The 139,502-nt window shown below is 55.8% G+C and overlaps 2 protein-coding genes and 1 long non-coding RNA gene across 16 annotated transcripts; 2 read left to right on the forward strand and 1 right to left on the reverse strand.

The window, feature by feature from the left end:
* The first annotated feature begins 900 nt into the window (after window positions 1–900).
* Window positions 901–42,409, forward strand: LOC133241614 (uncharacterized). 3 transcript variants are annotated; one of them, XR_009734647.1, is made up of 6 exons: window positions 901–4,385; window positions 9,610–9,735; window positions 30,502–32,592; window positions 38,248–38,364; window positions 40,936–41,091; window positions 41,257–42,384. It is a non-coding gene; the product is annotated as an uncharacterized LOC133241614 (long non-coding RNA). The 3 variants fall into 3 exon arrangements; XR_009734646.1 differs by having other exon boundaries at window positions 28,976–32,592; window positions 40,936–42,409; XR_009734645.1 differs by having other exon boundaries at window positions 40,936–42,376.
* A 1,256-nt stretch (window positions 42,410–43,665) lies between these two features.
* On the reverse strand, window positions 43,666–60,683 carry TSPAN32 (tetraspanin 32). Of its 12 annotated transcripts, XR_009734644.1 has the most exons (10): window positions 60,142–60,676; window positions 59,136–59,250; window positions 58,340–58,437; window positions 53,215–53,289; window positions 47,795–47,837; window positions 47,427–47,528; window positions 46,895–46,981; window positions 45,525–45,608; window positions 45,273–45,343; window positions 44,855–44,875 (listed from the first exon to the last, which is right to left on the reverse strand). XR_009734644.1 is itself a non-coding variant. In XM_061407371.1 (9 exons), the coding sequence occupies exons 2-9, from the start codon at window positions 59,317–59,319 to the stop codon at window positions 44,677–44,679; spliced, it is 1,209 nt and encodes a 402-aa protein (XP_061263355.1). In that variant the 5' UTR covers window position 59,320; window positions 60,142–60,683; the 3' UTR covers window positions 43,666–44,676. The 12 variants fall into 12 exon arrangements, 11 of the variants coding, with proteins under 11 accessions (XP_061263355.1, XP_061263353.1, XP_061263358.1 ...); XM_061407371.1 differs by having other exon boundaries at window positions 43,666–44,875; window positions 47,427–47,837; window positions 59,136–59,320; window positions 60,142–60,683; XM_061407369.1 differs by having other exon boundaries at window positions 43,666–44,875; window positions 47,427–47,837; window positions 60,142–60,679.
* Window positions 60,684–88,102: 27,419 nt separating this feature from the next.
* On the forward strand, window positions 88,103–91,608 carry ASCL2 (achaete-scute family bHLH transcription factor 2). Its single transcript, XM_061407421.1, has 2 exons — window positions 88,103–90,598; window positions 91,191–91,608. The coding sequence occupies exon 1, from the start codon at window positions 90,000–90,002 to the stop codon at window positions 90,579–90,581; it is 582 nt and encodes a 193-aa protein (XP_061263405.1). The 5' UTR covers window positions 88,103–89,999; the 3' UTR covers window positions 90,582–90,598; window positions 91,191–91,608.
* Window positions 91,609–139,502: the final 47,894 nt, after the last annotated feature.

Genomic DNA, 139,502 nt, shown 5'->3' on the forward strand with positions numbered 1-139,502 from the left:
GGGGCAGGCGGGCATGGCCCTGAGTGACTGACCACTGGCCCGTAGGGCCGCCCTCTTCCCTCAGACCCTGGCCCGGACCATGTCCCCCTCCCTGCTCCTTCCATCTCACAGAGCCCCGAGCCGCGAGAACGGGTCTCCCTGGACGCGGCCGTCTCCGTGCTGAGCCTGATCAGCAGCATCCGTGCTCCCGGTCCAGCTCCGCCTTGTTTCCCAGGAGCCCCTCCGTGCAGGGTGCGGGTCGGGCACAGCACCCCCGGGCTGGTGGGGGATGGCGTCTTCTCTGTCTCGGTGTCTAACTCCAGACCCTGTTCCGCGCCCCCTCATGCCACCCGCTACGTGCCCGGGTCCCCTGGGGCCGGGCTGGAGCTGAGGACCTGCAGGTCTCCACGGGCGTGGCCTGTCTGGCCCACCCATGAGGCTCCCCACCCGCCTCCCGAGCTCTGCCAGCCCCTCAGCATCCCTCCCAGGGCAGGGGGGCCGCCGTGCCTCCCACACCCGGTGTCCCGCTCCGCTCCGAGAGCACGCGCCCTGCCGTGCTCCTCCATCTGTGCCGCGCAGGCTCTGGGGTCACGCGGAGCCGTCTGTGGAGGTTCTCGGCTTTCCTTCGCTCCAGGTGACGTCCTGCCCACACCCCACTCCCAGTTCCCCCGAGTCCTCTCTTCCTCTTTGTTTTTCCATCTCCAGAGTAGTTTCTGCGTATCACCAGGAAAGTAGGTTTTGGTGGGGAGGGAGCTGGGAGGACCCTTCAGTGACCAGGACAGACCTCCGATCACAGGCGCGGGGCCGGGGCAGCTCCCGGGACAGACCCGAGAAGTCCAGGGCGCAGCGGCCCCCTCCTCCCGGGCGCCGCCCCTCCTCCCGGGGGCGCGGTGCGCGGGCGCCGCCTTCAGTGGCCCTAGTCCCTTCGCTTCTAACGGTTGGGCTTTCCCCAGACCTCCTGCTCCAAGTCCAGAGACTCGGGCACCCAGTGTCTCCCAGGCTGTTATCTTTTCACCTTTGACCAGATCAAAGGATGCTGGCGAGACCCTGATCCCTGCAGGACCCTGGGATCCAAGGTTGTGAAGGACAGAACATGTGTAAGGAAGGGCCTGGGTTCTGCTGCTGCTGAGGCTGCACGGGGCCCCGCGGCAGGGCCTGGACTGGGAGGCGCAGGCCTGGACAGCCTTATGGCTCCTGTACCTCGTGCTGCTGGGCCTCCAGAGGAGCCGCCGCCCCCAGCCGTGGGATGTCTGCCCGCCTCCCTCTCCAGCCAACCCTCTGCATCTCACCTGCTGCTCTGCTCCCACGATAGCGGGGGTGAGCTGTGGGTTGAATTGTGTCCCCGACAAACTTGTATGTTGACGTCCTAACCCCCAGTGCCTCAGAATGTGACTGTATTTGGGAATAGGGCCTTTGTGGAGAGTTATTGAATCGGCATTTGGAGTGGATCCTAAATCCAGGGGCAAGTGTTCTCCACAAGGGATGTGGAGACTGGACCCTGACACAGGGAGAGGCCACAGGGAGAGGCCACGTGGAGATGAAGGCGGAGGCCGGCGGTGGGCTTCTCCAAGCCAAGGAACCCAGCAAACCGCCAGGAGCTGGGAGACAGGCCTTTCCCAGTGGCCCTTCACAGCCCTTGGAGGAACCAGCCAAGCCCACACCCTGACCTTGGACTTCTGGCCTCCAGGCTGTGAGAGAGTAAACCTCTACTACCTGATTCATCCAGGCTGTGGTATTTTGTTACACAGTAGCCCTAGATGACTGTGACACTTAGATTTGGTTCTTTTTTTTTTAACTGGAGTGTAATGGCTCTGATCTCCTTGCAGTCTAAGGAACTCTCGGTTGTCTTCTCCAGGACCACAGTTTGTCAATTCTAAAGGAAATCAACCCTGACTACTCACTGGAAGGACTGATGCTGAAGCTCCAATACTTTGATGCAAAGAGCCAACTCATTGGAAAAGACCCTGATACTGGCAAAGATTGAAGGCAGAGGAGAAGAGGGTGACAGAGGGTGAGATGGTTGAATGGCATCACCGATTCAATGGACATGAACTGGGGCAAACTCTGGGAGATGGTTAGGGACAGGAATGCCTGACGTGCTGCAGTCCATAGGGTCGCAAAGAGTCGGACGTATTTAACTTCTATGCAGAGTACATCATGAGAAACGCTGGGCTGGATGAAGCATGAGCTGGAATCAAGATTGCTGGGACAAATATCAATTAACCTCAGATATGCAGATGATACCACCTTTATGGCAGAAAGTAACAAAGACATAAAGAGCCTCTTGATGAAAGTGAAAGAGGAGAGTCAAAAAGCTGGCTTAAAGCTCAACACTCAGAAAAAAAATCATGGAATCCAGTCCCATCACTTCATGGCAAATAGATGGAGAAACAGTGGAAAAAGTGGCAGACTCTATTTCTTGGGGTTCCCAAATCACTGCAGATGGTGACTGCAGCCATGAAATTAAAAGATGCTTACTCCTTGGAAGAAAACCTAGAGAGCGTATTAAAAAGCAGAGACGTTACTTTGCCAACAAAGGTCTGTCTAGTCAAAGCTATGGTTTCTCCAGTAGTCATCATGTGCGGATGTGAGAGTTGGACCATGAACAAGCTGAGCACGGATGAACTGATGCTTTCGAGCTGTGGTGTTGGAGAAGACTCCTGAGAGTCCCTTGGACAGCAAGGAAATCAAACCAGTCAGTCTTAAGGGAAATCAACCCTGAATACTCCTTGGAAGGACTGATGCAGAAGCTGAAACGCCAGTATTTTGATCGTCGGCTGGGAACAGCTGACCCATGGGGAAAGACCCTGATGCTGGGAAAGATGGAGGACAGAAGGAGAAGAGGGTGTCAGAGGATACAATGGCTGGATTGCATCGCTGATGCAGAGGACATAAACGGGCAACCTTCGGGAGATGGTGAGGGACAGAGAACCCTGGCGAGCCGCAGTCCACGGGGTCACAGAGTCAGACGTGCCTGGGCGACTGCACCACAGCAACAGCTCTTCGCATCAGGTGCCGTAGTACCAGAGCTTCCGCTTCAGCATCAGTCCTTCCAATGAATACTCGGACTGCTTTCCTTTAGGATGGACTGGTTGGATCTCATTGCCGTCCAAGGGACTCTCAAGAATCTTCTCCAACACCACAGTTTAAAGGAATCAATTCTTTGACACTCAGCCTTCTTTATAGTCCAACTCTCACACCCATACATGACCACTGGAAGAACCATAGCATTGACTCTATGGACCTTGTTGGTAAAGTGGTGTCTTTGCTTTCTAATATGCTATCTCAGTTACTCAGTTCAGTCACTCAGTCATGTCTGACTCTTTGCGACCCCATGGACCACAGCACATCAGGCTTCCCCATCCTTCACCATCTCCCAGAGCTTGCTCAGACTCATGTCCATTGAGTTGGTGATGCCATCCAACCATTCCATCCTCTGTCGTCCCCTTCTCCTCCTGCCTTCAATCTTTCCCAGCATCGGGGTCTTTTCCAATGAGTCAGCTCTTCACATAAGGTGGCCAAAGTATTGGAGCTGCAGCTTCAGCATCAGTCCTTCCAATGAATATTCAGGACTGATTTCCGTTATGATGGACTGGTTGCATCTCCTTGCAATCCAAGGGATTCTCAAGAGTCTTCTCCAACACCACAGTTCAAAAGCATCAATTCTTCGGTGCTCAGCCTTCTTTATAGGGTGTGTCACAGGAGAGTGTGTTCAATATCCACACACTTATTCAAATTCTCTGTGAGGCAGCACACTCAAGACCCGCTTCTACGGCCTCTCCCAGTGCCCAGCGAGGTCCTGCGGTTTCCTCTGTGTCTTGTCCTCGTCATGTCTGAACCAGCTCAGGGCTTACGGCAGCCTTGGTCCTGAAGTGGGTGGGAGATGGAATTCCACACCATTAAAAGGACAGAAGCCACATGAGGGGCTTCATGTGTCAACCTGACTGGGTCACGGGGAGCACAGGTATTTATTCAAACATTCTCCCGGGTATATCTGTGTTTCTAGAGGAACTTAGTGTTGGAGCGTGTAGACTGGATAAAGCAGGAGGCCTGCCCCTGAAGGTGGGCCTTGTCCAATCATATGAAGCCCACAAAGAGCAAAAGGCTCAGTGAGAGGGAACTCCCCCGGCCTGGTCAGGAGCCCGGACACAGGGACAGTCTTTCCCTGCCTTCAGACTCAGGCTGCAGTGTGGGCCCTCCTGCAGACCCGAGCCCACTGGCTTTTGGACTAGAACTGATACCTTCTGTTCTCCAGGTCCCACGCGCTGACTGCAGGTCCCGGGGCTGCCCAGCCTCCTGATGGTGTGAGCCAGTTCCTTGTCATCGGAACCCTGATTCCTACGCTGTGTCTTCTGCTACAGGAGCCTGACATCAGCAGGGGACTGCCCCGCCATCCCTGGAGCCAGGTGTGTGGATCTGGAGGGGACTGGCCTATGGGACTCTTCCCAGCCAAGCCCCATGTCCGTCCCAGGTGGGGCTGAGACAGGAGGGAAGCGGACAGGGCACAGCCTTTGAAAGAATGGCCGAGCCCGAGGGCGCGGCAGAGACAGGCTAGAACCAGGTGGGTCCAGGATGGTGGACGGGCTGACCTCCACTAGACCTTGAGTCTCAGTACTGTTGTTGTTCAGTCGCTCAGTCGTGTCCGACTCTTTGTGACGCCATGGACTGCAGCACGTCAGGCTTTTCTGTCCTTCACCATCTCCTGGAGTTTTCTCAGACTCATGTCTATTGAGCGAGTGATGCCATCCAACCGTCTCATCCTCTGTCGTCCCCTTCTCCTCCTGCCCTCAATCTTTCCCAGCATCAGGGTCTTTTCCAATGAGTCAGTTCTTCTTATCAGGTGGCCGAAGTACTGGAGCTTCAGTTTCAGCATCAGTCCTTTCAATGAACACCAGGCCTGATTTCCTTCAGGACTGACTGGCTTGATCTCCTTGCAGTTGTCGACTGAAAAAAATATACAACTTGAGCGTTGTGTGTTGAGTTCTATTTGGGGCAAAATTAGGACTGCAGCCCAGGGACAGCATCTCAGAGAGCTCTGAGAGCCTGCTGCAAAGCAGCAGTGGGGGAAAGACAATACATACGGTCTTGGAGAAGGGGGAGCTCAATACCATGAAGCGCTCATTTTACAAAAGATGTTTTGTTAGTTGTGAGGCTCTGAGGTCACCATGAAGGGACTTAGGGCTTCTCTAGATATGAGGAGATGCAAGGATTGAGATCATAAAATCTGTTCCTAAAAACATCCAACTGTCTAAAGACCTGTCCCACCAGATTCCCTGGAGCACAGACGGCCTCCACCCACCCTGAACTCACTCAGGGGTTGCAGAAGGTCAGCAGCCATCGCAGCATGGGGTGTAATCTCCGGAGAGTCAGATGGCAAGTATCTTTGTTGTTTAGCTGTTGGCGATGCTCTTAGTAAGTGCCAATTTGTAGTTGACACAGTCCAAGGGACTCTCAAGAGTCTTCTCCAACACAACTGTTCATAAGTATCAATTCTTAGGTGCTCAGCCTTCTTTATGGTCCAATTCTCACATCCATACATGACTACTGGAAAAAACCATAACTTTGACTATATGGATTTTTGTTGGCAAAGTAATGTCTCTGCTTTTTAATCTGCTGACTAGGTTTGTCATAGCTTTTCTTCCAAGGAGCAAGTGTCTTGCTTCAATTTCATGGCTGCAGTCACCATCTGCAGTGATTTTGGAGCCCAAGAAAATAAAGAATGTCACTGTTTCCATTGTTTTCCCATCTATTTGCCATGAAGTGATGGAACTGGATGCCATGAATTTTGTCTTTTGTAATGTTGTATGTTAAGCCAGCTTTCTCACTCTCCTCTTTTACCTTCATCAAGAGATTCTTTGGTTGCTCTTTGCTTTCTGCCACTGGGGTGGTTTCTTCTGCATATCTCAGATTATTTATGTTTCTCCTGGCAATCTTGATTCCAGTGTGCTTCTTGCAGCCTGGCATTTCTCATGATGTACTCTGCATATAAGTTAAATAAACAGGGTGACAATATACAGCCTTGACGTACTCCTTTCCCAATCTGGAACCAGTCTGCTGTTCCATGTCCAGGTCTAACTGCTGCTTCCTGACCTGCATACAGTTTTCGCAGGAGGTTGGTCAGGTGGTCTGGTATTCCCATCCCTTTAAGAATTTTTCAGTTTATTGTGATCCACACAGTCAAAGGCTTTAGTGTAGTCAATGAAGCAGAAGTAGATGTTTTTCTGGAATTCTCCTTCTTTTTCTATGATCCAATGGCTGTTGGCAATTTCATCTAATCTCTGGTTCATCTGCCTTTTCTAAATCCAGCTTGAACATCTGGGAGTTCTTGGTTCACATACTGTTGAAGCTTGGCTTGAAGGGTTTTGAGCATCACTTTGCTAGCATGTGAAATGAGCACAATTGTGCGGTGGTTTGAAAATTCTCTGGCATTGCCTTTCTTTGGGATTGGAATGAAAACTGACCTTTTCCAGTCCTGTGGCCACTGCTGAGTTTTCCAAATTTGCTGGCATATTGAGCAGCACTTTAACAGCATCATCTTTTAGGATTTAGGATTTGAAATAGCTCAGCTAGAATTCCATCACCTCCATCAGCTTTGTTCATAGTGATGCTTTCTAAGGCCCACTTGACTTTGCATTCCAGGATGTCTGACTCTAGGTGAGTGATCACACCATCATGATTATCTGGGTCATGAAGATCTTTTTTGTATAGTTCTTCTGTGTATTCTTGCCACCTCTTCTTAATATCTTCTGCTTCTGTTAGGTCCATACCATTTCTGTCCTTTATTGTAGCCATCTTTGCATAAAATGTTCCCTTGGTGTATACACACACACACACACACACACATATATAAAACATATATGTGTATATACATATATATATACACACACACACACACAGAGGGCTTCCCTTGTGGCTCGGCTGGTAAAGAATCTGCCTGCAATGCAGGAGACCTGGATTCAGTCCCTGGTTTGGGAAGGTCCCCTGGAGAAGGGAGAGGGTACCCACTCCAGTATTCTGGTCTAGGAATTCCATGGACTGTACAGAGTCGGACACGACTGAAGGACTTTCACTTCACTTCATCTCATATGCGTGCAGACACACACACGTTCCCGTGGTGTACAGTCACAGTGCACACTGTCACAGTGCACACTCACTGTGGCCCTCAGCAAGCCAGCGGCATGCCCACGGGTGCCCTGACAGTTCTGACATCAATCATCAAAGACCGAAACGTGGGCTGCGGCCCATTTCCTGGAAATCTCCACTGTTTCCCCCAAATAGTTAGAATAATCCCCACCCCTTATTACTACTCCATGAAATCACCCAGCCCGTAAAAGCCAGCCACTGCATATTTCGAGGCCACTCTCACCTTCTGAGATGGCCCACACTCTGCCAGTGGAGAGTGTTTCTTTTTGAATAAATCGATTTCCTACTTCATCTCTCACTGAATTCTTTCTGAGATGAGAGATCAAGAACCCAAGCTGCATTAACTCCTGAAACCAGGTGTGAGATCTCAGTTAAAGGACGAGTTTGGGCCATGTTTGAGTCCCAGCCTTATGGGTTCAAATCCCAATCTGAGTTCAGGACAACACACTCAACACCACGGCCGCCCGTCTCCAGTGACCTTAGCCCCGCTTGTGAGAGCCCACTGTTGCCCCTTGGATCTCGTCAGCCTTGGCCCTGCCTCACCTGAGGCTGAGGACCCCAGCTCCCCACATCCGTCCTTCCAGCCCACTCCCCACGTCCGTCCTTCCAGCCCACTCCCCACGTCCGTCCTTCCAGCCCGCTCCCCACGTCCGTCCTTCCAGCCCGCTCCCCACGTCCGTCCTTCCAGCCCGCTCCCCACGTCCGTCCTTCCAGCCCGCTCCCCACGTCCGTCCTTCCAGCCCGCTCCCCACGTCCGTCCTTCCAGCCCGCTCCCCACGTCCGTCCTTCCAGCCCGCTCCCCACGTCCGTCCTTCCAGCCTGCCTTGAGTTCATCTCACATCTGCTTTGTCACCTACTCTCCTGCCGTTTCCTGTCTTCACGTCTTAGTCAACAACCTAGAACACCCATCCTTCACGCTAATCCTGCCCTTGCTCCTGTTGATACCGAAAGCTCTGCCTCTGTGCACTGGTCCCAAATTGAACCGCAGAGATAGAGTTTTGGGTGAAGTAGAAAAGAATAGCTTTAGCAGGCAGAGGGGGACACATGGGCTCCTGCCCTGAAACCTGTGTGCCCCCACCCTGGGGCAAATTGATAAGGAATTTGATAGTGATGGTTCAAAGGCAGGGTTGCTAACAAGGATCAGGGTGTGTGCAGGCCCTGCACTCAAGTGGAAGAATCTGCCTGCCAACGCAGGAGATGCAGGTTTGATCCCTGGGTCAGGAAGATCCCCTGGAGGAGGGCATGGCAATCCCCTCCAGTGTTCTTGCCTGGAAAATCCCATGGACAGAGGAGCCTGCTGGGCTGCGGTCCACAGGGGTCACACAGTCAGACACGACTGAGGAAGCTGAGCACAGGTACCAGTGGGTCTCCCGATGAGCTTCTCTGGTTCTCAAGGTTATCAAACTGCAGCCTTCTCTGGAATGAAGATGCTAACATCTGCCATTTGTTTGGGGTTTAAGAGGTCAAAGATCCTGTTCTGTGTGTCTCTTCAGGTGGAACCAGGACCCTGCTCAAGCCTTCACTATTGTATCTCGGCTGCTCCTCCCTTGTCTCCACATCCCTGCCCTTCCCTGATTAGCAACTGTCTGAAAGACTTCCATGCCCAGGATCCCCGTGGGGTCTACGGGGTGGGGTTTCGGTGGACATCAGATTCCCCTGGTGGGGGGACTTTGTCCGAACACAACTGCTGGGCCCCAGCCTAGTGTTTCTGAGTCATGAGGTCATCAGGGGCAGGGGGGTGGGGGTGCCATGAGGATCTGAATTTCCACCCCGTTCAGGGGCTGCTTGCTGGTCCAGCCACCACTCTGAAGCTAGATTCTGTTGCAGTAACAAAGTCACCCTAAGCTCTCATTCCTTTCCTTCCTCCCACACACAGTCTTACATGGGTTAGATCAGATCAGATCAGATCAGTCACTCAGTTGTGTCTGACTCTTTGCGACCCCGTGAATCGCAGCACGCCAGGCCTCCCTGTCCATCACCAACTCCCGGAGTTCACTCAAACTCACGTCCGTCGAGTCGGTGATGCCATCCAGCCATCTCATCCTCTGTCGTCCCCTTCTCCTCCTGCCCCCAGTCCCTCCCAGCATCAGAGTCTTTTCCAATGAGTCAACTCTTTGCATGAGGTGGCCAAAGTACTGGAGTTTCAGCTTTAGCATCATTCCTTCCAAAGAAATCCCAGGGCTGATCTCCTTCAGAATGGACTGGTTGGATCTCCTTGCAGTCCAAGGGACTCTAAAGAGTCTTCTCCAATACCACAGTTCAAAAGCATAAATTCTTTTTTTTTTTTTTTTTTTAACAGTGGATGAGCCGCGCACATTTCTGGGGCCTCTCTGGGTGGAAGGGATCCAAGTTCTGTCCACCTTCTCCCCTGAGTGGCCTGTCACTGGGCGTTCCGGGAGAGTGGCAGCACTTTGCGTAGCAGCCCTTCCAGGGTGGCCTGGTACTTTTCCAGTTGCCTGGAGTTCATCCTCATTCCAATTTCCACAGGAGCAGTCAGCTGGGGCCAGAGCCTGAGACCAGCCAGGAGGGAGGAGGGTCACCTCCAAAAGCATCAATTCTTCGGCACTCAGCCTTCTTCACAGTCCAACTCTCACATCCATACATGACTGTCACGTGAGTGTATGTTCCTCGGTTCTTTGTCTCGTCACAACAAAGATTTGGAGCGACGGACATTAAAGCCCTCGGTGCGTCACAGCTCTTGGGTCTTGGACAAACCATGCTACAGCTCTTAGGCAAATCAGTGTTACAGCTCCATTGTATTTAGAAGATAGCAGGAGAATCCAAGACTCAAAGAGAAGAGAGTGGAGGAGTGCGTGGGGAAGGAGGTGGGGGTGGGGGGGAGAGAGAGAGAGAGCGCGCGTGCGCGCGCATGCGGGAGAGAGAGTCCCTGAGAAAGCGCTTTGGCTCCTGCTTTTATATGTTTTTTCCCCCACCTGGGCCTGCTCTATGCAAACTGGGCTTAGCCAGGAGTGCTGTTTGTTCTGCCTGAAGTCTTCACTCTGGTCCTCAGACCTTCCTTGTCTTTTAGCCACCGCCATTTTGGACTCCTTTTCCCTATTCTGCCTATCTAACATTCCCCCCTCAAGAGATGGGAGGCCCAATTCTTTGGGAATAGGGGCGTCGAGGTCTTTCTGGCTACTTCCTGCTGAACTGGGGCGGCGAGGGGTATTGGGCCTCCCCCTCTTGCTAGTCTCAAGCCTCAGAGTCCTTATAGCGGTGCCCAAGGGTGTATGATATCTTCCGTGGTCAGCTGTAGTTTTATATCTTTGTTGAACTGGCACTGCATGTTGTAGCTGGTTGACCTGGGCAGAGACAAAACAGGTTAGACGATTGACAGTACATGGAATAATCATAGGCATCATCAATATAGCGTAACAAGGACTAGTAGGGACATTGGTCAATTTTAAATGCACATCGCCAGGATGGCTCAAGTCCCTCCTTGCTCAGGGATCAGAAGATCTATCTCCTGTCTGTCTTGGAGTACAGTCTCTGTCAAGCCGTGTTGGCTCCTTAGAGTTATCCTGAGAAATCTTATCCCCAGAAACCAGATTTTGGGGATGTTCATTAGAATGACACTCCTTGGTGCTTCTGAATAGGTATCTGAGATCTCCCAGGGACTCACAGGTGTATTGAGTGTCCTCTTCTGTTTTCTTCCACAGCTTGACTCGTGAGTAGTGAATCCAGGAGTCACGTCCTGGTACCTTGACTGCTGTGGGGGTAGAAAGTATTACAGGATAGGGGCCCTTCCATGTGGGCTGGAGTTGAGCCTTTGGGGACCCATCTTTCCAGACTTTAATTAGGACTTGAGTTCCTGGAGCATATAGTGGTGACTCTTTAGAATCTTTTGGGTCCTGGTTCATACCCCACAACCGTATATCCTGTTGGAACTGCCCAATGGCCATGGTATAAGATTGGAGGGTCTGAGCCTCTGGACCTAGGAAGAGGTCATTGACATAAACAAAAGGTCTCCCATGTAGCATCTCATAAGGACTAAGACCAACCTGTTCTTTAGGGGCAATGCAGGTGCGGAGGAGAGCTACTGGTAAAGCCTCCTTCCATCCCAGGGAGGTCTCCTGGGTTATCTTTTTTATCGCTGATTTTAAGAATTGATTGGCTCTTTCTACTTTTCCTGAAGATTGAGGCCTCCAGGCACAATGGAGATAATAAGTAATGCCCAATGCTTTCGAGACCCCTTGGGTGACCTTAGAAGTAAATGATGTCCCATTGTCACTTTGGAATGACCTGGGCAGACCAAATCTTGGAATGATTTCATGGAGCAGTTTTTTTACCATCTCCTTGGCCTTCTCAGTCCAGGTGGGAAAGCCTTCAATCCATCCTGTGAATGTATCTATCATGACTAATAGGTATTTATACCCTTGAGAAACTGGCATCTGGGTGAAGTCCATCTGCCAGTCCTCTCCTGGGTAGGCCCCACGTCGTTGGATGGGCTGGGCCAGCTGGGATCTTTGAGCTCCTTGAGGGTTGTTTAATTGGAAAATGGGACAAGAGGAGACCACCTGTCTTACAGTTGTTTGGAGGCCTGTTCCTCTGAAGGACCTTTCTAGTCATCTTTGGAGGGCCTTTTCCCCTAAATGAGTGGTGGCATGTAAGGAGTTAACCAACTTCCATTGGAGGCTTCCAGGCAGGAAAAGGAGTCCCTCCTTTTGGAACCACCCCATATGATCTTGAAAGCCCTCGCTCTTAGCTTTAAGAGTCTCACCTTCAGTATATGAAGGAGTTTCTGGCAAATTAGTCTGTGGCACTAAGGTGGCAATCCCTATTAGGTCATGGTTCTGTAATGCTGCTCTCCTAGCTGCCTGATCAGCTGCTTGGTTCCCTCGTGCCACTTCCGTGCTCCCTTTTTGGTGTCCTTTACAGTGGGAGACTGAAACCTCAGTGGGCAGGTGGACCGCCTCCAAGAGCCTAAGGATTTGATCACCATATTTGATTGGGGACCCTCGGGTGGTCAAGTGGCCCCTTTCTTTCCAAACAGCCGCATGTGCGTGTAGCACCAGAAAGGCGTACTTGGAGTCAGTGTAAATGGCTATTCTTTTTCCTTTTCCCAGCTCTAAAGCTCGAGTCAGGGCTATGAGCTCAGCTAATTGGGCTGAAGTACCTGGTGGCAGAGGCTTAGCCTCTATGGTCTCAAAATTGGAGACTACTGCATACCCGGCTCCTCTTTTTCCATCCAAGACAAGCTGCTTCCATCAGTGTGCCAGATTTCCTCAGGATTGGTCAGAGGATCTTCTGACAATCCCTCTCGGGGTTTTGTCCAGTGGTCCAAGGTTTCTAGACAAGAGTGAAAGGGGAGAGAGCCCTCGAGGGTAGGGAGGAGGGTGGCTGGGTTAAGAACCTCACAGGGGGATATAGTGAGGCCTGGATTTTCCATCAGCATTACTTGATATCTGAGGATTCTTTGATCAGACATCCATAAGTGGCCTCTCCCATTTAGGAGTTGTTTTACTTGGTGGCTGGTAAAAATAGTTAGTTTGCCCCCAAAGGAGAGTTTTAAAGCATCTTCCATCATGATTGCAAATAGCTGCAAGATTTCAAAGGCAGGGGGACCAACCTCGGGAAGTTGGATCGAGCCTCTTGGATAAGTAAGCTACAGGCTGGGGCTCAGATCCCAGCCTTTGAGTTAACACTCCCAAGGCTATTCCCTCTCTTTCATGGACATAAAGTTGGAGTGCTTTTTCTGGGTCTGGCAGCCTCAAGGCAGGTGCCTGAGTTAAGGCCTGTTTTAGTGTAGCCTCTGCCTCCTTTTGAGGCGTTCCCCACATCAGTGGGATTGAATCATCTCGTCCCTTTAAGCTTTCATATAAGGGCGGGGCAATTAGACCATAGTTGGATATCCAGATTCTACAGTACCCAGTTAGCCCCAGGAAAGCTCGCAGTTGTTTTCGAGTCGTGGGGGAGGGCAACTGGAGAATTCCTTGTACCCAATCAGAGGACAGCCTCCTGGACACGTGTGTAATCTGAACTCCCAGGTCGACCTTTGTCTCGACCATCTGTGCCTTAGCACGGGAGACTTTATATCCTCTTTCTGCCAAGAAGTTTAGAACCTGAATTGCATGTTGTTGGGCATTTTTCTCATCTGGAGAGCAGATCAGTAGGTCATCTATGTATTGTAATATTTTCCCATTAGGTCCCAGGTCCAGATCTAGGAGATCCTGGCTATGGGCTGTCCAAACAGGTGGGGGCTATCTCTGAACCCCTGAGGTAATACTGTCCAAGTCATCTGTTGGCGTTTTTCTCCTGGGGCCTCCCACTCAAAGGCAAAGAGGTATTGGGATTCTTTAGCCAGTGGTATGCAAAAAAATGCATCTTTGAGATCTAAGACTGTAAACCACTTGGCACTGGGTGGGATTTCTCCCAAGATTACATAGGGATTGGGTACTGTGGGATGGAGGGGGACTACAGCTTCATTTATGATCCGGAGATCTTGAACCAGTCGCCAGGTTCCGTCTTTTTCTTTACTGAGAGGATTGGGGTGTTACATGGCGAGCTGGTGGGGACCAATAGCCCACAAGCAGGGAATTTATTTATTAAAGGCTGTGGTCCCTCCCGAGCCTCTCTTTTGAGAGGATATTATTTCTGGTTAGGAAACCGAGTGGGATCTCGGAGGACAATGATGACCGGTTCAGCTTGGTGGGCTCGTCCAGGAATCCCCTGGTCCCACACCTGGGGGTTGATTTTGTCTTCCCATAGTTTTTGATCCCTCTCTGTTGAAGGTGTAATGGGTTCTTCAGTAGTAAGCAGGAGCTGTAGAGCTCAAGGGGCTGAAAAACTTCCCATCACAAGGGTGGTCCCCAGTTTAGTGAGTATGTCTCTTCCCAGTAAGAGGGTAGGACACTCAGGGACCACCAGAAACTGGTGGGAAAATATTTGTCTATCCCAGCAACAAAGAAGTGCTCGGGTGAATCTTTTAGTAGTTGCTTTTCCTGTAGCACCCAAAATGGTACAGGTTTGGGAGGAGAAGGCTCTGGAGTAGGAGATCAAGACAGAGTAGGGAGCCCCTGTGTCAACCAAGAAATTCTCGGACCTACCTGCCACATCCAGTTGCACCCTTGGCTCCAGCCCGTGATGGTTATCTGTGACAGGTGGGCTGCCTGGAGCGGGCCACTTCAGTCCTCTTGAACCATCGTGAGGGTAGGCTTGGCGCTTGACCTTGAGGCTCTTGGGTCCCGAGGGCAGAGTGCCGCCCAATGTCCCAGTCGATGGCATTTGTGGCAAGCCATTCTAGGAGACTTGTCATGGTTTGGACACTCTCTGGCCCAATTCCTGCCATTCCTGTCTACAGATCAGGCATCTGTTTCGTGCCTTGTCCTTCAAGGACTCGGGGTTTGCAATAGGGCTTCTCGGGAGGCGGCCAGCATCTGGGCATGCCTTGTCTCTTTCTTTCTCTCCTTCTCCTGGGCATTGGCCTCCTTCTCCTGTTCCCTGTTATGAAAGGTATTGGTGGCTGTCTGGACCATCTCATCTAAAGAGGCAGCAGGGTCCTGCTGTTGCAGCTGCTGTAACTTAATTCTGATATCTGATGCACACTGGGACAGGAATTTGTCCTTTAAAATCACCCGTCCCCTCATAAGAGTCTAAGTCCAGGTTGGTAAACTTTTGGAGTGCCTCTTTTCACCTCTCCAGAAAGGCAATGGGGTTCTCATTGGGCTCCTGAGTTATTGCTGAGACTGGGCACAGTCCCGCAAGTCATAGGCTTCTTTATGTTTCCATGGGTGGACTTCCTTAGGGGTGAGTCTTTCTGAAGCTTATCCTACCCAGAACTGTTGCAACCTGAGAGCCAGGCGTCCCCGGGTCAGGGTGCAGGTCCCCAGGCAGCCTGAGGCGTGACAGCCTCCTAGAGATTGAATCCCCGGGCAGGTCGAGGCATGACGGCTTCCCGAGGATTGGGTCCCTGGGCAGGTCGAGGCGTGACGACCTCCTGGGACCCCTGGGACTAGAGGATCCCCGAACAGGTTGAGGCGTGACAACCTTTCGAAGACCGATCCCTAGGCAGGTCAAGGCGTGATGACCTCCTGGGACCCCCGGACTGGAGTTTGGGCATTCCCAGGATCTCCAGTGTGCCCAGTATTGGGTAGGATTAGGGGGTTGGATATTATAGAGTATTTCCCTCCCAAGGCCAGCTATTTTCTGGTTGTCTCTCCAGAAGATTGTAGAAACCTTGTGGGTCTGGATGGGGCTCAGGAAAAGAGCATGAAACAGGAGGGAAGGGGGCAGAGCACAACCTTTGAAAGAATGACATAGCACAAGGGTATAATGTAAACCAATTAAAATCAGTTGGGTCCAAGATGACAAGTCAAATTCAAGTAAACCTTAATCCCCAGTCTATAAGCCAACAGACACACCAGAGGTGGCAGGACAGCTCCAAGGCACAAGGTCACGAGGGAGGAGAGGGTGGTTCCCCAATGGCTGGGATGGTCCTCTCGCTCATTAACATATGAATTCCACCCCCTCACAAAACCTAGCCAGGCCTAATTCCATGGCCTCAGCCCTTGTCCTCGGCAATGGTTCACACCCTGAAGGGTGGCTTCTCTCTGGATCCTAACAAATCTACCTCTTATCTCTTTGTCTCTCAAAGAATTTTTGCACATCAGAGCCTGAGTTTCATTCGTTTTGGCCGGGTTTGAGTCCTGGGAGAGAGCTGAAGGACAGAAGGAAAAAGTAGTGGGAAAAACATGCCAAGGAATCCCCTTCATAGCCCGCCGGAAAATTTGCTAAATATCTGACCGGTGCTCACAGTTTCATTGGTCTGATCCTTGGCACAGAGAAGAGAAAGGACAGAAGAACCCCCACCGGCTTGGGTAACAGCTACCGGGGCTCAGCAGATAGCGCCTTTGGGACATGCTGAGGAGTAGCCTCTCCAGAGTCTCTCAATTGTGCCTCCTGCCGCCCGCCTGTTCTCAGGAGGTTCGAGGAAACAAGAAACGAGAGATTGTAAAGGTCCCTCCAGCCATAGGAGCGAGGACCTCTTACCTTAACCAGAGGTCTTCTGGAATCTGAGACCGGGCCTTGTGAGCTTCCTGCTGAGTTCGTTTTTCGCTGTCCCGCTTTCCAGCACGATGGGCCTTCCCCTGCGCTGGGTTTCTTCGCCTTCCGCTTCTAGCGCGGGAGCTTCGCTGAGTTGGGCTCCTGCTGTGCTTGGCCTCTTCCGCGCAGAGGTTGTTTCAGCCAGGTTAAATCCGAGTCACAGCACTTTTCCGATGAGTCAACTCTTTGCATGAGGTGGCCAAAGTACTGGAGTTTCAGCTTTAGCATCATTCCTTCCAAAGAAATCCCAGGGCTGATCTCCTTCAGAATGGACTGGTTGGCTCTCCTTGTAGTCCAAGGGACTCTCAAGAGTCTTCAACACCACCGTTCAAAAGCATCAATTCTTTGGCACTCAGGTTTCTTCACAGTCCAACTCTCACATCCATACATGACCACTGGAAAAACCATAGCCTTGACTAGACGGACCTTTGTTGGCAAAGTTATGTCTCTGCTTTTGAATATGCTATCTAGCTTGGTCATAACTTTCCTTCCAAGGAGTAAGCGTCATTTAAATTCATGGCTGCAGTCACCATCTGCAGTGATTTTGGAGCCCCAGAAAATAAAGTCTGACACTGTTTCCACTGTTTCCCCATCTATTTCCCATGAAGTGATGGGACTGGATGCCATGATCTTTGTTTTCTGAATGTTGAGCTTTAAGCCAACTTTTTCACTCTCCACTTTCACTTTCATCAAGAGGTTTTTTAGTTCCTTTTCACTTTCTGCCATAAGGGTGGTATCATCTGCATATCTGAGGTTATTGATATTTCTCCCGGCAATCTTGATTCCAGCTTGTGTTTCTTCCAGTCCAGCATTTCTCATGATGTACTCTGCATATAGGTTAAATAAACAGGATGACAATATACAGCCTTGACATACTCCTTTTCCTATTTGGAACCAGTCTGTTGTTCCATGTCCAGTTCTAACTGTTGCTTCCTGACCTGCATACAAATTTCTCAACAGGCAGATCAGGTGGTCTGGTATTCCCATCTCTTTCAGAATTGTCCACAGTTTATTGTGATCCACGCAGTCAAAGGCTTTGGCATAGTCAATAAAGCAGAAGTAGATGTTTTTCTGGAACTCTCTTGCTTTTTCCATGATCCAGCGGATGTTGGCAATTTGATCTCTGGTTCCTCTGCCTTTTCTAAAACCAGCTTGAACATCAGGAAGTTCATGGTTCATATATTGCTGAAGCCTGGCTTGGAGAATTTTGAGTATTACTTTACTAGCGTGTGAGATGAGTGCAATTGTGCAGTAGTTTGAGCATTCTTTGGCATTGCCTTTCTTTGGGATTGGAATGAAAACTGTCTTTTCCAGTCCTGTGGCCACTGCTGAGTTTTCCAAATTTGCTGGCATATTGAGGGCAGCACTTTCACAGCATCATCTTTCAGGATTTGGAATAGCTCAACTGGAATTCTATCACCTCCACTAGCTTTATTCATAGTGATGCTTTCTAAGGCCCACTTGACTTCACATTCCAGAATGTCGGGCTCTGGGTGAGTGATCAGACCATCGTGATTATCTGGGTCCTGAAGGTCTTTTTTGTACAGTTCTTCTGTGTATTATTGCCATCTCTTCTTAATATCTTCTGCTTCTGTTAGGTCCATACCATTTCTGTCCTTTATCGAGCCCATCTTTGCATGAAATGTTCCTTTGGTATCTCTGATTTTCTTGAAGAGATCCCTAGTCTTTCCCATTCTGTTGTTTTCCTCTATTTCTTTGCATTGATCGCTGAAGAAGGCTTTCTTATCTCTTCTTGCTATTCTTTGGAACTCTGCATTCAGATGTTTATATTTTTCCTTTTCTCCTTTGCTTTTCACTTCTCTTCTTTTCACAGCTATTTGTAAGGCCTCCCCAGACAGCCATTTTGCTTTTTTTGCATTTCTTTTCCATGGGGATGGTCTTGATTCCTGTCTCCTGTACAATGTCACGAACCTCCATCTATAGTTCATCAGGCACTCTGTCTATCAGATCTAGTCCCTTAAATCTATTTCACACTTTCACTGTATAATCATAAGGGATTTGATTTAGGTCATACCTGAATGGTCTGGTGGTTTTCTCCACTTTCTTCAATTTCAGTCTGAATTTGGCAATAAGGAGTTCATGGTCTGAGCCACAGTCAGCTCCTGGTCTTGTTTTTGCTGACTGTATAGAGCTTCTCCATCTTTGGCTGTAAAGAATATAATTAATCTGATTTCGGTGTTGACCATCTGGTGATGTCCCTGCATAGAGTCTTCTCTTGTGTTGTTGGAAGAGAGTGTTTGTTATGACCAGTGCATTTTCTTGGCAAAACTCTATTAGTTTTTGCCCTGCTTCATTCCGTATTCCAAGGCCAAATTTGCCTGTTACTCCAGGTGTTTCTTGACTTCCTACTTTTGCATTCCAGTCCCCTATAATGAAAAGGACATTTTTTTTGGGTGTTAGTTCTAAAAGGTCTTGTAGGTCTTCATAGAACCATTCAACTTCAGCTTCTTCAGCGTTACTGGTTGGGGCATAGACTTGGATTACTGTGATATTGAATGGTTTGCCTTGGAAACGAACAGAGATCATTCTGTCGTTTTTGAGATTGCATCCAAGTACTGCATTTCGGACTCTTTTGTTGACCATGATGGCTACTCCATTTCTTCTGAGGGATTCCTGCCCACAGTAGTAGATTTAATGGTCATCTGAGTTAAATTCACCCATTCCAGTCCATTTCAGTTCGCTGATTCCTAGAATGTCGACATTCACTCTTGCCATCTCTTGTTTGACCACTTCCAATTTGCCTTGATTCATGGACCTGACATTCCAGGTTCCTATGCAATATTGCTCTTTACAGCATCGGACCTTGCTTCTATCACCAGTCACATCCACAGCTGGGTATTGTTTTTGCTTTGGCTCCATCCCTTCATTCTTTCTGGAGTTATTTCTCCACTGATCTCCAGTAGCATATTGGGCACCTACTGACCTGGGGAGTTTCTCCTTCAGTATCCTATCATTTTGCCTTTTCATACTGTTCATGGGGTTCTCAAGGCAAGAATACTGAAGTGGTTTGCCATTCCCTTCTCCAGTGGACCACATTCTGTCAGATCTCTCCACCAACTCTTCCTCATCTTCTGTTTTTTGGAAACTTGTGGCCTCCAAGGTCACCTTGAAAGGGGGGACCAGGTGGGAAGTAGCTTGCTTCCCTCCCCCTGCAATCCCACTGGTCAGAACACAGTCACATGACCCCGAGTGCCCGTATTGGACGTGGGGGATGGCAGTCTTTCTGTTTGCCCAGCACCTAGCCTTACCTCTTCCCACAGGGCCGCCTGCCCACCAGATGACTTCTCACACACAGAACACATCCCCGCCTGCCCCGCCTGTGGCTATGGCCATGCCAGGTCCAGGCCACCAGCTGGTGACATGTCAGGTTGGCATGTGCCTCCTCTTGGTCCTGCAGCTTTTGACTTGAAAAGTTGGCATCGTGTTGGTGTCCCCAGACCCTCAGCCTTGTCTGTGCCCACACTTCTGCTGTGGGACCTGGGGGTGCCTGCCCACTGTCGCTGGGGAGTTTTGCCCTTGACTGTAGTCTTAGTCATATGACTCACTCTTGTTCTCATCAAGATGACGCAGCCAGGCCAGCCTTCTCAAGGATGAGGCACAGGTGGCATGGAGCCAGGTCTGGGGACAGCAGCCAACACCCGGACAGGGCCGTGAGCCCAGGCAGTCTGAGCCCTGCTTCAGGCGCTGCAGAGCGCGCCGCCTGGCATCCGGGTGACCTGTTGGGTAGTTGCTCATTTTGGTGTTCTGCTGTGACAACAGTCAAAACCTTTTCCCGTATTAGTCACGTAGGCCAGGTTGTGCTGTGGTGACAAATAGGCTCCAGACCTGAGATGACGTGACCTGAGATGACGTGGCCCCGGCTTAGCAGACAGGCTGCTGGCGTTACCAAACCAGACCTGCGTCCACCTCCTGTGTGCAGTCCGGCCAGTCTACGCACACTGAGTCACGGTGGAGGAAAGAGCGGCGGCTATTGCAGGCTCCGAGCAAGGAGTACAGGCGGCTGGTGCTCAAAAGGCCGAACTCCCCGGAGGCTTCCAGGGTGAGGGAGGGGATTGTGGGGAGGGTGATCGCTTGTGGATACTCTTCCGATTGGTTGGTGGTGAGGTAACTGGGAGTCAGCATCATCAACCTTTTGGTTCCAACGGGTCTGGGGTCTCCATGCAGGTGGGCAGCACACAATTAACTTCCTCCACCTGGTGGGGGCTTGTGGGTTTAGTCACTCTGTTGTGTCCGACTCTTTGTGATTCCTCGGACTGTAGCCCGCCAGACTCCTCTGTCCATGGAATTCTCCAGGCAAGAATACTGAAGTGGGTTGCCATTTCCTTCTTCAGGGGATCTTCCCGACCCAGAGATTGAACCCAGGTCTCCTGTGTTGCAGGTGGATTCTTTACCATCTGAGCCACAGGGAAGCTCAGTATCTGCAAAACAGCTCAAAGGATATGGCTCAGCCCTGGAGGAGGAACTAAAGGTCCTTGACTCTGTTTAGTGGCTAAACTATTATTATTTTGTCTTATTTGACTTTTTTCTTTGTTTCTACATTTTCTCGTTTCTCTGATTAAATTTATCCTTTGACTAAAGTTTCTCTACAGATAAAAGGCAGGTGGAGGACATTGGCGGGGGGGAGTTCTGTTGTGGAAAGCCCCCTCGGGTCCTGCTCAGTTACAGTGGCTGTGAGAGCAGAGGCTGGAGCTATGGTTCACGTGATGCCGGGGCATTGAGTAAACAACACTTCGTGGTCACTTTGCAAGTGGACCGCGAGGAGACTGAGCCAAAAGCCAAGGGTGAAAGTTGGAAACAGAATGCTGCGTGTGTGTTAGGGTGCTGTGTGTGTGTGTTGGTCGCTGTGTGTGTGTTAGGGTGCTGTGTGTGTGTGTTGGTCGCTGTGTGTGTGTGTTAGGGTGCTGTGTGTGTGTGTTGGTCGCTGTGTGTGTGTGTTAGGGTGCTGTGTGTGTGTGTTGGTCGCTGTGTGTGTGTGTTAGGGTGCTGTGTGTGTGTGTTGGTCGCTGTGTGTGTGTGTTAGGGTGCTGTGTGTGTGTGTTGGTCGCTGTGTGTGTGTGTTGGTCGCTGTGTGTGTGTATTAGGGTGCTGTGTGTGTGTGTTGGTCTCTGTGTGTGTGTATTAGGGTGCGTGCTGTGTGTGTGTGTTGGTCGCTGTGTGTGTGTATTAGGGTGCTGTGTGTGTGTGTTGGTCGCTGTGTGTGTGTGTTGGTCGCTGTGTGTGTGTGTTAGGGTGCTGTGTGTGTGTGTTGGTCGCTGTGTGTGTGTGTTGGTGCTGTGTGTGTGTGTTAGGGTGCTGTGTGTGTGTGTTGGTCGCTGTGTGTGTGTGTTAGGGTGCTGTGTGTGTGTGTTGGTCGCTGTGTGTGTGTGTTAGGGTGCTGTGTGTGTGTGTTGGTCGCTGTGTGTGTATTAGGGTGCTGTGTGTGTGTGTTGGTCGCTGTGTGTGTGTATTAGGGTGCTGTGTGTGTGTGGGTGCTGTGTGTGTGTGTTGGTCGCTGTGTGTGTGTATTAGGGTGCTGTGTGTGTGTGTTGGTCGCTGTGTGTGTGTGTTAGGTGCTGTGTGTGTGTGTTGGTCTCTGTGTGTGTGTATTAGGGTGCTGTGTGTGTGTGTTGGTCGCTGTGTGTGTGTATTAGGGTGCTGTGTGTGTGTGTTGGTCGCTGTGTGTGTGTGTTGGTCTCTGTGTGTGTGTTTGTGTGTGTGTGTGTGCTGTGTGTGTGTGTTGGTCGCTGTGTGTGTGTGTTAGGGTGCTGTGTGTGTGTGTTGGTCGCTGTGTGTGTGTGTTAGGGTGCTGTGTGTGTGTGTTGGTCGCTGTGTGTGTGTTGGGTGCGCTGTGTGTGTGTGTTGGTCGCTGTGTGTATGTATTAGGGTGCTGTGTGTGTGTGTTGGTCGTGTGTGTGTATTAGGGTGCTGTGTGTGTGTGTTGGTCGCTGTGTGTGTGTATTAGGGTGCTGTGTGTGTGTGTTGGTCGCTGTGTGTGTGTGTTGGTCGCTGTGTGTGTGTATTAGGGTGCTGTGTGTGTGTGTTGGTCGCTGTGTGTGTGTGTTAGGGTGCTGTGTGTGTGTGTTGGTCTCTGTGTGTGTGTATTAGGGTGCTGTGTGTGTGTGTTGGTCGCTGTGTGTGTGTATTAGGGTGCTGTGTGTGTGTGTTGGTCGCTGTGTGTGTGTGTTGGTCTCTGTGTGTGTGTATTAGGGTGCTGTGTGTGTGTGTTGGTCGCTGTGTGTGTGTGTTAGGGTGCTGTGTGTGTGTGTTAGGGTGCTGTGTGTGTGTGTTGGTCGCTGTGTGTATGTATTAGGGTGCTGTGTGTGTGTGTTGGTCGCTGTGTGTGTGTGTTGTGTGTGTGTATTAGGGTGCTGTGTGTGTGTGTTGGTCGCTGTGTGTGTGTGTTAGGGTGCTGTGTGTGTGTGTTGGTCGCTGTGTGTGTGTGTTGGTCGCTGTGTGTGTGTGTTAGGGTGCTGTGTGTGTGTGTTGGTCGCTGTGTGTGTGTGTTAGGGTGCTGTGTGTGTGTGTTGGTCGCTGTGTGTGTGTGTTAGGGTGCTGTGTGTGTGTGTTGGTCTCTGTGTGTGTGTATTAGGGTGCTGTGTGTGTGTGTTGGTCGCTGTGTGTGTGTATTAGGGTGCTGTGTGTGTGTGTTGGTCGCTGTGTGTGTGTGTTAGGGTGCTGTGTGTGTGTGTTGGTCTCTGTGTGTGTGTATGGGTGCTGTGTGTGTGTGTTATGTGTGTGTGTTGGTGCTGTGTGTGTGTGTTGGTCGCTGTGTGTGTGTGTTAGGGTGCTGTGTGTGTGTGTTAGGGTGCTGTGTGTGTGTGTTGGTCGCTGTGTGTATGTATTAGGGTGCTGTGTGTGTGTGTTGGTCTCTGTGTGTGTGTATTAGGGTGCTGTGTGTGTGTGTTGGTCGCTGTGTGTGTGTATTAGGTGCTGTGTGTGTGTGTTGGTCGCTGTGTGTGTGTTGGTCTCTGTGTGTGTGTATTAGGGTGCTGTGTGTGTGTGTTGGTCGCTGTGTGTGTGTGTTAGGGTGCTGTGTGTGTGTTGGTCGCTGTGTGTGTGTGTTGGTCGCTGTGTGTGTGTGTTGGTGCTGTGTGTGTGTGTTGGTGCTGTGTGTGTGTGTTGGTCGCTGTGTGTGTGTATTAGGGTGCTGTGTGTGTGTGTTGGTCGCTGTGTGTGTGTATTAGGGTGCTGTGTGTGTGTGTTGGTCGCTGTGTGTGTGTGTTAGGGTGCTGTGTGTGTGTTGGTCGCTGTGTGTGTGTATTAGGGTGCTGTGTGTGTGTGTTGGTCGCTGTGTGTGTGTGTTAGGGTGCTGTGTGTGTGTGTTGGTCGCTGTGTGTGTGTGTTGGTCGCTGTGTGTGTGTGTTGGTCGCTGTGTGTGTGTGTTAGGGTGCTGTGTGTGTGTGTTGGTCGCTGTGTGTGTGTGTTAGGGTGCTGTGTGTGTGTGTTAGGGTGCTGTGTGTGTGTGTTAGGGTGCTGTGTGTGTGTGTTGGTCGCTGTGTGTATGTATTAGGGTGCTGTGTGTGTGTGTTGGTCTCTGTGTGTGTGTATTAGGGTGCTGTGTGTGTGTTGGTCGCTGTGTGTGTGTATTAGGTGCTGTGTGTGTGTGTTGGTCGCTGTGTGTGTGTGTTGGTCGCTGTGTGTGTGTATTAGGGTGCTGTGTGTGTGTGTTGGTCGCTGTGTGTGTGTGTTAGGGTGCTGTGTGTGTGTGTTGGTCTCTGTGTGTGTGTATTAGGGTGCTGTGTGTGTGTGTTGGTCGCTGTGTGTGTGTATTAGGGTGCTGTGTGTGTGTGTTGGTCGCTGTGTGTGTGTGTTGGTCTCTGTGTGTGTGTATTAGGGTGCTGTGTGTGTGTGTTGGTCGCTGTGTGTGTGTTAGGTGCTGTGTGTGTGTATTAGGGTGCTGTGTGTGTGTGTTGGTCGCTGTGTGTGTGTATTAGGGTGCTGTGTGTGTGTGTTGGTCGCTGTGTGTGTGTGTTAGGGTGCTGTGTGTGTGTGTTGGTCTCTGTGTGTGTGTATTAGGGTGCTGTGTGTGTGTGTTGGTCGCTGTGTGTGTGTGTTAGGGTGCTGTGTGTGTGTGTTGGTGCTGTGTGTGTGTGTTGGTCGCTGTGTGTGTGTTAGGGTGCTGTGTGTGTGTTGGTCGCTGTGTGTGTGTGTTGGTCGCTGTGTGTGTGTGTTAGGGTGCTGTGTGTGTGTGTTAGGGTGCTGTGTGTGTGTGTTGGTCGCTGTGTGTGTGTGTTAGGGTGCTGTGTGTGTGTGTTGGTCTCTGTGTGTGTGTATTAGGGTGCTGTGTGTGTGTGTTGGTCGCTGTGTGTGTGTATTAGGGTGCTGTGTGTGTGTGTTGGTCGCTGTGTGTGTGTTAGGGTGCTGTGTGTGTGTGTTGGTCTCTGTGTGTGTGTATTAGGGTGCTGTGTGTGTGTGTTGGTCGCTGTGTGTGTGTGTTAGGGTGCTGTGTGTGTGTGTTGGTCGCTGTGTGTGTGTGTTGGTCGCTGTGTGTGTGTGTTAGGGTGCTGTGTGTGTGTTGGTCGCTGTGTGTGTGTTGGTCGCTGTGTGTGTGTGTTAGGGTGCTGTGTGTGTGTGTTAGGGTGCTGTGTGTGTGTGTTGGTCGCTGTGTGTGTGTTAGGTGCTGTGTGTGTGTGTTGGTCTCTGTGTGTGTGTATTAGGGTGCTGTGTGTGTGTGTTGGTCGCTGTGTGTGTGTATTAGGGTGCTGTGTGTGTGTGTTGGTCGCTGTGTGTGTGTGTTGGTCTCTGTGTGTGTGTATTAGGGTGCTGTGTGTGTGTGTTGGTCGCTGTGTGTGTGTGTTAGGGTGCTGTGTGTGTGTGTTGGTCGCTGTGTGTGTGTGTTGGTCGCTGTGTGTGTGTTAGGTGCTGTGTGTGTGTTGGTGCTGTGTGTGTGTGTTGGTCGCTGTGTGTGTGTGTTAGGGTGCTGTGTGTGTGTGTTAGGGTGCTGTGTGTGTGTGTTGGTCGCTGTGTGTGTGTATTAGGGTGCTGTGTGTGTGTGTTGGTCGCTGTGTGTGTGTATTAGGGTGCTGTGTGTGTGTGTTGGTCGCTGTGTGTGTGTGTTAGGGTGCTGTGTGTGTGTTGGTCGCTGTGTGTGTGTATTAGGGTGCTGTGTGTGTGTGTTGGTCGCTGTGTGTGTGTGTTAGGGTGCTGTGTGTGTGTGTTGGTCGCTGTGTGTGTGTGTTGGTCGCTGTGTGTGTGTGTTAGGGTGCTGTGTGTGTGTGTTGGTCGCTGTGTGTGTGTGTTGGTCGCTGTGTGTGTGTGTTGGTCGCTGTGTGTGTGTGTTAGGGTGCTGTGTGTGTGTGTTGGTCGCTGTGTGTGTGTGTTGGTCGCTGTGTGTGTGTGTTAGGGTGCTGTGTGTGTGTGTTGGTCGCTGTGTGTGTGTGTTGGTCGCTGTGTGTGTGTGTTAGGGTGCTGTGTGTGTGTGTTGGTCGCTGTGTGTGTGTGTTAGGGTGCTGTGTGTGTGTGTTGGTCACTGTGTGTGTGTGTTAGGTGCTGTGTGTGTGTTGGTTGCTGTGTGTGTGTATTAGGGTGCTGTGTGTGTGTTGGTCGCTGTGTGTGTGTTAGGGTTCTGTGTGTGTGTTGGTCGCTGTGTGTGTATTAGGTGCTGTGTGTGTGTTGGTCGCTGTGTGTGTATTAGGTGCTGTGTGCGTGTGTTGGTCGCTGTGTGTGTGTATTAGGGTGCTGTGTGTGTGTGTTGGTCGCTGTGTGTGTGTGTTAGGTGCTGTGTGTGTGTTGGTCGCTGTGTGTGTATTAGGGTGCTGTGTGTGTGTTGGTCGCTGTGTGTGTGTGTTAGGTGCTGTGTGTGTGTGTTGGTCGCTGTGTGTGTGTTGGTCGCTGTGTGTGTGTGTTGGTCGCTGTGTGTGTGTATTAGGGTGCTGTGTGTGTGTTGGTCGCTGTGTGTGTGTGTTAGGGTGCTGTGTGTGTGTTGGTCGCTGTGTGTGTGTATTAGGGTGCTGTGTGTGTGTGTTGGTCGCTGTGTGTGTGTGTTAGGGTGCTGTGTGTGTGTGTTGGTCGCTGTGTGTGTGTGTTGGTCGCTGTGTGTGTGTGTTAGGGTGCTGTGTGTGTGTGTTGGTCGCTGTGTGTGTGTGTTAGGGTGCTGTGTGTGTGTGTTGGTCGCTGTGTGTGTGTGTTAGGGTGCTGTGTGTGTGTGTGTGTGTGTTGGTCGCTGTCTGTGTGTTAGGGTGCTGTGTGTGTGTGTGTTGGTCGCTGTGTGTGTTGCTTGCTGTTGGCCTTGTGTGTTCGAGGAAGAGGTGGGATCAAGAAGGTCCACTTTGCAAACAGAAATGAAAATGAATATGAGCACACATTGCAGAAAGGAAAGTGAATATGAAAACATATTCAGAAATTCAGAACTTGGCAAAGTCAAAGCTTGGTAACAGAGGCCCAGGAGAACGTCTGAGCTGGGGCAAGCGGAGCAAAGGTCAGAGGAAGGGTCAGACCTGTGTATCGAGCCTGAGGGCCCAGGTGGCTGCTGCCAGGGTAGAGAAGTGGGAGTGCACACGGCCCCACACGCACTCAAGGCTGTGTCAGCAGCTGGTGGCACATCTGACGCGGGTTGGCAGCCGTCCTCCACCTGCAGCTTGGCCGACGGGACAGGTGGCCTTTGGGGTTGTGGGCAAGGGGGCGGGAGGGCCAGGCCTGGGTGGTGGGGTGTGTATGTCCCGCCCGCCCACATGCACCAGCCTGGAAGGGAGAGGGCGCCGTGCACACCCGTGTCTCCTGTCCGTCCTCCTTTTGTCACAGCCTCACACTCCTCCAGTCTGAGGCCACAGCTGACCCGCCACCCCTCCCCAGACTGGACGTTCAGGCGTGCTCGTTCCTGGCACAGGGCCCCACACCTCCCAGCAGCTGGACATTTGGTTTCTTCTGCTTGAAACGCCACCCTCCTCAACACGCACATACACATGCAAGCACAGCCATATGCCCACACATATGCATACAAAGCCACACGTACCCATGCACACCCCGTGTGTATACATGCCTGTGCGCACACATGCAGCCCACTGATGTGCACACACACGTGTGTTCACACACGCACGCCAACGTGCACACACACACTCATACTCTTCTCCCCTGGCCTTTTGGGCCTCAGCCTGGAGCTTGCCCACCAGCTGGGCTGAGACCCCCGCAGCACCCACCATGGGCCCACCCCAGCCCTGTCTTCCTTCCTCCACATCCCTGGCGGGTCTTCCTCCGTCACTGCTGGTGTTGCCGGCTCTGAGCTGGGCCCTGGTGCCCGGGTGGGCTCCGTGGGCTTTGGTGCCGTGGGCAGAGGGGGGCCCGGCTGAGTGCACGGGAGTGAGACAGACCGTGGCCTCCAAGCTGGTGTGCGGGGTCAGGACTGACCCTGGGGACCCTGGGCCCCCTCCGTGGAGGCTGTGAAGGGACTCCCAGGCTGGGCCACACGTGCTGGACCCGAGAGTGAGCTCACGGCCCGGAGCTGCTGCCACTTGGGCACCAGGCCGCCTGGGGGGGGCGGGGCTTGGGGGACCCCAGTCCCAGCTTTACTGGAGCCTTCAGCTCTGAGGCTGAGGGCAGGACACAGGCAGCAGCCGGCGGGTCCAGGGTTCTGATCCTGAGCAGCCCAGTGGCTGTTCTCTGGTGCCGCCGGGGCCCCCACCCAACTCCAGCCTCTTTGTGTCAGGATCCTTGCAGCCTGGAAGAGACTTGAGCCTGGGTGTGGGGGGGGTGGTCCCTGAAGCTGCCAGCGGGTGGCAAGGGGTCCTTGCCCAGCTGCTTGCTGTGGGGATGGGGATGTGAGGGACCCACAAAGCAGACTTCAGTCCCCGGGGGCTTCTCAGACCTTGCCCCCTGAGGTCCTTGAGCCCCCAGATGTGTTGGCTCAGACAAGACCCCCAGCCTCGCCATCCCCAGAGCTGCTCGGAGGTGCTCGACAGCCCTCAGGGAAGGGTGAGGTCTCGGGTGCGGACACCTGGGGCCTGGCTGCGGGGTTGCTGCGTGACCACAGCCCCTGAGGCCTTGCAGGGCCCCTGAGCCAGGACCGGGGCCTCCCTCGCTGCGCTTGTCCCTGGACTGGGGGCTTTCCGTTCTCTCGGGCCAGGAGGGCAGAAGCCGCTGGTGCCCAGCTGTCCCCCTGCTGCATGATGTGGACTTGAAAGCCCCCTGGTCTGAGCGCCCGAGTGTTTGTCCTCCTGGGTCACTCTGACCGTCTGGAGAGGCGCCCGGGCCTCTGTGGGCCACGGTACAGAGTGTGGGGGCGGAACCCCTGGTGGGGGCTCCTCAGAGGTTGCCCCTTCCTGCCGCCAGCCAGGACCCCAGGGCTGCCCCCGACTGTGTGCATCAGGCTTCCGGCCCCACTGCCCTGCCCCGTGTGAGAGCCGCAGATCGGGAGGGGGGCTGTCCCCGCCTGCTACGGGCCCGTGTCGTCTGTGTCCCCCGAAGCACAGCCTGTGCGCCCCCGGGACAGGAGCCGGTCAGCACCTGGAGGGGAGGGCGGGCACCAAGTGACTTCAGGGACCCGTACGGCCCCCGGAGCACAGGGGCCGAGGGCGCTGAGGGGGCGGCCCCGCCTCTGCGTCCTGTCCACATTTGTGAAACTGGGCCGTGTTTTTGCACATACGGAAGGTGTGTCAGTGTGCAGGTGACAAGACGGACAGCAGCACCCCCAGGGTCCCAGCAGGCCACGGCCACCAGTGCACCGCCTTCACCCGCCGGGGTGATCCGGGGCTGGGGGGCTTACTGGTCGGTGCTGAAGAGCCGAGAGGCCGGCAGACGCCCACCGGGAAGGAAGAGGCTCCGGGGGTGGAGCCCAGCAGAGCCTCTGAGCACGGGCTGCCTGCCCGTCTGTCTGCAGGTCTGTCTGCCGCCCTCGAGACTCTGCAAGGAGCCCCTGTGGGGAGACGCGGGTGTGAGGAAGGCCGGGGCGCTGGCCCGTTAGCAGGGCCGCGTGTGCCTGCGTTTCTGTGAGTGCTGTCGTGCCCGACTCTTTGCGACCCCGTGGACTGCAGCCCCACCAGGCCCCTCTGTCCGTGGAGGAAGGGCAGCCAGAGACCAGACTCCAGACTGTGTGTGGGAATGCGGCCCAGGGCCCAGGCCTGTCCCCGGAGCCCGCAGTGGGGTGAGCGTCCCCGGCTGACCCCAGGCAGGGGGAGGGGGTGCCGACGGTCATGTGGGCAGGACGCAGGGCCAGCCTCCCTGGCACGGTCGCGGGGCCTGGAGCCCGCCCTGCACTCTCACCCACGGGACCGTCTCTGTGAAGGCGAGGACTCAGGAGGCCAGGAGTCAGGAACAAGAGAATTTAAAGCCTTTACCCCAAGCAATGAATGGCCGATAGCAATGCCCAGCGACAGCAAGAGGTAACGAGGTGGGACGGGGCGGGTGTGGGAGGGACCGCAGCCCCTGGCTTGCCTGGAAAGATGGACATGATGATCAAAGTCTGGCAAGTTGGATCACGAAAAGACGAAACCAATGAAAAAGCATCAGGAAAGCGAAAGGGGCCTACGAACAGATTCAGCGGGAGATTAAAAGGATGGTGAGAGCGCATTTGACTACCGTGCAGCTTTTTATTCATTTCAGTAAAACTAAGCATGCGAGTATCATACAACCCAGCAATTACACTCTGGGGCATTTCTCCAAAAGAACTGAAAATTTACGCCCACTCAAGACAGTGTGCACAGATGTCCATAGCAGCGTTGCTTGTCGCAGCCCCTGGTTGGGGGAGGGGGCTATTCCAACACCACATCCACTTTTCTGAGTCTCTGGACCCCAGTTGGGGGGGGGGTCCAAGTCTATTCTGACAGCGTCAGCCTGGTTTACTCAGACCCCCAGGTTAAGGACTCAGCCCCACAAGACGGTCCCCACACCTGTACCGAGTCCAGACCGCCTCCAACTATGACGGTGAATAGGGGGGTTCCCAACCCCGCCCCCCAGCTTTGATTGTTTCCTGGGACGGCTCACAGAACCCAGGAAGGGGCTTCACTCACTAGCACCTGTTTATTAAAAAAGACACAACTCGGGAACAGCCGGATGGATGCGGTGCTCGGGGGAGGAGGGGAGGGAGAGGAGGCCATGGAGCGTCCGTGGCCTCCTGGGGACACGGCCCTCCTGGCCCCTCCACGGGGCCCCCATCCACACCCCGGCCGCAGGACTGAGCCCCCAGCCGCTCTCCCCGCCCAGGGGTCAAGGGGTGGGGCTGCCAGGGCCAACCCTCTAATCACGCCGGGTCCTTGCGGAGACCAGCGCTCGTCCTGAAAGGACCTAGGGGCCCCCAGACACCTGTCGTACCCTCAGCTCACGAAGCATGCTAATTACTTCACAGATGAAAGGGTATTATTTAATTAATTCCTTTTTTTTTTTTTTTTTTTTTGCCACTCTGTGCAGGATACAGGATCTTAGTTTCCTGACCAGGGATGGAACCCCGTCCTCTGCAGGGGACATGCAGAGTCCTAGCCACTGGACAGCTAGGGACGTCCCAAGAGATACCACGGACTCGAGCGACTGTGTGTCCAGGGCCAGAACAAAGGCCAAATATTTGTTTTTTTCTTGTATCACAGGCCACTCTCGGGTCACCGACAGGATCCCTTCCAGCAAAACGATGGTAAAATTCACATGGTATGTGCGCCTCGCTAGAATCAGCGCAGCGCATTGTCACGTCGGGTGGGAACGTCCCCCAGGGCGAGGCTCCTCAGGCCCGCAGGCCCATCTGGTCAGGCTGCAAAGCAGGACTGGCCTTGGCCCGGCGGCCTGACCTCTCAGGCCTCTGGTGAAGCTGAAACGAGGACCAGCGTCGCCGGCCCTGAGCCTCTCTCGGGTGTTGGCGTAACACTGGTTTCCTTTCTCACATCCCAGGACCTGTGGGTTCATCCCGTTGCCCCCAGCTGCTGTTCCTTCTCTCCCTGGTTCCCGGACGAGCTGGTCTAGATTTCAGCTGGGATAGGAGCCCCGAGAATGCCTCCCCTCAGTCCACCCCTCTCCGGGCGAGTGCCGGACTAGCCACATCTGCTGTCAGCCCAGGTTTGCCAAACGGGGCAGCACGGCTCCACTGGCCGCTTTAGGCCCGGAGGCGTTCAGGTTTAAAGCCACAGTTACATCCCCGGCCTGTGGGTCAGCACAGGGCGCTGGGCTGACCCCCGTGTTACACGGCCGGCTTCCCACCAGTTACCTGTTTACGCATTGTAGTGCGTGGGGTCACAAAAGAGTCGGACAGGACTTAGTGACTAAAAGCAAGTGTATTTATATCAATTCCAGTCGGGGGTGGGGCGGGAGAGAGGTCCAAGAGGGAAGAGCTATACGGTGTATATCACTTCATTGCACAGCAGACACTAACAGAAGATTGCAAAGCAATTCTACTCCAATAAAAAGTGAAATTAAAATGTAAAACACAGTTGCCGTTTCTTGCATAAGAAACCCCCCACTTCTGCCCCTGGTCATTGCAGACTTGATCTTTTTGGTGTTGCATCAGGTAGGAAAAAACTGAAGTGTTTTGGGGAAGAAAGAACAGGGCCTGCCCCCGCCCCCAGCCCGGCGGGAATTGCACAATGATGCCAGCGTCCTCTCTGCCCTCGCTGCCCCAGACCCACCCGGGAGACGGAAGTGTCGGTCCAGTGGGGTCGCCGCTGGCCCCCACGTGCGTGCCCCCTCCCGCGTTCTACCCGCTGGTCCCTGGTCCCTCAGACCTGCGCTCCCAGGCTGCACATTCTGGGTCCTACAGAGTTCCTTGTTCGGAAGCCATGGCACTTGGCTGCCCAGATTGGTGCGACCCACCTCTTCCGGTTTCTCAGGGCTCTGAGTGTCTGTGTCTGGGTCAGCCAGACACCATCCGGGCCAAGCGTCTGTTCCCGTCAGGACCCCCGTGCAGACCATGGGCTCCCAGCCTCAGTCTCGCCTGCCGGCTTCCATCGGGACCTCCCCCCAGCCCTGAGAACTGGCCACATGGCCATCAGCCACCCCCGTCTCTTCCCGGGGTGCCGTGCCTCTGAGGCTGTGGACCCCATCCCCCTGCGGTGCCCCCACGTCTGCCCACCCCGGGGTCCCAGGTGTATGCCTCAGGTGAGAACCCGGGATCCACTTGCTGATTCCAGTCGCCTCTGAGCCTGCGACGGGGTTGTGCTGAGGGGCATCGACATGCCTACCTGAGCGCACCCCAGATTCCCACAGAGATTTCCATGGGGCCGCGTCCTTCACGGACGTCCCTGTAACAGGCCAGGTCCACGGGCCTCCTGCCCGACCAGATGGTCAGGTCTTTGGCTTGCCTACATGTCAGTAAAAACCCAAATGTCAGGACTTCCCCTGCCATCCGGTGCTTCCCCCCGCTTCGAGGAGAGCACATGCCAGCCTGCTCGATGCCAGGCTGAGCTGTGTACAGCTCGGCCAGAGCGGGGCCATCCAGACAAGCTGCTTTCGGTCGGCCAGGGGAGAGCTGCAAGTCGGGCTGCGTCCCAGGGACAGCACAGCCCAGCAGCTCCTCCCGAGGTCAGTCCCGGGGAAGCAGAGGCTCCCTGTGCGGGGGTGGGGGCGGTGGTGGGCCTTGTGTTCCCCAGGCGGCACCACGCTGTAGAAAGCTCTCCGGGGCACCTCTGCTCCCTTAGAGCTCCACCCCCCGTGTCATCCTGGACGTCGGGGGGATTTCAGGTTTCATGGTCTTTTTTTCTAAATTCATGTGTTTTATTTTGGGGCTGTGCTGGGTCTTCGTTGTTGCATGCCAGCCTCTCTCTGGTTGCCGTGCTCCAGCTTCTCATTGTGGTGACTTCTCTCGTTGCGGCTCGCGGGCTCTCGAGCTCAGCCTCAATTGTTGGGGCGCACAGGCTTAGTTGCCCTGTGGCCTGTGGGATCTTCCCGGACCAAGGATCAAACCGGCATCTCTAGCATTGAAAAGTGGATTCTTAACCACTGCACTGCCAGGGAAGCCCTTCATGATCATTTTGCGTCCTTCAGCCATCAGGACAGCTCCAGTGGGTGTCTGATAACAAGGCAAACGCAAGCGGGTGTTTGATGACTCCACGCAGATAGAAGTTCTCTCGTCTGAGGTCCCGGTGGTCATCACTAGGAGGTGCCCACGGCTGCTGCCCTGAGCCCCTGTCTTGGTTGCACACAGGGCATCGCTCAAGGACCTGCCCGCCTGGCGCCCCAGCTTCTACTCCCTGGTGGGTGGCTCAGGTCATCTCACTGGTTCCCATTCAGCATGTCCGGTGAACACGGCTTGAAGGGCAGAGTTACGAGCTTTACAAGACCAGGCAGGAGAGACATCCCCGAGCCGGACACCACGTCCACCCCATCCCCCAGCACAATCCGGTGGAAGAGGCTCAGTGGCGTCACATAAAGCCTGTCCAAGCATCCCGAGGCTTCTCTGAACTTCGACCTTAATTCCATCGACCCTGACGTTCCTCCCAGTGGCCTCCACTGGGGTCCATCTACAGGGCTTGGTTTCATAATACTAGGCAGGGGACGCATCCCTTATTGCGGCATAATGTCCACATCACAAACCACTAGGTAAAGGGGGCATGGCTGCTGCCCCAAGAGCCGCCCAGACGTCCTCACTGCGTCATCCTGCCATGGCCCGTGGCCCTGTGCTCCTCTCACCCGCTGTTCTGACTGTTGGCTTCTCCAGCCCGTGTGGGTCCCACCGTGCGCAGGGCTCTGGCACTGAGGACTCCTGGACCCTGTCTCTCCACCCCTGACCCTGGTGTCCACTCTGCACAAGGCTCTGGGGCCCCAGCAGAGGGCTGAGCTGAGGGACACTGGGGTCCACTCTTACTTTCTTTGTTTATACTTGGAGTACAGTTGATTTATACATACAGCAAAAACAAGACCGGGAGCTGACTGTGGCTCAGGTGAAGAACTCCTTATTGCCAAATTCAGACTTAAATTGAAGAAAGTAGGGAAAACCACTAGACCATCAGGTATGACCTAAATCAAATCCCTTAGGATTATACAGTAGAAGTGAGAAATAGACTCAAGGGTTTAGATCTGATAGAATGCGTGAAGAACTATGGACGGAGCTTTGTGACACTGTACAGGAGGCAGGGATCAAGACCATCCCCAAGAAAAAGAAATGCAAAAAAGCAAAATGGTTGTCTGAGGAGGCCTTACAAATAGCTGAGAAAAGAAGAAAAGCTAAAGGCAAAGGAGAAAAGGAAAGATATACCTATCTAAATGCAAGGTTCCAAAGAATAGCAAGGAGAGATAAGAAAGCCTTCCTCAATGATCAATGCAAAGAAATAGAGGAAAACAATAGAATAGGAAAGACTAGAGATCTCTTCAAGAAAACTAGAGATACCAAGGGAAAATTTCATGCAAAGATGGGCTCAATAAAGGACAGAAATGGTATGGACCTAACAGAAGCAGAAGGTATTAAGAAGAGGTGGCAAGAATACACAGAACTGTACAAAAAAGATCTTCAGGACCCAGATAATCATGATGGTGTGATCACACCTAGAGCCAGACATCCTGGAATGTGAAGCCAAGTGGGCCTTAGAAAGCATCACTATGAACAAAGCTAGTGGAGGTGATGGAATACCAGTTGAGCTATTTCAAATCTTAAAAGATGATGCTGTGAAAGTGCTGCCCTCAATATGCCAGCAAATTTGGAAAACTCAGCAGAGGCCACAGGACTGGTAAAGGTCAGTTTTCATTCCAATCCCAAAGAAAGGCAATGCCAAAGAATGCTCAAACTACCGCACAATTGCACTCATCTCACATGCTAGTAAAGTAATGCTCAAAATTCTCCAAGCCAGGCTTCAGCCATACATGAACCGTGAACTTCCTGATATTCAAGCTGGTTTTAGAAAAGGCAGAGGAACCAGAGATCAAATTGCCAACATCTGCTGGATCATGGAAAAAGCAAGAGTTCCAGAAAAACATCTACTTCTGCTTTATTGACTATGCAAAAGCCTTTGTGTGGATCACAACAAACTGTGGAAAATTCTGAAAGAGATGGGAATACCAGATGACCTGACCTGCCTCCTGAGAAACCTGTATGCAGGTTAAGAAGCAACAGTTAGAACTGGACATGGAACCACAGACTGGTTCCAAATTGGGAAAGGAGTATGTTAAGGCTGTATATTGTAACCCTGCTTATTTAACTTATATGCAGAGTACATCATGAGAAATGCTGGGCTGGATGAAGCACAAGCTGAAATCAAGATTGCTGGGAGAAATATCAATAGCCTCAGATATACAGATGACACCACCCTTATGGCAGAAAGTGAAGAAGAACTAAAGAGCCTCTTGATGAAAGTGAAAGAGGAGAGTGAAAAAGCTGGCTTAAAAGTCAACATTCAGAAAACTAAGATCATGGCATCTGCTCCCATCACTTTATGGCAAATAGATGGGGAAACAGTGGCTGACTTCATTTTTGGGGGCTCCCAAATCACTGCAGATGGTGACTGCAGCCATGAATTTAAAAGACTCTTGCTCCTTGGAAGAAAAGCTATGACCAACCTAGACAGCATATTAAAAAGCACAGACATTACTTTGCCAACAAAGGTCCATCTAGTCAAAGCTGTGGTTTTTCCAGTGGTCATGTATGGATGTGAGAGCTGGACCACAAAGAAAGCTGAGGGCCAAAGAACTGATGTTTTTGAACTGTGGTGTTGGAGAAGACTCTTGAGAGTCCCTTGGACTGCAAAGAGATCCAACCAGCCCATTCTGAAGGAGATCAGTCCTGGGATTTCTGTGGAAGGAATGATGCTAAAGGTGAAACTCTGATTCTTTGGCCACCTGATGAGAAGAACCGACTCACTGGAAAAGACCCTGATGCTGGGAGGGATTGGGGGCAGGAGGAGAAGGGGACGACAGAGGATGAGACGGCTGGATGGCATCACTGGCTTGATGGATGTGAGTTGGAGTGAGCTCCGGGAGTTGGTGATGGACGGGAAGCCTGGTTTGCTGCAGTCCGTGGGGTCGCAGAGTCGGACACGACTGAGCGACCGAGCTGAGCTGAGCTGCTGTGTGCGGTGCTGTGTCGGCTGCGGTGTGCCGTGCAGTGCACCGGTTTCACGTATACACGTGCCCCCCCTTTCAGATTCTTTTCCCATATAGTTCGTTACAGAGTTTTGAGTAGAGTTTCCTGTGCTATACTCATTATTAGTTATCTATTTTATATTATTATTATCTTATTAGTTATCTATTTTGTATATGAAATGTGTTGTTGGAGAAGACTCTTGAGAGAGCCCCTTGGACAGCAAGATCAAGCTGATCGATCCTGAAGGAAGTCAGTCCTGAATATTCATTGCAAGGACTGATGCTGAAGCTCCAATACTTTGGCCACCTGATGTGAAGAGCTGACTCACTGGGCAAGACCCTGATTCTGGGAAAGACTGAGGGCAGGAGGAGAAGGGGGCCACAGAAGATGAGATGGTTAGATAGCGTCACCGACTCAATGGACATAAATTTTACCGAAGCCTGGGAGATAGTGAAGGACAGGGAAGCCTGGCGTGCTGCAGTCTGTGGGGTCACAAAGAGTCAGACGCGACCGAGCGACGGAGCAACAGCAGCAAATGCAGTGGTGTGTCTGTGTGAATCCCAGTCTCCCAACGTATCCCTCTTCCTCCCTGGTCACCATACTTCTGTTCTCTGCACCTGTGGCTCTATTTCTCTTTTGCAAATACGCTCATTTGTGTATTTTAGATTCCACACAAAAGCAACTCATGTATTTGTTCCTCTGTCTGAATTACCTCACTCAGTATGACCATCTCTACATCCATCCATGCTGCTGCAAATAGCATTATTTTGTTCCTTTTTGTGGCTGAGTAATATTCCATAGTGTGTATATATATACACACACCATTTATCTGCAGGTGGACATTTGGGTTGCTTCCATGTCCTGACTATTGAAGATAGTGTCAACTTTTATTCTGATTAAGTCGCCTGATCACTGTGCCCAGAGAGTGTAGGTCCGCTTCCTCTTTGTGCCTGCTGCCTTCCTGCTTCTTGCTTTCCTCCAAACTGGTGGAAACAGGCCAAGCTTGCTCAGGGCCCGTTAATGGCGGGAGGCCAGCAAGGCCTCCCTTTGGCCCAGCCATCCTTGAGACAGCTGTATTAAGACCTTTCTTTTGCCCCCTTCGATGTCCCTTTTATTAATCTATTTCTTAACGATGATCTAAAGATTCCACCCTCCTGGGAAGAGTCCTTGAGGCCGGCTGTCCCTTTCCCCATTTTCTTGTTGGTTAGTTATGTTTTGAGTAGCGACTGTTAGACCCGGGGAGGGGTCAGCTGAGACAGCAGTTTCTGCCATCAGGCTTTCTAGAGGAGGGGAGAAGCGTGCCCAGGATGTCTCCATATATTTCTTTGCAACTTCCTGTAAAGCTATAATTATTTCAAAGTAGGGTGTCAGAAAAAAAGTTGTAGGCTGTGAAATTTGAAAACCTCAATGAAACAAAAACATTGATAGAAAATTATGAATGGACCGAACTGACTCAAGAAGAAGTCAGATGAAGAATCGTCCTAGTTCACGAGTAGTCTCAGTTGAAGGAAAGTGTCTTCCTAGAGAAGGGTCATCTAAGGGACACAGAAGGAGTTGCAAATACACCATGTTAGCTGTCTGCGGTGGTGTGAGGTGACTTGGCCCCAAATGTGGTACAGCTAGTCCCCTGCATGCACACAAGCTCTGTTCTGAGATCACGCTTGTAAGTCTAAAAAGGTCGGCCCGGGTATCCAACTAACATCGTCGGCTATGTGGTCCTGTACTGTGATAGGTTTATAATACTTTTCACACAAATAATACATAAAAAAAAAAACACAAAAAATGAAGAAAACATTTTAAATCTTATAGGTGTGGTTCAGTTGCTAAGTCACGTCTGACTCTTTGTGACCCCATGGACTGCAGCACCGAGTTTACTCAAACCCATGTCCATTAAGTCAGTGATGCCATCCAGCCATCTCATCCTCTGTTGTCCCCTTCTCCTCCTGCCTTCAATCTCTCCCAGCATCAGGGTCTTTTCCAATGAGTCAGTTCTTCCCATCAGGTGGCCAAAGTATTGGAGCTTCAGCTTCAGCCTCAGTCCTTCCAATGAATATTCAGGGTTGATCTCCTTTAGGATGGACTGGTTGGATCTCCTTGCAGTCCAAGGGACTGTCAAGAGTCTTCTCCAACACCACTGTTCAAAAGCATCAATTCTTCCTTTGCAGGACAGCCCTCCATACGGTCACCACTCCCAGCAGAGTGAGCAAAGACGGTAAGAGAACGGAAGCTGGGTCTAGCCTCAGAAGACACCTCATCACTGTCCCCTCATTCAGTTGTTGGAGGTAAGGCACTCACTAGATCAGCCCACATGCTCTAGACAAAGTGGGTTGCATGGGGGTGTGACCAGTAGGAGGCAGGGCTTGATGAGACTAATTTATATGCTGCCTATCACAACAGATGGTAAAGAATCTGCCTGTAATGCAGGAGACCTGGGTTCAATCCCTGGGTCAGGAAGATCCCCTGGAGAAGGGAATGGCTACCCACTCCAGCATTCTTGCCTGGAGCATCCTATGGACAGAGGAGCCTGGTGGGCTACAGTCCATAGAGTTGAAAAGAGCCGAGCTGAGTGACTATCACTTTCACTATCACGACAGCGACTTGCCGTGTTGCCACATCTAGTGTCATAATCAATCCAACAGACGCTCAGCCAGGAGGAGGCTGCCTGCTGGGGAACGGCTGTCACCAGGACGACCATGGAGTGCTTGCTCGTGGCAAGGGAGAGATGTAACTTGACAGTGGAAATAGCTGCTGTCCCCTGTGTGACAAGCAGGCCCGTGCTTCCCAAGCAGGGGCAGCAAGGACCCCACGCCTCACCTGTGCAGGGTTCCCTCTAAGGCGGGTGACTTGCCATCTCACCAAGCCTTCAGTGATCACTTCCAGTTACAAGAAAAACAGGGGAGAGAGGCACATTTAGACGGGCACCAGGAGGACGTCACCTCCAGAACCTGGGACCTTCGGGCCACTGACCCGGGCTCCCGAAATGGGCTCGTGGCTCAGGGAGAAATGCTGAGGGTGGGAGGAAACTGCTGTGAATCCGAAAAGACTGAGGAGACACACCCAGGGCAGGGGGCTCGACAGACTCTAGGCGTGAACAAGCCAGCAATAAGAGCTAAGATGGAAACGTGGTGGAAATGGAATGCAGATTGTATTCTCAGCGCTGCCAGGGAATTATTGCTAAAGTGGCCGCACAGCAGTGGGATTGTGGGTCTGATGGGAAACAGCTTCCTTTTTTGGAGATGAATGCTGAACTACTTGTCTATGCAATTTCTGTGTCATGACATATGGAATCGACTTTAAGAGTCTTACATACACACATATCTTAAAGTAAACACACGTGTGTGTATGTGTATGTGTATCTATATATAAAGAGAGAGAATGAAGAACGAGGTATTTATTCTATGGAACTGGTTCATGCAGTTGGGAGAGGGGCACATCTGAGCTCCATGAGCAGGTCGGCAGGCAGGAACCCAGGCTGGCTCCCTGTGTTTCACTTTTGAGGTTGAAATCCTTCTTCTGAGAAAACTCAGTCTTTGCTCTGAAGGCCTTCGAATGATTGGGCAAGGTCCACCCACTCAATGAAGGTGATCTGTTTTACTCCAAATCTTCTGGTTGAAATGTTCAATCAGACTTTGCTGTTGGTCCAGAGGTTAAGAATCCACCCGCCAATGCAGGGAACATGGGTTTGATCCCTGATCCAAGAGGATCCCACACGCCATGGGGTAACTGAGCCCATGAGCACCACTACTGAGCCCTCACTCTGGAGCACGGGCTTTGTCACAGGAGAAGCCGCCGCATTGAGAAGCCTGCGCCTGCAACTATCGAGGAGCCCCGCTCGCCGCAGCTAGAGAAGAGCCACACGCAGCAAGGAAGACTCAGTGCAAACACACAAAAATGGTAATCTCATCGAAAAATACCTTCTGCAATATCTGACTGGTGTTTGACCAAATAGCTGGACACCAGGACCTGGCCGAGCTGACACATAAAATTAGCCTTTCCCGTGGGTATATGTGTATTCATTATATTACTCTTTCTACTTCTTTTCTGTATTAAAGTTTTCATCAAAAGCTAAAGAACAAAGAACCTTTGTTCACAGACGTCACTATAAGGAAAGTGAAAGTCAGGTCGCAAATATGAGACAGTATTTACAATCCATGCAAGTAACAAGTGACTTCTACCCAGTAATACAGACTTCCCCACGCCTCAGAAGATAGAGACATAGGATCTGATTTGAAAAACGGGCAAAAGGCATAAGCAGACATTTGGCAGAACAGGAAACAGAAATGGCCAATAACCATGCGAACGGGAAGTCACGTCTCCTGGACGCACAGACGTCTTCAGGTTTTGGGCAAGAACACGCGTGCGCTGCTGTGAGTGCTGGAATTGGAGCGAGCAGTGTGAGGACCGATGGGCCATGTCCAGGAGGGTGGCTTCTGCACGTGCGGCGATTCGGCACCCCACCTCTGGACGGGACCCTGGATCGGGTCCCCAGCCTGTGAGATGCGCCCCATAGGGGGTAGGAGTGAACCTTAAAAATCAGGTGGTGGCATACGGGCAGCCCTAGCTTCAGGGCTTCTATAAGTCTTTATTGAGACTTTGTTACTGTATAGCTTCTGTTTTATGGTTTTTTTATGTTTGGGTTTTGTGGCCCCAAAGCATACGGGATCTTGGCTCACCAGCTAGGGACTGAACCCACATCCCCTGCGTTTGAAGGCAAAAGCTTAACCACTGGACCACCAGGGAAGCCCTGCTCCAGGTGTTCTTAGTCGGCACAAACCTACGCACGTGCCCACCCCCCGCCCCCGGCGTGTGGCTGCCCGGCCAGTCAGTACCTGGCTTTGTTTTTGAGTTTTTAGGTCTGTCCTAAGATGCAGAAAGCCAGAGGCCGGACATCTGTGCCCTCACCTGCAGGGACAGCGGCGTGCCCTGCGTCAGGACCACTCAGACACTTGCTTTCGTCGGCTCAGTCCACGGGCTGCTGACCCCTGCCGAGGAGATCTGGAGGAGGCATGGTAGGCCACTTGGGTGAAAACCGCATGGCAGAGCGCGAGTAATCCCTGTGAAAACAGATCCTCACTGGGCCCAGGGGACAGAGCTGTGTGCCCTGCGCCTTGGACCCTGTGTGCAGGAGGCGGAGGCCTTGTTTGGGCATCCGCTTTGCTTTCACCTGCATCCAGGCGGCACGTTGGGGTGCTGACTTTGAGCGACATGCAGAGTTGGTGGAGGTGCCCCCGGGGTTACAGGACTTGGTCCTTGTGACCCAGGGGCCCCAGGGCTGCTGGGGAAGCTGAGATGCAGAAGGTCAGTGCCACTCCTGTGCGGGCACATAGTCGTGCCCTTTGCCAGGACCTCACCTCCCTTTGGGACACCTCGTTTGGCTCCCCTCTGGGCTGGGGAAGAGGTGGACCCCTGCACATGGGGCAGCAGGGTGACCTAGCTGCCCGTCCTGAAGGGGGTGTCATTGGGCACTGGGTCATGTAGCTGGGCAGGCCAGCAGCGCCCCACTGCCCAGTGAGGTTGGGGGTCTGGACTCCTGTAAGGCCCTTGGAGCCCATGGCAGGCAGGCAGTGTCTCCTTCCCCAGTCAGCCCCATGCTGCCTGCTGGGCCCGCGCAAAGCAGAGGGCAGGGAGAGGAGCCGCCCCTGGGCCCAGCAGGACACCCCTACAGCTGGGTGCCCAGCCTGTCACAGTCGCGCGTCCAGCTCTGCACCACAATGCCGGACCTCCGGGAAACCGGCCTGCCCCCTGGTAGCAGGTTCACTGACGTGAGACCCCGTGTGGGTCAGGAGTCTCCAGAGAAACCGCACCAGTGGGCTGCCTGCATGCATGCTCAGTCACTCAGTCATGTCTGACTCTTTGTGACCCCCCTGGACTGTAGCCCACCAGGCTCCTCTGTCGATGGGATTCTCCAGGCAAGAACACTGGAGTGGGCCCCTTGTCCTCCTCCAGGGGATCTTTCCCACCCAGGGGTGGAATCACGTCTCTTGCGTCTCGTGCCTTGGCGGGCGGGTTTTTCACCACTGGTGCCCCCTGGGAAGCCCACCAGTGGGATATCCGTCTATACCCATCCGTCCGTCTTCCATTCATCCACCCTTCCATCTCTCCATCCTTCCATCCATACACCCCTCCACCTATCATCCAGCCAATTACCTACCTACCCCTCTATAAAGCATGTACTACGAGGAAACAGCTCGCGTGGTTACGGGGCTGGGAATGACCTGCTGTGGGCACACTGGCGGCCCAGGAAGGCCAGTTTGGTGACGTCATCCAGCCTGAGTCTGGAGGCCTGAGCCCCCGCGATGCTGGAAACCGCAGTCTGAGGGCAGGAGGCGGTGCCTGGAGCCGCCCCAGCTCAGGCGGTGGGGCCGGAGGAGGGGCGTTCTCCTTTCCCCCATGTGCTCCGTTCAGGCCTCGGGGAACTGGCTGGTGCCCCCCAACATGGGGGAGGCCGCCTACTCTCCTGCGTCCACAGTTCAGTGCCAACCTCCCCGGGAAACACTACCCCCACAGCCTCCCCAGAAGTCGCGTCCCCTCTGGCAGGTCATGCTGAAACACTGCTGAACCCGGCTCCCCCTTCACGAGAAGGGCAGCGATGGTTCCCACCGGCCTGGCCCTGGCCCTGCACTTGGATTGCCCCCCACCCGCGCCCGTCCTTCCCTTATTTACCGACTTAACGCCGTGCTGCTGGGCTGGTTCCTCCCGGATCCCTGTTTCTGGGCAAGGACCTGACCTTACAGCCAGAGGAGCAAGGCAAGCGGAGATGCCCTGGGCTCCCCGAGAGCCACCCCATACCCGGCTCCTCAAGGAGGAGACCCCATGGGATGGGGCCTTGGCGTCGTTTAGGACCACGGCTGGGACAGTGGGGTGACCGTGGCCCTGTGTCCTTAGGACATGCTAGTCAACGCCGCCATCTCCCCCAAATCGGGATGCACAGGGGTGGAGGCCACGGGCGGGGAGGGCCCGCTTCCTGTGATTAGAATGAGCGGGCTGCTCACACACGCTCTGTCTCTCGTCCCTGTTGGGCCCTGCTCGCCTGGTTTTCAGTCCCAGCAAAGGGATGCTTTGAACAAAACAGTGGTGACCTTGAGCTGGAAGGGGGAGCGGTCCCACCTGGCCCACCCGGGCTCCTTTGCCAGTGGATTAAGGGGCCCCGAAGGGGGCCACGGTGATGGGATCAAGAGGAAATGCGGTCCTGCTCCCGAGTGAGGGCGGGATGAGGGGGTGATGAGGGTGCATGGCAGAGGTCACCACCGGGAGGAGGCCTTCCTTCCCAGCACCCTCCCCAAGAAGAGTGGGCTCGCCAGCAGGAGAAGCAGGTGGGAGGGCTCGGAGCGGGTGGGCGTGGGAGGGGAGCGGCGAGCCTGATGGCAGAGGGTGCCGGCCACAGCTTCCGGCGCAGACTCTTCTCCTGCACTCTCACATCCGATTCTACGAACTCTGACCGTGACACACCCCTTCTCTTCTCTTCTTCTTCGGTTTTCGCCATGCTGCACGGCCCCTGCCGTGGAAGCGTCAAGCGTACACCGCTCGACTGCCAGGAAAGTCCCTGATACGAGCCTGTTCCCTCTTCTTCCCACCACTGCTGGTGCCTTCCTTAAAGTTTATTTTGTAAGATGAGAAGAACAGACTGGGAGAGGAACACACCTCCCCAGAGGCCCTGGACGGTTACCAAACCCAGAACCGCAGAACCGCGAGACTTCTGCCCACGAGCTTCCGGCACAAGGCTGCTCGTCTGTCCCTGGGGAGCTGCTTGTTCTGGGAGGTGTACTACGGCCTGTGTGTGACTGCGGGCAGCGGGCGTTGTTCACTTTGTCCCCGTTTGGCTGCACCTCACAGACGCTGCTCCTTACTGGGGAAGAAGCAGACTCTGCCGGTTTCGGTGGGGCGGGGCCGCACCCCCTTGGTGGAAGCTCCACGGGCCGTGTTTCCTTCTCCTTTGGCAGCTACGACGGGGCCCCCAAGCTGGGCTGGGCCAGTCCGGTGTCCCGCCCAGGACTCTGGGGCTTGAGCCGAGGATGCCAGTCGTCAGGTGGTCGGATGGCGGACACGGGGGCGGCAGCAGGCAGGATTTCTCAGACGCACCCCCGGGACTGTACACGCAGCATCACTACACGAGTGATTTCTCCTTACAACAGGGAAGTCACCCGGGTGGCCCTCACCTAGTCACCTGGGCCTGCAGATAGTCCTGCTTGGAGGGTCAGAGGGGAGCAGGAGCCCTCCTGCCTGCGATGTGAGGATGGGGGGCCGTGTGAGGAGGGGAAGTGGTCTCCGGAGCCGAGCAGCCCGTGGACAGCCGACATGGGTGGGGCCTCAGTCCTGACGCTGCGCAGAACTGAACTGCCTCCAGTCTGCTTGAGCCTGCAGTGGGTCCTCCCTTCTCCCCAGAGCCTGGGAGTGGGGGGCCAGGGAGCCCTGCCAAACCCACCCTCTATTCCCTCTGCCCGCACTCTCACCCCCCAGCCTCTCCCCAGAGTCTGCAGTTGACCCCTGCTCCCCCAACCCCCGTCTGCTTCAATGGAGGTGCTGGTCTGGTCAAGCCTCCTCTTCCCTGACCCCCCACCACGTGGAGGGAAACAGCTCCTCCCCTCCCACGAGGGTCACATGCGAGTCGAGACCGTAGCTTTTCCGCTCCCGTGGGTAGGCGGGTGGGTGTCCTGGAGCAGCAGCAGCTGACCCGAGCGTCTGCTTGGACTCAGACGGCCCCCAGGAGCATCTGCTTTGGACGGGCGCGGAGACGGGGATCCCTCCCGGATGCATCTGTAGACTCTGGGTTCCTGGGGAGGGTGGTCGCGGGCCCTGAGGGGCAGAGGGACGGTGAGGACGCGAGGGGCCGGGATCTGGGCCCGGAGGGCGGGCAGGTGGCCAGAGCAGAGGGGCTGGGTCAGCGGTGGAGGAGCCTGCGGCATGGATGGAGGCAGGGGGCTGTCCTGGGGGCCCCAGAGACGCCGCTGTGAGACCGGGTGTCTGCGGGGGCGGGGAGGGGGCGGAGCCTGCCTGGCGGAGTGCTTGCTGCCCCCCAAGGGCCTGCTCTAGGGTGTTGGCCTGGGCCCTTGGTCCAGGGGCCCCACAGCTGGGCAGAGGCGGGATCTTGGGAGCGGGAAGGGGTGGTGCTGTCTGCCCCCTGCCCGCACCTGCAGGCCCTTAGGACCCTTCTGGGGAGGTGGCGGTGGGGGCGGGGGGTGGGTGGGCCTACCGTTGGCTCACGGGGTATCTGCCCAAGCGGATGGTGAACCAGATGAAGGAGCTAAGCAGCATTGCGTACACCTGGTGGGCGGGGGGACAGAGCACATGTCCCAGCAGCTCTGGGGGCTCATCGCCCCCCGGGGAAGGGGGTCAAGGAGGTCCTGTCACCCCCAGGCCTGCTCCTCCCTGCTCCCTGTGCAGGGCGAGCCCTGCGGGTCCCCAGGACCCTGGGGGTAGGGGCCGCGGGGGTGGTGAGAGCTACCGTGAAGGCGAGGCCCAGGCCGATCAGGGTGGAGACGATGTTCCCGTGCACCCTCAGGAAGCTCTGGATCCCCCGCAGGCAGTCCTGGGCAGAGGGCAGCGTGTGGGCCCGGACTGCCCCTCCCGACCCGGGCACGGCACCTCCGCAGGGGCGTGGGGCCCTAGCGGACACTGGGACCCAGGCTAGGGGTGCCACCCGTCCCAGGACAACTGCCCCGAGCTCCAGACAGGTACTGAAAACAGGCAAAGACAAGCAGGATGGAACCTGTCTCTGTGGGGACGAGGGGCTCCAGAGGCCCAGCGGAGCCTGCCTCTGGGTGTTAGGCCATGTGTCTGCCCCTCCAGGGCAGGCTGAGTCCCAGGTACCCCACTGAGGGTGAGGAGAGGGCACTGGCTAACAGGGAGGGGCGTTCCTGCCGCGTCTGAACCTCCCCGGCCTCCCCAGGCCGTGGCGCCCACAAAGGCACCCTGTCTCCAGGGAAGAGGGAGGGGACCCCCCCCACTCTGAACCACTCAGAGGTGGCGTTCGGCTCCGGGGAAGGACTTGGCGTTTGCGGGCAGGCAGGGGTGGAGGCCGGCTTGGTGTTTGTCTGTCCATCTGCCCCTGAATCCCTCTGACAGGCTCTCATCCCCGCCCCTGCGGCTGCACTTCCTCTTGGAATGCGACTGGGGTCCACCCTCCCACCCCCTCCCCCAGGGGTCTCTCCCCACAAGGCTTTCGAGGTTTCCCATGTCGCCTGCCTCAGAAGGTGCAGGAAGCCGGCCTTCACCCCCACTTTGCAGGCGAGGACCTGGGGCCTCCCACCCCCCATCCCTCCACTGCCCTCACCTCCCCCCCAGCGCCAGGGCCCAGGGCACTGTGCTGGCTCCGTCAGGGCTGGGCTTCCAGCCATTTGCATCCTCCTGTCTGTTTCTTGGAGGGTGGCCAGGAGCCTCTTGCCAGAGATGGGGTGAGTTTGTTCCTGACTGGTGGGGGAGGGGAGCCAGGGGGTGGGGGTGAGGGGAGGCCACTGTCCCTGCCTCCGACGCCCTCGTGGCCAGATTCAGGCCCAGGCTGACCTTCCAGGAAATGTCCTTCCGGCTTCGGGGTCCCCGGCACAGGCAGAGCTGCCCACCGCGCTCTGCGGGCGCTCCGCACAGCTCAGCCCCTGGGTCTCCTACCTTCCCCTGCCCTTCTAGAGGGTTCTGACGGGAGGGTCTCAGTCCCTCAAGCTGGGAGCTGTACGAAGGAGTGAGCACCTGGGCCCAGCCGGGTCAAGTGAACCCAGCCCAGGCCAGCCGCCTCCCTGGGAGGGTCTGGGGGGCCAGTGGGTGGGTGTGGCGCTGCTCTGGGGCTGAGAGCCCAGGGATGGTGGCGAGCCCTGCCCTCACCTGTCTGGCAGCCTCCTCCCCCTGACACAGGTCGGCTTCCAAGCCCCCCAGGAGCCCAAGGGGCGAGCTCTTGCCACAGCACAGGAACTGCAGGAGCGGAAAAGGGAGGCGGTCTGCTCTGAGAACCCCAGGGGCAGAGGGGAAACTGAGGCATGACGTCCTCCCCCCGCCCTGCCCCCGGCCAGGACGGGGGCGCAGGGCCAGGAGGCTGGCTCTGTAGGGGACACCCAGCTCCCAGCAGCCTGGCCTGCGGGCACCGAGACCGGCTGTGCCACCTCCAGCTGGAAGCTCACGTGTGCACGCGGGCTCTCACACTCCGCTCTGAACCCACGGACTCAGAAGCCAGGCCTCCCAGGGCGGAGGAAGACAGGCGCGCTCTGCCCTGCGCCTTGCCCCGCCGTGGCATCGGTGACCCAGGACCCTCAGCTCTGCACCTGGCCAGCTGGCTCTGGGGGACTGCTCCCCTGTGCCCCTTTTCTGGATGGCAGGCTGCTCAGAGCTGCGCCGGAGGGGGCCTCCCCCACGTGCTCACCGTGTCCTGGATGGCCACCAGCTCCTGCCGCCCGCTTCCGGATGCGCTCCTCAGCGCCCGCTCGTAGGCCCGGTCGTAGGCGTCCAGCACGGCGTCCTCCATCTGCACACAGGGCAGCGGGAAGGCCGTGCTGGTGAAGCTCACGTCCCTGACGGAACCCCTGACGACCCTCAGGTGCTGAGCGGCGCTCAACCGGCCTCCTCCTCTTGCTTCCTTGGGACCGGGCACCCCAGGAGCAGGGCCTGCATCCCCCGGGTGCTGGTCACAGGGGTTCCCGTGCTCCAGCTGTGGGGACTTCCCCCCAAGAATGGTTGTTGATGCCACTCTTGCCCCTGGGGTCCCGCAGGGTAAACCAGCTCTTGTCTTACGGTGGGAGGAGGGCCTGACCTGTGTCCACCTGCTTCTGTTGATCTGGAAATGGACAGTGGGGAGGGAGAGCGAAGGGTGGGCCTGGGGGAGACAGCCAGGAGCCGCCTCGTGCCGGAGTTCAGCTCACAGGGATGGTCCAGGTCGTCCCCCAGAACCATCTGGTACATTCCAGAAGGCCCAGGCAGCTGGGGTGCAGGCAAGGCCTAAGAGCCCAGGGCTGGCCATGGGCACCCAGGGCTGATGAGGCCCCTTGGGGCCGACGGAGAAGAGCAGCAAAAGGGCCTGGCCAGCTGTGCCGTCACCCTGTGCCCCTTCCCCAAGCCTCCTTCCGTCTGCCCAGCTAAACATCCCCTCCTGCGCCTTCTGAAGTGCCCTCCCCTTGCCAAGTTACTTCGCCAGAGGCAGACTGGAATCTTGCCTCCTCCAGGGAGTCTTTGGTGATTGTGCTGGAGTCACTGGTCTGGCACAGGCAAGGCCTCTGAGCTCCCCTGCCCTCCTTCCCCGCCTCAGACACCCTGAGCCCAGCCTCCCTTCCCTTCCTGCCCCTGAGTCGTGTGCCCGCTGGGATAGGTGGGCGGGTGCTCGGGGGTACCCTGCTCTGGCCACTCACCCCGCCCTCCGGAAAGGACCCGGCTTCCCCACTCCCAGCCTGGAGGACTTGGGGGCCGGCGGGCGGGGGGGCGCTCTTGCCCAGTGCTGCCCAACGCCCTGGTGCCCCTGTAGGGACAGGCGGATCTGCACCCCCAACATCGCGCTCCGAGCTCATTGCTCTCTTGGTGAGACCCAGATCTCCGTGCCTCGCAGATGCTCTGGCCGCTCTGTTCACTACCCGAGGGGGAGGTGGGCAGCATCCTGGGCGGGGGGCCGGGCGCCAGGCTGGCCACCCCTGCAGGAGGCCTGGCGAGGGGGCCCTCTCCTGGGGGTGGAGACCGGGTGGACTGTCCTAGTCTCTGTGGGAGGAGGTCTCGGGGGGGCCTGTAGGGGGAGCAGAGCCAGCCTGGGGTCAGGGGTACAGGAGGCCGTGACAGGGGCCAGCCCCCCCTACCCCTCACTAGGGCCCAGGGAGACCCTGGCCCCTCTGAGTGCTACCAGGAACACTGGCTGGAGGGGCACGCCCACCGGGGCTGAGCTGTGGGTTCTTCCCCCTCCTAGCTCCCCACCCGCTCCCGACCCCAGAAAGGGGGGCCATGGGCTCCTCTTTCCAAGTGGGGGCCATGAGCTCCTCCTCCAGGTGAAGAGGTGGATCCGACAAAGCCACACCCCTGCCCAAGACCCCTGGCCTGGATGTGGGGCTCGTCTGACTCTCCTGAGGCCCGGTGCCTGGGTGGGTGGTGCTCCACAGACGGACCCCATCCCCGGGCTCAGGGGTCCTGTGTGTCTCTAGGAGAGAAATTCATGGGGGGCTGGGAGGTCTCAGAGGCCCTTGGATCCCAAGATTTGGGTGCTCCCTGCAGGGCGCCCTAATCTTTAAGCCCCATCTCCCAGGGCTCTGGGGGACACCCCTCAGGACAGGGTTTCTAGGCTGCTGAATGCAAACCAAGGGCCTGGGGCGTCCCTGCCAGGCCAGCTCCCCACGAGGACCCCTCCCAACCTTACCACTGACCACCCTCCCATAGTCTGCTAACCTGCCTGGCGGGGGATGCCTGGGGGGCGGGGGCAGTAGGAGCTGCAGGTGGTGTGGAGCAGCCCCCAGTGGCCCAGGGCCGGCTCTGGCGGCTACTGGACCGTGGGGGCGGGGAGTGGCCCCGAGGGGCGGGGCCCAGCCCTGGAGCTGGGGGACGCGCAGCCTTTCCCCAGCTCAGGCACCGCGCACTCAATCCGTGCCTGAATTATTAAGCGGGGCCTGGCAATTCATCGCCCGCAGGCCTGTCTGGGGACTGGGCAGAGCGGCTCTCAGGCGCCCTCAAGCTCTGTATTCACAGCACGACTGCCTAGTCCTGCTGAACGCCCGCCAAGCTTCAGGGCACCTACCAGGGCCTGAGGCTGGGAGGGGGGCCAGGGGCCGGGAGAGGGGGGCAGGGAGTGGTCAGGGCCTGCGGGATGGCTCCGGGACCACCGGAAGTCAAGGCCATCCTCAGGTAGACAGGCCATCTGGACCCCGTGTTTCAGGATCTCTCAGGGGGTGCCAGGGGAGAAATGGGGGTGAACAGACCCCTTAGAGCAAACAGCGCGGCCCTTTGAGGGTCTCTGCTCCGGCCTCCAGGAGGACCCCATGGAAAGAGGGATCTGCTGGCCCGGGTTGGCCTCGACGCCAAGGGCCCCCAGGTGCCCGGGGTCGGGGGCACAGGACAGGTGGCTCCTCGGCCCCTGCCACCTGGGGCCCACACCCTCGTGAGAGCGAGTGACGGAGGTCAGACCCGGGCTCGGCGGCTGCAAGTGGGTTCCGCTTGTCCCTTCACCTGTGCTGATTCATTCCCGCACACGGGGAGGTCTTCATACTCCTTTACAGACGAGGACACGGAGGCCCAGGAAGGTGGGCCGATCGCCCAAGAGCGCAGGACGCAGGGCTGACCCCACCCAGGCCCCCCTGTGCCCACTCAGGTGTGGGAGGAAGCCCCAGCCCCCACTGGGGCCTGCCAGGGCCCTGAACCCTGGACCCCGAAGGCCAGCTGCAGCACAGACCAGACCAGAATGATTTCTGTCGGGGGTGGCGGGGGCTGTGCAGGGAGGAAGCCCAGCTGGGTCCTGTCTGCTTCCACCCCTTCCCCTTCCCAGAGTGGGAGCCCCAGAAGGGTTTCGGCCTGTGGGCCCCGCCCCTGCAGAACCGCCAGCCCTGATCTGGGAGCTGTAAACACACAGGGTCAGAGTCAAGACAGGGGGCTGCAGCTGCCCCGGGGGAGCTGCCCGGCCGGGCACCCTGGCAGCTGTCTTGGCAGGGACCACCCGTGTGGTGACCCTGACCTCACCTGGCCCGGCAGCTCCTGGGTGGGGGGCCAGCAGCCTGGCTCGGTGCTCCCTGGTCTCCGAGAGCCGAGGCTGCCTTTCCGGGCCCCGACCCCCCAAGAACCAGAGGGAATGCTCTTTTCCCCTCTGGTCAGGGGTGGGTGACCCCAGATGATCCCAGAATAGTGGTGAACGGTTTGGGGTGATCTTTGGGCAGCTACGGGAAAAGAGGCGTTGACTCAGGTCTAAGAGCCCTGACAGTGGCCCCTCTTGCTCCGGCTCTGCCAGGGTGACCTGGTCCCCTCCCCACCCCCATGGGCCTGAGCCCCTCCATCTGCAGACCAAGAGGACGGCACCGCCCTGCAAGGTCTGGGGATGCCCCCTCAACTCCAAGGAGTTCAGCGGTGGCGGGGCGGGGACAGGGGAACCAGGCCGGTGCTGTGGATAAGGCAGGGCAGGCCAGAGTGGGTAAAGAGAGAGGGTGAAAGTGTGAGTCGCTCAGTCGCGTCCGACTCTTGTGACCCCATGGACTGCAGCCCACCAGGCTCCACTGTGCATGGAATTGTGCAGGCAAGAATCCTGGAGTGGGTTGCCATTTCCTTCTCCAGGGGATCTTCCCAAGCCAGGGCTCGAACACGGCTCTCCCGCACTGCAGGCAGACTTACCCGCTGTCACCAGGGAAGCCCTCTGGGCTTTAGCGTGGGTAACCACACGCCTGAAAACGCACAGCACGAACTTGGTCTCCTGACCCAGCTGTCCTGCATGCTTCATGAACACCTTGGGGCGCCCGTGCAACCAGGGGCCGGGGCCGCTGGGATCCCTGATACACGGTCAAACACGCCGCTGGTCACCTGCCTGCCTGGAAACCCAGGATCCTCCAGGGCTTCCCTAGTGGCTCAGTCGATAAAGAATCTGTCTGCAATGTGGGAGACCTGGGTTCAATCCCTGGGTCAGGAAGACCCCCCACCTGGAGAAGGAAATGGCAACCCACTCCAGTATTCCTGCTTGGAAAATTCTGTGGCCAGAGAAGGCCGGCTTGTTACAGTCGCAAGAGTCGGACACGACTTAGAGACTAAACCGCTCCCCTCACCAGTGTCCTCCAGCAGGACTCGCCGTGGTCTCCCCGGGCTTGTCCTTATGGAGTGCAGGGGAATCTGAAGCCCAAAGAGAGGAGAAAGGCGCGCTCGGGGTCTCGGAAAGTCTGTCTGGACAGGGCCTGTGGGGCTGGGCTCCCCAGGGTCTGCTCTGGGGTCTGGCCTGGTCTGGGCTCCCTCAGGCGAAGCCTGGGCCTGGGTTCTCCTGCCTGGCTTGTGTCCGCTCCTGGGGGCTGGGGGGAGGCCTCTACAGAGAAGCCCCTTTGGGAGGGGCACCCAGGGGCTGCCCTTCAGACTCACAGCTCGGCTGGGAGCGAAGCTGAGCCTGTCAGGGCCACAGGCACAGGGCACGGGGGGTGCTGGCCAGCCCTGCTCTGCCCTTGGGATCGGCCACATGGACCAGTGGCGCCCCCTCCTCAACAGACTGTGGACCCTCCTGGCCCCGCCAGGCCTCGGCCTCTGCAAACAGAAGCCCATCTGGGGCTGCGTCCCCCGTCTCTCTGAACCTCTTGGGCACCCATTTCCTCTGTCTGGCCACAGAAGTTCTGACCTTGACCCCGAGCCCTGGTCTGGGAGGACTCAGCTTCACTCATGGACTTGACCAGTCCCGTTTCCCAGGCAGGCTTTCAGCTGTGTCTCAGGGCCTGGAGTTCAGGCAGAATTTCTGGAAGGCCAGGCGGCCCCCGCCCCCCGTCACTTTGGAGCGGTCCCTCCCGAGCTATGGTCCTGCCCTCCTCCCTGGGGTGGCACCCACCCTAGACCCGGGCCCGCAGGCCTCAAGACCATTGTCCAGGGGCTGGCGTCCCGCGTGACTGCGTTATCTCAGAACTGGGGCCTCCCTCCCTGCCAGCCTCAAGCCGCCCCGGGGTCCCTCAGAACCAGCAGCACCCAGAGATGGAGGGGTGGGTGGACGGAGGAAGGAGAGGAGAACGGAGCACCCCCCCCCGCCCCCGCAAAGGGACCCATGCCCACCATCGCCACGGTCACCACCAAAGTGAACATCCCTGGGAACAGCCCCCGGTGACAATGGAAGGAGCAGGTCACCAGGCAGCCCGCCTGCAGGCAGGTCAGGGCCGCCCTGAAGGACCGCTGGACACCCCGTCCCCTGTCCCGCAGCCCCTGCTGCTAACGGGCCTCTCTCCTGGCCAGGCCCAGCCCCCGTCAGGGTGCAGTCCTCGAAGGTGCGTTTTTCTGGAGCCGACCCCTCCAGTCAACCCTGCAGGCCTGGGAGGCTCCCCTCCACCAACCCCCCAGGTGCCATCTTCCGGGCCCCGGGGGGGCCTGCCCCCTTCCTGCCCCAGGAGCTGCCGCTCTCAGCCCAGCAGAGGGCCGGCCCGCAGGCAGAGAGTGTCCCCAGTATGGTCCCCACACCCGCCTGCCTCCCCCGGGGGCCGCAGGAGAGAGGGAGCAGGGCCTCCCCCGTGTGGCAGGGCCGCGCTTACCTGAGTGGGGCTGTGGGCCCTCCAGAAGGCCACCTGTACGAGGGCGCAGAACACCAGGGCAAAGCTCAGGAAGGCCTGGGAGGGGCAGGGGAGGAGGCACCCTGAGTCCAGGCCCCGCCGCGGCCTGGCGGCTCCCCCTGCCACAGGCAGACCTGGGGCAGCGGGCACGCTGGCTCCCAGGCCTCGCTAGGCCCTTCTCAGGAGGCCCCCACGGCCGGCTTTGGCTTCCCAGGACCCCAGGGAGGCGGCGGTCAGGCCCCCGGATGAGGCAGCCCTCTGTGCCTGCGGCCAGGAAAGGCACCAACCCCAGAAGGGCCGGGCGAACCTTCCCTGAGCCTGAGATTCAGATTCAGAACAAGTGCCCCCTTTCAAGTGGCCTGGCCTGGAGGGGCGGCTCGGGGATGTTGGCTGCACTTGGAAGTGCTGTGCTTAGTCACTCAGTCGTGTCCGACTCTGTGACCCCATGGACTGGCGCCCGCCAGGCTCCTCTGTCCGTGGGAGTCTCCAGCCAAGAATACTGGAGTGGGTTGCCATGCCCTCCTCCAGGGGATCTTCCTGACCCAGGGATCAAACCCGGGTCTCCTGCATTGCAGGTAGACTCTTTACTGACTGGGCCATCAGGGAATCGCTTGGATAGGAAGGGCCTTTTCCAGAAGCGACAGCTGGTTTTGCTTGGTTTTCTGAAACAGGCCTCCCAGAGGTTCAGGAGCTGGGGTTCTAGCCAACAGCATGGCCCAGTGGCCACCATGAGATGGGGTGACTCCCAGCGGAGGTGCTCTTCTTCCCACCGGTGTGCTCCCCAGGACCCAGCGGGCCTGTCCACCTCCTGCCCATGCCTGGGCCTCGGGCTTTGGCGGACCCTGTCTCTCATGGGGGTTCTGAAGCTGACGAGTATTGTCCCCTCCCCCGAAAACACACAAATGTCCCCAAAGCTCTTTTGTGGGTCATTTCAGAGGCTCACCCCAGGCTGCCCCTGGGACGTCCCCCACTGTAGTCTGACTGGTCACTTTGTGCTGGGGATGCTCCCATTCAGGCTGAGCCTCCTCCGGGAGCTCTGGATGGTCAGTCCGCCTGCTGACCACCTGGCCCAGGGGTCTGGAGTCCGGTATCGCTCCTTCCCGGGAGCGGGACTGTCTGCCGCCTGGGGCCGGTGTGGCCAGGCTCTCCCAACCCAGGGTCTTACTGGGGTGACACCAGAGAGTCCACGGCCAGCACGGGGCCCATGGCCACCATGGAGGGACACGCAGGTGCAGACAGACACGCTGACAGTGCCCGGGCTGGACGGGGTGAAGACTGTTCTGTTCCACACTTGGTGGAGGGGCTGCAACCAGGAGATGGGGGGCCAGCCCACCGGCTCCCAGACTCCATGCAGGGGCAGGGACCTCCAGCTCCGCTCAGGGGTAGGAGGCCCACCAGCTTCCACCCCACGTTTTCTCCTGCCTTCCCAGGGGTCCACCAGGCCTCAGTCTCCAGATGGCTCTAGGATGCCTCTTCCTCCCCTCCCTCCTCCCCCTCCTCCTCTCTTTCCTCTCCCTCCTCCCTTCCCTCTTCTCCCTCCTCCCCCTCCCTCTCTTCCTTCTCCCTCCTCCCCTTCCTCCTCCCTTCCCTCTCCTCTTCTCCCTCCTCCCTTCCCTCTCTTCCCTCCCTCCCCTCCTCCCTTCCCTCTCTTCCCTCCTCCTCCCCTCCTCCTCCTCCCCTCCCTCCTCCTCCCCTCCTCCTCCTCCCCTCCCTCCTCCTCCCCCTTCTATTCCTCCCGCTCCTCCTCCTCCCGCCCCCAGGCTGGCCAAGGGCCCCTTTCCCCATCTGGAAGCCATTGCCCAGCGCTGCCTCCCAGGCTGGAGGCCCGGAGCCAGCTCAAGGGACTAGCATTTTCCAGGAACTGTTCCATTCCCCGGGAGAGGGAGCATCACTCCGGCCCGCCCGCCCACCCGTTCGCCTTGCACGAAGGGTCCTGGGTGGCACACGGCCGCCTGTGCGCTGAGGCGCTGGGTGCGGTGGGCCCCATGCCTGCCGCCCTCTCTGCTGATTCTAAACAGCAACATAAATAAATCCAAATGGCTTCCGTGGCGCAGCGGCCAGCCCTGCTCTCAGCCGCGCATTTCCTGTGTGCGAGGCTGGTTTGGGAGGGGGCGGGGGCAGGAAGGGGGAGCAGCAGGAAGATGCGGGGCAGGACGGGAAAGATCGCCCTCTCCTAGCCCTCCCGGGGGCTCGCACGCTCCTGACACACACAGAGGCCAGACACAACACCGCACCTCGGGGTGCACACATGGGCCCTGCTCACCGGGCGGGCGCGGGATGGGGTCCCCCGGCCCCCTGCTCCCCCTCACCCCCTCCGGGGGCAGTGCTGGGGGCCCACGGGAGGCTGGGGTGCAGCAGGAGGCCAGTCGTGGGGCCCAAGCCGCGTCCCTGGCAGGGAAGCAGAACCGAGGCCCTGGTGCTCCCGGGTCCCTGCCCCAGAGCAGGGCGCAGAGCGCGGTGGTCGGGGGAGCTGGGAAGACCCTGGCCAACTGGAGCCTTCGGCAGAAGCAGCTTCAGGCCGCAGATTTGCGCCTAGCACCATGGCGCCCCCTGGCGGCGGACGCGGCAGACTGTCGCCGCCGGGACCTCCGGGTCTGGCCCCGCTGCCGGCAGCCTTGACCTCCAGCAGTGAGCCTCTGTGGCAGCCCCAGGCCTTAGGGCTCCCCTCCGGGGGGACAGTCCACTTGCCTGGTCGGATGCCCCTGGGGCCTCCCTCCCTCCCCTGCTCAGCCGGACCATACAGGCCAGGTTGGTAGCACTGCCCACGCTCCTGTGGGGTCCTGGTTGCGACCCAGCTGCCAGATGGGCCTCTAGCACACCAGGCCCCGGGCCCGGCTCTGGGACGTGACTCTGCCCCGGCCTTGGTGTGTGGCTCAGTCGTGTCCGACTCTGCGACCCCATGGACTGCAGCCCACCAGGCTCCTCTGTCCATGGGATTTTGCAGGCAAAGATACTGGAGTGGGTTGCCATTTCCTCCTCCAGGGGATCTTCCCGACCCAGGGATCAAACCTGGGTCTCCTGCACTGCAGGCAGATTCTTTACCGACTGAGCTACCTGGCCTTGGAGGTGTCTGTAACCCAGGAGTCACTCAACACGTTTGCTGACACCACTGGCCGAGACCCCTGCCAGCCGTGGGGACCCAGAAGGCTGCCAGGGAGCCCAGGGTTGTCAGCTTCAGAGTACACCTGGGGAAACAGCCCCCAGCAGGAGCTCCTGGGGGGGCCGCCTCATGAACTGCTCCCAGGGTAGGGGTGGGGTCTGCAGGCGCAGAGGGCTGGAAGCCAGAAAGTGGGCACCGCAGGGACCCTTGGAGGCCCAGGAAGGCTAGACTTGGTGTTTCGGGGAGCCTGAGAGGGACTGGGGGTGCAGCTGACACCACGGGGCACCAGCCAGGAGCTGAGGCCCTAGTTCAGGCAAGAGACGGCAGCTTGAGCCCACAGCGGACACCACAGTCCTTGGGGAGGCGGGGCTGGTAGGTGCAGCAGGACAGGCCACTTGGAGGAGCAGGTATGGGGGCAGCAAGGGCCCCTGCAAGGGGCGAGATCAGGGCAGGGGAGGGAGCCCCACCGCTGGCAGCTGCCACGGAGGGCATGCAGCTCGGGAGGAGCCCGGGGTCTAGGGGCCACAGCCAGTCCTGACCTATGGGCGAACCGATCAGGCCTGGCCTCGTCCTAAAGGGTGGAATTCATCCGAACTGTGTTCCCAGAGCTTCCTGTGTCACAGAACCAGACCGTCCCGGGCCTCGGACCAGCACCCAAGGCTGGGAGGGCCGACGCTGCCTTTCAAAGCCCCAGTGGATGATGGGGGTGAGGTAGAACGCCCATCACACCACCCCTGGGGAAGGGTGCCCAGGTGGAGGGGTCCTGGCTATCCTGGGTAAGAGTCCTGACTCTCCTGGGTGGGGGGGGTCCCAAATATCCCAGGTTGAGGGGTTCTGACTCCCGGGTAGGGGGTTCCAACTGTCCCAGGTTGAGGGGTCCTGACTCCTCCGGGTGGAGGGGTCCTGACTCCCAGGTGGGGGGGTTCCAACTGTCCCAAGTTGAGGGGTCCTGACTTCTGGGTGGAGGGGTCCTGAATCCCAGGTAGGGGGTTCTGACTGTCCCGAGTGGAGGGGTCCTGGCTCCCAGGTGGGGGGTCCTGACTCCCGGGTGGAGGGGTCCTGACCCGGGTGGAGGGGTCCCGACTGTCCCTGGTTGAGGGGTCCTGACTCCTGGGTGGTTGAGGGGTCCTGACTCCTGGGTGGGGGGGTCCTGACTCCCGGATGGAGGGGTCCTGACTCCCAGGTGGAGGGGTCCTGACTCCCGGGTGGAGGGGTCCCAACTGTCCCTGGCTGAGGGGTACTGACTCCCAGGTGGGGGGTCCTAGGTGGGGGGTTCCGACTGTCCTGGGTGGGGGGCTCTTGACTCCCGGGTGGAGGGGTCCTGACTCCCAGGTGGGGAGGTCCTGACTCCCGGGTGGAGGGGTCCTGTCCCGGGTGGAGGGGTCCCGACTGTCCCTGGTTGAGGGGTCCTGACTCCTGGGTGGAGGGGTCCTGACTCCCGGGTGGAGGGGTCCTGACTCCCGGGTCGGGGGGTTCTGACTGTCCTGGGTGGAGGGGTCCTGACTCCCAGGTTGGGGGGGTCCTGATTCCCGGGTGGAAGGGTCCCGACTGTCCCTGGTTGAGGGGTCCTGACTCCTGGGTGGAGGGGTCCTGACTCCCGGGTCGGGGGGTTCTGACTGTCCTGGGTGGAGGGGTCCTGACTCCCAGGTGGGGAGGTCCTGACTCCCAGGTGGAGAGGTCCTGACTCCCGGATGGGGGTCCTGGGTGGGGGGTTCCGACTGTCCTGGGTTGGGGGGTATCCTGACTCCCAGGTGGGGGGTTCCTACTGTCCCAGGTGGAGGGGTCCTGACTCCGGGGTGGGGAATTCCAACTGTCCTGGGTGAGGGGGTCCTGACTCCCAGGTGGGGGGTTTGCAACTGTTCTGGGTGGAGGGGTCCTGACTCCCGGGTGGGGGGTCCTGACTCCCGGGTGAGGGGGTCTTGGCCGTCCCACACCCCTTGGGCTTTGCTTTCCTTAGGGACACAGGGGTGAGGCGGGCTCCCTCAGCCCCCAGCTTGGGGCACTCACCGCAGCCATGAGGCCCCCGGCCCCTCTCACAGTGGCTGCGGCGCTCAGCATGGCCCCCAGGGTCAGGAGTGCAGCCAGGGCAATTCCAGCGGAGAAGGCTGGGGGTAGAGAGAGGCGTCAGGGTGCCCAGGCAGGGGTCCTGGGTGCGCAAGAATGGACTCGGGGCTGCTTGGCTCCCGGGGGCCCTGAAGGGGCCTCGTCTCCTCAGCAGGGATGTGCCCCCACCTTCCTGCACTGCCCCTCCCGCCCGTCCCCTCTCCCCTCCCCTGGGGGCCATCAGAAGCCCGTCCCTGCCCCCAGGCCCAGCTGACAGGCTGGTAATCTTATCAGTCCAGGCCCAGCCCCAGGCTTCCTGCTCCCGGGGCTCTGGGGTTTGGGGCTCGAGATAAACACGGGAGGCCTGGGGCTAGGACCATGGTAACCCCGCCAGCCTCGGCTTTCACCACGTCTGCCCTCCTCAGCCTCTCGTGGTCTCTCCTGAGGCCAAGACCCCCAGGGGTGGGGTTGGGGGGATAGGATGCCATCTCTGTGAGCTGTTCAAGGCCTCATTGTGGGTGAGCACCCCTTCCTACCTCCCGACATACCCATGCTGCCCTAGAGGCCCAGGGAAGATCCAGGCAGACCTAGGCTCTGCGGGGGGAGCTGGGACCTCAGGGCAGCCCCTCCTGCCTCTGACCCCGCTGCCTGCCCCAGCCCAGCTTCTCTCAGCAGTCCTCACCCCAGCCCAGGGCTCCTCCCCAGCTGCCTTTGCTTCTGAAGCCCCTCCCCAGCAATGGCTGCCCACAGCATCACTCACCCCAGTGGTGCAAGGCCTCATAGGTGGTCCTGTCTGCGGACACGGGGCCGATGACAGTGAAGTGGGGCCCAAAGTAGCTGAGCGCGGCTGTGGCGGCCATGGCAGAGCCCAGGAGCTGCAGGCAGGCACGTACAGCTGGTGGGCGCGGGGCTGGGCACCGACCCCCACCAGCCGTCTCCAGCATCCTGGTCTCATGAGACAGGGTCAGCTGCAGGGCTGGGCACCGACTGCCCCACCTGTCTCCGCATCCTGGTCTCATGGGACAGGGTCAGCTTCAGGGCTTCCAGGTGTTCTGGGGGTGGCCTCAGGGGTGTCTTTGCTGCAGACAGCTACCCCCACACCGTCACACACAGACATCCCATCACAGACACCACACCACACACACACACCACCCATCACACACAGATACTCCATCACACACACAGACACCCTATCACACACAAAGATGCCCCATCACAGACACCCCGCTACACACACAGATACCCCATCACACACACAGATACCCCATCACACACAGATACCCCATCACACACAGATGCCCCATCACACACACAGACGCCACCACACACACCACACAGACTCACGCTCACACCCCCCTTGCCAGCACGACACTCACTATCCTGCACCTCCAAGGGCCCAGAACCTCCGGTGGTTCCATCTGAGGGTGGACACCCCCAGCCCTCTCAGCTCCCCCTCTCTGTGAGAGCACCTCCAAGGGCAGGAGGCCAGCCCCCAGCCCGCACCCCTGGAGGACCCCTCTCCGACCCCAGTTCCCCAGCCACCCAAGGCCCTCAGGCCTCCAGCAGGCCCCTTGCTGCCCAGCAGGAGGATGCACACTGCTCAGGGGGCACCTTTCGCTGCCGAGACTTTGCCCCCAGGACCCCAGGTGCACGCTCACGGGGGCGGGAAGGCAGGTGTGTGTGTTAGGGGGAGGACCCACAGTTCTGGAGACCCAGGAGCACGGCGCACCCCACCCCTGCCGCGTCCTGCCCAGCCTGCCTCTTACCAGAACAAAGAGGCTGGTGGCCAGCATCTGGCATTTGGCCACCCTGACTCGACTGCAAGGCTCCATGGAGGTCCGTCTGCTCTCCTCTGCTCTCCACTCCCCTCCCCACCCTCTCCTCTCCTCCCCTCCCCTCCCCTCCCTCTGTGGTTTTGGTTTCCAGCTGGGCGGGGACCTCAGACCACAGTTCCCCGCAAGGAGCTGGGTTAGGTTGGTCACCCATCTGCCTGTCAGCATACCCAGGAACTGAGCCTCTGGGTGCCCCAGAAAAAGGGCAGGGAGGAAGGGGAGCAGGGCAAGGCCAGCTTCCGCCCCCCTGCAGCCCCTCCCCTGGCCCAGGCCCCCAGGACACGAGCAGATAAACGAGGCCTCCCTGAGGGGTGCGCCCTGCTCCTGGCAGGGCCGTGGAGGACCCTGGGAGGAAGTGGGTGGGTGATAGAGGGCGCCTGGGTGGGGGTGAGCTTCCCGTCCTGGGAGTGTGCAAGCAGAGGCTGGACCCCCGTGAGTCCTGCCTCGGGCTGCTGTCCTTGCAGGACTTTGGGAGAGAGGCCGTATATGAACTTCTCTATCGAAACACTGTCTTACGAAACATCTTTCGAAATGTTCTGTGACATCAAAATTTTCCAAAAAGCCACTTGATTTTCGATGCTTCAGCGGCACAGATGAGTAATTTAGAGCGGAGTGTGCAGGGGGAGGGGGCTGGGCCCCTCTCTGCACCCACATTGAGGCTCTGTCGGAACACGAATCTGTGATTAAACCTCCTGATGTGACCCTGGGGCTGTGCTCGTGGGCGGCTGGACCCAGTGCAGCCTGGGGGGAGGCACGTGGTGAGCCCCCAGTCTGGGCCCTTCTGGGCCAGCTGGGCCAGCGGGGTCCCCCGCTGCGGTCCTCCAGGGCTGCCTGGGCACAGCTCCCCTCTCGTGCTGAAATCACCCCTCTTCCACATCTCATCATGTGGGTCCTCAGGGCGCTCGGGGGCCTCAGCTGGGGAGGACAGGTGCCCAGACAGCTGTCACCGTGTCTGCGGTGAGGCCTTGGCCTTCTAGAAGCCAGCAGAGTGCGGCCTGTGCTAGCCGGCAGCTCTGCCACCTCCTTCCTCTCCCTGTTCAGAGCAGGGGCAGCCAGGACCCCTCATCTACCCCTGTGCCCTCAGCTGCCCTTTGGCGCCAGGAATCCTGCCTCGTGTCCACAGGGGCAGGAGGGGGCCCCCAACATCCCAGCCTGTGCTTTGAGCTGGTGAAGCCAAGCTGCAGCCCGAGGGGCCAGTGGGAGTGGAAGTCCTGGGTAGGGGTGGGAGTCGGGCCGTGGGCTGGGGCTGGCCGCCTGGACCCGCCCTCCTGCAGAGACGAGCCAGTCACCACCGTGCTGGCCTCACTTCTGGAACTGTCTGCCTCTGACTTGGAAGTAGATGTCCTGACCTTTTCCCAGAGGTCAGAGCTGGCTCCTTGATCTGGCCTGCCGAGTGCCGACCCTGCATGTTTCCCCACATCAGCCCCTCTGTGGGCAAGAAACGAGGCTTCCTTGGGGACTGGGCTGCTGGGGACTGAGCGCGGCTCAGACCCCCTCAAGTCCAAGCCTCTGATTGAGGCCCCCTTGCCCTGGGCCCGCTGCCTGGGCAGGGAGCCTGGCCCACATGGGGAGCCGTCCACACCTGCCCCAGGAAGCCTGTTTCCACTCCCTCCGGCTCTGACAGCCAGTCAGAGACAGGAAATGACATCTGGAGGGGAAGTGCTGGCCTCGCCCAGCTCCCTGACCCTCAGCCCCTCGCCTGTCCCCTCTGGCACCCAGGGCGGCCACCCCTCCTGAGGGCAGGGCAGGCTCGTGGGAGCCAGCAGGGTGCAGAAAGCAGCAGCTTCTGTCGGAGGCGCTGGGCTGGGGGATAGACCCCCACCCTGCACGGACCCTGTGCCAAGGGTCCCCCCGTGAGCTGCCCAGGCCGCTCCTGTCTGTGTCCACGGGGGGTGTGTGTGCGCAGGTGTGCAAGTGTGTGCGCATGTCTGCTGGTGCATACGTGCGTCTGTGTAACGGTCTTTGCCGGCCAGTGACCTCCTTGTTTCTCCCTCTTCCTGCCCTCATCTAATAATTACTCGATTAATAGAAAGCTGTTTTGTCAGGGGAGCCGACTGACAGAGCTCCCCATGGCCATGGCTGGGATGCTTTGAGCAACAGAATAAATAACAGATTGATGACAAGCCACGATGTTAAACAGACATCCGCAATACGTGCTGGCCCAGCGGAAGGATGAACACACCGGTGGGAGGGGAGGGAGACTGCCTGCGCAGGAGAACCCCCAGGAACGTGTGTGGATTCTCCCCTGTTGGTGGGGAGCACCTCCTTCCGGCCCCTCCTCGGGCTCCAGCAAGCGCCCCTCAGCCAGGCGATCGCGGGCTGTGTCCATGGGCCGCGACGGGCAGTCGCTTCACTCCTGCGTCTTCCTGCCCAAATGCACAGCCCTGGTCTGACTGCAGCACAGACACCCGGCAAACCCCAGCAGAGGGGTGTCCTCCTGTACCCCTGACCCCCACACGGCCAAGGTCATCGAAACCGTCATGGCCCAGAGGAGCCCAAGGAGATGTGACGACCAATGGGTGTGGGTCCTGGGATGGGGCGCAGTACAGAAAAGAGCGAGCAGGCAAGGACTAGCGAAAGCTGAGTGCCGTGTGGGCTCTAGTCAGTAACAGCGGAGTCCTGGGAAGTGAACCGCTGTGACCGACACCCTGCACGCCGCTCAGACGCTGGTATTGGGAGGCGGTAGGCGTGGACGGGGGAGCCTGGTGGGCTGCCGTCTGTGGGGTTGCACACAGTCGGACACGATTGGAGCGACTTAGCCGCAGCAGCAGCAGGAGGGGCGCGGTGGTATCGGTGAACTTACCTTTGCAGCTCCTTTGTGGATCTAGACTACCCTCAGATAGAGTTTATTTAAGAACGTGGTGTTAGCTGCCCCCCCGTCTCAGGGCGCAGAGGGGACCAGGCTCTGGTTGGCTCTCCTTTGTGAGTCTAGACTACCCTCAGATAGAGTTTATTTAAGAACGTGGTGTTAGCTGCCCCCCTGTCTCAGGGCGCAGAGGGGACCAGGCTCCTTGGGGTTGGCTCTGCCGGTCCACTTACCGGTGCTTGAACTCTTGGCCCCAGGCCTGGCAGAGCCCCACTTCACTAACTGCTTGTCACCAAGATGTTCACGGACTCGGTGATGTCACTGTCCCCCTGTCCCCTTATCTACCTGCCCACCTGTCCCCCGCCCACGAGTCCCCCTGCCCACCTGTCCCCCTGCTGACCTGCCCACCTATCCCCCGTCCCCTTATCTACCTGCCCACCTGTGCCCCTGCTGACCTGTCCGCCTGCTCACCTGCCCATCTGTCCTCCCTCCTCCCCCCTCGCTCCCTTCTTCCCTCTCACACCCTCTCACGCAGTTGTGGCTTCAGTACTTGGCCCCTTGCTCCTGTCTTCTGTCTGCCGCCCACCTTAGTTTACCAGGGCAATGGCCTCTGGGAATCCGAGTGGGGGTGTTAGCCATGAAGCAGGCCGCTCCTACCATGAGGCAACTTCCCTGGGCGAGGAGGTGGCAGCCTCTGCCCGGCTTCGTAACAGCTGCCCCGAGGGAGACATCCCTCCTCCTTCTCCATCAGAGGCGATGTTCGGCCTCACGGGCTGGTGACACGGCGCCCCCACCCAGGAAGGAGCTCCGGGCCAGCCGTGAGCACAATGCCTCCCCGCAGCGTGGAGTGTGGGGCTCTGCCATCCTTCTAGGGCGGGTCTGAGGGCTGAGAAGGACCCCGAGTTCAGTCTCTGGCTTTCTCTCTGCCCTTCGGCCTGATTCTGACGTTGTCGCAGCTGCCCAGACGTGTGCGCCCTGGGCAGCGTCTCCTGGGGAAGGTTTTCTTCCCGGATATCTTACATCTGGTCAGCCGTGTGAGCTCTGGGGCTCCTGAACAGCTTTCCCTCCACAGGGTGTCATGCTGGCCCATTACCTCGATGACATCTTGCTGGTCGGGTCCCGTGAGCAGGAAGTGGCAGTCATTCAGACACTGTGTAACCACGGGCCATGCTGGAGGGTGGGAAAGAAATCCCACAGGACTGGCTGCCTGCTGCCTAGTGACCCTCGAGGGGCCCAGGGCGTGTCTGGGGCACTTTGAGGCCCATATCTGGCCCTTCCTGCTGCTTAAGAAGATGCCTGATGCCCAGGTCCTCTGCTTCTGTGTGTGTGTGTGTTTTAACATTTACATCACTTCATGGCAGATCAGTTCAGTTCAGTTCAGTTGCTCAATCATGTCCGACTCTTTGCGACCCCATGAATTGCTGCACACCAGGCCTCCGTGTCCATCACCAACTCCCGGAGTTCACTGAGACTCACGTCCATCGAGTCAGTGATGCCATCCAGCCATCTCCCCCTCTGTCATCCCTCCTCCTCCTGCCGCCAATCCCTCCTCCTCCTGCCGCCAATCCCTCCCAGCATCACTCCTCCAATGAGTCAGCTCTTTGCATGAGGTGGCCAAAGTATTGGAGTTTCACTTCAGCATCAGTCTGATAGATAGGGAAAATTGGAAACAGTGGCAGATCTTATTTTCTTGGGCTCCCAAATCACTGCAGATGGTGACTCCAGCCATGAAATTCAGACGCTCGCTCCTTGGAAGAAAAGCTATGACAAACCTAGACAGCATATTACAAAGCAGAGACATCACTTTGCCAAGAAAGTTCTGTACAGTCAAAGCTATGGTCTTTCCAGTAGTCATGTACAGATGTGAGAGCTGGACCATAAAAAAGGCTGAGCACTGAAGAATTGATGCCTTTGAAATGTGGTGTTGGAGAAGACTCTTGAGAGTCCCTTGGACTGCAAGGAGATCACACGAGTCAATCCTAAAGGAAATCAACCCTGCATATTCACTGGAAAGACTGATGTTGAAGCTGAAGCTCCAATACGTTGGCCCCCTGATGTTAAGAGCTGATTCATTGGAAAAGACCCTGATGCTGGAAAGATTGACAGCAGGAGGAGAAGGATTATCAGAGGAAGATTATCTGACGACAGAGGATAAGACGGTTGGACGGCATCACCGACCCAAGGAACATGAATCTGAGCAAACTCTGGGAGATGGTGAGGGACAGGGAAGCCTGGGGTGCTGCAGTCCATGGGTCAGAAAGAGCCGGACACGACTGAACGACTGAACAGCAACGAATGTGTAACACAGATGACTGATGAGAACCTGCTGCACAGCCAGAGAGACACTCAGCGCTTTGTGACAAGCTAAATGGGGAGGAAATCCAACAAAGAGGGGATGTATGGACGCTTACAACGGATTCACTTTGCTGTGGCAGAAACTAAAACGATACTGTGAAGCAACTATACTATTAAAAAAATGTTTTTAGTCCAACAATAACAAAAATAAATGCATGCGTGGCAGATGAAAAACGAAGAATGGGTGTCCCACCAGAGACCAGACCAGACGGTGCAGCTGGGTTTACAGTTTCACGCCGTGAAGTTGGGCGCACACAGTCCTGTTCCACCATCAGAGAGGGGCGTATGCAACACAGGCTCCGGGCAGGTTCTAAGGATACAAGCAGGTCGTGTGAGGCAGCGGCCGCAGAGCCTGCTGTGCCCGCCCCCTCCTGTGTCACCTCTGGCGTCAAGGGACCTTCCCATGACCTGGTGACCGAGGAGGGAAGAGCCCGGGCCTGTCTCTCCAGGGTTCTGCCCTGCGTGGGGTCACCACCCGAAGTGGACAGACCCAAGCTCCAGGAACCCAAGCAGCATCTCTTCGTTTCACTTTGCCTGGAAGGAGAGGTCGGGGTCTCAGGCCCACACACATCACAGCTGTGAACGGTTTGGCTAGTTGATCAGGGACTTGGAAGGGGCACAGTTGGAAAGTTGCTGGCAGGAGGTCTGGGAAAGAGGGGCGAGGTTAGACTTCCCCAAAGGACACAGAATGGGGAGGCGTTTGAGGCCCATGTGAATGCCGAGCTGCCACCACGGCCAAGGAGGATCTCAGTTACCAGGCAGACCGCTGGCCCTTCTGGGGACCTCTGCCAACCTCTGTCCAGAGGGCTCGTGGCTGCCACGGTGGAGGTGATGGGTGGGCTTGGCACACGGACTGCCCACTCCACATGGCCGTTCACTGAGGGCCTCTCGTGAAACAGCAGAGACAATACCGATGCCCCGATGCGGTCTGGGTGGTCCGGACACCATGCCAGGGCCGCGGGTGAGGCGGCTGCTTCCCCGTGGGAAGGGCACAGGTGGCGTCACTTAGAATAGACTCTCTGAGTTTGGAGTCACTTTCCTGCCCCCACATGGGTGCAGGCGTACCACCTATGCCCAGTGGGACACCTAACCCCCCGTCACAGGCTGACAGCAAAGAAGCCCATTCCCCAGCCAGCTGGGGGCTCAGGCTAACTGACCTGTAGGTTTCCCGAGAACCCCCACCACCTGAAGCAGCTGGCCCAACAGGACAGTGTGATAAGCTTTTGAAGTTGTCGCTGTAGCGCCTGCTGGGGGTGCAGGGCTGGGGTGCTCTGAATCAGCGTTTTCTCTCTTTGCTCAGATGTGTGGTTCTGGGAATCATGAGGGAGAAATAACAATGAGCTCTGTTACCCTAGTGAAATGTCTCTGGTGTGTCTTTGCCTCCTGTCCCCAAGACTCTAGGTTTTTTTGGTCTAGAAATTCAAGTTCCAAGGGAGGAGGGCTCCCATCAAGGACACATGAAGAGTCCATTAAACCCAGGCCACCATGGGGTCCTCATGCCAGAGAATCAACAGGCAGAAAGGGGTGACAATAAGGTTGGGGTGATCTGTCCCATCGGGTGGGAACCGGTGCTTACTCCAAGAAGGTGAGGATGAAAAAGAACATGTCTGGAAGGCAGAAGTCCCCTGGAGCATGGAGATTCCTGGTCCTGTGATGGAAATCAAATGGGAATTATAGCTATCGGCCCAGGCCTCTCAGGAATGAGGCCTTGGATTGACCCAAGGCAGGGAGCCAGAGTCAGCTGAGGTGCCTACAGAGGCCAAGAGGATGTGGAGGTGGGCGTGGGGGAGGTGCTGACAGAGACCAGCCGTGGCCGCCAGGCTAACCACAGAGCTTGGAGGGTGTGACCACGGTTCCTGGCCCACCATTCTGTCTCTGCAGGTAAATCATAAAACGTCAGGGTGGGAATGTGACTGCACCAGAAGAGAAGTGGACACCACCCTGGGGTGGATAAAGGGCCCTCCTCCCCTTTGGGGGGAGGGGAGCATGCTTCTGGTTGTCCAGGGTAGAAGTGTAATTTTACTTTGCCTTTATTTGGAAGTCGCGTGTGATGGTCGCTCAGTTGTGTCTGACTCTGTGAGTAGCCCTGCAGGCTCCTCCGTCCAGGGAATTCTCCAGGCAAGAATATTGGAGTGGATAGCCATTTCCTTCTCCAGAGGATTTTCGTGACCCAGGGATCAAACCTGGGTCTCTTGCATTGCAGGCAGATTCTTTACCATCTGAGCCACTGGAAAAATTAAGTACAGTCCAAAAAAAGCACATAGCATTTCGTATGACTCCATGTGTATGAAAAATCCAGAACAGGCAAATCGAGAGACAGAAAGTGGAGTCGTGGGACTTCCCTGGTTGTCCAGTGGCTAAGTCTCCGAGCGCCCAATGCACGGGGCCCAGGTTTGATCCCTGGTCAGGGAAGTAGGTCCCACATGCCACAACTAAAGATCCTGGGTGCTGCAACTGAGATACAGTCAAATAAAGAAATATTAGAAGGATGTGGTGTGAAACACAAAATGTCCCATCACAACCATAGGTGCACGGCTCCGTGGCGTTGAGTGCACTGTGGCAAGGCCATCACACTAGCCTCCTCCAGAACGCTCTCATCTCCCTAAACCCACACTCTGTCCCCATGGAGCACTCATTCCCTCTCCCTCCCCAGTCTGACCCCACCACCCCAACATCTGTCTCTAGGAATCTGACCCCTCCAGGGGCCTCATGTGAGCAGAGACATATAGGACTCCATCCTCGATGAAGGATGGTGTCCTTTTGTGTCTGGCTTTTTGGCAGTAGGTCCAGAATATTCTGCACAGCTGCACTGCTCTCCTTCACGGCCGTCAGCCTGTGGCCTGCTCTCCTTCACGGCCGTCACCCTGTGGCCTCAGTCATCTGCTCTCCTTCACGGCCGTCACCCTGTGGCCTCAGTCATCTGCTCTCCTTCACGGCCGTCAGCCTGTGGCCTCAGTCATCTGACCTCAGTAGCCATCAGCTGGACTCACCAGTCCTGTCTGTGGCATCCACTCTCCCCTGCAGAGAGAGGGAGAGGGACTAATCCATTCCAACACCAGAATTGGCCGCTAGATGGGGACACTCAGGATCAACCATGGAGAAACCCTAGAAGCTAGAGGGAGGAAGGGATCTGAGGAAAGATCAGCAAGTATGATAAACTTCCGGGAGCACTGAGGGTGGTGGTGAGCTGCAGTGTGTGTGCGTGTGTGCGTGTGTGTGCGTGTGTGTGTGTGAGACACACACGCAGTGTGTCTCTGTTTCCCTCTCTCCATGGATCTGTCTGCAAATCCTCCTTCCCTCAGCCTCCTGGAACTTAGATTTCCACCTCCCCACCTCTGTGAAAACTTGGGCTCAGTTGGAGAATCACCCCCTGACCCCCTGGTTAGTTTCACCTCTCTCACAGGTCCCTCACTCCCCGCTGTCCGTGTTTGAACACAAAGTCACACGCGCTGTTCCCTGTTCTCTGGGCGCTGACAGCAGGTAAATGTGGTCCCAGTTATCCACATGGTCAAGAGAGGACCACCTGGAGATACTAACTTTTAACACGTGATTAAATGTAAGTCGCAGGTTTACAGTTACTTTACAGGGTAAAGTTAATATTTTGCCCTTTGTAATTTTTATTTTGCAGGGAGGAACCTCGAAATTGTGTAAATATCCTGCTACTCTCCCCACTTTTACCCACTGCTTTAGCATTGATTGGTGATTTGCACCTACATAAATCAGCACTGCGATGCTGTGAAATGGACTATCAGAGGGGACCCTGAGAGTGTGGGGAGGAAAACGAACACAAGCTAATTGGACAAGAGGAGTCACAGAGCGAAAGAGAAACGGGGAGGAAATATTTGAAAACGTAACCAAATTAAGTACCTCAGAAAGAAAGAAACACAAGAAAAAGCTATCAGGGGCCAAACAGGATGAAAAGGAAGAAGCTAGATTCTTCCTATCGTAGCAACACAAAGATGAAAGTTCTGGAACGTTCCAGAGTAACCTGAAGATGGCCTGAACGGATGAGCTTCATATCGTTCTTCTCAAGAGCAGCGCTGGATACAAGGAGGAGTCACATTTGGAAAGTGCAGAGGACCAGTAACTTTTCACAGAGGACTTTCCAGGATATCATTATCATTTAAATGAGAAAGTCGAATAAAACCACTTTCAGAGACACCAAACTTCAGAGTATTTAGAATGTTTGCCACAGTAACACCCACTCTGGCAACAAGGTTCTCAAACAATAAGATAAATAAATTCCAGAAGCTGCTGCAAGGGGTGTGAAAGTGGGAGAGACCACGTATCTGCTCTCCATGCCTGTAAAAATCACCAACAGGAATACAAAACAGCATACAAGACATCGCCTCCAACTGTACCAAAACCAAGAGCAACTAGAAATTCATGGGTCAGGAATGTGCCAGGCTTCCCTGTGCTAAATTCTAGACTCAAACAGAGACCCTGGTGGAGGTTGTTGAAGTGAATAGACAGACATTTCTTGTACGAATGCCTTAATATGACAAAGATGTCCAACCTCCTGAAATTAACCCAGACTTATCCAGTGCCACCCTGATTCACATCTCAGCTGGAAGTTTGAAACACTCGGTGCACTTACTCTAATGTGGATTACTGTTCAGTTGCTAGGTCGTGTCTGACTCTTTGCGGCTCCATGTTTAAGGCGTGTCTGACTCTTTGTGGCTCCATGTTTAAGGCGTGTCTGACTCTTTGCAGCTCCATGTTTAGGTCGTGTCTGACTCTTCGCGGCTCCATGAACTGCAGCGTGCCAACCGTCCTTCACTGTTTCCTGGAGTTTGCTCAGACTCACGTCCACTAAGTCAGTGACGCCATCCAACCATCTCATTCTCTCTCACCCCTCTTCTCCTCTTGCCCTCAGTCTTTCCCAGAATCAGGGTCTTTTCCAATGAGTCGACTCTTCCCATCAGGTGGCCAGAGTATTGGAGCGTCAGTTTCAGCGTTAGTCCTTCCAATGAATATTCAGGACTGATTTCCTTTAGGACTGACTGGTTTGATCTCCTTGCTGTCTGAGGGACTCTCAAGAGTCTTCTCCAGCTCCATAATTTGAAAATACCAGTTCTTTAGCACTCAGCCTTCTTTATGGTCCAGCTCTCACATCCATACAAGACTGCTGGAAGAACCATAGCTTTGACTATATGGACATCTGCCTGCAAAGTCATGTCTTTGCTTTTTAATATGCTGTCTAGGTTGGTCATAACTTTTCTTCCAAGGAGCAAGGGTCTTTGAATCTTGTGGCTGCAGTTACCGTCTGCACTGATTTTGGAGTCCAAGAAAACAAAGTCTGGCCCTGTTCTCACTTTTCCCCATCTGTTTGCCAAGAAGTGATGGGATCAGATGCCATGAGTTTTGTTTTTTGAACGTTGATACTGAAGTCTAAAGGTCCATGAGTAGGTAGATCAGCTTTGAATAAAAAGGACAAGAAAGAGGGACTTGCCGTGTCTGATACGAAGGCAACCTGATGGAGCCTAATAGGAAAAGCCCAGACGGCGTGGGATTGTCACCCAGATGAAGCTGGAGAATAGAAAGCTTGGAGAAAGACTCCTGTGTACATTTACTCCATGCTTAAATATATTAATCTGTTCATGACAGTCCTTTGGGGAAGTGAAAAGCCATTAAATAGGAAAAGAAATCCATTAATTTTAATGGTAAAAATTATAATGTGTTTCATCCTAACCTGATAAATTCCAAACATTCACAGATAAAATACCAATAAGGCATGAAGATGAATTAATTTGAATTATAAAGAACACAAGGATTTTAAAAGTTTGTCAACTTAAAAAAAAAAATCTGCTGGGACTTTGATCGAGACTGTATCAGATCTATAGATCAACGTGCACCCAGGTGGAACGATATGGCCGGGCCGCATAAGCCTCGGTTGGCCTCGGACAGCCAATCCCCAGCGGCCCCCGCCAGCGGGCCACTGCCGAGTCACCCCAGCAGCGTGGTGCGCCCGCTGTGCGTCGGGACTGGGGGTCGGTGCAGCGAGCCCTTCCTCCTGGGACATGGGGCGTGGCCAGAAAGGCGGCCGCCCCCTGCCCCATAATGCCCCGCTTCTTTGTGGGGAACCTGGTTCTAAATCATTAATAGACGACCTGCTTCTTGGTCCCGGCTTCGTGCAGCTGCAGAGCAGCTCCCTCGCTGCAATCTATTGAAAGTCAGCCCTTGACATGAGGGTTTGTAGAAAAAGAAAGAAGAAAAAAACGAAAACAAAGCAAAACAAACAGAAAAAGAAGATTAAAAAAGAAAAATTAATGAAAAAAAGATTAGATCAATGTGGGGGAAAATAATATCTATTGGATCTCCTAATCCATGAACATAATCCATGAATATAATCGTTATGATTATACAGTGGAAGTGACAAATAGATTCAAGGGATTAGATCTGATACATAGAGTGCCTGATGAACTATGGATGGAGGTTCATGACATTGTACAGGAGACAGGGATCAATACCATCCCCGTGGAAAAGAAATGCAAAAAAGCAAATGGCTGTCTGGGGAGGCCTTACAAATAGCTGTGAAAAGAAGAGAAGCGAAAAGCAAAGGAGAAAAGGAAAGATATAAGCATCTGAATGCAGAGTTCCAAAGAATAGCAAGAAGAGATAAGAAAGCCTTCCTCAGGAATCAATGCAAAGAAATAGAGGAAAACAACAGAATGGGAAAGACTAGAGATCTCCTCAAGAAAATGAGAGATACCAAGGGAACATTTCATGCAAAGATGGGCACAATAAAGGACAAAAATGGTATGGACCTAACAGAAGCAGAAGATATTAAGAAGAGGTGGCAAGAATACACAGAACTGTGCAAAAAAGATCTTCACGACCCAGATAATCATGATGGTGTGATCACTGACCTAGAGCCAGACATCCTGGAATGTGAAGTCAAGTGGGCCTTAGGAAGCATCACTACAAACAAAGCTAATGGAAGTGATGGATTTCCAGTTGAACTATTTCAAATCTTAAAAGATGATACTGTGAAAGTGCTGCACTCAATATGCCAGCAAATTTGGAAAACTCAGCAGTGGTTACAGGACTGGAAAAGGTCAGTTTTCATTCCAATCCCAAAGAAAGGCAATGCCAAAGAATGCTCAAACTACCGCACAGTTGCACTCATCTCACAGGCTAGCAAAGTAATGCTCAAAATTCTCCAAGCCAGGCTTCAACAGTACATGAACTGTGAACTTTCAGGTGTTCAAGCTGGCTTTAGAAAAGGCAGAGGAACCAGAGATCAAATTGCCAACATTCGTTGGATCATTCAAAAAGCAAGAGAGTTCCAGAAAGACATCTACTTCTGCTTTATTGACTATGCCAAAGCCTTTGACTGTGTGGATCACAACAACTGTAGAAAATTCTTCAAGAGGTGGGAATACCAGACCACCTGATCTGCCTCTTGAGAAACCTGTATGCAGGTCAGGAAGCAACAGTTAGAACCAGACATGGAACAACAGACTGGTTCGAAATAGGAAAAGGAGTACGTCAAGGCTGTATATTGTCACCCTGCTTAGTTAACTCATATGCAGAGTACATCATGTGAAATTCTGGGCTGGATGAAGCACAAGCTGGGGTCAAGATTCCCGGGAGAAATATCAATAACCTCAGATATGCAGATGACACCCCCCTTATGGCAGAAAGCAAAGAAGAACTAAAGAGCTTCTTGAGGAAAGTGAAAGAGGAGAGTGAAAAAGCTGGCTTAAAACTCAACATTCAGAAAACGAAGATCATGACATCTGGTCCCATCATTTCATGGCAAATGGATGGGGAAACAGTGGAAACAGTGGCTGACTTTATTTTTGGGGGCTCCCAAATCACTGAAGATGGTGACTCTAGCCATGAAATTAAAAGACACTTGCTCCTTGGAAGAAAAGCTATAATCAACCTAGGCAACACACTAAAAAACAGAGACATTACTTTGCCAACAAAGGTCCGTCTAGTCAAGGCTATGGTTTTTCCAGTGGTCATGTATGGATGTGAGAGTTGGACTGTGAAGAAAGCTGAGCGCCGAAGAAATTGATGCTTTTGCATTGTGGTGTTGGAGAAGACTCTTGAGAGTCCTTTGGACTGCAAGGAGATCCAACCAGTCCATCCTAAAGGAAATCAGTCCTGAATATTCATTGGAAGGACTGGTGCTGAAGCTGAAACTCCAGTACTTTGGCCACTGGATGCAAAGAACTGACTCTTTTGAAAAGACCCTGATGCTGGGAAAGATTTAAGGCAGGAGGAGAATGGGACCACAGAGGAGGAGATGGTTGGCTGGCATCACCGACGTGATGGACATGAGTTTGAGCAAGCTCCAGGAGTTGGTGATGGAGAGGGAGGCCTGGTGTGCTGCAGTCCATGGGGTCGCAAAGAGTCGGACACGACTGAGCAACTGAACTGAACTAAAGTAGGTTTGTCATGGCTCTTCTTCCAAGGAGCAAGCTTCTTTTAATTTCGTGGCTGCAGTCACCATCTGCAGGGATCTTGGAACCGAAGAAAATGAAGTCCGTCACTTTATTTTATTTTTGTAGATTTGGTCAGATTTTTTCAGATGATTATGGTTGCTATGAATTAAAACATTTCGCTCTTACTTTCAGTTGCTTTCTTTCTCTTGCCACATGGCACCAGCTAAAACTTTCAGAACAATGTGAGACAGCAGTCTTGACAAGAGACATCCTTGTCTTATTCTTGACCTTAGGGAGAAATCGACCAGTTTCCTACCATTAAACTTGAGGCCTTTATTAGGCTGAGGAAGTGTCCTTTGATTCCTAGCTGCTGGCACTTATAAAATTATGAATGGCTATTGGATTTTGTCAGATGCTTTTTGTGAATCTATTGAAATAATGACATGGCTTTTACTTTTAAATTTAATGTTGTCACTTAATTGGGTTGATTATGTTGAGCAAACTTGCATTTATAGAATTAATCCCACTTGTATTGTTGGATTTGAGTTGCGAAGCTTCTCTTTAGGTTTTTTCGCCTCTTGTGTTCATGAGGAATATCTGTAGTTGCTTTTCTCGTGTTCATCTCTCTTTGGTGTCAGTACAATGCTGGCTTCACAGGATGAATTGGCAAGTATTTCATCCTTTTTCATTGTTCTCAGTGAGTTTAGGTAGAACTGGTTGTATTTCTTCCTTAAATATTTGAAACAAGTCACCAGCTATTCTATCAAAGCGTGGAGTTTTTTTGAACAGTAAGTTTTTTCCCTTAACTACAAATTTAGTTTACTAAATAGATATGAAGCTACTTTGGTTATTTCTTTTTGAATTAATTTTGGCAGTTTGTGATGAGTTTGTTATTTGTGTGCAGAACCACAACTCATTTCTGTATGTCGATTTTGTATCAGGCAACTTTGCTGAATTTGTTGATGAGTAATAACCATTTTTTGTTTTGTTTTTGATTTGTGGATAGGGTTTTCTATCTATAAATTCAGGTCATTTTCAAAAAGAAGCAGTTTTCCTTCTTTCATGATTTGGATGTCTTGATTTTTTTCCTGCTTGACTGCTCTGGCTAGGACTTTCAGTACTTTGTTGAACAGGGCTGTGGCAGTGAGCACCCTCTAACCCTGATGTTAGGGGAAAGGCTTTCATCTTTTCATCACTGAGTATGATGTTAGCCATGGGATTGTCATATGCGGACTTGACTATGTTGAGATGTGTTCCTTCTATACCCACTTTATTAAGACTTTTTTTTTTTATCATGGAAAAATGTTGAATTTTGTCAAGTGCCTTTTCTGCATTTATTGAGACAAGAATATGATTTCCATCCTTCATTCTGTTAATGTGATGCATCACATTGATTGACTTGTGTGTGCTGAGGCGCCCTTTCACCCCAGGGATGAATTCCATTTGATCACAGTGTACGATCCGCGTAATGTGTGTTGCGTTTTGTTTGCTAGTATTTTGTTGACAATTTTTGCCTGTACATTCCTCAGCAATATTGACCTGAAGCTTTCTTTCCTTGTAGTTTCCTTATCTGGCTTTGGTATCAGGGTAATGTGATCTCGTAAAATGAGTTTGGGATTATTCCTTCCTTTTCAGTTTTTGAAAAATTTTGAGAAGAATTGGCACTAATTTTTCTTTAAATGTTTAGCAACTTTCACCAGTGAAACCCTCTGGTCCTCTGTTGGGAGGTTTTTGATTAATGTTTTTAATCTCCTCACTCACGTGACTCTTAAGATTTTCTGTTTCTTCAGATTCAGTGTCAGTGGGTTGCATCTTTCTAGGAATTTGTTCATTTCCTCTAGAAACAGTGACGTTGCTCAGAGTGGTCTCCTGTCAATCTTTGGGTTTCTGTGGTCCTAGCTGTAACGTCTGCTCTTCCTTTTGTAATTTTATTCATTTGGATCCTGTCTTTATTTTTTTTTTTTTCCTTGGCTAGAGGTCTGTCAATTTTTCTTTATGCTTTCAAGAACCAATCCTTAGTTTCATTAATCTTTTCTATCATTTTCCTATTCTTTACTTCATTTATCTCTGCTCTAATCTTTACTATTTTCTTCCTTTTGTTAAATTAGAGCTTAGTTTTTTTTCTTTTCTATCTCCTTGAGATGTACTGTTAATTTGGGGGGAGACTTTTCTTTTTTCTTAATGGATGTGACTCCAGGTTTCTTGTGATTAGTTCAACACAGAATATCTTTTGAAATCTGTACCAATTATTCATTGTTGCTTAACAAATACCCCAAAGCTTAGTGGCTTAAAATAATACATTTTTTATCTCACAGCTTTTTTCGGGCAAGGAAACTGGGCGTGATTCAGCTGGGTGCCTCTGAATCAAGGATTCCCATGGGGCTAATTTTTTCCTTTTCCTCAGGCCCCAATAGGGCTTATCTTGGCAGAGCATCGAACTGTTACTAATCCTATTTTTATTTAAAATTTATATTTTAACTTTCATGAATTTTTAACTTGAATTTGTATTTTTTAAAAAGTACTGCACTAAGGTATTGTTATCTTGATTGACGAGTCTTTTGCTCCCTTACGTTACTGACTGAGGCAGTGCCTCACTCACTGCATCTTAGACTCAGCCCTGGGTGTGTCTCGCAAGATAATCAGGGCCTCTTTAGCCACTATCTCTCAGAGCACTGTCTTACTTTTAACACGTTTGTGTCTTTATATTGGATGTGTATTTCTAAAAAGCAGCATAGACTTAGATGTTTCTTTATTGTCCGTTATGACAACATCTGCCTTTTAACTGGGATATTTAGACCATTTACACTGAAGGTTATTATTGATTTGGCTAGGTCTGTCATCCAACTGTTTGTTTCCTTTTTACTTACCTGCTCTTTGCTCCTTTTTCTAGCTTTAAAAAAAATGAATTGAATGTTGTAATTTTAATTATGCTATTAGTTCCTGGCATCTAATCTTAGACTGGCTTATTAACTAATATTGTTGGCTCATTAACTATAACCTTCATGGTCTTATTTTAGTATTTGCTTTAGGATTTGTAGTTTATATCTTAAATTTATAATCTGCCTTCAAGTGATATCATATGACATTACACATAGTGTGAGAGCTTTACAAGAAGCTCTTCCATGCCCCCTCTGCCCTTTGTACTATTGCTGTCATGCAATCTACTTCTGCATATCTCACAGCCCACACCATGTTACCATCATTTTTGTTTACATGTTGACTTATCTTTTAAATTTATTTTTATTTTGGCTGTGCTGGGTCTTCACCAGGGCACGCAGGCTTTCCCCAGTTGTGGCTCGTGGCTCTCTAGGGGTGGCGTGCAGGCTTAGTTGCTCCATGGCATGTGGGATTTTAGTTCCCCGACCGGGGACTGAACCTCCACCCCTGCACTGGAAGGTGGATTATTAACCACTGGACCACCAAGAAGCTCCATGACTTAGCTTATTTGTTTTTAGATATATTCAGGTAATAACAATTTACATGTATTTACTCATATAGTTGGGCTTCGCAGGCGGTGCTAGTGGTAAACACCTGCCTGCCAGTGCAGGAGGTGAAAGAGACTCAGGCTTGATCCCTGGGTCAGGAAGATCCCTTGGAGGAGGGCATGACAACCGCTCTGGGTATTCTTGCCAGGAGAATCCCGTGGACAGAGGAGCCTGGTGGGCTACAGTCCACGGGATCACAAAGAGTCAGACCTGACTGAAGCAACTTAGCTCACACACACTGATATAGTTACCATTTCTGATGCTCTGCGTTCTTTTGTGTACGTCTATAATTCCATCTCATATAATTTTCCTCCTGCATGAAGGATTTTTTTTTTTTTTTTGGCTGCCCCATTTGTCACATAGGATCTTAGTTCCCTGACCAGGGATTGAACTCATGTCCCATGAATTGAGAGAGCAGAGCCACTGTGCTGCCAGAGAATTCTCATGAAAGACATTCTTTAATATTTGTCTAGTGTAGTTCTGCTGGCAATGAATTGTTTCAGCTTTTAAATGTCTGAAAAAAACTTTGTATCTCTGAGTTTTTGCAAAATACTTTCACTGAGTATAGAATCCTAGGTTAATAGATTTTTTCTCTATATATTTAAAAAATTATATTATTGCATTGTTACTACTGAGAAATCTGTATTTTCTTTATTTTTATGCCTTTATGAATACCTTATTTCCCTGATTTTTTTCTTTTTGGCCATGCCACATGGCATGTGGAACCTAGACCACAAGGGAAGTCCCCAGTGGGTGTTTTAAAGTATAGATTTTGTTATTATTCAGGCATAGCAAGGCCAACAGAGCCGAAGATGACCCTTGAAAAGACAGTTACAGTTTCTGAGAGGAGGGGGCAGGACGGGATGCTGGGGCTGGGTCAGGAGGCAGGGGGAGTGGAGAGAGTGGGAAATGCGGAGAGGAGCCTCTGCTGTGGTTTCCATGGACGGAGTTGGAAAGGCTGGATGAACAGGCTTAATGTTGGCTGGTTTTAATAATTCCAAGGTGCTCTGGGGTACAGGGGCTCCCCTGGCTGTCTGGTTCCTGATCTGGCATGACGAGGGCAGGGGCTGGTGGTCCTGAGCGTCAGAGCCCTATAGAGGAGGTGGTGGGTCTGTGCTCTGCCCGAGACGGTTTGCATGTCTGGCTTTTATCTCTAGGAGCCAGCCCCTCCCAGGGACGGGCAGTCTCTCCAGGGTCCCTGGAGCCCCAGGACGTCAAAGCACCAAATATAGACTAGAAAATGCAGTATTACAACGCAGCTTGGTGCTCCCTGTCCGGGCCTGTTGTGGCTCAATATGGTAGCATGAGTCACGCATGTGTTCAGCATTTGAAACGTGGCCAGCCCAATGTAAGTATAACAAAATACACATCTGATTTCCAAACTTGATGTGAAAAGAAATTGTGAACTGTCCACTTAATGGTTTTCATATTGATTATATATTGAAATGTTATTCATTTGCATATATTATTAAAATTCATTTCTTTGTTCCTTTTTTTTTAAATGTGGTTACTAGGTACTTCAAAGTTACATTGAAGGTTCACATTATATTTGCCTTGGGTGGCCTGTGGCTCTTCTAACGTGTTTCCATGGGGACTTCACAGCCCTGGAGGTGGGAAGGGCTTTACACCCCTCTTCCACATGGGAACACCATACTCTTCTCTCCAGAGCAGGCTTTGAGTCTGTTCTCCCAGCTGGGGTGTTTGAGTCAATGTGACTGATCACTGGGAGCTCAGCTTCCACACGATCCTGGGACGTCTGGGAGGGTGTTTCCCGGTGAGGCTGGCATTGATTTGTGGGTGCAAGAGAGCAGGCGGCCTCCCTGTGGGGTGGGCACCATTCTGTCCAGTGAGGCTGGACCAGAACACAGGTAGAGGAAGGAGGGCTCCTCTGCTTCCTGTCTGGTTTCTCAAACTGGACACTGACCTTCTGCCTGCAGAGGCCCGAGACCTTCAGACTCGGGCTAAATCTCACCACTGGCTTTCCTGGGTTGCCCTCTTACAGATTGCAGATGGTGGGACTTCTCAACCCCCATAATCAAGTGAGCCAATTTCCCAAGATAAATCTGTATCTCTCATGGTTCTCTTTCTCTAGAGAACCCTATTAATAACAAAGATCTGGGTACTGAGAGTGTTTCCAGAGGGTACAGAATGTTAAGAGTGAATTTTCTGAATTCCAGGTTTCTAGGATCAGTTTTCTAACCTGATGGGGTTTAAAGACACCAATGGCTCTATTTCCAGCCAGAGTGAAAACACTGGCAGTCCATGATGGGATCTGGCAAGAGAGATACTCAAAGTATGAATATCCGCACCCTCCCCATCAACCACTCACACGAAGCAAGGAGCTGCACTGCTCTTTAGGGGAGACTTTCGAACACCTTCGGGAAACTGGAGAATGTCGTGACCTTGGCTGGTGTCTCCTGGTGCCTCTGGACAAAGTGGTTCAAGAAAAGTACGAGTCTGAGATTTCAAATTCCCAGCTCAAGAGTCTCATAAATAATCTTAGAGATAATCTCAGAAAATAACCGCATAGTCATAAATAATCTCACAAACAATCATAAAGAGCTTCTGTGTATGGCCCGAGGAAAGCCTTATCTCCTTCTGCTGCAAGATTGAGATTACTGAAGCCACATGCCCGATCTCGTCCTGACTCACCATGTGAACTGAGCTCCCAGCCTTGCAGGGTGTCTATGGTTAAAGTAGGAGGACCAGGAGACTGTGCGGTGGGGTGAGGACATGTGGGAAGATCCTGGAGGAAGGAGGGGTCCCAAGCCCTCAGAGTCTCCTGAGTCCTCTTTGCCAGTCGAAGCAGCCTCTCCAGCCCCAGTGAGTGGGAACCTTCCCAGCTCCATCTGGAGGGGCTGACCCTGCATTGCCTGGGGAGATGCTAACAGTCCCCTGGAGACAGTTGCCATGGAGGATGCTGCTGCTTCTCAGGACCCACCCTCACCACCTCTTGGCTTCTAGACCCATAACTCAACTCCAGTCCCAGCAGGTCCCCAAAGGCGAGGGGCAAAGTGTGACTCAGGACGAGGTGTTCTGTGCTCCAGAGGGAGCGGAGTTTTCTGATCTATGCAGACAGAAGCCGAGGGGACACGAGAGACAGATGCTGAAGGTGTAGGATGCTGGAGGATGAAGTCTGTGGGACCAAATTTGTGGACATGAGCCTCTAAGCGGAGATTCTGGGTCTCCTGCTGCTGCTCCGGAGAAGGGGGTGCGGGTGGGGCTCTCACTGTTTGTTTTGCTGCTCGGCTGAGACAGGGGCCAAAACATGGCCTGTCACGATGGCCTGAACCAGAGGTGGCCTATCTCCCTTGTTCAAAGGTTTGGGGACATGGGATGTGAGAGTGGGTTTGTCGAGTAAGACCTGCCCACCCTCCTGGGAGGGCCCAGAAGACCCTCTCAGCACGACTGTGGGGAGCACACCCATGGGGAGCCCCAGCACCCCCAAGGACCATATCCTCAGAGGGCTGCATTCTCTGCCATCCAGACCTCATGGTAGGAGTTGTGGTCACTGAACTGGGAAACCTAAGTGAGCAGGGGCACTGGGCCCCAGGGTGGCAGGGGCCTAGTGGGGGCACTCGCTGCCAAAAGCAAGGTGGGCACGGCGGCGGGCATGACCATCAGGGCCAAGGCAGTGGCCAGGGCAGTCGGACTGCGCTGACCCACGGTCTTAGCTGCTCGGCCCTGGTGCTGGTGTGGAAGCCTGCCGGGTTCTTATCTGGATAAGGAAGAAGTCATAGGCCGAGTGAAGCAACATCTACCTGAATCATCAAGACAGAGGGTCATGGCCACTCAGTGAGGCCCCAGGCTTGAGCCAGTTTTCAGACCCAGGACCTTGAAGGAAGGGGAGGCCAGGGCCCCTTGAGGACGGACCCAGGACACCCCTGGATGCTGTCGGTCTTTCTCCCAGCCTTCCCCGGAGGACCTGCCGCAGCTCACAGGTGACTGTGTGCCGGGGAAGAGGAATAATGAGAGTTTCCAGGGGCCCCTAGACTCTGGCCCTGAACCCATACCCACTCCAGGAGACCCAAGCCTCCCTGGGGACCCCCCAGTCAGATGGGCCCCTGGAGGTCAGGGGGTCGGGGCCGCTTCAGCTCAGGTCTGTCCATATCAGGCTCACCGGAAGGCACAGCTGGAAGAGAAATCCTCAGCAGCTGGCAGAGTCCTCACATGGGTTCCCTGACTGTAGAGGAAGGGCTGTGATGGGGGGAAAGGCCAAGGGGAAACCCCTAGAACAGCGTCTCCTGAGGAAGACAGCACAGCAGCCAGCATCCCTGGTTGGACTGCAGAGGTCAGTGCCTCCACCCAGGACTTGAAGGCTGGAGGGGTGGAGGGGCGGTGATTCCCACGGCAGCCCATTCTATTTGGCTTTCGCAGAAGACAGTGGGTCTTGGAGAAATGACAGCGGGTGCTCTTAAGCTTGATGAGGTGGTGACTTCAACTGTAGCTGCTGTATCAGACGTGCTTTCACTGCTCGAGCAAATTCACACCTTCCCTAGTGCCCAGCATGCAACCCCGGATCCGACAGGCGCCTCTCCCTTCATCCTTGTGCCTAAGGCCCAGCAGAAACAGTTTGCTTTTACCTGGAAGGCCAGCAGTACACCCTCGCTGTCCTACATCAGGGGTGCGGCGACTCTCTAGCCCTGGGCCACAGCTGAATTCACAGGGACCTTGGTTACTTTCCCTCCCACAAGACATCACACTTGAGCACTACACGGATGGCATTTTGCTGATTTTTGAGCCTATCGAGCAAGAAGCAGAAACTACTCTAGGCTTACAACATTTGTGTATCAGAGGGTAGGAAATAAAACCAATGAAATTTCAGGGGCCTTCCATCTCATTAAAATTTCTAGAGAGTCCAGTAAAGTGGCAAGATATCCTTTCTAAGGTGAAGGATAGAATATTTCATCTGGTCCCTCCTGCAACCAAAAAAGGAGACAATGTAGTCCTCATCTGGGTGTGTTACTCCGGCCCACTGACCGACTAGACGATTGCTGGGTGGGGTGGGGGCTCTGCTACAGGTCTAGGCTGTGCACTCCTGGAGTCAGTGGGTGGGGTGGGGGCTCTGCCACAGGTCTAGGCTGTGCACTCCTGGAGTCAGTGGGTGGGGTGGGGGCTCTGCCACAGGTCTAGGCTGTGCACTCCTGGACTCAAGTGATGTAGCAGGCCCAGTGGTCCCGGAAGTGTCAGGGCAGAGACAGATGCTCTTTGAGTCTTCGGCAGCCCCTAGAGATGAATCGCAGGGCAGGCCCTTAAGATTTGGGAGCAGGACTTTGCCATCCGCCCTAGAAAACTGCTCTCCTCTTGAGGAAAATCTCTGGCCCTGCTACTAGCTTTAGCAGAGACTGAACACTTCACCACAGGTCACCAAGTTACCACGTGACCTGCTCATCATGAACTGGGTGTTATCTTTATCTGACCCACCAAGCCAGAAAGCTGGCTGTGCAGGGCAACACTCCACCATCCAATGGAAGTGGCATGTAGCTGAGCCTGACCAAGCAGGCCCTGAAGGCAGAGGTTAGTGACCTGAAGAAGTGGCTCAAATGCCCATGGCTCCCATCCCTGCTACACTGCCTTCTCTCTCCCTGCCTGAACCTATGGGCTCGGGGGGAGGGGGTGGCTTCCTAGATCTACCAACAGAAGAAGAAGCACCTCAGTCTTGTTTACAGATGGTCCTGTGTGATATGCAGGCTCCCCCCACCAGAGGCAGACATCCCTCAGGGACATGGTGAAGGGCAGTCCTCCCGGCGGGCAGAGCTTTGGGCAGTGCACCTGGTCCTGCACTTTGCTTGGAAGGAGAAATGGCCAGATGAGTGGTGATAACTGGACTCATGGGCTCTGGGCAGTGGTTTGGTTGGGTGGTTAGGGACTCAGAAGCAACATGACTGGAAAATCGGTGACAAGGGAATTTGGGGAAGAGGTATGTGGATTGGCAAGAACCCTGAAAATATTCACATCCCACATGAGTGTTCACCAAAGGGTGAACTCAGCAGAGGATTTTAGTAACAGAGTGCACAGGAGAACCATCCTGTAGATCCCAATCAGCCTCTTTCCCAGCCACCCTGTCATCGTGCAGTGGGTTAAGTAAAGTGGCCTTGGTGGCAGGGATGGGGGCATGCATGGTTCCAGCAACATGGATTCCACTTACCAAGGCTGAGTGTCCAACCTCCCAAGACCAACACCAAACCCCAGAGGGGCCAGCCAGCTACCTGATTAATTACACCGGCGTGTAACCGAGCCGGACGCTATGGGGACTTCCTGGAAGACAGCCCTCCACTATGTCTTGTCTGCAGAGAAACTTCAGCCTCCCAAACCTTCTCTGAGTTCCAAAGAGTAAATTTAATCACAGAAGTCAGAAAATGCAGAAAGAAAGGAAAACAGTCAAACAAGACAAAATAATACTAGTTTAGCCATTAAACAAAGTTAAGAACCTTGAGTTCCTCCTTCAGGGCTGTACATGATACTCTGAGCCATGTCCTTTGAGCTGCTTTGCAGACACTGAAATCCCCACCAGGTGGAGGAAGTTAACTGCAAACTGCCCACCAGCACAGAGACCCCAGATGGGTTGGAACCAGAGGGTGGACGATGTTGGCTCTGATTAGCTCATCACCAACCAATCAGAAGAATGTCCATGAGCTGATCACCCACCCCACAGCCTCTCTCCCTTACCCTTCAGGGAGTTCAGGCCTTTTGAGCACTAGCTGCCTGGACTCCTTGCTTGGAATCTGCAACAGACACTACACTTTTCTTCACCACAACCGCGTGTCAGTAGATTGGCTTTTCTACTCCCAGGTGAGTGGACCCATGTTCAGCAACAGGACTGTTTTCATCATGGCTCCCCTGGTAGCTCAGTTGGTAAAGAATATGCCTGCAATGCAGGAGACCCCAGTTTGATTCCTGGGTTGGGGAGATCTGCTGGAAAAGGGATAGGGTACCCACTCCAGTATTCTTGGGCTTCTCTTGTGGCTCAGCTGATAAAGAATCAGCCTGCAATGCAGGAGACCTGGGTTTGATCCTTGGGTTGGGAAGATCCTCTGGAGAAGGGAAAGGCTACCCACTCCAGTTTTCTGGCCTGGAGAATTCCAGGAACCGTATAGTTGATGGGATCGCAAAGAGTCAGACACGGCTGAGTGACTTTCACTTTCATCACGGAAGAGACAGTGTTTTATTCCTACTGGGACAGACACCCATGCTGGATGCGGCTTTGCCTTCTCTGCATTCAGTACTTGTGCCGAAGTGAATCACAGAATGCCTTATCCACCTTGTGGTATTCCACACAGCGTTGCTTCTGATTAGGGAAGAAAGGGTGGCAAGGGGCCCCTGCCTGTGGAACGCACCACGTTCCCCACCATCGTGAAGCAGCTGGCTTGCCAGGTGGTGGAATAGCCTTTTGAAGACTCAGTTATAGCACCAGCAAGCTGGCAACGCCCTGCGGGCTGGGGCGGGTTCTCCAAGAGGCTGCATGTGCTCTGAGTCAGTGTCCACGGTACGAGCTGATTCACAGCGGAGACTCCTGGGATGAAGGGGTGAAGAGGCAGTGGCCCTGACTGTGATACCAGTGGCCCACCGGCGTGACGGTTCCGTCCTGTCCCTGAGACCGTGCACGCTCCTGCTCAGAGCTCTCAGTTCCACCAGGAGTTAAGCAATGACTCCACTGAACCGGAAGTTCGGGCTCACCAGCCACTTCGGGGTCCTCGTGTCTCAGAATCAACAGGCAGAGAAGGGACTCACTGTGCCGGCCGGGGGGACTGATCCCGGAGTGGGAGACTTGGCCGCTGCTCCCTCCTCACGGGGGGTGAGGAAGCGCACGAAGGCGCCGGGGGTCTGGGATTGAGGTCAAGGTGAGATGACAGCAGCCCGACCCAGGCAGGACCACTGATGACCCGACCCGCTAGGAGCGATGGTTTGGGTCAACCACCAAGCACAGAACCACAGCAAGCTGAGGGGCTGAAGGCACAGGGAGCACGGAGCAGGCGGTGGGAGAAGGTGCTTACGATTATTGGCTACAGCCTCACGACCGTTCCAGAAACCAGAACTGGAGCTGTGGTATTTATTTCCCCCTTCTGCTACGGTTATTGTTCAGTCACTAAGTCGTGTCCAACTCTTTGCGACCCCATGGACTGCAGCACGCCAGGCTTCCCTGTCCTTCACCGTCTCCTGGAGCCTGCTCAAACTCAAGCCCATTGAGTCGATGATGCCATCCAACCACCTCACCCTCTGTTGCCCCCTTCTCCTCCTGCCCTTCTGCTGTAAGTGTCATGGAACCAAACAAACTTGGGTTTGCTCTCCTGCGTGCAGTAGAGCCAATCTACTGACAGGTGGTTGTGGTGAAGGAAAGAAGTGCAGATTTATCGCAGGTGCCAAGCAACGAGTCCAGGCAGCTAGTGCTTAAGAGGCCTGAACTCCCTGAAGACTCATAGGGTGAGGGAAGGGAGTGATGAGTGATCAGGCTGAGTGATCAGCTTGTGGACGTTCTTCTGGTTGGTCGGCAGTGAGGAAATTGGGAGGCGATATCAACCTCTGATTCAAACAAGCCTGGGGTCTACCCGCTTGCAGGCAGCATGCAGTCAACTTCTCCTGCCTGATGGGGCTTTCAGTACCTGCAAAACAGCTCAATGGACATGGCTCAGAATACCATCTGCAGCCCTGGAGGAGCAACTAAAGGTCCTTGACTTGAATGGCCGCACTATTCTTTTGTCTTGCTCAAATGTTTCCTTTCTGCGTTTTCTCATTTCTCTGATTCCATTTAAAGTGTTTCCACACAGGAAGCAGGGAGGAGACGTGGCGGGGTGTGCGGGGAGGGAGGCTCCGTTCTGGGAAGGTCCCACTGGGTCCTGCTTGGTGATGCAATTGTGCATCTCTGTTTCTCTCCTGTCTTCTCCTCTCGTCATGTGACATACGATGCCCTGACTTCGAGTCACAGCATTTAGGCCTGGGAATTTACACCAGTGTTTAAGGATGTCGGGAGAGAGACACACCCCCAGGCCTCCTCGTCCTCTTCTGGGGCAGGAGGGCATGTGCTTTCGTTTGTAGGCAGGACAGCTGTACACATGAGGCAGAACTATGACCTTTCTATTGTTTTTGTCTGGAGCTCAGGCATGGATTCAGGAGCTGGGTACAGGTGCCGCATTGACAAGGGGTGGATGTGTGATGATCAGTTTTGAGTGTCAACCGGCCCAGCCCACAGGGGCCCAGATTAGACTTTATTTCTGGGTGTGTTTTTGGATAGGGTGAAGATTAGAATCAGCATCTGCTGCAGTGCGGACCAGCATCACGGAGTTCGCTGAGCGCTTGCACGGAACAACTGATGCGGTGGGAGGAATTCACCTTTCCTCCTCCGTCTGGCTGCTGGAGCTGGGACTGGCCAGCTCGCCATCTCCCGCCCCTTCCCTGGGGCTTACACCACCGGCCCCCAGGTTCTCAGCTGTCCACACTTGGATGGGATCCCCCAGCACATAGGCTTTCTGGGTCTGCCTCCTGCAGATGGTAGACGTGGGGCTTCCCGACTCTACCATCATGCGATCGGGTTCCTCGTCATAAACTTCTTGTTACACGTTATCTGTTTCTCTGGAGAATCCCAACTGGTCATTGGTGGGTATGATGCTTGATGTCTGGAAGTACTTCATGTCCCATGGCTCCTGCCCACCCCACTGAATTCCAGAAGGTTCTGGACTCCCAAGTGACCTGGGCACACAGGTGGGACTCCTGCACGAGGGCTTCAGGACAACCTGTGGGCTTGGAGAAGCTGCTGGCTTGGCCCAGACTGGCTACCCGCCTCCCACCTGTGCCCTGACCCAGAGAATGCACTTAGGCAGCCAGGGAGGAAGGCCCTGGAGGGGTGGATAGGGAGGTGGGCAGCAGCCCTGGGCCGCAGGAGGAGTGAGGAGCCCAGGCAAAGGCAGCTGGCAGTCAGTCCTGCTCGCCCTCACCCAGGCATGGAGCTCACCCAGCCTCTGCCGAGTCCAGTTCTGCCCCAGAGAAGGGGGACCCAGAGCCTCTCTGGGCCTCACGTGTCCCCAGGGTGCCCCACATTTTCAGGGTCTACACCCCAGTCCCATGGAGCCCATGATTTCAGAGTGGGCAAGCGCTCAGCCTTGGTCACCCTGGAGCAGGGGTTGGCATGTCCCCCTGGAGCAGCAGGACGCCGGGCTGCTGGGACCTCTCAAGGTCAACAGCAGAGCTGGGCCTGGACTGCTCCCCTGTCGCTCGGCCACCGCCCACTCCCGCAGTGGCCAGCTCCTTTTGATCCTCTGTGCTGGATGTGAGGTCCCCTTAGCGAAGCACGGTCACGCATGGCCTGGGCACGGGCGGTGCCCTGTGGACACAGAGAGAAGGGTACCTGTCTTTCCGCGTGGAGCTCTCAGATGGACACCCAGGATGAGGGGCACGCTGAGCACAGCACGGCGCAGAGGGATTCAGACAGGGCTCTGGTGACGCGGCCTCAGAGCTGAGCGTGAGGCCAGCGCAGAGCGGGGCCAGGCTTAATCCCCAGGACCGGGCGTGACCCGACTCGCCGGGGTAATGACCCTCCTGCAGTGGACAGGCGGGAGGGGGCAGAGCCAGAGCCCAGGAGGCTGGGCAGAGGCCCCGCGGAAGTTCAGGCAGGGCCCTGTTTTCGGGACTTGGGAATTCTCCAGGAGGCTGGGCAGAGGCCCCGTGGAAGTTCAGGCAGGGCCCTGTTTGCAGGACTTGGGAATTCTCCTTGGCACCCTTGCCACGGGCAGGCAGATTCCTATCTGGCTGGGGGTTTGCCAAATAACCCTCAGGGAAGGAGGGGGCGGCTCTTACCAGAGAGGGGGCGCAGAGGCCAGCCAGGCCTTCCGCTCTGAAGGGACCTGATTCCTATCTGGATTGCTCCACTGGCCAGAGGTGTGACTGTGGACACATTCCATGTCCTTTCTGAGTCAGCTTCTTCCTGAGAAACAGGGCCCCACACCCACCTGGCTCCTGGCAAGTGCTAGACTCCAGGTCACTTCCTACAGGAGGCAAGCCGACCAGACTTGCCAGAATCCTTCACGGGGACGGGAGCCAGAGGGCGCCACCAGGCAAGCAGAAAACCCTCGCCACCGTGCCCCGCGGGGTCCTCGGGAGGCGCCCCAGCCCCCTACCCCTTTCCCATGCCAGCACAGTAAGTCTGCTCGAGGTAGCTGGGCCCGCCCCTTACCCCCGCCCTCCATTCCCGGAGGTCCTGGCCCTAAGGGTCTGGTCACTTTTCGGGAAAAACCTGCTGGGTATGGCCTCCCGAGGGCACAGCCATTTGGCTGGCCTTCCCAGGCCGCGGGGCAGGACAAAACTCTCCCATTAACGGCGCACGTCCAAAGTCCCTGCCCCCTCAAACCCCGAAAGGTACGCCCATCGGTCAGGGGGAAAGGCGGCTGCCCCTCCCCAACTTCCCCCACCGGCCAATCCCAGCGCGGGGGTAGGTGGCCGGTGCTGGCACTGAGGGAAAAGGGTCATGAAGGCGGCTAGACATCCACGGGTGAGCGGCCGGAGGGAACCGGTCCAAGAAGGGAGGACGATTTCAGGGGAATATGGAAAGCAGAGGAAGCTTCGAGAGCGGGGCGGGGGGAGACGGGCAGAGGGGAAAGGCAGGCGGACTGCCCCCCGGGGTCCAAGGCGGTCTGAGCAAATCTCCAGGCCCTTCGCCTCAGAGACGCGCAAGGCCGGGGGCAGACTGTGTACGTGGCAGGGAACTGGGGGAACGCACCCCAGGAGCCAGACCTCCGGCCTCCACCCCACCCCAGCGCGCCACTTCTTAAGCCCCGCCTTGGCGGGAAGACGGAGTGGCCCTCTCGCAGGCCCCGTAGAATAACAGGTGGGCGCCCGGCCAGGAACAGGTGCGCGTGGGAGCGCGCGCCCACCCGGGTGGCGGGGAGGGGCCGGGCGGGGCCGCGCGGGCGCCAAGCTTTGTTGGAGACGCTCCGGGAGCCACGCGTCTGGCATACACGCTTCCTCCCAGGGGCCGGGCGTGGGGCCGCGCCCGCCGCGATTGGCCGAACGGGCGGCCCGCCATTGGCTGAGGCTCCCCCACGCCCCTCGGCCTCAAGGGGCGGAGCGTGGGTGCCGGCTGCCCGGCGCGTGCTGCCCCCGGGGGTCTCACGCGCCTCCAGGCTGGCTGCGCCGTGGCGGTGGACACACCCTACCCTCAAAGGCGGACGCGGCGGGGGTCGTACCCAGGACCTGTGAACAGCAGCTTCGGGGAGTGGGGGCCGGTGCGCACGCGGGGCCCGCGGACTGCATCTTGGGGGCGCACTGGGCACCTGCTGGGAACAAGGACGCACTGGGGGCCTGCGGGCTGTGCCTGGGGGACTGGGTGCGGTCTTCGGAGGCTCACGGCTCGGTCTTTGCAGACTGTGCGCCAGGGGTTGGGCGAAGCGTGGCGCGAAGGGGAGGCAAGGGAAAGAGGGCGTGAGAAAGGAGGCGGCGGCGCGGAGGAGGGTTATCTATATATTTAAAAACGCGCCGCCTGCGCCGCTCAAGGAAGACCTGGCGAGCGTCTGACAGCACGCGCGAGTCACGAGCCCCCCACGCTCCTCGGCGCGCACTGCCCGCCCTCTCTCGGCCTCCTGCGCCTTGCTGTCCCCGGACGTCGGACGACCTGGGGCCGCGTACCCGGGGGAGTCTTGGCAGCGCAGTGCCCGATCTTCGTTGAGACTTGACCGGCGTTCCTCCGCCCTCGGTTCCTTGCCCTCCACCTTCGTGCGGCGCACAGAGAGTGGGGGAAGCGCGGGGCGAGTGGATGCAGACGCGATGGACAGCCGCGCACTACCCCGGCCCGCGCCCCCGGCGCCTGGTGTCCCGGGCTGCTGCGCCGCTCGGCGGCGACCGGAGTCCCCAGAGCTGCTCCGCTGCAGCCGCCGGAGGCGGCCGGGCGCGGTGGACCCCGGCAGTGGAGCGGCGGCCGTGGCGCGGCGCAATGAACGCGAGCGCAACCGCGTGAAGCTGGTGAACTTGGGGTTCCAGGCGCTGCGGCAGCACGTGCCGCACGGCGGTGCCAGCAAGAAGTTGAGCAAGGTGGAGACGCTGCGCTCGGCGGTGGAGTACATCCGCGCCTTGCAGCGCCTGCTGGCGGAGCACGATGCTGTGCGGGCCGCCCTGGCCGGGGGGCTTCTGGCCCCGGCCGTGCGCCACCCCCTGCCCCGCGCTCCATCGGGGACCCCCGCCACCGCCGCCTCGCCCTCCTGCGCCTCGTCGTCCCCTGGTCGTGGGCACAGCTCGGAGCCCGGGTCCCCGCGTTCCGCCTACTCGTCGGACGACAGCGGCTGTGAGGGCGCCCTGAGCCCCGCGGAGCGCGAGCTGCTCGACTTCTCCAGCTGGTTAGGGGGCTACTGAGCGCCCGGCCCCGCAAGGTAGGCTCCGGGAAGCGGGAAGGAGGGAGGGCTGGAGGGAGGGCGGCTGGGCGCGTGGAGACAACGGCCTCGCTGCTCGCGCTCCCGAGAGCCCACGAGGCCCAGAGCGACGGCCTGGATTTCGCTCCCTCTTTATTCCTCCCCAGACTTCTTCAAGCCTGTGCAAGACTAGCGTTTGTTTGTCCGGGATTGCAAAACTTCCCCCTCGCTGCTCCGCCGCCGTAGGGGGAGCGGGGAGACGGAGGGCTGGGGCGGGTGAGGCCCCGAGTGTTTGCGGATCTCGGGGCAGACTAGGGCGCTGGGAGGCGGAGAGACTTTGCATTGCAAATTGCGCGCCCGGCCCGGTGGCAGAAATGAGTCGGCGGGGCGCGGAGCCCTGACTCACCCCGGCTCCGAGCGCTCGCCCCGCCCGGCGCCCGGGGCCGGGCCACACACCGAAGCCGAGGCTCCCACGGAGACCTGGGCTCCAAAACCCACCCAGAGAACGAAACTGCCGACTCCGCTTGTGGGGGTGGGGGAGGGCCGGGCTGCGTGGGGTCTCCGGGGCCGGATCCCGCACTAACGCACGTGCCTGCCCGCTCTTCCCTCTCAGTGGCGGGGAGCGCGCTCACCCCTGCGGAGCCAGCCGGTTGGAAAGGCTCCCGCCTCCGTGTTCCTCGTTCCGCGGGCCAAGCCACCACCGAGCCAGGGATCCAGCCGACGCTCCCCGCCATCCAGCCTGACCCAAGGCTAGTGTGCAAGCGGTCCCGCCTGACCTCCTCCTCCCGGCGGCAGCTTCCTCGGACCCCAGCCACCCTGTCCGCAGAGACCTTCCACTGGACTGGGGCTGCGGAACCGACACTTGGAGGTTTGAAGGGGAGAGGGCTTTATGACGACGCAAATTATGTTTTTTTTTACCAACACATGGACTTGAACTGCTCAGGGACACTGGCGGTATGAAGGCTTATTTTTGTACAAAGAACCCTTAGATTTAGAACACAATAAAGACTGTTTATTCCCTCTTCCTGGAAGTTGTGAACCTGGCTGAAATCTCCTGTGCCACAGCCCTTGGGCAGAGTCCCTGGTGGGCATCCCCTTTCAGCTCTGCCAGCTGTGGAGAGACCAGCCTCAGGAAACCTGTTTTAGGGAAGGTGGATCTATGTATAAACCGGTCCTGTGTATCAGTGGTGGTGGGGGTACCCGCTCCATATCCCTGAGGCCCCCCGTGATCCAGGTGAGGGTCCCCGTGTGGGTGGGAGGGTGGTGGCTTCAACCCTGGACCCAGAAGGCCCACATCTGTGGTCACGTCTCCCTGGACCCCGCGCCTCCGTCTGGGGGTCCACCTGGCAGCCGCCCTGCCAAAGCAGTTCATGGGCCCGGGCGGGCCTGGGGCTCCCGTCAGGCGTCGGGGCGCTGGAGGGTGGTCCAGACAGGGCTGCCTCACAGCTGGGACGCTGAAGTCTGCAGGCTGCTGACTGGGATCAGGCTCTGAGGCAATGCCCAGCATAGGGCTCAGCCCAAGGGGGTCCGACCAGTGGGCCCCCAGGCCGCCCTCTGTCTCGGGGTCCAGGTTGCTGCTGTCAGATCCCCGCTGTCCGCCGCCAGCTGGGTGACCCCGGGCAGGGCTCTCCACCTGCCAGTGGGGGGACCTACAGTTGCAGGAGGACGGTGGAGAGGTGTCTGGCCGTGTACAGCCCACCATACTCGGCCCTCCGCTGCCACGCCTGTGGCTGCTGGCCACGTGTGCCCTGCAGGCTGCAGAGGCCTGGGCCCTGCCCACCTATTTGCGGGTGGGGGCTGTGAGGGCCTCCTCTGAGAGGAACAAGGAGGCCCCCCCAGGCTTCCCAAGCTCAGAGGTGATTACTCAGCCCTACCTTTGACCAGAGCCTCGGCGGCTTTGAAGTCTCACCCTGCCCAGAGCTCTCTTTTATTGCACGGGTGGGGGTGGAACCGACAGGGATCCCCCAGGCTGCTTTCAGATGCTGAAGGCACCCCTTCCTCCTGCGGGGAGTGGTTGGGTCACAGCCGTTGGAACCTGGGCAGGTTGGGGCGACTGGTGTTGGCAGAACGGATGTCTCCCGGGTGAGCAGGGTGACAGGCTGGGTGGGTCTGACGAGGCTCAGGCTTGGCGGGGTCAGCAGAGCAGCTGTGGCTGGGGACTGCGGGGCCAGGAGTGACCTGGCCTCGTCCAAGGGACAGACGAGGCGTGTTATGTGGCCACCCGGCAAGAGCCAGCCTGCAGCCTTCCCCAGGGTCCACAGCGTGGTCAGTGACCTCACCGAGCCTCTGGCTCCGGCCTCTGCTGGGTCTCCTTACCTTGACCCAGGGAAAGGCATGCAGCTCTCAGGACCTGGAGTGCTGGTGGGCAGGGTAGTATCACACATGGGCGTTGGCTGGCAGGGGGTAGAGAGGACGCACGGGAGGGGCAGGCCGAGGGGGACTGGTGATGAAACTCTGCCAAGGGTAAGAGCTGCTGTTTTTGTGCTTCTGTTTTTACGGAAAATCCCAAGCACGTGCAGAAGTTCCAGAACTTCCGCCGGACATGTTCTCTGCGCCAGGCACGGAGGATGCGCTGGTGCCTGAGGAAGCCTCACCCTCATGGAGCTGACGTTCTAGCAGGGCACACAGGCTCCATCTAACCCACAAGTGACATTGTTGTATCAGGCGTCCAGCATCCGGCCTGGTCAACGATGAACACGCCAGATGTGGGAGAAGGCTCTGAGAAGCCCCCATCACCAGCACCAAAGACTGAACACAAACCCCTGGCTGTCCGTGCACCGCCCCCCAACCCAGACATCATACGGTTCCACCCGTAAATTCTCCAGATGAGCTTCCAGGGGGAACCCAATACCTTGACCCCCACAGATGAACAACAGCTCTTTTCACTCTGTCAAACACCCAGTCAGTGGCACAGCCCTCTGACTGCCTCTGTTTTCCACGTTTGTGGGTTTTTTTGACTGCCCCACGCATGACTGTGGAACTTCCCTGACCACGGGTAGGGCCCGTGCCCCCTGCGGTGGAAGCACAGAGTCGAGTACTGAACCCCTGGGAAGTCCCTGGTTTTTATAATAAGGATCCGGTGCAGATCCGCACTGGAGTTAAGCCTCTCATGAGCATCCCATCCCCAGCTGCTTCACGAGGAAGCGAGGCCATCCGTGTCCCAGCGTTGCCGATGGCACCGCGCCTGCGGGTGCCCACTGGGTACTGGTCCTGCATCTCCTGTGACTGGAGGGGGTGGCTTGGAAGCAGAGGCGTGATCGACTCCAGTTTGGTTTCTGGTTCCTGCACTTCAGAGCATGTTCCTGGCTCTGCATCCCATGCGGTGACTGATCACTGATTATCTGGGCAGGCTCATTTTTAAGAGAAGAGTGGGCTGTGTTTGACCAGGCAGAATGACAGGTGCCCACATGGGCACTGGCCTGCCTGCTCACCCTAGGCAGAAAGCGCCCTGTCCCCCGCCAGCCGTCAGTTACCGGGTGCCGATCGCTGCCCTCTTTACAGAGCCGGAAGGCACAGCTCTGAAAGATGAGGTGCTGGAGGTCATAGAGCCTGAAGGTGACGGGACCTGGGACTCAAACAGGGACGGCTTCATTCCTGAGTCCTTGCAGTGGCCCCCTTCCAGGAGGGCGGGGCTGCCTGGGGCTGTCCTGGGGGGCACACTTAGCAATTCTGTGTTCCAGACCAGCACGTTTGCTCGGGTCCCCACCCTCAGCTCCGTGGTGGGGGCAGCAGGGCTCTCCTGGTGGCCTGTAGCCCAGGCCTTGCCCCCTGCTGGAGGTCAGAAGCCGATTTTAGATCCAAGCAGCCTGGGGCTAGGTGGGGACCCCCACTGTGGTGTGGGGGGAATGGTGCCTTGGGGTAAAGCTGGGTGTGACCGGGGGAGTCTTTTCTAGGGGTGGGCAGGTGGGGGGGTGGGTAGGTGGTCTGGATGGCCACAGCCCCCGGGGGCCCTCTGGGGGCGCCGTGCCACGGGGGGTCAGGATGTTGTCTTTGTTATTTGTGACAGTGGTTTTCCTGAGGAACCCTGCTTTATAGTCCCAGGAGGCTCCCTGTGGCTAAAAGTCACCCAGTCAGAGAATGGTGTGTCCCTGGAGGCCACCCACATGGGGCCACCCTCTTGGACGCTGGAGGCCAGCATGGGTGCCTGCTGGCCTCGCCTGCTCTGCCCGGTCCCACACCTGATCATTCTGGAAACTCCAGTGGGCACCTTCTCTGTGTCCAGGTGCAGCAGCACCCAGGGAGGCCCTGCCCTCGGGGGACCTGTGTTCTGGGCACAGCACTGCCTGGCCCTTGGCGGACACACGGGTTCCGGGGGAGCATCAGGGGCCCTGGGTGTTGTCGGGGTCATGTAGCGTCTCGGAGCCGTGCCCCCGAAACGGAGGCTGCAGTCCTGACCTCGCAGAGCCGTCGCCTGTCCCGTGTGCTGGGGCCAGTGCGTCCCGAGAGGGGCAGTCGAAACCTCCGTGGTTCCTGCCTATTCCAGGGCAGCCCCAGCCTGGAACCCCCGGCCCAGGGCTGGCTTCCTTATCTGCGGGGCCCTCCTGCAGAGTGAGATCACAAGACACCCTTGTTCAAATATGGGGGGAAAGTGACGCTAAAGGTGTGGAAATAGCTTTTTCCTTTTTTCCACGGCCTGTCTTGACGTAGTGTTGCAAACTTGCTATTTAATGCCGTTCAAGTAAAGAAAGTTAATACTTTGTTGGCATGAATTTTTATACCGTGCAATGCTAGTCTTAGATGTAGAGATAAGCGCGTTAACTGCCACGCAGAATCACCGAAATGACGCCACTGAAATACTGCAGCGTGCACATAATTTTGCTTTTATGCAACAGCAGAGACTCTGCAAAAACTAGATACCCGCGTTCTACCTGCACCTGCTCCCATCAGCTGTGGCCGAGCAAGGGCTGAAAGGAGGAGATTCTGGGCTCACCCGTCCCCGCTTTCGTCCTGTGGTTATTTTCTACCTGAGCGGTGGCCGGTGTGGGCGGTCACTCGAGGAAGGCGGGATGGTGGGTGCCGTGCGCGTGCAAGTGGAGCAGGCTCTGGCTGGACTGTGGATGGGGCTCTGGGGCTGTGGCACCCCACCTGCTGGGTGGAGGAGGCAACCCGCGGACCTCGGGTCTCCCTGGGCCCCACCTCGCGGCCCCCGTGAGCGCTGGTTCCTCCGTGGGGCGGGCTCGCACGTGGCCCGCATCTCTCTGCGTCTGTGCGTCCTCTGCTGGCCCGTTGACCTTCACCTGTGAACAGTGATGTTTGCCCTGGTGTCTGCCGAGCTCCAACCACTGGGAAGCTGAGCCTGGTGTGCACCGCCCCCTGCCCTTCACCCCCAGCTGGGTTGGGGGGCCACGTGGGGAGGCAGCCAGTGCAATGCGCATCATCTGACCCTGCTCACGAAGAGGAGTGGCCAGAACAAGGGTGAGCCTGACCACGGAAGGGACCGGACATCAGCCGTGGGGTTCACGAGTTCACCTTCCCTCTCGACAGAGACTGAGGTTTGGGTGGGCAGTCAGGGCAGGGGAGGGACCAGGCGGACCCCTCCTCAGTGCTGCGGACGCTGGAGTCCTCACCATCACGCACAGCAGCAGTCCCCTGTGGCCTCAGGGCGGAGGAAGGGGGACATGCAGGGGGCTGGATCCCCGAGGAGCCAGCGTGGAGAGGCCTGGGTGGGGGCGGGGGCTGCGTCTGCCCCCACGGCCTCGCCCGGGCCAGCCCTGCCTTCCTACCTGTGCTGGGTCCCTCCAGGCCCCTGAATCCTAGCGGAGGTGGGGGGCCCTGGGGGAGGGCCAGAGTGAGGGAGGGTCCCAGTGCTCTGAGGCCACCAGGCCACGAGAGGACCCTGTGGATGGAAGGGGTGCGGCCGCAAAGGCACTTTGAGAGCGTGAGTCTCTGTTGGAACCAGAGGGCGCGAGAGGGGTCCAGGTGGGCCCAGCAGAGCCCCCGTTGTTGGGGAACTTGGGGGTCTTGGGGGAGAGCAGGAGGAGGCTGGAGCTGACCTGGCAGGGCCAACAAGCATAGGGTCTCAACTGTGGCTTTGTGATGGGGGTGCTGCTGGTCGGAGGAGACTCTGGGAGACAGAAGGGGCGGCAGACCGCCGCTGGTGGGTGAGGAGGGGGTGGCCAGCAGGGCTTGTGGACCCTCTGGACAGCACCGGTCGGGGTGGCGGCTGTGTGGGGGCCTCCCGGGGCAGGGTGCTGGAGGACGAGGCCCACCCTGGTCTTTGCTGCATCAGACAGGAGAGTGGGCGGGGGGCCTGTGGGCTGTGAGTCCGCCTCGAGCTCTTTGGGGTCACGGTGCGGGCAGGCCCCCCAGGAGCCCCTCATCCTCCCAGCCCCCTTGAGGGGTCTTGCCCCCACTTCCAGGCCCCGGGAGGCTCAGCGACAGGCCCGAGGCTCACAGAGACCCCGGGTTCTGAGCCGACAGCTGAAGCTCCGGGCACAGCTCCCTGCCCAGCCTCCCCTCCTGGCCGCCCCCTGCCTGGAGGGCACCATTGTTGGTGCTTCTGCTGGGAACACTGCCAGGGAGGGTCTCGTCTGCAGTCGGGGACAGAGGGAGGAGCCAGAACGCCAGCTCTGGCCTCCCACACCCTGTCTTCCAACTGGGGGGACCTGGCGAGGCGCACGTGGTGAAGGGGAAGCAGAGGCCTGGCTGTGCTCTGGGGGCAAGTGCCCGGTCCCTTCGCTGGCTGCCCCCGGCCAGGGCTGCATGCAGGTGGATGGAGCTTCCCGGAGAGGGGCCCAGGACCCCCTCCAGCTCCACCCCCAGTCCGGGGCAGACTGTGATTAATGAGGCAAATCTATCAGCCCCCGGGGCGGTGGGGGGTGTGGAGGAGGGCAGACCAAGCATTTGTCTCGGGTGCCAAGGAAACTGCCTTCAGCCCAGCCACGTGCCCCCAGCAGTGCCCCCCTGCTGAGCCTGGGCCCCCGCAGCCCCCCTTACACGTTGAAATGGGCCTTTGTCACCAGAGCGCTGAACCTCAGCTTCTCAGAGGGGGTCACCCTGAGACCACCCCCAGAGCAGCTCCTGCCCAAGGCCACTTACCAAATGGTGCGAGAAGCTGGGGTAGGTGCCCGCTCCCCTCTGCTCACCCCCACCGCTGCATGCCACCCCCTGTGACTCTGACACAAGCCCCGGGGGAGGGTTGGAGACTCTGAGCCAGGTGCTGTCTGCCCGCCTCCCTTCAACAAGACCCTTCCTCCATAGTGACCGGGAAAGCCAGGCCCAGTGCTAAGGCACCCCGGATGGACTTGGCGAAACTGAGGCAAGAACCCAGGGGCCTTGACAGCCTTGGAGGCAGTGCATTCGCCAGCCAGGGACGCTCTAAGAAACATTATAGACGGGGCTGGACACATCTGACGTTCACTGTCTCTGGTCCCCGAGGCTGGAATGCCAGGACCTGGTCCCTCCCCTCTCTCCTGGGCGTGCAGACGGCCGTGTCCTCACTGGGTCATCCCTCTGAGTGTGTCTGTGTCCTGACCTCCTCTTTTTGTAAGGACCCCAGTCATTGGACGAGGGTCCACCCTTGTGACCTCCTTTCACCTTCAGATCAGATCAGTCGCTCAGTCGTGTCCGACTCTTTGCAACCCCATGAATCGCAGCACGCCAGGCCTCCCTGTCCATCACCATCTCCCGGAGTTCACTCAAACTCACATCCATCGAGTCAGTGACGCCATCCAGCCATCTCATCCTCTGTCGTCCCCTCCTCCTCCTGCCCCCAATCCCTCCCAGCATCAGAGTCTTTTCCAATGAGTCAACTCTTCCCATGAGGTGGCCAAAGTACTGGAGTTTCAGCTTCAGCATCAGTCCTTCCAATGAACACCCAGGGCTGATCTCCTTCAGAATGGACTGGTTGGACCTCCTTGCAGTCCAAGGGACTCTCAAGAGTCTTCTCCAACACCACAGTTCAAAAGCATCAATTCTTCGGTGCTCAGCCTTCTTCACAGTCCAACTCTCACATCCATACATGATCACTGGAAAAACCATAACCTTGACTAGACGGACCTTTGTTGGCAAAGTAATGTCTCTGCTTTTGAATACGCTATCTAGGTTGGTCATAACTTTTCTTCCAAGGAGTAAGCATCTTCTAATTTCATGGCTGCAGTCACTATCTGCAGTGATTTTGAAGGCCAAAAAAATACAGTCTGACACTGTTTCCGCTGTTTCCCCATCTGTTTGCCATGAAGTGATGGGACCAGATGCCATGATCTTCGTTTTCTGAATGTTGAGCTTTAAGCCAACTTTTTCACTCTCCTCTTTCACTTTCAAGAGACTTTTTAGTTCCTCTTCACTTTCTGCCATAAGGGTGGTGTCATCTGCATATCTGAAGGTTATTGATAGTTCTCCCGGCAATCTTGATTCCAGCTTATGTTTCTTCCAGTCCAGCATTTCTCATGATGTACTCTGCATAAAAGTTAAATAAGCAGGGTGGTCATATACAGCCTTGATGTACTCCTTTTCCTATTTGGAACCAGTCTGTTGTTCCATGTCCTGTTCTAACTGTTGCTTCCTGACCTGCATACAGGTTTCTCAAGAGGCCCAGCTCCAAATACAACCTCATTCTGAGGTCCTGGGGGTCAGGACTCTAAAGAGGACTTTGAGGGACACAGTTCAGTCCTTCACAGGCAGGGCTTTCCAGTAACCCCAACCCCTCCCTGCAGGACCCCAGCTGCACATCGTCCGCTGGGACAGCCCCACCCCTCGGGGCCCTCTCCCCACCCTTGCTGCAGACTGGGCCGGCCGGGGGACGGGCACCATCGGGCAATGGGCGCTGCTGAGGACGGAGGGGCCTGCGTGGCCTTGGATGAGCTGCCTCTCACCCTGGGGCCCCGGGGAGCCCACAGGAGGCTGGCACAGGCTCCAGGCCTTCCCAGGGAGGGTCCCTGTGTGCCCAATACCTGTGACATCGGTCCCAACAACCTGGGAGGGGCAAGTGTCCCCTTAGTGGGGGGATGGGCCAGTATCAGGCTGATGGGCATCATCAGGACGCTTTCCTCTCCTCGCTTGTCCCCCTGGTGTTCTGCGTGGGGTATGGGCCGGGGCCCCACGTGGGTGGCCTCCCCCTGGTTCAGGTTTGGTACCTGGAACTATCTGAGGTGGTGCTGGCTCCACCTAGGGCTCCCGGAGTCCTTCCCCTCACCTCGGACCGGCATTTGCCTACAAGCCCTGGGGCCCTGTGTAGGGCGGGCCGCAGAGGTGGGCCATTGCCCTCATTGATAAGCATGCAAATCCCTAAACGAAGTCCAATTAATACACAAATGAGGGCCTGGGAGCAGCTCGGACTGCGGATGAGGCTGCGCTGGGCTTTATCTTCAGCCTCAAATATTTGTCTCTCATTTGAATGCCTTTTGTGGGATTGAAAGTGGGCGGGGCTCCATCTGGGGAAACCCAGCCTGGCAGGCCAGATTTGGGGAGCTCACCCACCATTACCCCTCCCACCTGCACTTCCTGCAGTGCCTCCTGGGCCCTGTGGCCTCTCCCTGACCATCCCCTTCCTCCCCCCGCCCTGACAGAGGCCTCTCCTCCAGTGCTGCTCTGGGTCTCTTCTCTCCAGGGTCTCTGTGCTGCTCACAGCCTCCTGCAGGGCCCCGGGGAGGGACGTGGTCCTGGCCAGAGCCTGGGTCTCTTTCGCATGGGACACACAGGGCCGCGGGCACCAGGGGCTCAGCTCTGCCGGGCGGTGGTGTGGAGCGGTCCCGCACGGAGGGTACTCATCTTCCTGGGGGTGGGCGTTAGCTGGAGGCCAAGGTGGGAGACTGAGCGTGTGCGGCCATGTGCGTGCTGGCGTGGTCAGTTCGTGCCCTGCCCCTCCCTGCTCAGCTCAGCCTGCTGTGCTGCACCCACATTACAGGCCTGGAAACTGGGACTCTCGGATGTCGGACTAGTTTCTGGACCTTGGAATCCTGGCAAGGCTGGCTGGCCCAGGCTCTTACCAAGGAGGAGATGCACAGGGGCCACTCTGTCAGGGGGCACGGGACCAGCCAGAGTGGGCTGTCCTTCCCACAATCTTCTTCCCACTGCCGGCTCCCCTGGCAGTCACCCCTTTACCCTCAACCACCGCTCAGCTTGGACATGACCCCTCCTCCAGAACCCTCTCCTCCCAGACCCTGCCTCTCTTCCAGGAAGCCTTCCAGGGCTGTCTCGCCCTGGTCTCAGTGGTCAGGGCCAATAAGGGCCTCCTGCGAGCTCTCTCTGGGAGGCAGGGAGAGAGGTGAGCTGGGGGCGGGGGCAGGCAGCCAGGAGACGGAAGCCCAGGGGAACCCCCGTGCACCCCGGCCCCGTGTGTGCTCCCTGTCCCCTGTGGCGACACCGCCTGGCTCCTGTCCTGCCGTTCCTGGGATGCGGGGAGCCCTGGGGCTCGGCCAGAACCTGAGGAGGGCAGAGTCGGGGGATTTCAGAGCAGGGAAGGTCAGTGGGCCAGCACCTGAGGGCTCGGAGTTACGACCGTTCTCTGAATGAAGCTGGGCAGCAGGATTCTGGACCCAGACCGGCTGTCCTGCAGGGCCTGCTGGGACCTCCTCACCTGGGGAACAGGCCCGAGGGCACCTGGGGAGCCCAGGGGAGGGGGCTGAGAGGCTGTGGCCGAGGCTGGGGGGTCCCCCGGGGAGAGTGGTGTGGATGGGAGGGACGAGCCCCTGCCGGGGGTATACGAAGGGGCAGGTTGCCGGCCCACAACGTGGGCCCAGCCCAGCCGCCCAGGGCATCGGTGACCCAGCCCTGCCTGCCCCCCACAACGTGGCCTGCACTTTCCTGGCTGCCTCTGTGGCCAGAAGGAAGAAGTGGGGTTGGGAGGGGGGCACGCAGGCTCGAGGTGGGTGCTGGGCTGGAGAGACAGCCTTTGGGACTCACTTTGGAGTCCCGTCTCTGGGATGTCCCACCCCCGGCCCACCACCAGGGACTGTCTGCGGCGGGGGGCTGCTCTGGATCCAGTGGACCCCCGCCTTGCCCAGGGTCCCCGAGGCCCTTCTCGTCTGCCCGCCGAGGCCCTGGTGGAGGGTTTGCGGGTCTGCAGGAGGGTTTGTGGGTCTGCGGAGGCCCCTGTCCTCTGCCCGCCGCGGCCCTGATGGAGGGTCTGCGGGTCTGCGGCGCTGCCTGGGCAGTGCTCTCATCTCCTAGTCGGTGTGTAGTTTACCTAAAATGCACCCGTCTGGAGGGTCTGCTCACAAATTGTGCATGTGTGTACACGTGTGTAACCTCCGTGCAGGTCACCACAAGAAATGTTCCTGGCCTGGCAAGTGGCCCCAGGACCCCCGCTCTCCACCCTTACTCTGGCCTGGATCACCAGGCACACTGCCTGTTCCTGAACATCAGGTCAACCTCACCACACAGCCCGGACGCTCGGTGTCCCGCTTCACGGAGGCTTCTCTTGGGGTGCTCTGGGGCTTCTGCGTGTTGGTGTGTGCGAGCTCTCGTGCCCAGGCGGGGAAAGGCCAGGCACCACTGACCTGCGTCTGTGTCCTGTGGCCACACTGGCCCAGAGCCACCAGCCCTGCCCTCCGCCCGTGGGGCTGTTGGCCAGGGCTGCAGTCTGTGTGCATGTGTGTGTGTGCTGGGGGACGCTGGGCTTCTCTCCATGCCCCACGGGGTCAGCATCCCCATCCCCATCCTGCAGGATGTTCAGGGAGGCCCCTTTCTGCCGCCTCTCCTCACATCCCTGTTGGAAGGAGTCGGTGTCAATAAGGTCAATGGATGCTCCAGTTTTAAATGAAAAAGAAAAAGGAGCCAGTGTGCCGCCTGAGGTCTGACCTGCCGTGTGGTGCTGAGCCTGGCAGGCTGCGGGCACAGGGGGTGAGGACCCTCCCTCCTCAGACTGGCCCACCCTGGTCCTCAGTCCTCAGCTGTGGGGATCTGGAAGGGAGGCAGATCTCTCAGAACTCTCCTGGGAGTCCAAGCTCACGTTCCCACTGGCCTGGAGCCCCTGTGGGCTCTGGGAGGGGACCTGAGAACCTCCAGGCAGACAGGGTGCCCTCAGGGGAGGGGCGCAGCCAGGCCTGGGCCCCCGCGGCCTCCAACCACCTTTTCTCTCCCTCCTAGGCCCCTGCCTCCCCCAGGGCAGCCCCGGCCGTGCTCGGTCAGGTCCAACCTGTTCTGGGCAGGGCCAGCCGCCAGGGGTGGATTCCAGCTTTTTCTTCATGCTCTACTTCATCGGAAGGCTCACAGCCTATCTCCGCCCAGCCTGCTCCTACACACACACACACACACACACACACATACACACACACCCAAAGACATGTGCATACACACACACACACACGGAGGAACACACGATACACACACCACATACATGTGCAGAAAGACACGCACATTCACATACGCTCAGACTCAGATACATATATACACACAAGACATTACAGTCATATACATACACACACTCAGAGACACACACATATATACACACACAGATGTTACACACACACACACTCACACACACACATATACACACATAGAGAGGAAAACATGTTCACACACAGAGACACATACATTACACACACACGTGCAGACACATACACAGACAGACACACAGCTGGAGCAGGTGTGCCTTGCTGCTCAGACTGTGCCAACAGGGCCCTGGCTTCTCCAGCCGGTGGGGAAGCCTGGCACCCTGGGGTTGCCTCTGCCCTCCCGGTGCCCCACCCAGGAGCACAGGTGTGCCACCCCAGCACGCCCTCGCCCCCTCCCGCAGCGGTGGGCCCCGCCGCCGGCTCCGGCCTCGCCAGCCCTGGGAGCGTCCTTTCTGTCTGTCCCTGTGGTTCTGTTTTATTCCTAGCCTTTGAAACAGGCATGTCCTAGTGCCGCTGTGGCTTTGACTTGCATTTCCCCGGTGACTGATGGTGCCTTTTCATGGGTTTATTTGGCATCGTGTATCTGCATTGCTGGTTTTTAAATCAGTTTATTTTCTTATTATGAGCTTTGAGAATTCTTTGCATATTCTGCATACAAGTTCTGTACCTGATATGTGATTTGCAAGTATTTTCTCCCAGTCTGCCGTTTGCCTTTTAATATCTTAACATTGCAGAGGAAGAGTTTTAAATTTAACAAAATCCAGTGTATCTGGTTTTTTTTTTTTTTAATTTTAAGGTGTCACATCTGAGAACTCTTCACCTAACTCAGTGGTTCTCAACTAGCAACGCTTTGTCGCCTTGGGGTATCTGCAATGTCTGGAGATACTTTTGGTCGCATATTGTCAGGTATTCGGCTAAATACCCAATCGTGCACAGGACAAGTTCCTACAACAAACACTTGTGTGTGTGCTCAGTCACTCGGTCATGTCTCTCTCTTTGTGAGCTCATGGACTGCGGCCCACCAGCCTCCTCCACCTCTGGAATTTTCCAAGCCAGAACACTGGAGTGGGTTGCCATTTCCTGTTCCAGGGGATCTTTCCGACCTAGGGATTGAACCCGCATCTCCTGTGTCTCCTGCATTGGCAGGCAGATTCTTTCCCACTGAGCCACCTGGGAAGCCCTACAGAAAAGAATTGCCTGGCCCCAAATGTCGGTCGTGCTGAGGCTGGAGGCTCTGGCTATCCTGGCCGCAAGGATTTTCTCCTTTTCTTCTAGATGTTTTATGGCTTTACATTTCACATAGAGATGTGTGGCTTATTTCCAGTTAGTCTTTTCGTTTCTTGCACCTGGTTCTGCAGTTGATCCAGTACAGTTTGTTGAAAGACTCTACGGCACTGAATTGCCTTTGTGTCTTGGCCAAAGCACACTTAGACTAGCCACATTTGTGTGCGTCTGTTTCCGGGCTTTCTATTATGTCCTGTTGACCTGTGAGTCTTTCCCTTCATGGTGACCCACTATCTTGATTACTGTAGCTTTTAGTAAAATCAGTAAGTAATAATATATAGTCAAATGAAACATGCATTCAGTTTACAAATGGAAATATGGGAAACTCAGGAGTGGTCACAGGACTGGAAAAGGTCAGTTTTCATTCCAGTCTCCAAAAAGAGCAATGCCAAATAATGTTCAAACTATTGCACAATTGCGCTCATTTCACTTGCTAACGAGGTAATGCTTAAAATCCTTCAAACTAGGCTTCAGCAGTACATGAACTGAGAACTTCCAGATGCACAAGCTGGATTTAGAAAAGGCAGAGGAACCACAGATCAAATTGCCAACATCCGTTGAATCATAGAAAAAGCAAGAGAATTCCAGAAAAACATCTAACTTCTGTTTCACGGATTGCACTAAAGTCTTTGACTGTGTGGATCACAACAAACTGTGGAAAATTTTTTAAAGAGGTGAGACTATGAGACCACCTTGCCTTCCTCCTGAGAAACCCGTATGTGAGTCAAGAAGCAACAGTTAGAACTGGACATGGAACAATGAACTGGTTCCAAATTGGGAAAGAAGTACATCAAGGCTGTATATTGTCACCCTGCTTCTTTAACTTTTATGCAGAGTACATTGTGCAAAATGCTGGGCTGAATGAAACTCAAGCTGGAATCCAGATTGCGGGGACCCGGAGAAGGAAATGACAACCCACTCCAATATTCTTGCCTGGAAAATCCATGGATAGAGGAGCCTGGCAGGCTGCAGTCCGTGGGGTTACATGACTGAGCACCCACGCATGAGGGTGGAGGGAGATGGGTTGGTAGCAATAAACTGATAAGACTAAAAAAAAAGATTGTGGGAAAAATATCAATAACCTCAGATATGCAGATGATACCATCCTAGTGGCAGAAAGTGAAGAGGAACTACACAGACTTTTGATGAAAGTGAAAGAGGTGAAAAAGCTGACTTAAAACTCAACATTCCAAAAACTAAGATCATGACGTTCAGTCCCATCGAACACATGTGCTAAGTCACTTCATTCACATCCGACTCTTTGCAACCCTATGAACTGTAGCCTGCCAGGCTCCTCTGCCCATGGGATTCTCCAGGCAAGAATACTAGAGTGCATTGCCATCCCCTTCTCCAGGGGATCTTCCCAACCCAGGGATCAAACCCATGTCTCCTGTGGCTCCTGCACTGCAGGAGGATTCTTTACTGCTGAGCCACTGGGGAAGCCCTGCAGCCATGAAATTAAAAGATGCTTGGTCCTTGGAGGGAAAGCTATGACAAAACTAGACAGTATATTAGAAAGCAGAGACATCACTTTGCTGACAAAGTTCATATAGTTGAAGCTATGGTTTTTCCAGTAGGTATGTACGGATGTGAGAGTTGGACCAGAAAAAAGCCTGAGTGCCAAAGAATTGATGCTTTCAAACTGTGGTGCTGGAGAAGACTCCTGAACAGCAAGGAGATCAAACCAGTTGATTCTAAAGGAAATCAACCCTGCACACTCATTGGAAAGACTGATACTGAAGCTGAAGTTCCAATACTTCATCCACCTGATGCAAAGAGCTGATTCATTGGAAAAGACCCCAAATGCTGGGAAAGATTGAAGGAGAAAGGAGAAGGGGGCAGCAGGGGATGAAATTGTTAGGTAGCAACACTGACTCAGTGGACATGAATTCGAGCAAACTCTGGAAGATAGTGGAGGACAGAGGAACCTGGCATGTTGCAGTCTGTGGGGTCACAAAGAGTCAGACACGACTTAGTGACTGAACAATAACAACAACAAATACACAGAAATAGAATTCGTTTTGTGTATTGACTTTAGACTGAGATCTTGCCAAATTCTCTTATTAGTTCTAGTTTTCTGTAGTTTTTGCAGGAGATTTTCTATATAAAGCATTCGTGTCTTTGTGAATGGGGGTAGTTTTGTTTTTTTCTTTCCAATCTGTATGTCTTTTTTTTTTTTTTTTTGGTCTTATTGCACTGGCTAGGGCTTCCCTGATAGCTCAGCTGGTAAAGAATCCACCTGCAATGCAGGCGACCTGGGTTCAATCCCTTGGTTGGGAAGATCCCCTGGAGAAAGGAAAGGCTAACCACTCCAGTATTCTGATCTGGAGAATTCCCTGGACTGCATAGTCCATGGGATTGCAAAGATTTGGACGTGACTGAAGCGACTTAGCAGCAGCAGCAGAGTGACTCTCACATTCAGGCCTTCAGTAGGACGCTGAATGTGAGCATCGAGCGAGGGTAGCCAGTCCTTCTTCCGAGTCATGGGGGGAAGCATTCAGGCTTTTCCATTTAGTATGTTAACTTTTCTTCTTTTGAAGATGCCTTTTATTAGGTTAAGGAAGTTCTCTTATATTCCTGCTTTTATAAGAGATTTTTTTTCAATTATGATTGAATGTTGAGCTTTTGGTTTTTTCCTTTAGTTTTCGATTCCTGTATTTTGAACCTCTGTTGTTTGGACCGTGCACGTGTAGGATTGTTCTCTTCTCTTGGGAAACTGATGCTTTTACCACTGTGTGATATCTTATCCTTTGTAATATTGCTTGTTCTGAGGTCTACTTGCTCTGAGATGGGTATAGCCCCTCCAGCTCCGTTCTGATAAATGTTTGCAGACACGTTTTCCCTTCTACTCTCAGCCTACTCCTGACTTTTTATGAAGTGAGTTTCTCATAGACAGCATCTAGTTGAGCCTTCGTTTTTTTATTCAATTTGATAATCTCTTTTAATTAGTGCATTGAGATTGTTTAAACTGGATGAACGTGAAACTGAAGTCGCTCAGTCATGTCTGACTCTTTGTAACCCACAGGCTGCAGCCTGCCGGGCTCCTCTGTCCGTGGGAGTCTCCAGGCAAGAATACTGGAGTGGGTCGCCATTTCCTTCTCTAGGGGCTCTTCCTGACCGAGACATCGAACCCGGGTCTCAGAATGAATGGGGTGACCTACATGCTTGGATTAAACTTTACAATCTCATTGGCTCTTTCCCACTTTTTCCATCTGTTATTTGTTTCCCCCTTTTCTACCCTCTTTAGGATTAACTGTTGTTAGGATTTCATTTTATCTTCCCAGTTGCTTTATTGTTTACATCTTTTTTTCTAAAACAATTAATAGTTGCCCTGTGTCTTGTGATACACGTCTTTAATTTTGTTTTTAATTCATTTATTTTTGACTGTGCTGGCCCTTTGGTTAGCTGGGTCTTCATGCCGCACTCGGGCTTTCTCTGGCTGCAGCGAGCGGGCGCTGCTCTCGTTGCAGTGTGTGGGCTTCTCCCTGCGGTGGCCTCTCCTGTCGCGAGCACAGGCTCCAGAACTCAGACTTGGTAGGTGTGGTGCACGAGCTCAGCTGCTCCGCTGCGTGTGAAATCCTCCTGGGCCATCAATCGAACCCGTGTCCCCTGCATCGGCAGGCGGATTCTTATCCATTGCTCCACCAGGAAAGTCCGGCACACGTCTTTATTCAGTCTACCAGACGCTGTCACAGTGCTCGATGTGTCGTGTGAGGAACTTACAATTGCATATTCTCAGTTCCTCCCTTATTCGCGCTATTGTTGCCATGAATTATAGTCACATTATGCTATAGACGTATCTTACAGTACTGCTGTTTTTTCTTTAGGCCAGTTATCTTTTAGAGCAATTAAACTGAGGAAGAATTAATTCCATTTTTGCTGCCGTTTGTTCCTTTTCCAGTACTTTTTCTTTCTTTGGGCAGATCCAAATTTCCACATGGCATCATGCTGCTTCTGCCCAAAGAACTTCCTTTAGTATTTCTCATAACAAAGATTTTATGGCAATGGTTTTGCTTTCTTATAAAGATTTTGTTGTTGTTTAGTTGGTAAGCTGTGTCTGACTCTTTGTAACCCCGTACCCTGCAGCATGCCAAGCTTTTCTGTCCTTCACTATCTCCTGAAGTTTCCTCAAACTCACGTCCATCAAGTCGGTGATACCATCCAACCATCGCATCCTCTGTCATCCCCTTCTCTTCCTGCCCTCAATCTTTACCAGCATCAGGGTCTTTTCCATGAGTTGGCTCTTCACATTAGGTGGCCAAACTATTGGAGTTTCAGCTTCTGCATCAGTCCTTCCAATGAATATCCAGGACTGATTTCCTTTAGGATGGACTGGTTTGATCTCCTTGCTGTTCAAGGGACTCTCAAGAGTCTTCTCCAACACCACAGTTCGAAAGCATCAATTCTCTGGCACTCCACCTTCTTTATGGTCCAACTCTCACATCCGTACATGACTACTGGAAAAACTGTAGCTTTGACTATACGGACCTTTGTCGGCAAAGTGATGTCTCTACTTTTTAATATACTGTCTAGGTTTCTCATAGCTTTCCTACCAAGAAGCAAGAGTCTTCTAGTTTTGTAGCTGCAGTCACTGTCTGCAGTGATTTTGGAGCCCAAGAAAATAAAGTCTGTCACTGTTTCTATCTTTTCCCCATCTATTTGCCATAAAGTGATGGGACTGGACGCCATGATCTTAGTTTTTTGAATATTGAGTTTTAAGCCAGCTTTTTCGCTCTCCTCTTTCACCTTCATCAAGAAGCTCTTTAGTTCTTCTTCACTTTCTGCCATAAGGGTGGTGTCATCTGCATATCTGAGTTTATTGATATTTCTCCCGGCAATCGTGATTCCAGTTTGTGATTCATCCAGCTGGACATTTCACGTGGTGTACTCCGCATATACGTCAAATAAGCACAGTGACAATATACAGCCTGGAAATACTTTTTTCCCAATTTTGAACCAGTCCGTTGTTCGATGTCCCTTGCTTTTGCTATGATCTAAAGGATATTGGCGATTTGATCTCTGTTTCCCGTGCCTTTTCTAAATCCAGTTTGTACATCTGGAAGTTCTCAGTTCACGTACTGCTGAAGCCTAGCTTGGAGGATTTTGAGCATAAAGGTTTTACTTCTCTTTTTTTTTGGAAATATATTTGCAATGAGTGTGGAATTCTGGGTCGAGTCTTTTGTCCCCTGTTACCCCCAGTTTAGCTGGTTTCTGATAAGAAGTCTGCTGTTCGCATTGTCCTTTCCCTCTGAACGGGAGGCAGCTTGTTTTCCCGGCTACTTTCAAGGTTTCCTTTTTTGTCGTGGGTTTTCAGCATCTGAACATGATATACCTTGGGTTCCTTTTCATGATATATGTCTTGCTTGGTGTTCTCCGAGCTGCTTAGATGTGTGGTTTGTTGAACATGAAGCTGTCAGCCGCTCAGTCGTGCCCGACCCTTTGCGATCCTGCGGGCTGTAGCCTCTGTCCGTGGACTTCTCTAGGCCAGCTCTGAGTGAGTCGCCATTCCCCTCTCCGGGTGTGATTTGGTTTCGTCAGTAATTCTGAGAACTCCCCCTGCATGCTGTCTTCAGCTCTTTCCCGTGCCCCGGTCCCCCCCTCTTCTCTGTCTGAGATCCAGCCGTGTCTGTGCTCTATCCCTCAGCCTTACCCACAGCTTTGGATGCTTTGTTCTATTTTTTCTCCCTCTTTCATGATTTTTCTTCCTTATGTTTCAGTTTGAGTGTTTTCTGTGGCCCCATCTCCAGCTTCCCCAGTTCTTTCCTTGACTGTGTCAACTTTACTGATGAACCCATCCTTCCTGTTATGGCATTTTTCCTTCTAGCATTTCCATTTGATTTTTCCTTCGAGTTCCCACCTCTTGGCTGAAATCTCTCTGATCTTGCATGTTGCCCTCCTTCCCATTAGAATCTTTAGCATATCTATCACACTTACTTAAAATGTCCTGAGAGTCTATTTCATGCTGAGTCTGGTTGTTCTCACGGCTTTCTTTTGACAGGGTGATGTCTTTTCTTGACTTTTTTACAGCTTCATAATTCTTGCTGAAACCTAGACATCCTGTGGGGGACAGCAGAGACTGGGGTAAACAGTTTTTTTAAAAATAATTTTTAAACTATTCATTTATTTGACTTGCTGGGTCTTGCAGCATGCAGTATCTTTCATTGTGGCATGAAAACTCTTAGCTGTGGCATCTAGTTCCCTGACCAGGGGTTGAATCTGGGCCCCCTACATTGGGAGAGAGGACTTTAGCCACTGGACAACCAGGGAAGTCTCCCGGGGTAAATAGTTTTATGCCTGGAAATGAGGATATCCTTATTTTTGATAGGGTTTTCCTGGTAGCTCAGCTGGTAAAGAATCCGCCTGCAACGCAGGAGACCTCAGTTCAATTTCTGGGTCAGGGAGATCCGCTAGAGAAGGGATAGGCTACCCAATCCAGTATTCTTAGGCTTCCCTGGTGGCTCAGCTGGTAAAGACTCCACCTGCAATACAGGAGACCTGGGTTTGATCCTTGGGTTGGGAAGATCCCCTGGAGTGGGGAAAGGCTACCCACTCCAGCATTCTGGTACAGTCCATGGAGTTGCAAAGAGTTGGACGCGACTGAGTGACTTTCACTTTCTTTTTGATGCTGTTTCATTGTGGAGATTGCAGTCAATCTGGTTGGGAATGGCACTGGGCTGGGTGTGGCGTTGCCATGGTTACTCTCAGACACACCACCACCCGCACCAGCTTCCTGCATCACCTTGCCTTTAGGGTGCAGATGGCTCTTCGGGGCAGGCATCAGCTCCACCTCCAGCCCCAAGTATTACCTTTGTGCTGGGCCTCCGATGGCGTGTCTTTCTGCACCCCCAGAACTTTGCCTGTGACGTTCCTCCGTCACCTGTTGCTCGTCAGCCTGGTGGTGGGCCTGGGGCTGTTCTGCTTTTTTTATTAACCCTGTATCTCGTGAATGAAGCCTTTTCAAAACTCCAGTCCCAGGGCGTGTGTCTTACCTCTCTGCTGGGGCTGTGGGTCCCTGTGACTCTTTCCCCAGCTGCAGTGGGTCTTCGCCGGGGCCCCAGTGTGACCAGTCCCAGGGCGTGTGTCTTACCTCTCTGCTGGGGCTGTGGGTTCCCTGTGACTCTTTCCCCAGCTGCAGTGGGTCTTCGCCGGGGCCCCAGTGTGAGTGTGTCTGCCCCTGCCCCACCATCTCAGGCTTGGCCCCAGAGGGGAGATGGGGAGGGTGAGTAGCCCGGGGGCTTCCCTGCCTTTGGTGAGGTATCTGCTGGTCCACCACCCCAGGCCCACGCACAAGGGGTGCACTCGTGGGACTCCTGCCCGTCTCTGTGAGTGTCCCCAAGGCCCACGGGGTCCTGCAGCTGGCTGTGCGTTTCCCCTATGTCTGCATCCTCAGGGCTCTTGTACCCTCTCCTGAGCCCTCGCTCGGCTCTCATGAATTCCTGGAGACCGTCAGCCCAGGCTTCTCCGGGGTCCTCTGCCCCGGGTCGGCGGGTGCTCACACTGTCTCCTCTCGCAGTGCGCCTGCAGGGACCCTGTGACCCCCGCTCTCCGGGGTCCCCAGCAATGCTGTGAGTTCCAGGTTGCTTGGTGCCTCTTGTTTTGTCCTTGTGGAGGGAGGGGTGCTCTCTGCGTCCCAGGCATAAGTGGGGATTCTCCTCTCACTTCTGCTTCTGAGAGCCCTTTCCCAGGGCTCACCTCGCCCTTCTGAGGGGCACCGCCCATCCTTAGCCCTTTGCACAGATGGGACAGCCAGGGGCCGAAGGGGCGGGCGCCCAGCCCAGCACACTGTAGGGCTGGGGTCAGGCTGTGTCTGGGACACGTTCTCAACCTGCAGGCTCTGGAACTGCCAGGGGCACGTCCTCGGGGGGAGCCTGGGGGAGATCTGGGGGTCTGGGGCTTCTGCTGCTTCCTGGATGCTCCCTGGCCTGGCCTCTCCTGGGGTCACCGCCTATTCCTGGGAGCCCCTGATGCCACCTGGGGTCCGTAGGTGCCAAGGCCCATCCCTGGTAGTGCAGGCGGACTGGGGCGTTGAGCGTGACGTATGGGGACTTCGTGACAGCCTGGGGTCAGCCAGGCCAGCGGGGGTGGGCCGGGTTTCGGGTTCCCCTCCGAGCACCCTACCCTCCTCCCCACCCCTCCTCTTGCTCCTCTCTCTCCCATTCCTAGGGTGAGCCCCTGGCGACCACGACTTATCGTGCTGGCTGTGGGTTTTGTGCCTTTTCAGTGAAGTGTGTGTGGGTCTCCAAGAATGCCCACGGGGGTGCCCCGAGCCCCAGACACCCCCCTCCCCACCCCGGGGATAACAGTATCCTTGTGCGGATTTGCGGGCCCAGAGCCCCTGGCTCAGGGGGCATCTCTTCCTTTAGTGTCCCCTGCTGGATGCACCTTCCCTCCGGGAACCAGGACTTTTACATCCACAGCCTAAAGCTGCTGGATATGGAATCCCAAACCTGCTTCTCTCTCCACTCAGATGGATGGCCAGCACAGTCCCCGAAACTCTGCCCATTGGAAGGCTCCCCTGCATCTGCTGTTTAGCCCACGACTGTCAGTGGCCCCCGGAGGGCGGCGGTGCGGGAGCAACCCCCTGGTCTTCCGAGAGTGCAGCTTTCCCTCCCCCACCCCCGGATGTGGGGGGCCTCCCTAGAAGGCAAGGGCCGTGACCTGAATGCAGCATTGGTGGGTGGCGTGGGGAGGGGTCCTTGTTTCCGCAGCTTTCCTGGGCCCTCCGCTCGGCCCAGTCACAGACACAGCTCTCTGTTTCCCGATGGACCACTGCCCAGCCGACCTGATCTTACGACTTGGTGGGTCTGACAGAAGGCAGTGGGCTTTCCTAATGGCTCAGTGGTAAAGAATCCGAGTGCAGTGCAGGAGCCGCTGGAGACCCGGGTTCAGCCCCTGAGTCAGGAAGATCCCCTGGAGGAGGGTACGGCACCTCACTCCAGTATCCTGGCCTGGAGAATTCCATGGACAGAGGAGCCTGGCGGGCTACAGCCCATAGGCTCACAAAGAGTCAGAGATGACTGCAGTAGTTTAGCACACGTGCACACAGAAGCCCGCTCGTGGTGGGTGTTTATAACCTCGTGGTCCCTTGGGATCAGGGGGCGGGTGCTGGGTCTCTAGCGGGGGCTCCCGCCTTGCTCCAGATCCCGGGGGCCCGTGCGGTGTCTCCCCTATGGCTCTTGCCAGGGGCTCTGCATGTTGGGTGTCTTTCTCCTCTGCAGACAGCCTGGGTACCAGGGAATTTGCCGAGTGTTATGGCAAAGATCGGGAATGTGTTAGGCCCCTCAGTCTTTGTATCTGCCACCGTGTAGGGTTCCCGTCTTCCCTGGTGCATCCACAGTGCTTGCCTCTCCTTGTCCATCATGCCCAGTTACCACAGTGCCATCCATGCAGGGAATGCGAACGATTATCTGCGAAATGTCCAGAGGGCATTTTCCCTTTGGACGGTATTGTGACGGAGAGCCGGAGCCCTAACGTAGTCCCGGGGCAAGACCCTGAACACGTGCGTAAATGCAGACTGCTTCCGAGACCCTGCTGAGAAGAATCCATCAACAGCCGCACGCTGCACTCGCGAGACTGTTAGTGCGATCTCATGAGCACCCCCGCCCCGCCCGCATTTGCACTTGGAGCTGCTCCCGACATACTTGGTTAAGTGTGAGGGGTCCACAGGCCTGAGGGGATGGAGGGTGGGCTGAGCACTTGGTTAAGTGTGAGGGGTCCACAGGCCCGAGGGGATGGAGGGTGGGCTGAGCACTTGGTTAAGTGTGAGGGGTCCATAGGCCCAAGGGGACAGAGGGTGGGCTGAGCAAAGACGTGGCGGAGGTCGCCCCCCTGATGTTAAGTCTTGGAAGGTGTCGTTACTCTCCAGCACTTCCCCTGAGAAACTATACCTTTCATAGCTTTGTTGCAGTATGACAGACATCGAGTAGCCTGTACATAGTTAAAGGGTACAGTCTGGTGAGTCCTGACCTGCGTATATAACCGTGAAAACATCTCCACAATCAAAAGAGTGCGTGTTCTCATCACCCCGAAAGTTTCTTTATGCTCTGTAGCCTTTTCTCTCGTCCCTCTCCCTGACCTTGGATAATCACCGATCCGCTTTCTTTTTTTCTGATTTTTTAAAACGGAAGAATAGTCGATGTACAGCATTATGCAAGTTACAGATGCACAGGTTGGTGATGACAGTTTTTAAAGGTTGTGCTCCATTTACAGAGCTGTAAAATATTACCTGTGCTCCCCGCATATAGCTCCTTTCAGAGTCCCTCCTCATCCCCTACGTCTGTCTGCCCTCCTCCCTTCCTTCTCCCCACTGATAGCCGCTGCTTTGTTATCTACATCTTTGAGTCTCCTTCTTTTGTCATATTTGCAGGTGTGTTGTATTTGAGGGCTTCCCTGGTGGCTCAGACAGGAAAGAATCTGCCTGCAATGTAGGAGAACTGAGCTCGATCCCTAGGTCAGGAAGATCCCCTGGAGAAGGGCACGGCCAGATGTATTTTATATATTCTGCATATACATGATGTCATACAGTATTTGTCTTTCTTTGTGTGACTTGTTTCACATGGTGTGATACCCTGCAGTCCACCCATTGCTACAAATGGAAAACCTTCATCTTTAATGGCTAAGTGGTATTCTATAGATGTACATGAAGTGAAGTGAAGTGAAAGTCGCTCAGTCGTGCCCGACTCTCTGCGACCAGGCGGACTCTTTAGCAGCTGAGGGTGGAGGAAGCCCGCAGCTGTGTATGGGCGTGTAGCGTTCTCACATCTTCTTCATCCAGTCATCTGCTGATGGACACTTCGGCTGTTTCCTCACCTTGACTATTGTAACATACGCTGCTCTGACCATTGGGGGGCATGTCTCTTTTTAAATTAGTGTTTTTGAGGTTTCTTCTTTCTTTTTGTTTTGATATACAGTATACCAAGGAGTGGAATTGCTGGGTCATATGGTGATTCTACTTTTAGTTCTTTGTGGGGACCTCTCTACTGTTCCCTGAGAGCTCAGGCAGATTTGCTGGAGAAGGGCTAGGCTGCCCACTCCAGTATTCTGCTGGACACGACTGGATGACGTGCATGCTCTCCATACTGTTCCGATGGTGTCTGCACCAGCGTGCATTCCCACCAACGTGTACAAGGGGTCCCTTTGCTTGACCGTCCTGACGGCTGGCCCATAGACAAGCTTTCATTTTCCAGGTCCTGTGCCCATGGAATCTGGCAGTGTGCATTCGTTACTGCAGCTCTTTTACTCTGTGCACTTACTCTGAGATTCATCAACACTGTTCAGTGAATCCAGAGTTCATGCCTTTTAACTGATGGGCAATATGAATGGACATTTTATTTTGACGTTTGCTTGTTGAAGGCATTTGGGGTGTTTCGGTTGGGCTGCAAACAGTGCCGTCAACACCCACGTAAACACCTTTCTGTGGATACTTGTATTTCTCTTGGATAAATGCCTAGGCATGGAATGCCTGTGTCGTACGGTAGCTGTCTGCTTAGCTTTTTAAGAAACTGCCTGTTTTCCAAAGTGGTTGTACTATTTTCCACTCCTCTCAGTAGTGTGTGAGAATCTAGTTTCTCATATGCTCACCAAAACTTGCTGGTATCATTTTTTAAAAAGTTTAGTCATTCTCATAGCTGTGTAGTGATATCCCATTATAATGTAAATGTGCGCTTTTCTAATGACTAATAATTTTGAGCATGTTTTCAGGGCTTATTTACCATCTTTGGGGGCAAGTTTTTTTTTTTTTCTTAATTATTTGTCCAGCTTTACAGGGTTCTTTGTTTTCCTATTACTGACATTTGAAAGTTCTTGGTATATTCTGAATATATTTCCTTTGTCAGAATATGATTTACAGGACTTCCCTGGTGGTACAGTGGATAGGATTCTTCCTGCCAGCGCAGGGGACACAGGTTCCATCCCTGGTCGGAGAAGATCTCGTGCGCTGCGGAGCAAGTAAGCCCGTGCGTCACAGCTGCAGGGCCTGCGGGCTGCAAGTACTGAAGCCCGTTGGCCTGGAGCCTGACCCCACCACAGGGGAAGCCGCTGCGGGGAGAAGCCGGGGCACCTCGGCAAGGAGCAGCCCCCACTCACTGCGACCAGAGAAGGCCGCGCAGCAGCAGAGACCCAGCACAGGAAAACACCGATTCAAAAGAACACGACTGACAAATAATTTCTGTTGGTCTGTGGTTTGTATTTTAATTCTCTTAATACTGCCTTTCAAAGACTAGAAGTTTAAGATTTTCATGAAATCTAATTTATCCATTTATTTTTCTTTCCTGAAGTTGTTTTTGGTGTCTAACACAGGGTCACAGAGATCTTTCTCCTTTGGTTTCTTCTAGACGCTTTGTAGCTTTAGGTTCCATGGTAGGTCTCTAATTCACATGACTTAATTTTTGTAGACTGTATGAGGTGTGGGTCTATTAATGTCAATTAAGTCAAGTTAGTCGCATATTTTGCTCAAATCCCTTAAATTCTTACCGCTTTTCTGTGTAGTTCTGTCTATTACTGGAAGCTGGATGTTGAATCTCCTACCGTAACATGAATCTGTCTTATTTCTCCTTATTTGATCAGTTTTGCTTCACTTGTTTGAAGCTGTGTTATTAGGTGCATAAACGTTTAGGACTGTCACATCCACTTGAAGAATCGACCCCTCTGTTGTTATGAGATGACCTTCTTTATCACTGATAACATTCCTCACTCATCACTTTTCTAGCATTAATATTGCCATCCCAGCTCTCTTTTGGTTAGTGGTGGCTTGGCTTGTATGTTTTCATCCTTTACCTTCTAATCTATTTGTGTCTATTTGCATAAGAAAGTGCATTTTGGGGACAGGCAGCATATACTTGTGTCTTGCTGTTTTATTCAATCCAACAATCACTACCTGTTAATGTGGGCATTTAGACCATTTATGGCACCCCACTCCAGTACTGTCGCCTAGAAAATCCCAGGGACGGAGGAGCCTGGTGGGCTACAGTCCATGGGGTCACGAAGAGTCGGACATGACTGAGCGACTTCACTTTCACTTTTCACTTTCGTGCATTGGAGAAGGAAATGGCACCCCACCCCAGTGTTCTTGCCGGAGAATCCCAGGGACGGGGGAGCCTGGTGGGCTGCCATCTATGGGGTCGCACAGAGTCGGACACGACTGAAGCGACTTAGCAGCAGCAGCAGCAGACCATTTATATTTAATGTAGTTGTTGATAAGGTTGGATTTAAATTTGATAACGTTGGATCTTACCGTTTGTTTTCTATTTGTTTCATCTTTGAGTTTTTTTCACGATTTATCTATTTTCTTTGTTGGCTTATTGTCTGTAGTCATTTGTTTTATTTTTGTGGTTGCTTCAGGATGTTTCCTGGTGGCTCAGCTGGTAAAGAATCTGCTTGCAATACAGAAGACCTGGGTTGGATCCCGGGTTGGAAAGATCCCCTGGAGAAGGGAACGGCCACCCACTCCAGTATTCTGGTCGAGAGAATCCCATGGACTGGACAGTCCCGAAGAGTTGGACATGACTGAATAGTTTCCCTTTCACTTTTCAGGATGTCTCAGACAAATATTTATCTTACTGCAATGTGTCTTCAAGTGATATTATACCACATCCCATATAGTATAACAGAGAAGGCAATGGCACCCCACTCCAGTACTCTGGCCTGGAGAATCCTGTGGACAGAGGAGCCTGGTGGGCTGCCATCTATGGGGTCGCACAGGGTCGGACACAACTGAAGCGACTTAGCAGCAGCAGTAACACCATATAGTATAAGAACCTTACAATAGTGTATTTCCATTTCCCCTTCAGCTTTACATGACTGCTGTCATACAGTTTACTCTTACGGGCTATAAATCCCACACTGTACAGCTATCAATTTCATGTAAGTCACATTTTAAATAGAATTTTTATTTCAGAAGAGTTACAATTTAAAGAAAATGTTTAAAGTCAGATCACAGTTCCTGTATATTCCACACTCAGTCTCCCATGTCCTTAACATCTTACATTATTACGGTACATCTATCACAACAACAGTTATATTTAAAGAACATCTAAGTAATAAGAATAAAGTGCATATTTACTTGTGCAGTTACCATTCTGTGCTCTTTGTTTTTTGTGTCACTTTCCTTCTGTCTGAAGAATTTCCTTTAACATTTTTTGTAGTGAAGGTCTGCTGGGAATTAATTTTCATAGCTTTTTTATGTCTAAAATGTTTTCATTTCATTTTGGAAAGATATTTCCCCAGGACGTGGAATTCTAGGCGGACACGCTCTTTCTTTCAATCCTGTTCTGCCATTTGATCATCTCTTATATTGTTTCTGATCTCCTTCAGGATGGACTGGTTTGATCTCCTTACAGTCCAAGGGACTCTCAAGAGTCTTCTCCAGCACCACAATTTGAAAGCATCAATTCTTTGGCGCTCAGCCTTCTTGATGGTCCAGCTCTTATCTGTACATGACTACTGGAAAAACCATAGCTTTGACTATAAGAACCTTTGTGGGCAAAGTGATGTCCCTGGTTTTTAGTACTTTGTCTGGGTTCGTTGTAGCTTTAACCCCATGAAGAGTGTTCTGTATGGCTTTGGGGAAATGTCCCTCCTGGGTGGAGAGACGGCCTGTCTGGAGGAGGCTCTGTGTGTATTTCCCAGTGATTACCCTTCACCTCCCCACCCTCACGCTCCATCCACCCCGCTGTCAGAGCCAAGAATGGATCTTTCGGAGCTCTTCCCCACGAGAACCTGGAAGAGTCCCAGGAAGCCCACACTGCGTCCTCCAGGAGCCTGGCTCACACTGTGGTCCACACTCAGCCTCCGGCAGCTGGTCAGCACGACCATGTGAGTGTCTCTGGCTGTTCCTGGCTCCTGGCCTCTGTCCCCGGAAGGCAGGTCTCCGCTGTGACTCGTCAGGCCTGCAGTCTCTCCTAACTTCGAGGGCGACGTTTTGCCTTGTAACCTCAGGTCTTTGACAGATTCTGTGGAAGGAGTGTAGCTCTCTATGTGCTGGAGCTGCACACAGAAATCCATTGTTTTTTCAGATATCATCCCTTTTCCGTCCCTCCCAGGAGAACTCTGACTACTCGTACGTGAGGCCTCCTGAGGTGGCCCCTGAGGTGGCCCCGCGCTGCCCTGGCCATTTGTGCGCGTTCTTTTTCCTGTCTTGCATTTGGAACGCTTTCTCCGGGCCCATCGGCGGGGATCACGGCCGTGCATCTTCACCTCCGCCTGGTCCTGTTGACGTCTGGAGTCTCCACTGGCCCGGTTTCATGGTTTCCGTGTCTCTGGCTGTCTGTGCGATGCAGTCACGATAACCGGTCCCCGTCTCACTGGCCCTGCCGGCCGATTCCAGCTGCTGGCGCGCTCTGGCTGATCCGTGCACCCCCTCTCTGTGGGTCTTGTCTCTTCCTGTTGCCTTGCACGCTGCCCAGCTGCTCATCCATGTGGATGGCGTGAGTTTCACCGTGCCGGGTGCCGGTGTCTCTGCATGGGTCTGTTTTATTCCGGAACGCAGTTCTGTTACTTTGGGAAGGATCGTCCCTTTCAGGTCTTGCTTTACGACATGCTAGGCAGGTCCGGATCACCAGGCTCTCTGGGGCTAACTGTTCCCCACCATGGAGGCAGGCCCCTTGGGTCTGCTGCTGCCCCGTGACTTGTGAGGCTCTCGGGCTGGTTGGCGGGCTGGCCGTTTTTGCTCTGAGTGGACAGCAGGGCCTCTTGCCTGCATCCCCTGGTGCATTCTTTCCCAGCCTTGGGCCACCGCCTTCCAGCCTGTGCTGGTCAGTTCTCTGCTGCATATTCGAGGCCCCTCTGCAGCCCTCTAGGGCTCTCTGTCCGTACAGCTCTTCCTTCTGTCCTGCAAACCCAAGCTGTCTTGGTCTCCCCGGACCCCCAGCTCCATCTTCCCCACTCAGGGTCCCACCCCATCTCTGCTATGGCCTGGACACTCTCTCAAGGCCATGAACTGGTGTTTTGGGGGTCACCTCATCTGTTCCCCAGCTCTTGGGAATCATTGTCGTTGGTTTCCTGGTGTCCAGCAACTTGAAAACCATTGTTTTGTACATTTTGCGGCTCATTTTTTTCATGTGAGAGGGAAATTTAGTTCTCTTTGTCCATGATGGCTCGGATGGTAAAGAATCAGCCTACAATGCAGGAGACCTGGGTTTGATCCCTGGGTCAGGAAGATCCCCTGGAGAAGGGAATGGCAACCCACTCCAGTATTCTTGCCTAGAGAGTTCAATGGACAGAAGAGCCTGGCAGGCTACGGTCCACAGGGTTGCAAGACAGAGGGGACTAATACTCCCACTTAACAATTTTCTCCATCTTGGCCAGAGGTGGGTGATGGCCCTCTGGCTTTGGAGCAGGGGCAGCAGTCTGGGGACGCCACCAGCTCTCGTCTGCTACAGAAGGTCAAGAGGCCACGCGCAGGCCCGCCACTGCCAAGTGGGTCCGTGGTGATTCTGCAGCAGGAGGGGCCGGTGGACACAAGCAGCCTGTGGAGACAGATCTGGGTGGGACAGCTGTCTCCTTCCTCACGTGCCGCTTCTCCATTGGTCTGCGTGTCTCAGCATTGGTGGGGAGGCAGAGCAGGTGCAGCAGCCCTGCAGACCCCAGGCCCCTCAGGCCCCCGGGGACACGGCCTGACCCGGCAGCTGTTGGTCCCCGGAGGGGAGGGACCAATGGACACGCGCCTGTGTGCTCTCGGTTGTGTCGTGGGTCCTCCCACGGGGACCCCGCTTCCCCTCCTGCTGATGACCGGGTCTGAGAATGGGCTCGGTCTGGGAACTGGTCAGGCCCGCCCTGGGAAGGATGGCCTCCGCCCGGGTCACCTGCTCTCCTCTCCCGCTTACCCACCCCCTCACCTCCCCGCAGACCCTGCAGGGCAGGTCCCTGGTGCCTCTTCAGCTTTGCTGCCTGTGCGAGTCAGCTCAGGCCACCACCGCAAAGGCCCACAGGCGGGCAGCTTAGACAGCCGATTCACTGTCTCAGGCCTGGAGGCTGGAATCCCAGGCCCGGGTGTGGGCAGGGCTGGCCCTCCTGAGGCCCCTTCCTGGGCATGCAAATGGCCGTCTCCTCCCCGTGTCCCCTCAGGGTCGTCCCTCTGTGTGTCCCAACCTCCTCTTCCTGTAAGGCCCCCAGTCACATTGGATTAGGGCCCACTCCAGTGACCCCATTTTAGCTCTTTAAAGGCCCAACTCCCAGCGCAGCCACCTTCTGGGTGCTGGGGGTCAGGCCTTGGACTTGTGAATTCTGGGGTTGCAGGTCAGCCTGTAACTCTGCCCATCACGACGTGGCCTCCCTGCTGCTGGCAGATAGGCGCTGCCCTGCTCTACTCTGGGATTCTCTCTGCCCCGTTGCAGCCAGAGCCCAGCTCTGTCACAGCGGTCCCACCCCCACCAGCCTGGTCTCCGGGGATGACCCCTGCCCAGGCCCTGGAGATGCTGGCGCCCCCACAGGTCCCTCCTGCTGCCTTGGTAAGTGGAGCGCGCTGGGGATGCTGGCGCCCCCACAGGTCCCTCCTGCTGCCTTGGTAAGTGGAGCGCGCTGGGGATGCTGGTGCCCCCACAGGTCCCTCCTGCTGCCTTGGTAAGTGCAGCGCGCTGGGGGCCTCCCAGCAGCACGGCTGCAGCCTTACACACAGGCCCGTGTGAGCTGCCCACCTTTCCAGCCCTTACTTCCTCCGCTGTCTGCCGCGCAGCCCTGGCCTCTGGGCATCCTTTACTGGGAGCCTCTGCTCCTCCCTGCCCCCGAGGGCCATCACTGCAGTGAACTCGGGGTCCCCACGTGGGGGTCAGATCCCGTGTCCCAGGAAATGGGCCCTGGTAAACAAGCTCTCCCACTCCCGGGGAACGCTGCTGCCCTGACCTCCTCCAGGCCCCAGGGTCCCCGCTGGCCAGCCCTACGGCTCCTTGAGGGTATGACCCTCCCACCCTCGTCAAGGCCGGCCCTTCCCGGCTGGTCACGCTGAGACTGTAGTTGTGGGTCTGGGGACCAGGCAGGGCGGTGGGGTGGACGCTGAGGAGGGTACCTGCCTCACTTAGGTCCCCGCGTGGTCTTTGAGCAACATGTGGCCCCCGCCTTCCAAAGGCGACTTCTCTGCCAGCCCAGGGGCTGGGGAGTGCAGTGCAAACGGCTCAAGTGGGAGGGTCTCACAGCATCTTCCTTCCTCGTGGAGACGCTTGCCCCGGGCCGGTGGGCCTCTCACAGCCCATCCTGGGCTGCCTTGGCCCTGCTGCCTCTGCCTCTGGGTTCTGCTGGGAGGCCCTGGGACTCGCACTCGCCTTTGAGCTGCAGATTCCAGATTTGCAGATCTGAGCTAGCTGCCTGACCCATTGCCCTTGGGTCCAGCTCTCCCTGAGGTTCTTAGGGGCTGCAGACCAGCGCTGGCTGGGGGTGCCCACCCAGCTCTGTGCAGCAAGGCGGGTGGGCATGGGCTCCCAGGGCAGCTGCGAGCAGTCGGCTGCTCACCTCGGTGGCTGGGGGAGTGGTGCAGGGCAGGGGTTTCCGTGCCCCAGAGTCAGGGCCCGCAGGGAGAACCTGCTCAGGGACACTGCCCTGGACCCCCGGGCCCGGGCAGCCTGCTGCCCTGGAGCCCCTCCCGCGCATGAGGCGGCCGGGCCCAGCCAGGCTCGGCGTCCCGGCCCCGGGCGGGCGGGCTGCAGGGGCGTGTGCGTCTGCACGTCCGTGGTCTCCCTGTCCCGGCAGGTCGGTCGCCTGGCACACCAGCTGCCTGGGGCTTTGAAGTGTGCGGCGTCTGTCTGAACCTGCCGGCCTGGGTGGACGCGGCTGAGGACGTGTGCCGGGCGTCGGTGTGGTTGCCGCTGCCCGCGGGCGGCGGGGCCGAGGGTGGGTCCCGGCGGGTGGGGCTGTGGGTGTGGCTGCGTGTGCCCCTGCCGGGGGCTGGGCACGTGTCCCTGCGTGCTGTGTGTGCTGCGTGTGCCGGCAGCTGCGGTGCCCCGGGAGCTGGAGCGGGGAGCCCGGGGAGGGGCCGGCCGTGCCCAGGTTCCATCTCCCGCGGTCACTCTGGGTGCCAGGTGGTCATAACCACACACACACACACACACACACACACGTCTGTATCCTGCCGAGAGGGAGGAGGCAGCTTAAACCATCCCCCAGTCCCAGGAGGTGCTGTCTGCCCGGGCCCACCCCCAGAGCTCCCGGGGGACCGTCCCACTCCAGGCCTGACCGGGCTGGGTCCAGGCAGAGGGAGCCAGGTGCCACGCAGGCGCCAGCAGACACCTGGCCTGAGATCCAGCTGCGGTCACCCCCCAGAGCTCCCGGGGGACCGTCCGGGTGGGGTCCAGGCAGAGGGAGCCAGGTGCTGTGCAGGCTCCGGCGGACACCTGGCCTGAGACCCAGCTGCGGTCACCTTGCCCCCAGGTCAGGCCCTGTCCCTCCTGGGCCCAGTGTTCTCAACGGTGAGTGGGGAGCCCCAGCGGCTGCCACCCCAAAGCGTTTCAGTGGGGAGGCTCCCCACCCCCTCCTTCCTCCAGGGAGGCGTCCCACCAGCCTCCTGGTGCCGAAGGAGCCTCTGCTATCTGCGCTGACTCGGCGGGGGTCTGAGAATGGGCTTGGGTCCACGGCGGGGCGCAGACACCAGGAGAGCCACCAGCCTGAGCGGGGGCTCCTCTCCAGCGCTCGCCTCTGGGCCTGGACGGGCTGGCAGCGTCCACATAGAATCCAGCCCGGGTGTGCCTGTCTGTCCCGCGGCTTCTGCGCCCCTCGCAGGCAGCACCGACTGCGGTCTGTCTCCAGCCTCGACTTCTCCCCAGCAGGCTGCCCCCACCACAGCTCCCCGGCCCGTCCACCCGAAGGTCAGCACGCTTCTCCAGACGGACTTGGGAGCCTGCTCCTGGTGCTTCTCCACCTGGGACAAGCCCCTGGGGATCTTCCCTCTCCGTGTGTGGGGATCCGTCTTCTGCTTTTGCAGGCAGTTTTGCTCCCTGAACACCCACATACGTACCGACTTGACATCCTCTGCTTCCTCCCCACTGGGATGACTAAGCCTGCTCCGTCCATGCCATCTCACGTGCCCGAGCGGTGCCCGGCCTGAGTGTGAACCAGGAGTGAGGAGCAGGGCCCAGGCCTGGCCTGGAGGCCAGGAAAGCTTCCCAAGGGAGTGGTGCTTGAGAAGGTAACTCGGCCGGGATGCAGCACACACAGGGCCCTGTGGCTCGCCGGGCGCGTCCTTCAGAGAACAGAGAGGGGCTGGGCTTGGTGTGTATCACCCGGCCAGCCTGGGGAGGCCCTGGGCCTCCAAGCACAGGTTGGTACATGCGGCCTGGCATGCTTGCAGAGGTCACTCTGAGCTCCTGGAGGGGCTGACAGCAGGTGGGGGCGTTTAAGGGGAGACATAGCAGGTGCCATGGCTCCCCGATGAGGCACTGGGATTGCAGCTGGACAAAATGCACGGGAGGAGCTCACGGACAGGATGCGGGGCAAGAAAGAGGCGGCTGCTGGCTGGACAGGCCGAGAGCTGGGGAATTGTAGCATCGAGGAGGCAGAGCAGTGTTCAGAGCTCCGGGGCCCTGGCCTGGCGCTGAACCTGCCTTGCGGTCCATCATAGGAGAGGGGCACTCAGAGGGCAGGTGGCTTCTAGGGTCGGAGTCCCGGTGACAGGCCTGGGTGACCTGGGTGAGACAGCCCACCGTCTATGACTGGAAGGCTAGGAGATTTGGCACGAGAGCCCACTGAGGCTCTCGGCCGGTGCAGGGGCAGCTGGGCGGGAGAAACCCCGAGGGGGCTGGGGAGGGTGGGGAGCGGTCACGGGGGTGGAAGCCAGGGCACACTTTTGGCAGACAGCTGGTCCCTCGGCCCCTGGCAGGAGCCAGTTTGCATGCAATGGGGCATAGCAAGATGGCAGGAAGAGATGGAGTGGGTGTCTTCACTCTTCCAAGACGTTTCTGGTGAAGAGCTTGGGAGAAGTTTGGGGGGCAGCCTTCAGGGAAGGGTTTTTTGTTTTTTTTTTTTTTCCCCTGATGGGATAAAACTGAGTGTGTCCAAAAGCCCTCTAAAGAAATGAGCCGGTGTTCAGGGAGAGACACGCGGGAGACATCCATGCACATCACAGGGGAGAGCAGCCCATCTGGGGAGGCACAGACAGCTTCCAGCCCCATGAGGTTCTGGAAAACACAGAACTACGCATTCATGAAAGATCAGGGGCTGGGGGCGGGATGAAGTGTGAGCACAGACGTTTTTAGGGCAGGGGAGCCCTTCACGTGACGTGACAATGTGAATACACACCTTTGTATATTTGTCCAATTCCACGGGCTTCCCGTGTGCTGCCAAAGAATCTGCCTAGTAATGCAGGAGACACAAGAGATGTGGGTTCGATCCATGGGTGGGAAGATCCCCTGGAGAAGGACATGGCTACCTCTCCCGTATTCTTGCCTGGAAAATCCCCTGGACGGAGGGGCTGGGCTGGCTACAGTCCATGGGGTCGCAGAGTCTGACACAACTCAGTGACTAAATGAGAACAGCAAGAGATAGAAGTATAACCCTGGAGTGAGCCCTCAGGTCAGCTGTGAGCCTCAGCCAATAGTCTACTGGTGTGAATAGACGAAATGGCCCATCCACACCGTGGAATATTATTCGGCCTTAGAGGGACAGACACACAGGACGGCATGGATGAATCTTGAGGACACGATGCTCAGTGCAATCAGTCAGACTCTGATTCCACCCACGTGAGGTCCCAGGAGGGGTCACATCCATAGAGACAGGGCCTAGCCGGTAGGGCCAGGGACCGGGGGAGGGGAGGGGAATGTGCGTTTCACGGAGACAGAGTGTCCGTTTGGGAGGATGACGGCGCCCTGGGGGTGGTGGAGGTGGTGGCCAGCACCGCCGCCTGACTGTGTCACATTGGCCAAAAGGTCCATTCGAGTTTTTCTGCACCACCTTGTGAAAAACCCAAGTGAACTTTTTGGCCAACTCAGTACTTAACCTGATCGCTCAGCTGGTAAAGAATCCGTCTGCAATGCGGCACACCTGGTTTGATCCCTGGGTTGGGACGATGCCCTGGAGTAAGGAAAGGCTACCCACTCCAGCGTTCTGGCCTGGAGAATCCCATGGACATTATAGTCCACGGGGTCACAGAGATTCAGAGACGACTGAGCGACTTTCAGTTTCAGCACTTAAAGCCCCTGTACACTTAAAAAATAGTTAAGACGGAACATTCTGTGTTTTGTGTATTTTATTGCAATAACATTTTATGTATCACTGTTGATCCGTCAGTTGTAACAGACGTACCCGCGGAGGGAAATTGCTAATAACAGAGGAAACCGTGTTTGGGGACCAGGGTAGGATCTGGGAACTCTGTGCTTTTTTCACTCAATTTGCTGTGAACCTGAAACTGTTCTTTGAAAAAGGCTATTAGTTCTTTCTAAAATTCTGCAGACTTGGGTCCATTGAGGGGGGATTTGAAGACTCTGGAGGGAGGTGAGGCCCTGTCCAGGGTGGGGTCCCCAGGAGAGGGAAGCTGGGGGCAGGGGAGGCCCCCCAGGAACATCTCGGCTCTCACCGGCGGTGAGGTCAGCAGGAGGCAGGGGCACCCCACCCCCAGCACAAAGCCCAGGGCCTGCAGGTCGTGGGTCGGGGGCCGGGGGCGGGGGTGGGGCCAGGTGGCTCCTGGGGACGGGGCAGCTCCGCCCTCAGAGGGCAGTGCCCACCTGCCATAGAACTGGGTGCACCATGCCCCCTGCTCACTCAGGTGTCCCGGGGACTGGCTGGCACATAGTAGGTCTTTGGTGAAAAAGGAAGAGCGAACAGGATCAAAGGGACACGGGGCAGTGTGGTGGTGGGGAGGGCCCCTCCCGAGGCTGCAGCCAATGCTGCGGGCGCACAGCCACCCAGAGGTCGGCTTGTTCTCCCAGCTGTCCAGGGAGACCCAGGCCAGGGAAGCCAGATCACCAGGTCATCACAGGCAGAGGTGAGCTCTGAGCCAGGCTGCCCAGCTCGTGGTCTGTGCTTCCTGCCACGAGCCTCTCCAGGTTTCCCACGCTCTGGAACCCACAGTCTGTCCATCTAACACGGTGCTTTAAAAAAAAATGGGGTAAAATTCACAGGACCTAAGATTAACTATTTTATAGGGCAGCAGTAGTCATGTATGGATGTGAGAGTTGGCCCATGAAGAAGGCTGAGCGCTGAACAATTGATGCTTTTGAACTGTGGTGTTGGAGAAGACTCTTGAGAGTCCCTTGGACTGCAAGGAGATCCAACCAGTCAATCCAAAGGAAAGCACTCCTGAATAGTCATTGGAAGGAATGATGCTGAAGCTCTAATACTTTGGTCACCTGATGTGGAGAACTGACTCATTGGAAAAGACCCTGGTGCTGGGAAAGATTGAAGGCGGGAGAAGGGGACGACAGAGGATGAGATGGTTGGATGGCATCACCGACTTGATGGACAGGAGTTTGAGTGAACTCCGGGAGGTGGTGATGGACAGGGAAGCCTGGCGTGCCGCAGTCCATGGGGTCACAAAGAGTCGGACACGACTGAGCCGTTGAACTGAACTGAACTGAGGGCACCATTCAGCGTCACGGCGCTGTGCAGCCAGCCCCTGCTCCTTGCTCAGAGGTGTCTCTTCTTTCCTTTTAAAAACCCTCGTTCATTTATTTGGCTGCATCTGCGCTCAGTTTCGGCACTCAGGGTCTTCCGTGCGTCCTATGGGCTCAGTCACTGGGTGCAGAGACTCTAGTTGTGCCGCGCGGCTCCAGAGTGTGCTCAGGCTTCAGTGGTTGTGACACAGGGGCCTAGTTGCCCCACTGCCTGCGGAATCTTCCCGGACCAGGGCCTGAACCCGTGAGCCCTGCATCGCAAGGCAGAGTCTTGACCACTGGGCCACCAGGAGGCCCTCAGGGATGTCTCGATCACCCATAAGCACTCACTCCCCACTCCAGCCCCCAAACCTCCAGTCTGCCTTCAGCGTGCACGTCTCCCATTCTGGACCTTTCCTCTAAACCTAGTTGAGTTTGTGGTCTAAAGCCCGGCTTCCCTGGGGCTTATCCATGATGTCATGTGTGCCAGGACCTTCTTTAAGGCTGAGGGATACTGCCTTGAGGGGCTGGACCCAGCTGGATGGACACTGGGTTGCTTCCCCTCACTCGCTGTGAACACAGGAGAGCAAGTGTGTCTTTGAGACACGGCTTCTGACTCTCACGGGTCTACACCTCGGGGCCTCGCTGCTGGGTGGCACGGTGACTTTGCTTAACTTTTGAGGACCTGCCTTGTTTTGCATTCTGTCTGCCCTCTGATGGATAAGGATAAGAGGCTTATGGAAGCTCATTGACATCAACATTCTAGGAATCAGCAAACTAAAGTGGACTGGAATGGGTGAATTTAACTCAGATGACCATTACATCTACTACTGTGGGCAAGAATGCCTTAGAAGAAATGGAGTAGCCCTCATAGTCAGCAAAAGAGCCTGAAATGCAGTACTTGTGTGCAATCTCAAAAATGGCAGAATGATCTCTGTTCTTTTCTAAGGCAAACCATTTAATATCACAGTAATCCAAGTCTATGCCCCAACCAGTAATGCTGAAGAAGTTGAAGTTGAACGGTTCTATGAAGACCTACAAGACTTTCTAGAACTAACACCCCAAAAATGTGTCCTTTTCATTATAGGGGACTGGAATGAACAAGTAGGAAGTCAAGAGATACCTGGAGTAACAGAGAAATTTGGCCTTGGAGTACAAAATGAAGCAGGGCAAAGGCTAATAGAGTTTTGTCAGGAGAACACACTGGTCATAGCAAACACCCTCTTCCATCAACACAAGAGAAGACTCTACACATGGACATCACCCAGATGGTCAATACCAAAATCAGATTGATTATATTCTTTGCAGCCAAAGATGAAGAAACTCTATACAGTCAGCAAAAACAAGACTGGGAGCTGACTGTGGCTCTGAACATGAACTCCTTATTGCAAAATTCAGACCTAAATAGATGAAAGTAGGGAAAACCACTAGACCATTGCGGTATGACCTAAATCACATCCCTTATGATTATACCGTGGAAGTGACAAATAGATTCAAGGGTTTAGATCTAACAGACAGAGTGCCTGAAGAACTATGGACGGAGGTTTGAGACATTGTACAGGAGGCAATGATCAAGACCATCCCTAAGAAAAAGAAACACAAAAAAGCAAAATGGCTGTCTGAGAGGCCTTACAAATAGCTGAGAAAAGAAGAGAAGCAAAAAGCAAAGGAGAAAAGGAAAGATACACCCATTTGAATGCAGAGTTCCAAAGAATAGCAAAGAGAGATAAAAAAGCCTTCCTCAGTGATCAATGCAAAGAATCAGAGGAAAATAATAGAATGGGAAAGACTAGAGATCTCTTCAAGAAAATTAGAGATACAAGGGAACATTTCATGCAAAGATGGGCACAATAAAGGACAGAAATGTTACGGACCTAACAGAAGCAGAAGGTATTAAGAAGAGGTAGCAAGAATACACAGAAGAACTATACAAAAAAGATCTTCACGACCCAGATAATCACGATGGTGTGATCACTCACCTAGAGCCAGACATCCTGGAATGTGAAGTCAAGTGGGCCTTAGAAAGCATCACTACGAACAAAGCTAGTGGAGGTGATGGAATTCCAGTTGAGCTATTTCAAATCCTGAAAGATGATGCTGTGAAAGTGCTGCACTCAATATGCCAGCAAATTTGGAAAACTCAGCAGTGGTCACAGGACTGGAAAAGGTCAGTTTTCATTCCAATCCCAAAGAAAGGCAATGCCAAAGAATGTTCAAACTACTGTACAATTGCACTCATCTCACACGCTAGCAAAGTAATGCTCAAAATTCTCCAATCCAGGCTTCAAAATTATGTGAACCATGAATTTCCAGATGTTCAACCTGGATTTAGAAAAGGCAGAGGAACCAGAGATCAAATTGCCAACATCCATTAGATCATAGAAAAAGCAAGAGAGGTCCAGAAAAAACATCCATTTCTGCTTTATTGACTCCAAAGCCTTTGACTGTGTGGATCACAGCAAACTGTGGAAAATTCTTAAAGAGATGGGAATACCAGACCACTGACCTGCCTCCTGAAAAATCTGTATGCAGGTCAAGAAGTGACAGTTAGAACTGGACATGAAACAGCAGACTGTTTCCATATTGGGAAAGGAGTATGTCAAGGCTGTGTATTTTCACTCTACTTATTTAATTTACGTGCAGAGTACATCATATGAAATGCCAGGCTGGATGAAGCACAAACTAGAATAAAGATTGCCGGGAGAAATATCAATAACCTCAGATATGCAGATAACACTATGCTTATGACAGAAAGAGAAGAACTAAAGAGCCTCTTGATGAAAGTGAAAGAGGAGAGTGAAAAAGTTGGCTTAAAAGTCAACATTCAAAAAACGAAAATCATGGCATCTGGTCCCATCGCTTCATGGCAAATAGACGGGGAAACAGTGGAAACAGTGAGACTTTATTTTCTTGGGCTCCCAAATCACTGCAGGTGGTGACTGCAGCCATGAAATTTAAAAGACGCTTGCTCCTTGGATGAAAGGCTATGACCAACCTAGACAGCATATTAAAAAGCAGAGGCATTACTTTGCCAATAAAGGTCTGTATAGTCAAGGCTATGGTTTTTCCAGTGGCCATGTATGGATGTGAGAGTTGGACTATAAAGAAAGCTGAGCGCTGAAGAATTGATGCTTTTGAGCTGTGATGTTGGAGAAGACTCCTGAGAGTCCCTTGGACTGCAAGGAGATCTAACCAGTCCATTCTGAAGGAAATCAGTCCTGAATATGCATTGGAAGGACTGATGCTGAAGCTGAATCTCTAATACTTTGGCCACCTGATGGGAAGAACAGACTCATTGGAAAAGACTGATGTTGGGAAAGATTGAGGGCAGGAGAAGGGGACGACAGAGGATGAGATGGTTGGATGGCATCACCGACTCAAAGGACATGAGTTTGAGTGAACTCCAGGAGTTGGTGTTGGACAGGGAGGCCCAGCATGCTGCCGTCCATGGGGTCACAGCATCGGACACGACTGAGCGACTGAATTGAAGTGACCTGTTTTGCCCCATTTTCCGCTCCCACCTGCAGTGCATGAGGGCTCTCGCATCCCTTCTGTCCCCTGGGCCTGGGGGTGCGCGGTGGGTGGTCTGCTGGCCCCATGGTGTGGGTGTTGGAGTGGCTGCCTTGCTGTCCCCGGGACCTGTGTCCTAGCTCTAGGGTTCTGGAGACTGATTCCAGAACGAGGGGGAAGGTGTGCCCCCTGCCCTCCGGGGGCCCCAGCGCAAGAGCTGCCGTGTGCCCAGGCCTTACCCTGCGGCTCTGCACCCAGCCTGAGGCAAGCGCTGGCCTAACCCCTGTTTACCATTAACCGGCCTGAGGCGGTGGGGCTGCAGACAATGGTGCGTCTGTTCCCCACGGCCAGGGCGGCCACACAGGGCCCTGGCACAGTCATCAAAGCTCCGTGATTAAGTCTATTAGGGAGGGATTTGTGCAAACACAGAGGCAGGTGCAGGGCCCGGCCAGCTGCCGGGCCGGGGGCTCCCCGAGGTGGCCATAAACTGCCCGGCAGGCGGCCCGCCCGCCAAGCTCTGCCATCCACCCACTCGGGCTGCTGGTTTCCCGGCGAGCGGCCTGTACACCCTCCTCCGTTCACCCCCGAGGGCCGCCTGGAGGCCAGCTGGCCAGAGGCAGGGCCAGCCTACGGCCTGTGTTCCAGCAAGAGCAGGCCCAGTCCCTCTGAGTGGGTCCCGTGGTGAAGCGAGCCGTCACCCGGTCCCCAGCAGACATCCTCTCACGGGCCTGCCTGGGCCCAGGGGTCAGCGGAGCTGTGGGCTCGGTGGAAGTTATGACCGGGGCTGGCACCTTTGGGGGGCGCTGCTGGCATTTCCTGCCGGAAGCCAGTGCCAGGGACGGGCCTGGGGGCAGGGCCGCTGGGGTCTGAGGGGCACCCAGGCCCTTGTCCAGGCACCCTCCTTCTTCTTCCAGAGTGGAGCTGCCAGAGCGTCAGGCGATGGGTGGGGTGCCCGCTCCTCAGCCATCCTATCCTCTGAGGGTGGACCTGCTGTCCTGCAGGAACAAGTCCAGACGACAGTGCCCGGCCCCCACTGCCCAGCCTTGTGCTCACGGACAGGGCCGGGGAGAGCGGCTGGGGGCCAGGCTGTGAAGGGAAAGTGGGGCTGGGGCCAGGGTCCTGCCTGCCCTCTGAGCAGGCAGGAGGGCGGCACGTGCCCAGGGAGCCCTGCCGGCCTGTGGCCCCTCTCACACCTGCTCTGTCCTGGGTCCTCCGCCTGTGACCTCCCCCAGACACGCCCCAGCCCAGGGGCACCCTTGTCTGGACCCAGGGTAGCAGCATCCAGCAGCCCCCACCCTGCCACAGGGCCTCCACCAGCCCCGTCCTTGGGATCACGGCTCAGCATCAGCATAAGGGACCCGGCTGTCTGGCCTGGTGAGCCCCCCACTACCCCACTCAGGTGGAGACCTCCCACCATGGGAGGATCTTGCTGGGTGGACTGGAGAGCCCTCTGGAGTCACTTCCCACCCGGAGTGCCATCTTATCTCCCCTCCACCTGGGTCTTCTGGGACCCCTCCTCCAGGAAGCCTTTCCTGATGTACCAGGCCTGTTAGGTCCCAGACGCCTGTGGAGTGGATGGCAGGGTCAACTGCAGGGCCCTGGTCTGTGCTGGTGGCCTGGGCCTGCTGCACAGGACTTGGAAGGCAAGTGAGCTCACCTTAGCAACGGGGGCAGACAGCCCCGCCTCTCTGAGCCCCACCCCCTGTTCATAAAATGGGCTGAATCAAGACTTCTGTGCCACCAGGGGCTCCTGGGAGGCCTTGGCTGTGGAGGGTCTGCTGAGCCAGGACCCCCGGATGGGGACGGCTTCTGCTCCCTGAAGGCCCCAGGCCCTCCTGACCTGACCCTCCAACACTGCGGGCTGCTGGCTGTCCACTGTGCTTCTTGCCTTGAGGGCCTCTCTGGGGGAAGTCCTTGCCTGGCTTCCTCCGGGCAGGCAAGGGATGAGCCAGCACCCTTCGTGACCTAACCTTGGAGGCCATGTTTTCACTTCTGCCGCGTCCTGCTGGTTGGGAGAGAGTCCCTGGACAGGGTCCTGGAAGCCAGTCAGCAGGTGGCGTAGAGGCCATGGTCACTGCAAGAAGGATGGGTCTGGGCTGCACCCACGGGCTCACCGAGGGCCCGTGAGGGTGGAGGAGTGGCTGGGGAGAGCTGCGCGCACCTCGTCCCCCGTGGCAGCCGCCTGGGCTGGGGCCTGCTGCCCTCTCTGGGGGGTGGGTTTAGGGGCCAGGCCCGTGACTGGTTGCAAACTCTGACCCTCAGACACCTGTGGTCTTGGGGACGGGACAGAACACAGAGGCCCTCAGGCTGGGCAGAGCAGGTCAGACAGAGACAGGCCACCCTGCCCTCCCGTCTGCGCAGGGCCGTCCCTGCCTTGCCGGGGACCCTGGGAGGACGTCCTAGGCCTGGGCTCCGTCCACGGGACCCTACGGGTCAGGGGGGCCTTGGGGTAGTGAGTGCCTGGTCCCTTGGAGCATGCAAGGGCAGAGGCTGGCGCCCACCCTCCCGGGAGGGGAGGGCTTAACAGCCATCTGGGAGGAGCAGTGGACAGCAGGGGAAGGGAGGCCTGGGAGCCAGGGATCATGGGCCCCTTAGGGTCCCTAGCTGGCTTCACCAGTGGCCATGGGCCATCCTGGCTTCTCTAGGCCCAGGCCTCTTCCTGGGCTGGGATGGACACGCAGTCCAGCCCCGGGGAGGGCACGACTGTGCCTGCAGCTCTCCTAGCCCAGCCCTCGGCAGTCCGAGGCGCCTCTGTCCACTCTGGGTGGTCTGGGTGTGACCGCTGCCCTTGGGCCCAGGGTGCCCTGGCCCTCGGGGCGGGAGGCTCTGCCCGGCACTTCCCACCCCACAGACCTCCCTCAGTCTCTCCCTGACCCCTGGCAGGCCTGACCCCGCGTTTTGGTCACTTTCCCAGAGTGCTCCAGCCCTGCTGCCCTCTCCTGTCCCTGCTGGGAGCCGTGTCCCCACTGGCCCTGGTCTTCCGTGCTCGCGCCCCCGCCTCAGATCGCCCGCCTACCTGTCTCTCCGTCCGGCCGTCCGCAGGGCGGGCTGCTGGCCTGCGTCCCAGAAAGAGAAAGGCCCTGATGCCACTGCGGACGGACAGGCTGGGACAGGCAGCAGCCTGGCCTCCAAGCTGCAGAGCCGGGCGCAGGACGGGTTATTTCTGGAATGAGGGGCCAGCCAGGTTCAGGGAGTGGGTGGGCCGTCAGGACTGCTCACAGGTCTGGGGAGTGACCCCACTGTCAGCTTGGTAACCAGCTCGCCACCCAGCTCATGAGCGGTGCCCCTGCCGAGGAGCTGGTCTGAAGTGTCGCCCACTCCCCAGGCAGCAGCACGGGCCCCTCCCCTCTCCGCTGCCCCTCCTGGCTTCTCAGGCCTCAGGCTCACCGGGCCTGCTGATGGGGGCTCCAAGGACCCGTCCCACGCACAGACCCAGGCCTGGCCACAGCCCCTCCAGTCAGGGGTGGGCAGACCTGCTGTGAGTGGTTCTGAGAGCTGCCGCCCAGGCAGACAGGGGTCTCGGGGCCCTGGTGGGCCCGTGCATGCCTGGGGCCCGGGGCCGGGGTCCTCCTTGTTGCCCCCTCTGTGGTCTAGCCCAGTTCCCCTCTCCCACCTGCTCGCCTCCCTTCCCCCCACCAGCCTCTTCTCCTGCTGCCCCGGGATCAGGCAACTCTGCCGCCTCGGGGCCTTGGCACACGCTGCCCTCTCTGCAGGGAAGGGCCTGCCTGGAGCAGATATTCATCCCCACAGCTCCTCAGAGAGGACTCCCGAGAGCCTCTCACCTACACAGCAGTGCCTCGTGGGCTGAGGCCTCCACCCCCGGTCCAGGTGGATTTTTCTCCAGCACCAGCGTGTCACATCTCTGCATGCTAAGTCACTTCAGTCGTGTTGGACTCTCTGTGACCCCCTGGACTATAGCCCGCCAGGCTCCTCTGTCCAAGGAATTGCCCAGGCAAGAATACTGGAGTGGGTAGCCATTTCATTCTCCAGGGGATCATCCTGAGCCAGGGATCAAACTTGCATCTCTTATGTGTTCTGCATTGGCAAGTGGGTTCTTCACCACGAGCGCCCCTGGGAAGCCCTCTCCTGTGTCTTGGTGGTGTTGTTCAGTCCCCCAGTCACGTCCAACTCTTTTGCGACCCCATGGACTGCAGGACGCCAGGCCTGTCTGTCCTTCACCGTGTCCCAAAATTTGCCCAAGTTCATGTCCACTGCATCAGTGGTACCATCCAGCCATCTCGTCTTCTGACGCCCTCTTCTCCTTCTGCCCTCAGTCTTTCCCAGCATCAGGGACTTTTCCCATGAGTCAGCTGTTCGCAGCAGATGACCAACGTACTGGAGTTCCAGCTTCAGCCTCAGTCCTTCCAAAGAGTACTCAGGGTTGATTTCCCTTAAGATTGACTGGTTTGATCTCTTTGCTGTCCAGGACTCTCAGGACTCCAGGACTCTCAGGGACTCTCAGGAGTCTTCTCCAACACCACAGTTCAAAGGCATCAATTCTTTGGCGTTCTGCCTTCTTTATGGTCCAACTCTCACAACCATATGTGACCACCAGGAAGACGTAGCCTTGACTATACGGACCTTTGTCAGCAGAGTAAGGTCTCTGCTTTTCAGCACACTGTCCAGGTTTTTCACAGCTTTTCTGCCAAGACGCAGTCATCTTCTGATTCCATGGCTGCGGTCACCATCCACAGCGATGTTGGAGCCCAAGAAGAGGGCGTCTGTCTCTGCTTCCACCATTTCCCCTTCTATTTGCCATGCAGGAATGGTACCGACGCCATGGCCTTAGTTTTTTCTAGTATTTAGTTTTGAGCTGACTCTTTCACTCTCCTCCTTCACCCTCATCAAGAGGCTCTTTAGTTCCTCGCTTCCTGCTGTTAGAGTGGTATCGCCTGCGTATCACGTCCCGAGAAGATGCTCACTTGTTCGCTCATCGTCTGGCTTCCTCCCCTAGAGGGTTGCTGTGTGCTCCCCACACTGACAGCCAGGTCCGACCCACAAGCAGGCACTCAGCTCAGCCCTGCTCTTGGGGGGTCCGCTTGCCCTTGGGGTCCGGCCGCCACGCCCGGAGGAAGCCCTGGGTGACCCGGGAGCCACGTGTGTGCAGCTGTGCCCGCTGACAGCCCGCCCGAGGTCCTAGCCACAGCCTGCGTCACCCGCCAGCCCTTGAGTGGGGAGCGCGTGGAGGTGAGAGAGCTCCGCCCGCACGCCCTGCCCACAGGGACCCTGGGGGAGAGCCTGCACTGACGGTGGTGACCACTGCTGTTTGAAGGCCCTGGTGTCGGGCAGCAGAGAGTGCGGAGGCGGCGTCCGACACACGGCGCCCCCACCTGTGTGACCCTGCACCCCCAAGCGGTTCCGCCTGCATGAGCCCATGGCCCCGGGGGCCGCCCTGCCCAGCCCCTGTGCTCCTGCTGGGAAAGTGGGGATCCCTCCTGGGTGGTGCGAAGAGGAAATGGGGTGTGATGTATGTGACAGAAGGGGGTCAGCCCCGCGTGGCCCGGACCCCAGTCATCAGGGCTGTCTCACGGTGAGAAAAGAAACTGCCCCGCCCCGCCGCCTGAGCTGGCCTCCTGGTCCCCGGCCCATCACCCCGGGGCCGAAAGCCCCACCTTTCTCGAAGCCCCTGGACTTCAGTCCATGCTGGGCGGTTGTGAGGTGACCCGGCATTGCGTCCCAGCCCCCAGGAGGCCACCAGCTCCCGCCCAGTTGGGGGTAGTCCCTGGTCTTGAGTGCACACCCCTCCCCGGAGGTGTTTCCCAGAGCCCCTGAGGAGGGTGCCCTGGGGTCACCACGGGGGGCCTTCCTCTGGACCCAGGGTGGGGCCAGGCTGGAGGCTCCTCCGTCTAGAGACAGAGTGCTGGGCGGCTCCGAGCTCCTCTGCGGGTTCTTTGATGTCCCCACATGGGCAGGGGTGGGGCCCAAGGCTTCCTCCGGCCCCTTTGAAGGCAGCTTAGCCCTGTGGCCCCCACCCAAGGCAGAACCCGGGGGGCACAGAGCTCACCCAGGTCTCCGGGGAGGTATATGGCTTCCAGCCTGCCCACCTCAGGGATCTCCAGGGTAGGGAGAGCTCGGTGGAGGCTGACCTCCAATTGGGTCTGCTCACACACAGCCCCAGGCATCCCACGCGGGTCCTGGCTCTGAGGAGTGTGAGGATGGGTGGTGAAGGGCGCCCCGGGACCTCCGGTGCCCCCAGGCAGGAGGAGCCAGCCGGGGAGGCTCCAGGCTACCCCCAGCAGCCGCGCAGCAGGGGCAGGGCCCGTCTTATCAGAGCGGCCGCCCGCCGACCCACCTGCCGCTGACGGCGAGATGGGGCACTGGCCATAAACCCGTTTGTTCCCCTGAATGAGAGAGCCAGTGAGAACACAGCCTCATAAAACAGAGCAGAATCAAAGCTGACTTATCTCTGCATTTTGCTATAAAATCTCAGAAGCAGAAGGGCAGCGGCCTCTTTGTGGTGCAGGCCAGCAGGGATTTCCGGGTGTGCGTGGCCACGCGGAGGCCCCCACCGCTCACACCGGTGCCCACTGAGGGGGTCCTGCAGGAGGCTGTCCCTCTAGGATGGGTGCCAGCTTGGGTCCCCCCCGGGCCTCCCATGGCCCCCGGGCTGGTGTGAGCAGCTCCCCAGACGCTGAGACCCTGATGCTGACCGCAGGCATTTGCAGCCACCCTGCCCTGGGCCAGGAGGTGGCCCTGCCTGCTCTGGGCTCGTGTCTGGTGGGGTCTCCCGGCCTGGGGTCTGTGATCAAACCCCTTCCAGTCCCTGCAGAAGTCCCCCACCACCTCCTGGGACCCCCAGACTCTCGGGAGACCCGCAGGGAGGGCGGGCTCTCTGCATGGGGAAGCACTGGGCTGGAGCTTCTGGGGACACCGGATACACCCTGCCCTGGGAGGGGCCACCCCAAAACTCAGCGTGGAGCCCACATGGGTGCCCAGGTGGAGCCTCTCCAGGCCCCTTGAGGGGGGCCAGTCGGTGGTGTGACCACTCAGGCCTGGGCCCTCAGGCAGCCAGGCGGCTGCACTGCAGGCCTGGGGTCTCCCTCAGAGACGTGTGTGTGCCCGGTGGTGCTGGGAGGGGCACACACAGGTGTGCACTTGGCCGCTGACGCGCAGAGCACACACCTGGGCCACGAACCGGCCTGGGCGCCCATGTGCTTGTCTGGGCCTCCCGTGCAGCCACGTGCTTGTACACGGGTGCTGGCCCCACACACGCACACAGGCCGCGGCCGCCACGCTCGCTGCGTGCTTCACCTCTCTCCCAACCAACGCCTGAGCCCCCGGCTGCCCCAGAACCCGCAGCCCTTCCCTCCAAACAGGACCAACTGGTTACGACACTGGATCGCAAACCTCCCCTAGAGGGGAGGGGGAAGGGTGCTAAATGCTGGACTGGGGCCAGGACCAGCCTGCCGCACCCCAGGCTGCCCCCGCCCTGGCGCTGGACCCCGCGGGCTCCCATGCCCTGCCCCCTGCGGACAGGTGAGGGCCTGCGTGCAGGGGCCAGGAGGACCCCTCCACAGGAGGCACTCAGGCATGGGCCAGGGTGTGGCAGGGGCTGTCCTGCTTTTGCCAGGGTGCTCACAGGGAGTTGGTCTAGTTCCTCTGAGCCCTGGACGGGCTGGTCTGAAGGGAGGGGTCTGGCAGGGCCTTTGCTGGGGGCGTCAGGTGAATGCAGGTCCCCAGGAAGTGGGGAGTCTGGCCTCTGCCTCCCACCTGCCCAGAGACCCTGCTCCCTTCTTGGGGCAGAGCCTGGTGGATGCCCAGGACAGAACCCAGGGGGCTTTCCATGACCCCTGTGGAGGAATGGGATGAGGAGGGGCCCTTTCAGCTGGGCCTGAGAGATGGGGCAGGAGACACGGGCAGTGGTGAACATCCCGCATTCCCCAGGGGTCTTTGAGAGTCCTTTCCAGGGAACTGTTGTGCCGGTGTGTGCACCGTCCCTGGTCTGTCTGTCCCTTTACACTTAGCTCGAGTGCAGAAGGCCAGCAGAGGGCTTGGCAGGTCACAGGTCAGCCGCTCTGCAGCTTGCCTGCCACAGCTGCGAGGACCCAGGTGACCAGGGCTTTGGGGGTCGTGTTGACTCTCTACCAGGTTTGACTTTGGGAAGGGCTGGGCCTTGGTGAGCTGGAGGCCTGTTGGGCCAATTTGCAAAAGGCTGTCTTGGAGCTCAGGAAGCTGGGCATCTACAGCAGGGATGAAGCTTTAGAGAGCCGTGAGCACAGGGAAGGCTGTCTCCGTGGCTTCTCCATCCAACCTCTGTCCTTCATGCGTCCACCCATCTTCCATCCCTGCGTCCTCCCTTCCTTCTCCCCTCCATCTACCCATCGATCCATCCACCCTCCGTCCACCCATCCA

Source organism: Bos javanicus, chromosome 29, assembly GCF_032452875.1.
Source record: "Bos javanicus breed banteng chromosome 29, ARS-OSU_banteng_1.0, whole genome shotgun sequence".
Taxonomy (NCBI): domain Eukaryota; kingdom Metazoa; phylum Chordata; class Mammalia; order Artiodactyla; family Bovidae; genus Bos; species Bos javanicus.

Coding starts and splice junctions, on each gene's coding strand:
- TSPAN32 (XM_061407369.1), bottom strand. CDS start 60,375: ATGCTGACAGGCAGATGGGTGACCAACCTAACCCAGCTCCTTGCGGGG. Junction 47,838..53,214: donor GGGCCCACAGCCCCACTCAG/GTAAGCGCGGCC, acceptor GTCCATTTCCAG/ATCAACAGAAGCAGGTGGAC. Junction 45,344..45,524: donor GCCTGGGCCTCGCCTTCACG/GTAGCTCTCACC, acceptor CCCGCCCACCAG/GTGTACGCAATGCTGCTTAG.
- ASCL2 (XM_061407421.1), top strand. CDS start 90,000: ATGGACAGCCGCGCACTACCCCGGCCCGCGCCCCCGGCGCCTGGTGTC.